General features: G+C 36.5%; 1 protein-coding gene and 1 pseudogene across 2 annotated transcripts; one reads left to right on the top strand and one right to left on the bottom strand.

Moving 5' to 3' along the window:
- Window positions 1-8,709: 8,709 nt before the first annotated feature.
- Window positions 8,710-85,562, bottom strand: CLVS2 (clavesin 2). The gene is made up of 6 exons (XM_003898236.5): window positions 84,750-85,562; window positions 83,320-84,274; window positions 70,085-70,259; window positions 32,999-33,109; window positions 26,161-26,381; window positions 8,710-18,521 (listed from the first exon to the last, which is right to left on the bottom strand). Exons 2-6 carry the CDS (start codon window positions 83,706-83,708, stop codon window positions 18,434-18,436), a joined length of 984 nt encoding a protein of 327 aa, XP_003898285.1. The 5' UTR covers window positions 83,709-84,274; window positions 84,750-85,562; the 3' UTR covers window positions 8,710-18,433.
- Window positions 85,563-99,427: 13,865 nt separating this feature from the next.
- Window positions 99,428-100,875, top strand: LOC116275371 (annotated as a pseudogene). Its single transcript, XR_004184423.1, has one exon. The product of XR_004184423.1 is annotated as a serine palmitoyltransferase small subunit A pseudogene (transcript).
- Window positions 100,876-144,179: the final 43,304 nt, after the last annotated feature.

Genomic DNA, 144,179 nt, shown 5'->3' on the forward strand with positions numbered 1-144,179 from the left:
TTGTGGAATTTTGAACTTCAGAGAGATGATTTAGGGGATCTGGAGGAAGAAATTTCTAAGCAGTGAGGCATTCAAAAGTTCACCTGGGTGCTGTTAAAAGCATTTGGTTTTAAAAGGGAAGCAGCGTCAAAGTTCAGAAAATTCTGCCTTACGATGAAGTAGAAAAGAAAAACCCATTTTTTGAGGAGAAATTCAAGCTGGCTGCAGAAATTTGCCTAAGTAGCAAGGAGACTAATGTTAATCTCCAGGACCATGGGAAAATGTCTCCAGACCATGTTAGAGACCTTCACAGCAGCCCCTCCCATCACAGGCCCAGAGGCCAGGAGAAAAAAGTGGTTTCCTGGGATGAGCCTAGGGTCCCAGTGCTGTCTGCAACCTAGGGACTTGGTGCCCTGTGTCCCAGAGGCTCCAGTCATGGCTGAAAGGGGTCAATGTATAGCTAGAACTGTAGCTTCAGACGGTGGAAACCCTAGGCTTTGGCAGTTTCCACGTGGTGTTGAACCTGTGGGTGCACAGAAGTCAGTAACTGAGATTTGGGAACCTCCATCTAGATTTCAGAAGATGCATGGAAATGTCTGGATGCCCAGGCAAAAGTTTGCTGCAGGGGTGGGGCCTTCATGGAGAACCTCTGCTAGGCAGTGCAGAAGGGAAGTATGAGGTCAGAGCCCCCATATTTCTCTGGGGGAATTCTCCCCCAGAGAATTTGTACTAGGGCACTGCCTACTGGAGCTGTGAGAAGAGGGCCATAGTCCTCCAGATTCCATAATGGTAGATCCACTGGCAGTTTGCACTGTGTGCCTGGAAAAGCCAGCCCATGAAAGCAGCCAGGATTGAGGCTGTACCCTGCAAATCCACAGGGACAGAGCTTCCCAAAACCATGGGAACCCACCTTTTGCATCAGCGTGACCTGGATGTGAGACCTGGAGTCAAAGGAGATCATTTTGGAGTTTTAAAATTTGACTTCCCTGCTGGATTTTGGACTTGCATGGGCCCTGTAAACCCTTTGCTTTGGCCATTTTCTCCCATTTGGAACTTCCTTATTTACCCAATACCTGTACCCCATTGTATCTAGGAAGCAACTAGTTTTCTTTTGATTTTACAGGCTCATAGGCAGAAGGAACTTGCCTTGTCGCAAATGAGACTTTCGGTTGTGGACTTTTGGGTTAATGCTGAAATGAGTTCAGACTTTAGGGGACTGTTGTAAAGGCATGATTGGTTTTGAAATGTGAAGACATGAGATTTGGAGGAGCCAAGGGCAGAATAATATGGTTTGGCTGTGTCCCCATCCAAATCTTACCTTGAATTGTATCTCCCAGAAATCCCACATGTTGTGGGAGGGACCCAGGGGAGGTAATTGAATCATGGGGGCTGGCCTTTCCCATGCTATTCTCGTGATAGTGAATAAGTCTCATGAGACCTGATGTGTTTATCAGGAGTTTCCACTTTCACTTCTGCCTCGTTTTCCTCTTGCTGCCGCCATGTAGGATGTGCCTTTCATTTCCCACCATGATTCTGAGGCCTTCCCAGCCATGTGGAACTGTAAGTCCAATTAAATATTTTTTTCTTTACAGTTTCGGGTATGTCTTCATCAGCAGCATGAAAATGAACTAAGACGTGGAGATAGAGCCTTTAAGTGGTACTTAAGCTAAAATGAAGCAATTAGGATGGGCCCTAATCCAAACTGACCAGTATCCTCATAAGAGGAGATTTGAACATACAGAAAACACTCGGGAGAACCATGTGAAGGAATCGAGAAGGCGTCATCTGCAACCAAGGAGACAACCCTCAGAATAAACCACCTCGATCTTGGGCTCCAGACTCCAGAACTGCAAGGACATACATTTCTGTTGTCTAAGTCACCTGGTCCCTGGCATTTTGTTATGGCTGCCCTTGTAAGCTAACGCAAAGGACTTAAACTCAAGAGTCTGATCTGAGTGACCACCTAACCACTATTCTAGGGTATCAGGGCTTCCTCTCATGGTTATCTTAGTTTGTCCCTGATTTTTTCATAACTATCAGTTGTTCTAGTCTATTCATATTATTAATACCCACTGTGAACCTTTTTATCCAGACAATTGTAGAAAACTACTTAGGAATCTAAAAGTCACCCTAGGTTCTGAGCAATGTTTGACAGGTTTCATGTTGGTCCACAAATAACAAATCTTGTAAGAGACCATCATAAATCTTACAAGGAAAAAATTTTGTAAGAGAATTATATAATTCTGGACCACTCATTCCAGAAAGTATAAAATACTTTTGTAAATAAACTGCTTTAGAGACAACCTGAAGGTTCTGAAGAATTAGAAGTAGAAAGAAGCCTACCCGATTATTTTGGTTATCTTAACATTGCCTCCTATAATCCCAAAATGAATTCGTTTTTCGTATGTGATTGTTTAAAAAGACGAAATCCAGAAGAAATGACAGACTCTTTGTTGAATACTTTTTGTGTATCCATGCTCTCAGAAAGTGCTGCCTAATATTATGGAAGAGTACACAGGCACCAGGTGACAAAGCTTTTTGCCTATGCCAATACATAAATTGTCTCTAAGAGAAAAATAAATGATGAAGCAATTGTCATTCCAAGAAAACTTACTGTCAATTACAACCAATATGGAATACCTTACTTAATGTGCACCTACGATATCTAGAATATATATTTTTAAATCAGCGGCTATTTCGCGTCCTACTCCCATAATTTTCTTTTCTTGAATGAACAATATTGGAACACATTGTATTGAGGCATATGTCAAAAGTGTTAATGATTAAAAAAATACATAAAGGGATTAGCAACACTAATGTAAATTTCTTTAAAACTAAGTTAGGTTCATCATCCCAAAGGCTTTATTCTGTGGGAGTTCCAAGTTCTTATAATGACAATAAATTTAATAGATTTCTTGTACCACTGATATGTAATACACCATCAACTTCTCCTTCAACAACACAGGTAGAAATGCTGTCATACAAACAACAATAACAAAAAACCCATACTATTTAAATAAATCTAAACTGGCAAGAAAATAAGGGAAATCTTCACTTTATAAATACAAGAGAGGTTTAAGAATCCAAGGAAGGATATCAGAGACTAATGACAGCCACAAGGCTGGATCTTCTGCTGACTTTGTTTCATCTAAAGTTTTGGTTTGAATAGTTACTGAAGGTACAGAATAAAGCAAGGGGATCATTTGAAACACAGAACAATAAATAATTACTTCAGACTATACTATCTCCTGGTCAATAGAGGGAAAAGCAGTATTTCATCTGTACCATTCACTACATACAAATCTCAATTCCACGTAGGTCTAGAATTAAACATGAGAGGCAAAAATGTAAGATATTTTGAAAAAAAAGAATCATTTCCCAAGGGAAAATTCATCATTTTCAAAAAAATTTTATTAGAAAATAGGAAGGACTTAAATTTAATAGATTAGAACCAAATTAGGAAATTATTAAAAAAAAAAAAAACAAGATTCACAAAATTTTACACAAGAAAGAAGCAAACAGTAAAGATTATAGTGGAATTAGTGAATAGGAAGCAAAGGTACAAGAATTCCAGCTAAGTTATATAGAGAAGGCTTCAATTAAGTAAAACATTAATTAAAAAAAATAATAATATGAAGAATAGAAAGGAGCAATAAAGACAAACGTAGTGTATGTATTTTCAAGGGTAGAAAATATTATAAAATGCAAGCAATAATATTTTAAAATTCATTGAATATAGTCAAATTCCTAGAAAATTAAATACAATAACAAAATTGACTCAACAAGAAACTTAAAATAATACTAGTCCTAAAATCATTGAGGGTATGAGATTAATAATTTAAATATTTCCATAGAGAAAATACCAATCCCAGCTAATTTAACTGAGTTCTGTCAAACATTCAAAGAAGGGATCATTCCAACCTTGCATGAACTCTTTTGGATAATCAAATTTACAAGAGTGAAAATGTATAATCTTCAGTGCAACATCATGAATGAAACTCAAAAACATACTATTGAGTGAATATAGGAAGTTGTGGAAAAATGCATATAGTAAGAAATTTATGTAAAGTTCAAGCATGCAAAGATATATTTTTAGAGATATATACGTAAGTGGTAAGCTATACAAAAAATAAAAACAATAATCAATGTAATTTGGGATAGTTAGCTTTAAGCGGAAATCAGAGGGCCTCAAGGGGAAATCAGAGACATGCAAGAGGATTTAAAACTATGGATAGTGGTCTGTATCTTAGGCTGAGCAGTTTATATATATATATATATATATATATGTATATATATATATGTAGACAGAATACCTTATATATAAATATATATAACAGAATATATACACACATCTATATTACAATCTTTAACTATTTGCAATGTCAAAATAATGTAAGATAATAAAAGATTAAGTCATTTAAAAAATGTCAATAGATAATACATTCACAAAGTTCAACAATGAAAACAAATTGTAGAAAAGTGAAAATCTTCTCACCTTGTCCCTATCCACCCAGTGTCTAACTCTTCCTGACAAACAACCCATATCATTAGCTTGTTATAGCCTTCTACATTTCCTTAAGAATATACATGCAAATATGACCACTTATTTTTATCCTCATTGCCACATATTTACATGAAACATCACACATACCATACCTAGTACAATAGCCGTACCTTACTTTTTTTCTGAGTAGTATATCTTAGGGATCTATATCAGTGCATAAAGTGTTTCCTCACTGTTTTTAGATTTGCATAGTATTCTTTTGATTGGCTATATCAATTTAAGTCGATTATGTTAGATTTATATAGTATCCTCTCTTTGGCTACACTATATATTTTTTAACTTTTTTTAGTTTCCTCAACTTTTTTTTTGTTCTTGTAATTTACGTATGAGTATCCTTGTACATATATTTCTCAAATGTGCAAGTATGTTTGAAGGATACATTTCCGGAAGAGAAATGGCGGGTCAAAGGCTACTTCCATTTGTAGTTTTAATAGATATTGCCAAATTGTCATCCACAGAAATTGTATCAATGTAGTCTGCTGATAGTAAGGTAGGGGAAAGATATTTCCCACAGCCTCTTTGAGGGTATGTTTTGAAACTACTGCATAGTTTGTGTATGGTGTAGCATCTTTTCTTATTTTTAGAGCCACTATATTTTCTTTTTTCTGAATCATGTGTTCATATTTGCTATTTTTCTTTTCTTTCTTTCTTTCTTTTTTTTTTTTTTTTTTTCATCTTCTTCTTTTCAAGAGATGGAGTCTCGCTCTGTCGCCCAGGCTGGAGCGCAGTGGCGTGATCTCAGCGCACTGTAACCTCTGCCTCCCGGGTTCAAGCAATTCTCCTGCTTCAGTTTCGCAAGTAGTTGGGACTACAGTCTTGTGTCACCACACCCTGCTATTTTTGTACTTTTTAGTAAAGACAGGGTTTCACTATATATATTGGCCAGGCTGGTCTCAAACTCCTGACCTCAGGTGATCCACCTGCCTCCGTCTCCCAAAGTGCTGGGATTACAGGCGTGATCCACGACGCCCAGCAGTTTTAGCTATTTTTCTATTAAGTTTTTTCTTTTCTTATTAATTTGTAGAAGCTTTTAAATTTAGAGATGTTAGCTCTATGTCAGTTATATGAGTTGAAAAATTTTCTCAGGCTGTCAGTTGTCTTGGTTTTGCTTATACTTTTTTTCACACAGAAATTTTAAATTTTCCTTGATGAAATTTATTCTTTTTTTAACTTTTGGAATTTGAATAATTGGCATAAAGGTCACTACCCCCAAGGTTATAAAGACATTCTTTCATGCTTTCTACTGATACTTTTATGGTTTTCTTTTTTAATATTTGAAATTTTTAGTACATTTGGAGTTTATAATCTATGGTATAATGCATGGAGTTGTGCTGTTTTTAAACATAATTTCTTTTCTCAGAAAGAAATTCTATTTAAAATAGATTACTGTCAGCTTAGAAGAGAATAGTATGATAAATACTGTTTTTTAAAATGCATTATTTTAAGAGAGTATGACTCTGTAATGTTTATATCCTCAGTGTGAGTCTAATGCAATGTTTTCACACATTATTTTTAAAACCATATAAAAGCAGTTCAAAGTTAGATAAAATGAGAGACCAAGTAACTCCAAGGCTGCCTTTTTCCAAACTCAACAATAGCAATGCTAAAATAATCTCAAGCAATATCGGATGCAGAACCTTTTAGTTACCTTGTAGTGAATCAAATTAAATATTTTTGCATGTTTAGATTAAACCAATCTATTAAGATCTACAACCTCTCTCCATTTTTTTAAGACTTAAGATAATCCAATGTATTAACATTCTAATCCATAAAATTACTATGGTAAGTCTTATTAGAAAAGCATTTCATAAATTAATCTAATAGGGGGAAATTCCTGAATCAACCTTTGGGAAGGACTCTCTCCCATGCAGTATCAGAGCTTTCTGATACACCACATAGTTGCTTGGCAGCTGTAATGAAAGAAAAAGTCAATGTCCTGAGCTTCTACTTGCCCTAAATCATTGACAAATGTAGAGAAGAAAGTCAAGAGCAAAGTTGACTACCTGTGTTGAGCTGCTCCTCTTTTGGTCAGCCAGATGAAGGCTATTTGCAAGGGAAAGTGAAAAGGGCGCAGAGAACACAGTTTCCTTCTTGAAGTTAGGGAGCACATGCTTCTAAAATCAGGAAAGTTTGGCTTCCTTGAGTGACTATCATTTCATTTAGACACAGGCCTGTTGAAATCTCATCTTCCTACTGGACTGAGCTCATCCTAAATCCATTGATTGCTAAAATCTTGAAAGGTTGGAAATAGTGGATATGTACAATCTGTTTCCAATGTAAAGATTCCAGAGTGTTGTCCCCCTTTGCATTGGTAGATGTTTACCTAATATAATACCGATGAATAATTCTGAGCATAATTAATGATATAGGGAAAAGGAAATGAGGTCATGTCCAAGTAGAATACAATTTAATAGAAAAAGTTTTAGGAGAGCCACGGGAAACTTATTAAAAGGAACAGCAGCATGACCAGACCAGTTGAAATCTTGGTTTTAGTACTAGTATTTCTCTTAACTAGTGATGCTACTTTTATCAAGACAGACCTTGTATGTCTCTATTTATATACTAATAAAATTAAAGATTTTGATTTTGATTATTTTTTAGATATAGGGTCTTGCTCTGTCACCAAGGCTGGAGTGCAGTGGCATGATCATAGCTTATTGCAGTCTCAAACTCCTGAGCTCAAGTGATCCTCCAGCATCAGCCTCCCAAAGTGCTAGGATTATAGCTGTCAGTTACTGCACCCAGCCAGGTTTTCATTATCTCCAAAGCTCTACAGGATCTTCTAGCAGTGGCATCTATTATTTGAAAGAAAAAGAAAAGAAAAGAGAAGAAAAGAGAGAAAGAAAGAAAGAAAGAAAGAAAGAAAGAGAAAGGAAGGAAGGAAAAAGGAAGAAAGAGAGAGAGAAAGAGAGAAAGAAAGAAAAAAAAGAAAGAAACAAAGAAAGAAAGAAAGAAAGAGAAAGAAAGAGAAAGAGGGAAAGAGAGGGAGGGAGGGAGGCAGGGAAGAAAGAAGGAAGAAAGGAAGGAGAGAACGAAGGAAGGAAGGAGAAAGAAAGAGAAAGAAAGAAAGAAAGAAGAAAGAAAGAAAGAAAGAAAGAAGAAAGAAAGAAAGAAAGAAAGAAAGAAAGAAAGAAAGAAAGAAAGAAGAAAGAAAGAAAGAAAGAAAGAAAGAAAGAAAGAAAGAAAGAAAGAAAGAAAGAAAGAAAGAAAGAAAGAAAGAAAGAAAAGAGGTAGCTTTTATTGGGATGAGAAGAAATAGAAAAGTTTATACTTCGTGTATTTTCTTAGATGTTGATAATTATCTACTTGGCAGTATCTGTTATTTGAATATTTTATATAATTGTTAAATATCCTCATCATTATTCTAGATTTAAAAATATTTTTGCTTAGATATTTCTAGTTATTTTTAAAGTATTTAATTGTTTCTACAGTTTATTTTACTTTTTTTTTTTTTTTTTTTTTGAGACAGAATCTTACTCTGTTGCTCAGGCTGGAGTGCAGTGGTGTGATCTTGGCTCACTGCAACTTCAACCTTGTGGGTTCAAGCTATTCTCCTGCCTCAGTCTCCCAAGTAGCTGGAATTACAGGCATGTGCCACCACACCCAGCTAACCTTTTGTATTTTTAGTAGAGATGTAGTTTCATTATGTTGACCAGGCTGGTCTTGAACTCTTGACCTCAGGTGATTCACCCATCTCGGCTTCTCAAAGTGCAGGGATTACAGGCATGAGCCACCATGCCTGGCCTATTTTACTATTTTTGAGAAACTTGTTAAAACATATTTATAATATTCACTAAACGATAAAAGAGCAACTGTGGCTACACATGACCTAACGCCATCCTCAAAAGAGCATGAATAAGGGGAGATTATATTCGGGTTTTCCACGAAAAGGAAGAAGCCAAGTTTTCAAGAGGATACACAGGAAACTTAGCTCATATTGTTGGTACAATTATTTCCCTATTTTTTTGAAGAGAAAACAGTGTGCTGGCGGTCAATTAAACTAGTAGGTCTTCATTGCACTTGCAACTCTTACTGGCTTTTTATATGTTGTCTCCACTAGAGTGACTTCCAGAAGGGCAAAGACTTTGTTTTGTTCATTCCCATACCTCCAATATACAGAACATAGGTTATGTTAGTGTAAAAAATGAAATAAACCGAAATCATTATTCAACCCAGTCCACTGCTTTAAAGGGAAGACTTTATATATAACTGACACTTTCTTGTATCTCCATTCTATCATTCCAGAAGTCAGGAAGTTCTTTCTAATGACTTGGAGATAATACCAATGTATCAAATATGTTTGATCAAATCAACAATAATTTCAAAATATTACAATATGGCCATATATGTTTTAAGTCAGTTTTTAAAGCATTTTATACGTCCAAATGCTAGCACCAAATTCATATGTGTCTATATGACAAATTTCTTCATAGCTATTTGATACGATGTTTTCTAAATTTACAGAAATTTAGTTAATGAAGAAAAAGCTGAAAGGGCATATACACACACCTGCATTTCTGAATCTGAAATTTCATTTAGTGACATTTTATTTAACAGTACTTCATTCATCCTCAGAAATAAAAAAGACAATAGTTTCTCTTTAAAAAAGGAAATAAAATATTAATATCATGGTTTTCAGAATATAATAAACAATTATCTGTTTTGTAAAATTGTTGAATGCATTATAAAGTGGACATAATTAACACGATTTACCAAGGAACATACTCTCAGGATTCAATCATAAGAAATTATGAAAAGAAAATTCCACGTAAGAGAACATGAACTATAATATCTTTCATGTGTTGTGTATACTTGAGCTTGAACTCTACATCTGAAGTGATGCTAAACACATTCATAAAGGTTGGCAAAAAAGGATGTCATAGAGGGAAATGGTTTCCACTGTACAGACTATCAAGGAACAAATATTAAGAAACATAAGAAAATTCTGCCTTGTTTGTGAGCAAGAGTCATTAGTCGCTTCTCTGGAGAATGTTTTCCAAACTGTTAACCCTGATTATCGTATCCTTGTGTAACTGACAAGAAACGTAATCTATATTGATTAACAATGTCCCACATAGTGCACAAAGAGGAATAAAACGCCTACCCATCACAAAGCCACTAAAAGACTACTTCTGAAACATTTTCAAATATCTATCCTTATTTTTCAGGTTATACTTCTTCTTCAACATAACCGGCTGTTCCTTTAAATTCAATGTCTTCTTAATATAGGTTCTGATAGGAGATTATAAAACAGGAGGCTTAAATTTTTACAGTGTTGGGCAAGGCACAACAATGTAGCTGAGAAAAAGGAATAACAGGTTTGGTAAGGATTAAAAGTTAAATTGCCAAGGGGACAAATCATAAACCTATCACACCAAGAACCAATATCTAGGTCATTTAGTTACTAAAATTATGGAGAAGTCAGTTCAAGTAGGAAATAAAAATTTGGGATAGTTAAGAACAATTGTGACTGTAAGGCTCTAAAAACGATAGCTGAAATTAAAATAAAGAGAAGGGAACAAGTTGAAAAGCCAGTTCAAATGTATGTGAGCATGAGCAATTTCTATCATCTTGTGTCAGAGCTATAAATTTTCAACATAAAACTTTAAAGATATGTAACATGAAACCCAACTGCTAAAATAGTTCACAGACTAAATGACTGTAATATATAGATTTCAAGATCATGGAAAGACCTTAGAAACACCAAAATACTTCCTCATTCATTTTATAATTGTTACAGAGAAGGTACGAACACAATGTCTTTCTTTTTTTTCTCTCTTCTTCTCCTTTCCATTAAAAGTATACCTAATATAAATGACGCGTTAATGGGTGCAGCACACCAGCATGGCACATGTATACATATGTAACAAACCTGCACGTTGTGCACATGTACCCTAAAACTTAAAGTATAATAATAATAATAAAAAGTAACTACATAGTCATATTCTCTTAAACTGACTTCCAATACTGGAATTATGGTCTTTTAACTCCCTGCAGATTTTTTAAAATTGAAATTAACTATGATAATCCATGAAGGACAATTCCGTATACTTTTAATCTCAAAATGACTTTTCCCGTGTGCTATCTTGTAGTCTCTCCAAGAGTAAGCTATGTGGATAGATACAGGGTCCAGTGACCATGAAGTAACTTCTAAAGACAAAATGAAACACTAACGTAAAACTTAGGCTCAGGGATAGAGACTACAACTGGGGAGAAGAGGATATCATTTTTGATTCATGATTCCATCATCATGAGACGATAAAATTTCCCCTTTGAAGATAAATAACAAAACTTTTAAATTAAGAAAACAAGAAACTGTCTTTCAAGTCATACTATTGGCTGTTATATAACTTGCTGAAACAAATTAGGATCTTCATGAAATCCTTTTGGATTCGCTAAGTTCCGGGAACTGTTCAAGGCACCAGTAATGCAGTAGTAAACAGACAGAAAAAAAATTCCTGTCCTTGTGGAGTTCACATTGCTGTTGGGGGAAAATATAAAGTAAACAAATAATCTGTATGGGGTATCAAGTGGTAAATGCTATGGAAAGAAAATACAGCAGGAAAGGAAAACAGGGCTGTTTCATCTAAAATTGGGAGAGTCCTCACAAAGAAGATGACATATAAGCAAAGACCTGAAGAAGATGAGGGAATAAACCATGCGGATATCTGAAATTAGAGGCAAAGGGAACAGAAATGCAAAAGTCCTGAGGTAGAGGCATGCTTAGCAAGTTCCCAGAACAGCAAAGATGACAGTTTGGCAGCAGTAGATAAAGGAGAGATTCTTAAGAGATGATCTAAGAAAAGACAAGAACAGGGTAGAGAACCTCAAAAGCAAGTAATTAAAGTATTTAACAACTATTTTTGCATATTACTGGCAAAAATGTCAGCCCAATCAGAAACCCTGATATGTTGCTATACTGGTGCTTACTGCCTTCATATCAACACTTCTCATACACCGATATAAAGACATTGACTTTTATTCTTTCAGAGCGTTTTGAGAACAAAATGGTCTGAGTTACGTTTTAAGAGACTCACTCTTGCTAATGTGTTGAAAATTGACTCTGGCAGCAAGGAGACTAGTTTTTAGATTATTAAAATATTCCAGATGAAAAATGTTGAAGACTTGGGCCAATGCAGTGATGATGAAGATTGGAGAAGTGGTTAGAGTGTGGATATATTTTGAAGACCCAACAGCATGAGCTAGCTGATTGGATGTAGTTTTGAGACAAAAAGAGGAAGAAAAGAGAGGATGACTCCAAAATTTTTATTCCTAGAAACTGGAAATTGGGGTCGACACATAGTGAGGTGAGAAGGCTAAAGGGGAAGCAGGGTCAGAGTATAAGTAGTTTGGTTTTGTAAATGTTAAATTTCCCATGTCCATTAGCCATCCAATTAAAATTGTTAGCTATATGAATGAGGAGTAAGGGATATTACCAGTCTTCCCTATGAATACAAGACACAAAAAACACAACAATTTTCTAGCACTAAAACTTTATGATTATATTTCATAAAACTTTTAGGTAATAATTTATAAACCATCATGCAAATATTTCAATCATATGCAACTAAGTGAATTATGTTCATATATGTATAATATAGGATTTTTTTCTTAATGGCAACTAAGCATTTGTGGCTTCTGTCTTATACTTTTATGATACCAATTAGAAAAAAAGGGAGGAAAACAGCATATTTATTTTTATTTTTAGAGAAAGAAGTGATGCTCAGAGGTGCGTGTTCTTGATGATGTTTCTATGTGGAAACTTGCTTCACACCAGAGATTTGATCATCACTTCCCCAAGGTCTCTTTTCACTTGTCAAGTATTTAACTGTTGATATTAGAAACCCTTGACTTTTTGAAATAGCTTTCTGCTTATAATTAAAAATATTTTCTACTCGATCCTCCTGAAGAAGGTACACACTTTTTGGTAACGAGAGTTGAGACAATATCTCTGGCTTTCTCTGTGTTTTCTGGTTGCCCCGGTTCATTCCCACTGAGGGTATTACTGCTGGAAATGTGGCTTCTCCTGGCCTGCCTTTAGGAGGGAGCAGCAATCATGATTCTTGGTAATCTCAAGAATTCTGTGTAAAGGAAATCCTCTGAGTTTGAGCCAAAGAAATTCACGAAGTCTACTTGTAGACGGTTCTAGGTAAATGTAATTGAGTCTCTTATACTTTATTAGATGACATTTCATCCACAAATAGGGTAAATGAGGGAAACTCACAGAAGACACAAATGTATATTTATTGAGTAAGCATTATTTCTCAAATCAGGCTGATTTTTTTTTTTTTTAATTTCACGTCATATTTTGACCTGGGATTACTTTTTTGAGGATTTATTTAAACCGATGCTTTTCTGTAATTCAAATTTCTAAATTTAATATCTTGCCTAATCCAGCCATTTTCTGTGCAAATGTGAAAACCCTAGTAGTTTTATTTACTGATCATTCCTTTGCTATATGTAATTAAAACATTAGTTTACTCCTTTCAAACTTTCATTTGAAAGTTTGACTAGAAGTTATAGCATATTGAATATGTCATTTTGATGAAACAAATTACTATATATTTTCCTTTTTGATCTCCACACATGCAAATATCACAAATTTGAGGAATCCTAACTTAAATAGCTAAGCACAATTTCTCTCAAAATAAAAATATCGTTAATTTTTAGATGATTTTTTAAAGAAATATTCACTTTATAGATGTAGCAGATCCAGAACTCACAAATTTAACATTAACCATGTGCAAAATAAATGTATACATGTAAAATATAAAATATACAAAATAAAAGTATACATTTCTTTCAAACAGAAATGTATACTTATCCAAAAATTATATTATACTGTACTGGAATTTATAACTCCTTCAAAAGTCCAAGTAGTAAATAGTGTGTAGTACTAAATAAATAGTATATAGTAGTAAAAATTAATAACATTGGAGTAAAATAGCAAATAATATACTCAGTATTCTTCAAGGACTTGTATGGTTTCCTGTTAGACATCTTTTATTTTTCCTGGATAGCTTTGAAAACAAAACTATTTGGTTTTCTGAGTTTTATTTATTGTTTAAGCAAATATAAAATCTTAAAAAATTGAAAAATTGGATTAGAAACAAGATAATGCTTTGTATCTCTGTTCAATGTAAATGAATTAAAATTCAGTGTGATTTTTTTAAGTAGTTGAGGATTGGTTGACTCTGAAAACTGCGGTTAAAATTTATTTTGATTTTTACCTAAGTCCCTCTCGTTCACGAGGTGAAATAAGTCTTACAGAATAAATGCACCGATATCAAGGACAGAAATATTTGCATTGAGACTTAAAGTCAAATACAGACAAAACATCTTCTAAATTTTAACAATTTCCACTATTTAACATGAGTGCCTTGATTATATTTAAGTCCTATAATTCAGTGATTTCTAATTTTTTTTTACTTCAATAGCATCATTTGTACACCTCCTTCCTTGAAAAAGGCTAATTTGAGTGTTTCAATCCACAACGTTGTTATTTTGCATTTTTTTTCCTATAGTACCTGGGTATTCATTCCCATATTTAGTACATAATAGAATCCACAGCACTATTTTCATGTCTGATGTTAACCTCCAAATATTTATAAAATAAAAACTTTAATTCTTAAAAAAGAATATATTCTCTAAGCCATTGAGATCATAATATAATAATGTTACAAAGCCAAGCTTCTTTTGTATTTTTACTTATTTGCCCCTTTACATGTAGTAAATAATGTCAAATAGTTCCAGTAGCATATGGGAAGCTATTTTTTCAATTAAAACCAAAGACCAAAAGCAAGAAAACAAATCCTTTTCATTACTGAAGATAATTACACACCTTGCATATTCAACCAATCTTCTTTTGTTCCAATACATTGGTTTATAATCTGCCTCTTCTTGTATGATCAGTGACCTCAGAAAGTTCAAAAGCATTACTATGTTTCAAGCTATGTATTTATATAGCAGATCTAAAATGGAATATATGCGTATGAGCTTATTGTTGGAAAAATGTACATATACCATATCTGAAAGTTCAAATATCATGCTAGAGCTCTGCTCATTTTATTTTGTGTGTTAAAAATTGTTTGAAGTGTCCTCATGGCTGATGGCAACTTTTCACGTAATCATTAATAAATATACACAAAAAAAGAAGCTGAGATATTATTCACCAACCACACCAGGCAGATCTTTAAATAAAACAGCAGAAGAGTGTAAAGCCTCTTAGCGAACTTTCTTAATGTAACTTCTTTAAGGACCACAGACATGTCCATAAACCTTTACATTGTAGAAGTAAATGAACCCTGTCCCTAAAGACATGCTCCATGGCTGTGAAGGTGTCTTTTTGTGAAGAGTCATAAACATCTTCCCCAATGTCTAAAACAACTCTCCAATTTCTTGATGCAATACAGGGACTTCTGTTCCCTCAGAAATATTACAGAAGCTTCACATGTTTAACAATATAGCCTGGTTGACAGTGTTAAAGGAAGCTAAGTATGAATGTATGAATTTTTGGCTTTCCTGCTTATGAATGTATGAATTTTTGGTACTATAAAGTAAGTATTCTGTATGCAAAAACTTAGGAAATATCCCTGTCTACACTTATGCAAACCATTACTGAAATAAAAGAATTCATGCATGCTCACTTTGAAAACTTCCTTGCAAAATTCTGTTTAATACTTATATATCATTCCAGCATAGTGTCACGTTTATCATTAACATGTATTAAAGTTACTGTATTTAACTTACACAACAGAGACTTAATACTGTATGAGTATGCTCAAATAAAGGCATTAAATGTCCTTCTTCAAATGATATCTATATTTCACCTATATAATATAGATTTATGTATTTACTCTTTGGAAGAGAGTACAAATAAAATCCATATGCCTGTATCACTGTTTTATTCCATTTTCAAAGAGGCACTTTTTCATATTTGTTAGAGTATATTTTCATGATAATCTCTTCCTCCTTAAATAGTAGTCAAAAATGCGGGCAAATATCACTGACAACATGATAAGAGAAGTTATTTTTAAATCAGCTTTGGAATCACCTGCCCCTGAAATAACTGGAAGAAAGAAAAGATACCAAAAATAGAAGATGGAACAGGTAGGGTGAAAGAAGTAAATGGACTACTGCGCCATTCCAAGTCAAATGTGGTAATTCTTTGAAGCCCACAAATTTCAAGTGACAAGACAACTAAAATAGCTCTCAAAGTACGGAGAAAAATTCATTAGGACAAACAGTCTAGTGTGTTAGTGTGTGTGTAAGAGTGTGTGTGTGTGTGTTTGTGAGAGAGAGAGAGAAGAGGTATGAGGAGGTATACTATTGCAATTAAAATACAAGAATATAGGAGTGCTTATAGGCATACAAGTATAGTGTATAGGTTATACATAGACATAGGTATGTGACACAGAATATCATGAAGGGAAAAATTCCTAACAGTGCTAACTAGCTGGTGCTGAGGGGTAAATTTATAAAGCTGAATGAATATCCCTTGACTAAGGTTCACAAACATTACTAGAAAATTAGTTTATTCACAGAATGAACTAGATATGGTGATTTCAAAAGGCATCATCATTGTAATTTGTTCATTCGCTTTAAAATATTTTACACAATCTAGCCAACTCTCAATTGCTCATCTAAAGATGAGCAGTAATGCAATGCAAACTTTCCAAATGCGGGTCTGGGAGACAGTGTGAATGATACTTATAATTAGATAGGCATACACATAAAATACGCCTTTTTAGTTATTTTTATATATGACACTAACTTTATGATAGGGGAAAGAAGCTGCCAATGCTGGCTGACATCTGAAACTGGGAGAATTTTGAAAACTGGAAATAAATGGTACACATCAAGAGAAACTCATGAGAATGAAAAGTTGACTGCCCTCTGCACTTACAATGTTTCTATTTTATTCCAATGGATTATCCTGCCTAAGGTTTATATAGTCTATAAAGCCCATGGCTACAAAATGTATGGCAGGTAGGCAAGAATGTAAGAATATCAATGCTTAGAATTCTTATAAAGGTAGAAACTCCTGAGACATGTTGTTCCCAGTGCATTCCAATCTCTGTAAAAGTCACAAGGAGAGCAGAGTGCCTGACAGTCATTATTCTTCTGCACTTGACTGGAGGTTGGCATTATTAAGGTATCTTTCATTTGTGTTACTTAATGTATTTTTACACACATGAGGCAGTCCATTGATACACTGTACATTGGTGTACTCAGCTTGCTTTTACAATTTTTGGTTGCAGAATTGTAATAAATTTTTGAAGCTTTTGGCTAAAAAATGTTAAGACTGCCACATGCCTTTATTTTTGATGATTTCCAAGAGTTTCTGAGATATTTTTCTTCCAAAAGAATATTTTAATGATAAACTCTAAATCTCAAAATTTATTATGGGTGATAAAAATCTTTTTTTCACATTGAAATTTAAAATAAAAAAATTTAAAATTTGCTGCAATTGTACACATTTTATGAAATAAAATGTTAAATATACAAATTTCTAAATCAATGTATAAATGATTACATGCTGTCTTAGATGCCTTCCAATGATTTCATTATATCTCCTGAATATAATGTGTTTCTTCAGCCTTTTCTGAAAGAAATTGTGGATAAATAGGATCACGAAGATAATTAACTTAAATTTGAAAAATAAAATTGGCTCTCTGTCACGTGATGCCACCTACATTATGTTGAGACCTGTTGCTTCTTTGAAGGAAAAATATAGTTCAAATAAGATGGCACATATTTAAAATTGCATTATAAATTAAATTGGAACTCCCTTAAATAGGTACACTGAAAGTCAGTTTCACTATTTCTCATATTCATTAACTTCAGTGGAAGTAGTTTTCCAGAGTTATCTCATGTAATTATCTATAAGATCATTGAATATCTATGATTTATTTTATAAGCCTGTCATATCAAGTATTTGTTAGATCTCAGTAAAAATATATATGTGTGAATATATATACTTTTTAACCAGTGCACAACAATTAGAAATTAGCCCCTCATCTGTAAGTGGAAAATTTTATGTTCAAAATTAGCTGTCAAAACACTATTCACATATGAATTCTCATTCTCTTGGTCAAACAGTTTTGGGGAGGAAATGTACTTTGAGTACATTAGAGAGAAATATAATGGGGTCTTGAATAAAGGACACATTCTGAAGACAGTAATTTAAAAAGAAGCCACTCTCTTTTACAATTCTACATCTTAATTGAGGAAACACATCTTTTCATGAGATTCCAAGAATTAAACAACATAGAAGAGTTCAAGTGTTTAGTTTACCAGCTCATCTGCCATTCCTTGTCTCCAAAATGCAAGGCCAATGATAGTTACTAAGACACATTTCTCTGAAATGAAAATCACTAGACAGGAAATACATTAATCATAAAATTTCCTGGAATCATTTAGTTGTGTGTGCCCTTTAAGAGTATGTTTGAATACTGACAGAGTTTCAGAGAAAAACAATGAAAGAACAACTATGACAGCTGAAATATGGCTTCATAGGAAAGAGGGCTACATTTAACTAGCTTCGATTGTGTCTTTTCTACTTTTTGTTATAGTTCATATCACTGGCATGGACTTTTGAGCCAACATTTTTCCAAACTGAGTTACTACTGAAATTTACAAACTTGACATGAAGATTACATTATATTTACAAATAACTTGGCACTTACAGAATAAATTATTGACATTTTAAAAATCCAGCCTAGGGCCCCCATGGTTCAGGCCAAGGAAAGCCTGATGCCTTATTATATATTATGCTACATTAACATGAATAAGTCGGTTTCCAGCTGGTAATTCCTCCACAGTGCTGTCCCTGTTGCTGAAAACCAATACTTCCCATTTCTAATCCATGAAGGGGATGTAGAGAAGTTATTAGTCCAGAGAAAGCAATGGTTGCATGTTTTCTTCCTCATTTTTATCCATGCGTTTTAGTACCGTAGGATCCACCACTGATTGAGATCTGGAAAGGATAAAGCCAGCGTCAGTGAGTTATTATCAGCTAATTGCACAGATGACATTCTCTCCTCTGTCTTTTCGTCATTACTTCTCCCAAGAATGTGAATTCCCTTCCTCTATATCAAGAAATTTACGAACTGTGGATGTTGCACATTTAGAGAAAAACCACTGCTGGCGATGTTTTTCACTGGAGTGAGGAAACAATCCCTTCTGGCCTCTAAATAGAATAGTGAAGCCGTCAATGATTCTAAATAGACTATACGTGACTTAAGAGCTCTTCACAGTTGAGCAAGATTCTTTTCTTTGAGATACCAAAAATTTCTAGTGTAGGATAGATGTTTTCCACTAAAACATCTCCAAATGGAAAAAAATTACAGTGAAATGATTATTATGATAAACTAAATAGAAATAACGGGAGGCTTAATTCCAGTCTTTAAAAAAAACTATGAAAAAAATGCAACAAGAATGCACCTTTTTTTGACTGTCATTTTTAAACTAATGATTGTATCAAGAAAAAGATCAAAATTTTTATGTTTTTGTTAAATTTCCTAGTAGAATATCCAAATAAAATCAACCTTATCTTGAAAATGTCATGGAATTTTTAAAAAGTAAAACCCCCTCTTGTTTAGGCAGCAACACTTTATGATTAGTAAAGCACATAATTTGAAAACTCACTTATACATGCCTTCGATAGCAGTTGGGGCTTATATCTCAATTTATCATTAGGAAACAACATGAGAGTGGGAAAGAGGAAAATCAATGAAACCTGCTCCTGTCGTGGCAGGAAGCTGCCACCTTAATAGCTATAGCATTTAGTAAGCAGCTGCCCTTTTAGAATTCTCCTTGGTAATGAATTCTTCCCCTGCTGCTGCATTCCAGCCAATTGGCTTTTGCTGTGGCAATATGCCTCTTAGCAGACCTCATTAACTTCTGAAAAGACTATAACCTAAAACACAACTGCACATGCAAATGAAAAAGAACAGCAACGGAACTAATTATCACAGAAAAAATAATTACAGGATTAACTGATAAACTGATTAAATTTAAATAAACTTAAATTATTTCCTAAAGAGGGAATGAAAATGAAGGTGAAAACATTAAAAAATTGAGAGATTTTGTTTCCTAAGTGTCATTTACCCTATTTTATCTCAATATTAAATAGGCATTAGATGCCTATCATGGAAAAAAAGACTAACTAAAGTTGTGTGTGTATGAGTATAAGAGAGAATAGATGAGGATATAAGAATAGGATAAGATACGAATATAAGAATAGGATGAGGAAAAGGACAATAAGGAGAAAGAATAGAGAAAATAGAGAGTTTGCGTCACTTTTAAATGCAATAATACATAATCATCTTTATTTAAAGTGCATGAATAAAACACTTTTTAACAAAGGAGACAATTCCACAAAAGACAAAGTAATTAGACTTTTAACTTTGTTTTTAGGTGAGACCCAACCAAGCAATTTGGCTCTCAGAAGAATTCATGTCAAAAGGGAAAGAGGCTCATTTAATGTCCTGTGCTAAAGTATTAACTTGACAACTGATATGCACTAGACTGCAAGTTCCACAAGCAGGGACTTTATCACTTTCTTTCCTTATTGTGAACACAACATCCATCATAGGGCTTGGAAAAGAGTAAGGTCTTCATGTCTTGACTTCTAGCCAGTAAATAATTTCCATATTAAAAGAACTTCAGTATTAAGCACTCAAAATGAAGAGTAATGAGGATAATAGAGAAAGCAATTCTATTTTCTTTACAGAAAATAAATGTTAAAATTTTCATAAAATTAAATCTATTATATAAATATTGAGGTATATCCTAATAATATTCCATAAGTACATACCAAAGCTCTTCAGACAGCACAAGGCACAATAGTTAATTTGCCATAATATTCTATTGCACATTATACAGATATGCACACATATACGCATTCTAAGTATGTGTGTTTCATGATTGTTTTTGAAAAAATATGAGAGAATATGACATTTTTAACAAAATATTTTAAATTACAGTGTATTATTCAACCTGGGATTAGGTTTCTAGTTTGCTTTTATCATGCACTACAGATATGAGGATTGTTGGACGATGAATTCTGGTTCTATATGTGAAACAATGCCTCAATCACAGAACAAAAGTGAGTCAGAAACAATTTGAGATTAATTGTTTTTTCTTTTTGGTATTTAGTTGTCCCAAGTGTATGGCTATTTTAGTCCAAATTTTTTTACTCTCTCTTATGACAGAATAGGATTATTTGTGCAGGATCAAAAGTGTTAATGAATTGATTTATTCCAGCCACAGTAGAGGGAGCTGTCTCTCATTAACTCATACATCTGAGGTTTCTGTTTTTTTTTTTTTTTTTTTCTTTGTTTGTTTTGGTTTTGTTTGAGGCAAAGTCTCACTGTGTCACCCAGGCTGGAGAACAGTGGCGCCATCTCAGGTCACTGCAACCTCAGCCTCCTGGGTTCAACTGATCCTCTCACTTCCCCCACGTAGCCGAGATTACAAGCATGCATCGCCACGCGTGGCTAATTTTTGTACTTTTAGTAGAGATGAGGTTTCACCATGTTGACCAGGCTGGTCTCATGTCTCCTGACCTCAAGTGATCCACCCACCTTGACCTCTCAAAGTGCTGGAATTACAGGCATCGGCCACTGTGCCCAGCCCATCTCAGGAGTTTCAATGCAGCTTCTATTGTTTTCACAATGAATATATTTTCTTTCTTTCTTGAAAACCAGTAATTTAGATTTAGGTATCCAATACTCATTTCTCATGCATCTACAATACATAGTGTTTAAGAAACTAGATTTTGAACAGAAGCGGATCATAACTCCAGTTGCTAATAACAGCAGTTTACTAGCTGTGTGATCATGGGAAGACTAAGCTTCCTAAGATTTTGTTCTCTATTTTTGTAAAATGGGGAAAATAATACCCACATCATACAGTTATGATGAGGATCAGATGCAACAATGCATCCATAAACCCCGCACAAATTCTGGCATATGGTTAAGGAAATGGTTCATGGAATACTATTGCCTATGTACAGATATTAGCATTGCTACTTTGTAGTTATGCAACATGTGGAAGTCACTTACCTTTCCTGTTTCTCAGTCTCTCTATCAATAAAATGGGGATACTACTACTTGATTAGTTGCTTCAAGAAGCAAATGAGTCAACATACACAGAGTATTGGAACGGGGTTTTGCATAGAGCAACAATAAATGTTTAACCTTATTCAATAATAATATATTCAATATTCAATAATCAGAAGTGCGTATCATGAAAATAAGTACTGTTGCTCACTACTGCTATGTGCCAGGCACTATCATAGGCATTGGCAACATAAGGTAAAAGACACTCTCCAGTTCTAAAATACTTACTCTAGTGAACTTTGTATCTTTACACAGGATGACGATGCTGTTCCTCCATAAATTTATACCAAAAGACAAAGTAATCTTTTTACATGTCTAGCTACATTTACCCAAAAGAAGAATTATCCACAACTCTTTAGTGATGGAATTATTTTCTCTCTCTTAATTTAAAGATATAATACAACTACCAAAAGAAAAGGGACAAGGGGAATCAATGTGGAATATAGGAGCAATCTTCTCTTATCCTTGATGCTGAACTGCCATTTCCTGACAGAGAACATGAGAATCAAGTGCAAAACCTTTCTTAATTTCATTCTTCAGGAATTGTCCAATAGAATCATAAATGTTTCATATGATACCAAACATACGCCAAACAATGCCTAAAACTCTAATCAGCCCATGACACCAGCAAGAAACTCAAGATTGGGGCCATTAATGGGTTATAAGCAAAGTGTTCAGGGGAGAAAATAGCCTAATTAGAGAAAGGAATCATGATACAAAAGGTGGATAGACTGGGATAAATCTAACAAGATGGGCCTTAATCAATTAAAATCATGTGATTGGAGGGCAAAGCTAAACAATAGGAGGATATGGATTGGTAAGTAAAGAGATTTTCCAGTTTTCGGAACTCCCATATGAGTCAGCTCTGGCTGCTTGAACAATTGCAACAGTGACAACAACAGCAACTCAAAGAAGCCACTGAAGTCTATCCTGCAAAGTCAGAACTCTGCAACTTAAATGCAAGTACCAATACCAGGTCAGATGTTCCCTATTCAGTTATGAATACTGCACTTAAAGGGGGCCACTGATGGGCAGCAGAGCACTCCTCCATGTATTCAACTTGTATTTCCTGAGCACCCTCTGTTGCTCCAGGACCTTCTGCGGGCACTGGGGATTCAGAGAATAGGGTAAACACAGGCAATATCGTCTCCTTGAAGCTTACTTTGGGGTGTGGAGTGGATATAAAATTGAACAAAATCAGCAATTTCACAGGCTAAAAGTGTTATGAAGAGAATAAAATAAAGAAGGGTGATGGACACGGAGTGACCGGAATGAGGAGGAAGCAGAACTGACTAAGACCGGGTAGGTGATGAAGATCAAAAGACCCTTTTGAGGAGCTGACCTTTGATTGGGACCAGCCATTTGAAGATGAAGGAAAAGAGCATTCCAGGTGGTGGTGACAAGGTTAAAAAGAGAAGACTATTGTGTCTGAAAAGCAGGGGGAGAGGAAGAATATGGGATACACCTGGAGCAGAGAGGGAGGCAGTGTCAGATCAGGTAGCATCTTGTAAGCCATGATAAGGAGGTGATTCTATTCATTGTATAAATAACAGTCATTAAAATCATAAAGCCAAGGCCTGCACGGTGGCTCACACCTGTAATCCCAGCACTTTGAGAGGCTGAGGCAGGTGGATCATTTGAGGCCAGGAGTTTAAGACCAGTCTGGGCAACATAGTGAGACCCGGTCTCTACAAAAAAAAAAAAATTAAAAATTAACTGGGCATGTTGACAGGCACTTGTAGTCCCAGCTATTTGGGGAGTTGAGGTGGTAGCATTGCTTGAGCCCAGGGAGGTCGAGGCTACAGTGAGTCATGATCACGCCACTGCACTCCAGCCTGGGTAACACAAAGAGAACCTGCCTCAAAAAAATAAAAATAAAAATAAAGCCAAGATGTGATATGGTCTGATTTATATTTTAAAAAGATTTTTGGATTGCCATGTGAATAATAAATTGGGAGTAGGGGAGCAGGTAAGGCTGGAATCACCAAGAACGCTTAAAATATTTTTAGGGGAAGGGTGCAGCTGAGCAGAGTGCAGGTGATGTGTAGAAGATAGAGAGAAAAATGTGCTCACGTGATGGGCCACACGAGGAATCATGCCTCAGGCAGAATGACTGAAGAAAAAGGGCCTCATTAGCTGACAAAGAAGAACACTAGTGGACACCAATGACAGCTGCCTCCAAAGCCTTATGTAGTTCAGTTCCTGAGAAAGGGCCTCTGTTGCACGAAAGGTAGGCAGGCTTTATGTCAGTGATGCGAAGGACGCCACATCTCATGCAATGGAGCCCTGCTCCGCTACATATAGACTACCTAACGTTGAGGAGGCAGTATCTGTTTAACAATGCTGTGAGGATTTAATAAATTAATGTAAAAAAAAAAAAAAAAAGACACCTAATTCATGATAAGTACCTAGTAAATGATAGATTATAACAACTGTTACCATTAGGATTATTTTATTAGAAGAGCACTATTTTAGGGGAAGTTTCTTTTAACCACTTTTGTTTTAGAAAACTTTTAAATAATTTGATGAAATATATGACTTTTCCGCAGAAAATAAATGCATGACATATACATAGAGTACATTCATACTTATGCACACAAAATTTTGCATACAACTTTTAGCACTTAACAGAATCCTTCGAGAGCCCATCCATGAACCCCTTAGGAAAGCATAGATCTCAAGAAGTTCTGTTCTAAAAGAAGGGAGTTAAGAAGCCTAAAGTTGGTTTAAATATAAGCTTGCTAGCTAGTGGAAAATTAGAGCAGGGAAAGTTTCTGACCTTTCCATTCTCCAAGGAGTTGTACAGCAGCCTGGAGAGAGGAAATCAATGCACACATATACTAAGAACAACCACAACAGAGGCAGCAGCATAAAAGAGACCATTCTGGCCAGGCGCAGTGGCTCATGCCTGTAATCCCAGCATTTTGGGAGGCCGAGGCAGGTGGATCACAAGGTCAGGAGTTTGAGACCAGCCTGGACAAGATGGTGAAACCCCATCTCTACTAAAAGTACAAAAATTAGCCAGGTGCAGTGGTGGGAGCCTGTAATCCCAGCTACTCGGGAGGCTGAGGCAGGAGAATCCCTTGAACCAGGGAGGTGGAGGTTGCAGTGAGTCATGATTGTGCCATTGCACTCTAGCCTGGGCGACAGAGCTAGACTCATCTCAAAAAAAAAAAAAAAAAAAAAAAAAAAAAGACCATCCTTAAAGAACAGGCACATTACTCCATGAGTCAGAGCTATGGGCAAAGGGCCTTAACGCTTTCATCAGAGAAGGATGCCAGACATTGGCATGACCCATTCAATGTCCTTGTATCCTCCCTGAGCTAGGTGAGGGGACACTTGCAGGGGCTATGGTGTCCATATTTCTGTGAATGTGAAATGAACCGGAGAAGTCATATTTGTTACTGTTATCCAAATGGACCCAGAGCTGTTGTTTCCTGGGAAGTCTGAGAATTACACATCTACTTGTTTGTGACAGAATGCAAACTCAGAGCCAGGTATGCATTTGTGCATGTCTGACAACTCCCCAGACTATTGACTGAAAGAAGAAAGGCATAAAAGTGCTGTGAGAGTCAAAGCAGGTATTTGGACTCTGACTCAACAATGAACTCTATAGAGATTAAAACTGAAGTGAAATACAATGTTTTGTATTAGTAATGTTTAGACCTTTAGACAAAGACTTGGCAGAGATATTGAAAAAGGACCACAAACTTTGAACACAGTGTTTGAACTGATGTGTGTAGTTGCTTTCTTCAAAAGAAATCTTACACAGAAATCAAATAAATTGCTTATAGGCGAGTTGCTCCCACTGCAGTGGAAATGGGCACTCTCTCTACTCCACCTACTTGGCCTGAGGCACCCCATCAAAACCCTTGGTTTCTCAGGATACAATTTGAAAACCACCAGATTTGGTGACTTCTAAAGGCCCTGCTAGACTGTTTATGAATTTAGAACAACACTAAGTTGAGGTTACCTCAAATTACTTTATCTTTTTCTTAATTGACAAATAATTGCATATATTTATGGAATACAATATAATGAAAAAATACTGCATGATTTCATTTTTATGTGGAACCTGAAAAAGTAGAACTCATAGAAATGGAGAGTAGAATGGTGGTTACCAAGCACTGGGATGATGCAGGGCGGTTTGAGGGGTGGATGGGGAGATATTCGTCAAAAAGTACAAAGTTTCAATTAGACAGGAAGAATAAGTTTGGGAGATCTACAGAAGGGTTACGATAGTTTTCAAATATATGATAATAATGTATTGTATATTTGAAAAATGCTAAGAGAATCAATTTTAAATGTTCTCACTATAAGAAAATGACTTTATCTTTGACTCAAAACTCTTAGATATCCAATCATAGGGCATAAAGAGTTTTAAAATCCCACCAGAAAAATATATACAGAAAAATAGAAAGCTTTGGGTTTGACTCGGGATGCCTCTCCCCGCCCTGGCCCAGCCCACTCCCCAGTCTACCTCCAGCATACCTCTTCATGGACTTGGGGGAGAGTTCCTTCTCTACTTCCTTCACAGGCATGCTGTAGGAGTCTACATTGTACTCGCTGTCATCGTCATATTCATGGTCTAGCAGTGTTCTTGCCCATGTCCCCATGTCATAAGGAGGCAGCATTCCTCCAAACTCGGAGGGCAGGATCTCGGGATGAATTAGTTGGTGTAGACTGTTCAGGTTGTTACCATGCAAAAATATCTATAAATGCAAGAAGATGGGAGGAAGGGAAAGACACAGAGGAAACTAAATACCATCTAAATTCTACAGGGAGGAAGTGAGGATAGCAATAGCAAATATGAGTTTTCCATATCTGTTAAAATACGTTAGCCAGTCATCTACTCTGTAAAACAGGTAGAACTGGTACTGTTATCCTAATATTTTATACCAAAATTCTGAGGCTCAGACACTTCTAGTAATTTCTGGAAGGTCAGAGAGTTATTGGGTAAAAGAGCTGCAACCACAAATTTGGTTTCCTGCTTCATAGGCAGGGACATGAGCAGAATGATATGTACATGCTGATCTGTACATCATCCTGGTGTTAGTTGTGCAAACTTGATGATGTGTATAATGAGTGCAGTGAAAACAGACCCTTCTCATAAGGGACTCATCAATTACAGAGCCTATGCGAGTTATTACACCCAAAAGCTGTCACTTGCATGGCTTTCTCTTTATCATCAATAAAAATAAGAATATTGTAACCACTAAATTACTGTTTTATAATGCAAAGTGGATGATGTAAATAACCAAAGTAGATGAGTATCATCATAATGAAAGGCTGAGTGAAGTTCATGTCCCAAAGGACATTATGTTCTGTAATGTTGCCAGTATCTTCTCTACTAAAGATTTCCATACTGACTGTACAAATCGAAAAAGAAACAATGAATTAAAAATGTAAAGCTGTATGCATACCTTAATTATTTTGTCTAGATAATGCTTTTTAAAAAAATGAGCAATATTCAAGCCACATACTCAAGATTTGTTTTTCCATAAACTGCTACCTTTCCTCTTCTTTCATTTCAGTTTCAAAACTGCAGATTGGCCTTCTCTGCTACAACACTGCTGTCTCATCTAAATTTATATAATATTTATTTTTAAAATATACTTTATAAGTAACAAAAATAATTTCATATTTCAGTTCAAGAAGAATAAGCTAATACATTCTTATTTGCTTTCCGTACCTTTAGAATCCACTGAAGTAAATATATTGGAAAACAAAGAAAGACTACTCTACAATATCAAATAAAATTACAAGATAGTAGTTGTCACTTAATAAGCATTTTCAACAAATTACAGAAAGTAAAAGCAGATAACAGCAGGTCACTGGCCAAAATAGGCAGAGCAAACAGCTGCCTGGAGAACGTGACATGAGGCCCAGAGGAGGTGGAAGATGCTGTCTGTCCCAAAGCACACCAGGTTAACTGCAAACTTTATACCTTCCCTCTCCTGTCTGAGGGCACAACAGCCAGTATTTATGTCCAGGAAAACACATGTGCACCCCTGTGTTCTTCTTATAAGAAGAAATAAAAATAATTTTCCTGTGAAAGTTAAGTTATGGCACGTGCAACCCTTATTTTATTAGATATATAACTTTTACTTTATCAGATGGGATCATTCACATAAGAAATCTTCTTCAACTCATGTAAGAGTCACGGTAATAAATCCCTGGAGCAGTCAATGTAATGCTAGCACACTACTTCCCCTCTCTTCTCTAACACTCTGTTGCCTCCTTCCGCAGCATCATTTTCCGCTTTGGCCTTGCTTCCACTTTCACTGAGAAAATAGGACAACCAGATGACATCAACCCACCCACCAGCATCTGTGTCTATGTATTTTGCCTTCACTGCTAGTACAATGAACAGATAAACCCTACAAAGGGCAACCTCTCCACCTGCGCACTAGAATTCATCCTCTCTCCCCTCCTCGGTTGTATTTCTAACAGTTCTCTCTTATCTCTCACACATCCTCAGATTTCCTCTCTCTGCTGGATCTTTCCCATCAGAGAAAGAACATCCTGACTCCACTCCCCCCAGATAGACACATAAAACCTCTCTCGGCCCTACTTCCATCTCCAGTTGCTTTCCTATTTCTCTCCTTCTCTTTATAGCAAAATTCACCCAAGGAGTTGTCTATATTCATAGTCCAAATACTCTCTCCTCATTTTCCCTAAATGGAATCCTGTCTGGCTTTGTCTCTTACCAATGAATGAAGACAACTTTTGTCAAGGTCCTTCTCATTGCTAAATTCAGTATCCAATTCCCAGTCCTTATGTATCTTGAACCCTCGGTAGCAATGGATACAGTAGATGACTCTGTTTATTGAAACATTTTCTTCATGCAGCTCTGATATTCTCCTACCTACCCCCCTAGATACTTCTTTGCAGTCTCTTTTGCAGACTGTCCTAATATCTTCTTCTTTTTTTTTTTTTTTTTTTTTTTTGATGGAGTCGCACTCTGTCACCCAGGCTGGAGTGCGGTGGTGCAATATCAGCTCACCGCAACCTCTGCCTCCCGGGTTCAAGAGATTATCCTGCCTCAGCCTCCTGAGTAGCTGGGACTACAGGCGCGCCATCATGCCCAGCTAATTTTTTGCATTTTTAGTAGAGACGGGGTTTCACCATGTTAGCCAGGATGGTCTTGATCTCCTGATCTCATGATCCACTCACCTTGGCCTCCCAAAGTGCTGGGATTATAGGTGTGAGTCACTGTGCCCGGCCTGATCTTCCTAATATCTTAACTGGAGAATGACTGGTCTCAGTCTTTGGATTTATTATCTTCTTTATACTTTCTCATTGGTGATTTCATAAGTTCGCTGTATTCAGTCAATGACTTTCAAATAATATCCCTGCACTAGAAATGTATGTCTTCAATCCAGGCCTCTTTTTCAACCTCTATAACTGTATTTCCACTCTCCACTTAAAATATCCACTTAAATATTCAATGACCACTGCAAATTCAACATGTTCAAAATTGGACTCACAATCTTCCCCCACCCCAAATATGTTCCTCCCTATCTCCAATATCAGTTAATGGTGTGACTATTCTTCCACTTTCTCAGACCAAAACTTTCAACTCAGCCTTTTACTCCTCTCGTCATCTCAGTTGACAGTAAATCTTTTTGGTACTATCCTCAAAATGTATCCTGAATCCAATCATTCTGATTAGCTCTACACCTACACCCATAACACAGCTACTATCCTTTCAGGTGTGCTCTTGCATGAGCCTCCTAACTGTCCTCTCTATATCCACTCTTTCACCTACACTCTATTCTCAACAGGGCAGTCAGAATGATCATGTCAAAATATAAGTCAGGTCATATCTTTCTGCTCACAATTCCCCATTGACTTCTTTCTCTTAGCATAAACCTATAAGGTCCTATAAGAACTACTTCTTTGAACACATCTCCTACCATGCACTTGCCTCAGAACATTTATAATGGATATTTCTTCTGTCTGGAGATTTCTACTCTCAACTGTCCTCATGACTTGCTGACCTACATCCTGCACTTCTCTTCTTAAAATTCCTCGTCAGGAAAGCCTCCCTTGGTAAACCTATTTAATACTGTAACCCTGCCCAACCTGGAAAGCCTATCCACTTTCTATGTATCATGTTTCTTGACAGCACCTCCCATCTTCTAATATATTATATAATTTTCTTGCTTAAATTATGCATATATTGTCTTGGCAATTCATTAAGTGCAATGCTGTTATTTCTCCAAAGCCAAGATTTGTTGAAAAAATATATATTATATGATGATGCTCTTTTAGAACTCTTACATGTGAATTGCATCTCCAGACTCGGCAGTAAAGATGCATTGCAATTGCCCAACTGTTAAGTTTCTACTTTTGGAATTTTCTTTGTTTTCACTAGTTCTGTGTAATAACATCATTTATTAACATTTTACTATTTTTCTTTCCTTATATATTTTTTCTCTTCCTCCATTTCATGCAAGAAGTCTGGTCCTTGTTGGTTCCTGTATCTCTGAATACCTTAAAATTCTGAGAATTAGCCTGAATAATACTTTCATTTTTATTTTACTTTTCTACACTGTGCCATTAAAGAGATTATGCTAGGTGATCTGGAGTGGAAAAGAACAGATGAAAGACTTTTGAGAATCACCAAGAAGTAGAAAACAACATTGGCCATATTGACTAAGAGGAAGAAATTTGTGCCAATTAGTAGGAAAACCTGTTTCCCATCAACTTTTAAGTAGCAGGAGCACAATCACTGACTTGCTGAAGAATGCACTAGGGTAGTGGGTTTCGTTGGATTTTAGCTTCAGCAAAGATACCCCTTTTTCACAGATAACTTGGGAGCAGAAGGAGACCTTAGTTCAAGGAACTAATATTGGTTTGAACAATGAGGACATCAGAAGGGGCCATGATGGGTGGGAAGTTTGGCTCTGCGTGAGACCCCAGATACTGGTGAGCTTTTGAGGAAAAAGGACACCTGTACTAAGGGTGATATTCCCAGCAGCCCAGTAAGTTGGAGACTCAAAGTCAAATTTAATTTAATTTAAGAAAATGAAGAAGCAGGTGATTCTTGCACACCTGAATTTGTAGAAAAAGTTTCACAGCTGCTTCTTCAGTTCTCTTTTACTAGTTTTTCAGAACATAGACTTATAGCATCTGAAGTATAAGGTGTGTGAGTAATATTGTGATGCTGACTCACTTGGAATATCAGTGAAGAAATTTAATAGCTTTGCACCGTGTATTGATTATATAAGTAGAAATTTTAAGTATTTAAACATATAATTATTTTCTCACATGAAAATTTCCAAATCATATAATTTTAACTAAAATGGTAAAGTTTAGATGCCTTCCTTCCATCTGGAATAACGCTACCAATGCATACTTCTAGGTTGTCAAAGCTGTCCAATTCAATTACAAAACCCCAAATGCAGTGCACTCCTTGTTTTCTAGACTTGATCCTCTTCAGTCTTTTTCAACAGAGCAGAATCATGTTAAAAATCATTTCAGAACAAGTAACCCCTGTATTCAATGACCTTCAAAGGCTTCAAATTTCACTTTGACTGAAAGCCCAGATCCCAGCAATGGTATGTCCCTATGTGATCTGGTGCAACACAGTCCCTCCTATCCCATGCTCTACCACCTACTCCATCCCCTATCATCTTCTCCCATAGCTCATTTTGCTCCAGCTTTTCTACCTTCTTGCTGTTTGTCAAATACATTAGGCATATTTCTACTTAAGTACATTTGTCTTTGCTATTCATTCTGCCTGAAACTCTCTTTCCCATAAATTCATGTATCCGGCTCTACTATCTGCTAGCTGTGATTCAGAGCAAATTGGTTGACCTTTCAAGCTTCATTTTTCCATCCGCAAAATGAGAAAAATAACAATATATACTCCAAAGTGGTGTTGTAAGTACTAAATGAGTTAACATATGCAAAGCACTGAGAACAGCATGTGACATTGAGTGAATACTGTATAAGCATTCACCAGTATAATTTGTACTAAAAGCCCCTGCAGGTTTTTTGGATCACTTGATCATCCTTTCATTAAAGCAAATCTTGAAAAAGCACTTGTGAGGCACTTCAATACACTTTCTGAATTCCAAAATATGAATTAATTTGATACTTGGTGGTAGAAACAATTTTTATTATAAATTATAATTCCTTATAGAATTCTTCCTCCTGAACTACTAAAACATTTTCAACAAATTCATTTACAGTAAACCCTGTGTTCACTAATGCTTGATATGGACATGTAATTATTGCACTTTCATGAGTGCAAATTCATTTACAGTAAACCCTTTGTTCATTAATGTTTAATATGAACATGTAATTATTGCACTTTCACACTCACAATAAAGCTTCTACCTGAAGTGCCTTCTAGGTCATTGAGAAACATGGAAAATTATCTTCCATATAGATTTAGAGGAAAGTGTATTTTGCTGTGGAACTAATCATTTGAAAACTGAGAACAGCACCAGGAGGTAAAAATAGCTCTATACGTGGGGCTGAAATATTTGGGTTTGTATACTAGCTCTGCAACTTTTCTTCTGTGTATGTGAGTAAGCAGGTTATTTATCCATTCCAGGACTTAGTTTCTTCAGCTCTAAAACAGGAAATAATGCTTATTACATTTACGTTTCAGAGCTGTTGCAAGAATTAGTGAACTGTACATCAAGATGTATTTTAATAAAAATAATGTGTTCAGTATTTACCTAGTGCCCTGCATTGTATTAAATGTTTTACATAAATTATCGCAATCTCAGAAAAATTATTTTGTTTTATGCAATTTGACTATCCTCATTGCTAGATGAAAGTGAATTTAGAGAGACTTCAAGTAACATGTAATTTAAAGAAATATTAAAATTACCACAAATTAGCAGTCTTTTCAAAATGTGTGATTGATCATAACCATTGTAAAAAATTGTATTAGATACCACAGATTTCACTACATTCATTGCAGTATATACTGTGAAAGAACATCCACTTATCGGCATATAAAATTATAACTTTTGTTTAGACTTTACTTCAAATTAAGTGCATCTATAGCACTATAGTAACACAGCATAAGAGATTTGTTTTTGCCTTTAAATTGAGTCTTTAACATATAATGAATGTACTAAAATGTCCTTTTTGTGAGCAAGTAGGAGAGCTAGCTTTTAAATGCTTCTTTCACAGATATACTGTTCACAACCACAAGATCTGGAAGAATCTTAAAATGTTTTCTATGTTGATTTACATACAATGTAGAAGTACATTTTACTGTAGCTAACATTATATACACATTATGCATTATAATTCACTGGATGGGGGAGGAGAAAGGATTAAAAAACAAAGAAACGAATACCCTTTTCCGAGTTTTCTCCTTCAGGAAAGGCCGGATCACGGTGTACAGGGCATGTATATACCATGGTTGATTAACAAAATGAATTCCTCCAAATCGCGCTGGGAAACTATCCTAGAGTAACATGGAGAAAGAAAAATCAAAATATGCTTTAATATACTGAGAAGGTTTAGGAATGGTTATATGGCATACAAATTTATTCTTTCACATACTTAGATGAGATTATCCGTAGAGTTAAGGAGAGAAAAGAAGAAAGAACCTTACCACATTAAACATTGTACTTTTCATACAGTAACCGAAGCAATGTATAATAAATCAAATCTTTCCCAAGAATAGGTTATTGATAAGAATGTCAGCATTTTTAAGAAGGTCGTATTTTAAACCTGTAAATGCTAATAGTCAGTACAAGCCAAGAAACAAAAAGAAAAGTCATTAGAGATTTGTCAAATAATGAATCTACATTGTATAAAAGTTTCATTTATTTATATTTATATTAAAATCTATTTTTTAAATAAAATATTTTATTAAATCCTTATCTAGTCATCCATAGTGTGAGCAATGTCAGACACAAAACTCATGTTATTCTCTGTATCTTATTATTTTATCAACTTTGTTATAAACATTATCTTTTCCTTATTTTAACTACAAAAAAGTAACATGCTTTAGCAAAATAAAAATGCAGAGTTATACTGTAAGAAACTTAAGGATGCATTTTGCTAGGTTAAATGAAAATCAAAGCTCTCTGATCTCACTCCACAGGAGAAAAATGTAAAGCCAGCCTCCTCCTCTTCCTACCCATGATTAAACAGGTACAGCCCTAGCCCATTCCAAAATATGAAGGGAACCCTTAAGCCAAATGAATGGCAACATTTGACACTGCACTTGAGTATGTTAACGATTCTACATAAATGGATCTGATTCTTGCTACTATTTCAAAGTTACACATTGAATCGACTACAAAGGTCTTCTTTAAAAAAAAAAAGCCAGCCTACTACAAGAGCCTCTGAAGTGGCATCGTAATACTTGGCATTCTGAATTCTATTTAGAGCATGAGCAGGAAGAAAAGTAAAGTAAAGGAACTGAAATAATTGCATTTTTTCAATTTAAATGTTCTCTTGAATAAGAGTCTCTGGTCAAAAACTTGCATGGCATAACCCCATTAATTCTTTTTTTAAATTTTGGACACTTATGAGCAATAGTGAATTAATTTAGTATTTGCATATTGATTTGCAGAGCTATCAAATTGTATTTTGCAAAGCAACTTCTATCTCTGAGAATAATACACTATAAGGCAATAGTAGTTCAATAAATAATTAAAATAGCTTAAGATAAAACTTTTACTTTTTATGCCAGTGTTTTACTTCTTTTGTAAATATGTGGTTTTCATTCATCGGGAAGTTATTATAATAATAAAATGAATCTGAAATACAGGCATAGTATATTTTAAAGTTATGAAATATGTATAAGTAAAAAGAAGATATTATATACCTAAATAATAAAGAGAATACTAAGATAAATACTCATGTATCTTATTATTGTTATTAATAATTATTATTTCACCTGGATATGAGAGTGATAGAGAAGTTTCCTGGCCAGCAGGGATTTTCCTAGTTTAATGTTTCCCTAAGAATGTAGCACCTATAGGAATGAGGTCTCACATCCAGTCCCCCACTTGCCCTCAATATGTGCAAGCCTAGTCTTTCCCCCTGAGCACCCTATAATTCAGGCAACTACTATTCTCCAAAGTTCTAGGTTCCTGTAATTAACAATTTCCTCCCAGCCTTCACCTACTCTCCTGTTTTTCTCCTGTAGATTTCCGTGTGTGCTTGGCTTAGAAGGATTTGTCTCACATTCCTGAGAGTTCAGCAATGCACCTGGAAATAATTTTATTGTGAGGAAACCAACATCTTGGTACTTTATGGCAAAAGGATCTTTAAAAATTGTTAACCTGCTACACTACCTGAAGCAATCTCTAGAATAAAACTAAATGAACACTAACAATATTAAGCCAAATGTCTTGGCTCAAGTGATTTCTTTTTTTTTCAGACTGAGTTTCACTCCTATTACCCAGGATAGTGTGCAATGGCGCGATCTCAGCTCACTGCAATTTCCTCCTCCTGGGTTCAAGCGATTCTGTTGCCTCAGTCTCCTGAGTAGCTGGGATTACAGGCATGCACCACCACACCCGGCTAATTTTGTATTTTTAGGAGAGACAGAGTTTCACCATGTTGGTCAGACTGGTCTCAAACTCCTGACCTCAGGTGACCCGCCCACCTCAGCCTCCCAAAGTGCTGGGATTACAGGTATGAGCTACTGCATCTGGCTGGCTCAAATGATTATTAAACTTTGAGAATCACAAGAAGGTCATGATTCTCTCCTGAAAAATATGAATATGCAAACATATACACATAACTTGCACACATGTCATGGGCTTTCTTGGACACCTCTTTAGATATACTTGATCAATACCCAATCACAGTTGAGGCAGAGTGAAAGAGCAGAGAAATTTCTGACTTTGCAATCAAGTAGATTTAGCTTAAAATTCTGGCTTAATGTCACCTGTCAGGCATCAAAGCCCAAAACAAGAACATGGTCCTTTTCCCTCACTGTGAGCTTCCTCACTTCCAATCATGCCCAACTGCATGTCATTTTCCTGCCTCCCCTTCACTTCTGTGGTCAACATGCTGTTTTACGGCTTGTTAACTGTTTTCTCCCACACGCCTACTGTGGCCTTTCCTCCCTTTGAGTATAATCCGGTTTTACTAATTCCTTAAGACTTAGCTCCAAAAACATCATTTCCAGGAAGCTCTTTTTTATCTCTTCTCTCACTTCTCACTCATAAAAGCCCACTCTCTGTCATCACTAGCAAAAGCCTAGGTCTATCACTGCACTTGCCATATGACCCTGAAATTGTCTCTTTGTCTGCCTCCACTGCTAAACCGTGAGCGCCTTAAATGCACAGTCTATTGGTGCCTGGCCTGTAATCCATTTCCACTCACATCATCCCCCACCCTATAAGGTAGGAAATGGAAGGTTAAACATATAATTCTAAATGGGAGAGTTCTACCCATGAGATGTACCTGAGCAAGATTTAAGGGACCAAAGGGAGGCAGCAGTCACCTTTTTGTGCAGTGGCAGCTACTAAGCACCTTTAGCTGAGAGATTGTTTGCAGCAATGTCTGAACCCCACCTTCCTCTTTCTAGGTGTCACTTAGGAGGTGAGAGGCCTCTGGGACAGCAGCAGCCAAGATGGACACTAGTTTCTTGACTCTGACTCACTTCCACAGGGATGTGGTCTCAAAAGCAAGGATTCATCAGCAGTCCTCCTTTAACTTCCACGGCCCTAGGTCTTCCAATGAGGCCTTAAACACTAATTTCCTGTATTAAATCCATTTCTTCTTGAACTATCCAAAGAGATTTTTGGTTTTTTGTTGTACTGAACTCTGAGCCAGACTGTGCCTCATTCATCTTTATATTCCCAGAATTTCAAAAATGTGCTCTGTGTGTGTGTGTGTGTGTGTGTGTCCCAGAAGAGGTAGATAAATGTTCACTGAATAGACCTAGATACATACTATTTAAATAAACTATTTATCTTCTCTGACCCATAATGTCCTTATCTGTAAAATGGGAACAGCATTTAATAGGATTGCTGATCACTCACAATATCTGTTAATTATTCAGCACACCCTCTAGATACAGGGCCACCATATTAACCACCAGCCCCATCTGACAAATGTGGAAATGACCATGGAGGAGTGAAAGGAAAATAAAATGTCAGGATATCAAACTCACTAAGACAAAGGGAAAGGTTAAGCTTGGAAACTGAGTCACACAAAAAACTACCTTTGTTCCTAAATAAATAGCTGCAAGATAGAAGGCCACATATCTTCCCAAGTGGTCTCCCTCATCCTGACAATATAAATTAACAGCTTATCTTCACAGGTCCAGGACAAAGACTAGAAATCATCCCTCTACCAGCCGAGACAAATGCAGATTTACCAAGTAGCAGGAGATGAATGCATAATTGACTGTACTTCTAGACCCTCCCTTCACACCTAATATGTAGATTCAGTGAGCAGCTAATCAAAGCTTCACAAGAATGTGACCTTTTATCTCACTACTTATTCTTCCTTGTTTTTTCTTGTTATTTTTTTTCTTTCCCCTTTCCCTCCTGCCCACTCATCCCTCCTTAAGTACTGAAGTCCTCAAAATGCTCTCTGGAAAAAACACAGGCCATAGATTCTACTGTGGCTTGTGTCTCCTTTCCTCAGGCACGTCCTCAACTTTGGCAAAATAAGCCTCTAAATTGATTGAGATCTATCTAAAGCACTTTTGGTTTTACAGAGGTAGTTTTACACTGTGGTTTAAGCGGCAGTTGTTTGACCCTAGATAGCACTACAAAGTACAAAGTAATAATAAAAATCACAATATTCAATATGCCAATCATTGACTCTGCTGGCTATACGGTTCTTCACTGGAGACAATGAAAAAGAATGGCTTGGCAATCAGGAAGAGTACAGCCAAGATGGGTTGCAAAAAGGTAATAATATTTCTAACTTCCAAATGGTTTTGCTAATTCACCTGCTTCTACTCCCTTTTTTCCTTTGAGCAAAGCACTTTGTGCCTAATGCAAAGATTAACTTGCTTCAATGCTTCATTAATGGAAAGTTAGATGTCATTTATGGGGTAAATGTATTTATATGTATCATTACATGTGTGTGTATCAGTGAATTATTCATATATTTCTAGAAAAACATGTTTGCCTCACATATCTAACTATTCAAAAAGAAAAAGTAAAGAATCTGAACCGTAGCATATTATTCTAACTTTTAAATAAGTTTTGATGGAACACAAAACTTATGTGTTAGGATAAGTACTATTACAAGTAATATTGTCTGATTTATGAAGAAAATAAATCAGTATAATTTCTGGTACAATCAATCAGGATACAGTTTATGGCTCCAAATGAGAGCAAAATGAACTTTTCTATGAGAATTAAATCCACAACTTTCGTCTCATTTCACAAGTAACACTGTCTAGGGTCCTAAACCAATCAGTTGTGTTAATATGTGTTTTCAGTGTGAACATAAGCAGAAATTGTATGTATAATTTACTTATTTAAAATTAAATCTATCAGCCTTTAAAATACTTTTGTTTAATCACTTTCTTGTACTTTTTTGAAACATTTAGCTCCAACTACTATAGGCCCCATAGCAAAGGGCATATAGTGATAAGGTGTAACACCCAGCACCTAGAAATTACATGTTTAATTCCATAACTCTACCCAAAAAATTATACTAGGACCTAAAATATTGCATTATTCCTACCTGACACTAGGAATACACTATGTGGAGAAATATAAAAGATACTTACTCCAGAAATTTTTGATACAAAAAAGTATAATTTAGAAAATCACTCATAATTTTACCAACCAGAGGAAAACACAATACTCTAAGAATCTTGATGTATGCTCTCAAGCTTTTTTCCAAGATTTATATAGATAATATGAAACTTGATGTACCTGTCTGGAATTATGAAAATAGTTATTGGCAATGGCTCAGAAGTGTACAACATATGTAATATTACTCTTTCTGAAAGTGATTTGGTTTAAAGAGAAGTGATTTTGTAGCAGTTGGTATTACTGATTCCCTCAGGAGCACCACTATTAGCTTCCTTCAGATGTGTTTGAATTTAAGTTTGGTCTGCCTTGACGTACTAACCAAACCGTGGTTCCCTAACTAGGACTTTTGGGGGTATCTTTTCTAGATAGTATAACAGCATTTGTGTACCTTGTATCCATTTTTTTTTTAGAATGTTTTATTAGCTGTTTGTATACAGGTCTTATTCATCTTCTAGAAGGTTCTGATTCCTGAAGAAAGTCATGCTTTTCCCAGTTCCAAATCGCTGCTTATTATCACTAGTGGACAGACAGATCCAGGCAAGCCATTCACTTGCTTTCCTGACGAAAGCAAAGATTTTTACCAAAACATTCCAACCAGTGTCTTCTGCCAAATTGAGAAGAGACAGCCAGGAAACTATTTAATTACCAGCTAATTGGAATGTCTTTTTCTGTGCCTCACTTATAACTGGTAATGAGCCATATTTGAATGAATGGATTGAAAACAAAAGATTTCATCCTTCATACGGAGATAAGAGTTTAAATTGGGATTGTACACATGACAGAGGCAGCCCCACCTCTGTCCACTTAACTTTCATTCCTCATTAAAATCTCATGCTGTCCTGACACACATACAATAAAGGAACTTGATTAGATGCAAGGAATTGTGTAGAAGCCAAATTCCACCCAAAAAAAATTAATTAATCTGATATGTAGGAAAGCAATCATAAAGAATATTTTTTTCTTACTAGGTTATTTAACACTTAAGAGTTTGCCATCAGAGAAAAGAGAAAAAAAGATAATTGAATGGCTTAAAAAATGAAGAGTCAATTCCTGTTACAGGAGACATCAGTCTCTAGAGATATACAACACTATATTTTAAAATAAATGGTTAGAAAGGGCTTTTACTTGTTGATCATTCTCTAAAACGAAATACACATGAATCACATATTTATATTTTCATAATTCCTTAAAAATAGTGTCTGAATTTTAATAAGTGTTTTAGGAAATAATATGGATTTACCATGATAAATCACTTAAAATAGTGATTAAAACGATACAATCATTTCCCATTAATATGTGGCTTTGTAGGTAAAAAATTTTAGAATATTCAATTTTTGAAATACAAATATATTTTGAAATAATTATACCCTCTCAAATGCTAAAATCTTAATTCCAAATATGCACTAGAATGTAGACAATTTTTTAGCATTAATTTTTAAATTGACAATTGATGTTCTAGCTTCACATCTAGATACTTTATAGTATCCCTTTAAGACCCTCAGCCAAACGCCAGCTTTTGTTTAAATTTTCCATCGCGAATGTAATTGTGTCAATATGTATTTCTCTTAAGTGTAGTCAACAGAATGTGTTCTATCCAGAGGCATGCATGTCCTTTCTGCCATTACTATAAAGAAAATAATCATTTCCCCATTCTATATGTGTTAATATTGGCTAAAGAAGACTTCACAACACTGTGACTCCTAGAAAATCTCTCTTTTGCCCTGTCACTCTCCTTTTAGGGAATTCAGTTCCCATTATAGAGACCTGCAGCTTTACTCTGTTTCATTTCTGTCTGAGGGTGTTTGTTTGTTGTTGTTGCTGTTTTATAGTTAATTAGAGATAATGCCCAAGTGGCATATCTTCTCAGTGCACACTACTAGAAAATCTGCCATGGATTCTTAAGGTTTTACAAAATCGTGTTCTTTAAACTGTGGGCGGGCATTTACTGTAGGGAGAACAGGTCTCACACTAACATTTTGAAGGCAGAAGGATTTGGCTGCATTGCTTTGGTGATTCTACAATCACTATTTATAGTTTGGACAGGGAGAGTTTTCAACTTCTACTCAAGATGACTGGAAGGAATTTTCCCTGCAACTCAGAACTGTCCGTCTATTCAATCCTCTAAGTTTTTGTTTATACAACCTGTAGAGGAGACTATCCAACAACATCATTGCACTTGGGCATTATTTCTAATTAACTTTAAAAAACACCGTGGTGCTCAGGGCTGCTCCAGTTTATGAAAATGCAGGCCCATACAATGGCATGAGTTCCACTTGCTTCATACAAGATAGCACATGACTGTCACCCGCCTATGGAAAAATGAGAGTTTTGTAATGGTCTTATCATTATTGTAATCTTAATGTAGACTATCATTTCCAAATTTTTAATTTTTTTAAATCTGAAAAAAACTGTATGAATAGTCCAAATATACAATGAGTAACTTCATTTCCTCTTTCACCACTTAATTATCACTTGTAATTAACAATTCTTTTCTTTTCTTTTCTTTTCTTTTTCTTTTTTTTGAGATGGAGTCTCACTCTGCTACCCAGGCTGGAGTGCAATGGCGAGATCTTGGCTCACTGCAGCCTCAGCCTCCCGACTCCTGAATTGCTGGGATTGCAGGGATTACAGGTACCCGCCACCATGCCCAGCTAATTTTTGTATTTTTAGTAGAGACAGGGTTTCACCATCTTGGCCAGGCTGGTTTTGAACTCCTGACTTCATGATCCACCTGCCTCGGCCTCACAAAGTGCTGGGATTACAGGCATGAGCCACCATGCCTGTAATGGCAGGGAGGACACAATGTTACTCTTTTTTTTCTTTTTCTCCTCTGTTTTGAATACATGTACTGAAATAATCTATAACATTCTTGACTCCCAGATTCCAGTAATAAATCCACTTACCTGTTAGATAATGTGTCTGTATCAGCAAAGGTATCCCTGCCTCTCAGTCTCAGCCACATATCCAGAATTACCAAATAAAGCAGAGGAATTATTATGGGGAAAAAACCTACAGGAGTATATTATGACTATATGCACAGGGCCTCTGACGTGTGGGGGCCAGACATCATTAAGCTGTCTCAAAATCTGAAGCATGTTCTAATTATTGACAAATCATTCTTTTGTTACAGTTTTTCTGTGCCTGCAGTTGATCATTTGGTGCTGCCTAACAGCACTTCAAATACAACCCACCCCCTGCCCAAGCCTGGACCCTTGATACGCTGTTAACTTATTTGTATGGATAGATCTCTATACCAGGAAAAAATTCTCAGCTTTGGTGACTGCTGTTTTATTAGTGATTCAATGACATCAACTTTGCATATGAAGTGGAATGTCTGAGTCCTGAGTACATTAAAATATACACAACTTAAAGTAGAATACTATATAAAATATTCTCCCTTGACAGAGGGAATTTTACATAGCTAAAGAGCTAATTTTACCTAGCTAACTATTTCTCAAAGTAAAATCAACACTAAAAACTAATCTGTAACATGTTTAGTCATCATAACTGAATGGGCAAGAAGATCTCTCTTTTGTGAGCAAAACATACATGGCCTTCTCACCAGTCAACCTTTTCTGCCAGAGATGGCTGATAACAGATGTAAGCAAGTCACAGTCACACACCTCAACAGGAAGGCGCAGGGCTTAAGTCAGCTGCTGCTGGTGTGTGCCTGATACAATCAGGAGTAAAATAGCCTACAGAATGTGACACAAAGTCATTCTCACACCACCTCACAGTCTAGGAAGCACCAGTCTCAATCAAGTACAACAGCAGGAGAGAACACAGAGTAAAAACTACCACCTTATAAAAATGTGTTCCTAAGTCGGGCTCCTTTATTAAAACTAAATGCACAGTAAGGATCACAAATAATTGTGTCATTTTTAATCAAAGAAGTGAGTGTATTAATTTTCTATGGACTGTATTGAGACTTATAGCTCCAATTTGTCAGCTGACAGCAGGAAGGCCTTACTATTACTCCAGCTAGTATATCAATAATGGATTGGGTCTCCTACTTGACTTTCAAACTACTTTAGATAACACACATTTAGAAGTGCTGATGTTCTCACACCTAAAATTGCCAAAGGGGAGGTAAGTGGCAGAATGTAGGCTACAGAAACTAAGAGGAACAAATTACAGTAAGAATCAGGCTAAAGTCTTTAGTGGATATTCCAGGACACTTCTGCCTACATCAGGCATGTGAAACTAGCCAAGATTGAATTTAATGATGAAACAATACTGCGAGGGTTTGGTAAGACAGGAACTGTCTGATTCTGAGGAGAGACCATACGTGGGTAAAATATTATTGAAATAAACTTCAAAACATACTCGTTATATCCCTAATGTTGCTTCCAGACATCAGTTATAAGAAAATTATCATTAATTTGGGCAAAACGTTTTGTGCAAGAATGTTTGTTTCATTTTTATGTTTTGTAATTTGGAAAAATGTTGGAATCAATTTAAATTTACTTCAACAAAAGAATATGTGGATAATGTATTTATAATATGTAATATCAAAGAGCCAGTAAGCGGCATTTTCAAAGAATTCCTAATGATTAAAAAAAATCAAAATACAATATTAGATTAATAATTAGGAAAAATAATTTATTTAAAAAATAATATAAAAGACTTGGAAAAAATACATCAAAATATTAACCTGATTAAATTTGTGCAATAATAGATGACTTACGTTATTCTTTGTACATTTTATATTTTGCAAATGTTCAAAGAGGCCAATGTACTGCACACATACATGCACATATACACATTTACAAATATGTATAATAGAAAAATATCACATTCTTTAAAAGAAATCGGCACAAAGACAAACTATATAGCACTCTAAGCATTAATTAAACTTAACAAATATTTAGTAAGACTTACTCAAGATAGGAAATGTAAGAGGAATGTGAATGAAGTAGTATTTACCTTGAAGAAGTTTATATTCAGGTAGAGAATAAGTAACATAAAGCAAGGAAAGATAACTTCCATAAGGTATTAAGAAGCTTAAAGAAGAGAAAGAATGGGAGTTTAAAAAGTTGGAGGGATGAGGAAAGAACTCACAAAAGAGATAGCACTAGGAATGGATCTTGGGAGTGTCAATAAGAATCTGGTAGAAGAGTGTCCCAGGAAGGGGCAGTAGGAACAGAGATAAGAAAGAGCAGGCCACCTCTAGGATCCGGTTGCCAGAACTGTTTGTTTGGAGTTGAAGGTAAGTGTGAGGAAGTCTTGGCAGCACAGCTGAGGAGACAATGTGGAGCCTACCTGGATAGTGCCAACTGCCTCACAGAAAGGTTTGTGCGTATCTTAAAGGCACTGGGTATTCTTGAGAAGGGAGTGACACCATGTTGAAGCTGTACTGTGGGAACATTAATTTAGTAGGGGCATGTGGCTTGATATAGAAACTTCACATTTTAATATTTATATTTTAGTGTGACCAGTTTAATGTGGAGACATTGAGTCACAAGTAAAGAAAAAACAGCAGTAGCAACTAGAGTCTTAGTTTAGTTTATTTTAGTTTAGTTTAGCTTTTTTTAATGACTAAGTAATGTGTGAGATAGACATCCATATACCAGGTTCCCCCAATTCGCATCATGGCCATCTACCTCTGGGTTAAGGCAGTGAGGGTCAGGGCTGGGTAAGCACTGGAGTCAGACTTGGGAACTGATGGAGATCTGAGTAGAATTAGGGTCGTGGGTGTCTTTGGTGCACATTTCTTAGAGCAGAAAACAGTGATTTTATGTTTTGGCCTGCCAAGGTTGTTTGATAAATACCTGCAAAATTCTCTACTTTACTTGATTTCAAGTAGAGAGAAGTGAACTTGGAGATATCAAGTCAAAGCTGTCAGTACTGGCAAGTAACCAGAGTCCAAATCAGAGTTATACCAAGGGGTTAACTATAAAGAAAAACTAGGTACCCATGTTGAACATATGAGTGACATGAGGCTCTACAGCTTCATGAACAATTGAATACGGAGGGGACATGGGGAGAGAATAGCTGAAAGCAGTCTGACACAGTTTAATCTGGGTTAGTTGACAGACCACTAATTGTACTACAAACTGAAAAGAATCATATTTGAGAGAGTGATGTGAATTTCAAGTGTCTGTAGGCCACACACATGGAGATGTTCCTGAGGTGGGATAGCTCAGGTCAGGGTAGAGATGTAGAAAAGCAGAAAGACAGAGAAAGAAAAAAAAAAAAAATATATATATATATATATATATAAAAGTTTCATGAATACATGTAAAGGCATTTTTAAGTGTCACAGTAATCTGTATGTTTGAAAATAATAAGAATACACAATTTTCTCTCTAAGTTATTGACCAATATCATGGAGCTGGCTTGACTAAGGAGTTGGAGAGAAGAGGGAGGTTACTGAGCCAGAGGGATGATTTCCACTCATCTGCCAGAACGCTTTTAGCTCTACCACCTCCTTTCAGAACTGTGTGGTGTCCATATGGATTGTGAGGCAGTAGATTATAAAGATAGCTTGAGAGGATCTAAAGATGTTTCAGGCACATGTTCTTCAAAAAAGCACACATGAACAACAGCAAGACTGGGGCTCAGCGTGTAGGCAGCCCCTCAGTCTGAAACTGCTGATGAGGAACTCTAATTCTGTCTCCAAATGTTTCCTGAAAAGGTGAGGGGAAAGGGGGATGGTACCTCAGTTTAGCTAATCTGAGAAGATCTACTTCCTCTTACCTGTTAGTTTTATTTAACACAACAAGAAGGAAGCAAGCATTCAGCTTGGAATCATTACCCTCTTTTCAAAATCCAGAAACACTTAATGAATGTACCTCTAAACACAAAAAAGAACATCTAATTCAATGCTTCAAAGATTTTACTGAGCCTTTCTTGCATTTACTGCAAAAAATCTTACAGAAACTTATTAATTTTGGTTAATTGGAGAAGATTCTAATTAAAACACCAGGAAATTCAGATGGCCTGAGTAAAATTCTTCCTCCTTTTGCTTTACCCCCTGTGACTTTATTGGAAAGTAATTATCACCCAAAGCTATTCTCTAGAAGTTTTATTTCATATTGCTACAAAGTCCTCCAACAAATAAAGCTTCTCAGGAGATAATAATTGACAAGTTGTTGAACCATGATGCAATTCATGGGAGTGGAGATGTCAGTGATTAGCACTTACTGTCTCCCCCTAGCATTATTGTGCATTCAATGCTTCCATTCCTCAAATTTTACAATGGAATTGGAGTGTTTATGCTAGTATTTGGTCTACTAATATGCATGTGGAATATATGCAAGCATCTCTGTTTGTCCCAGCGTACACATCAGGGCAACCACACACATCTGCAGTCTTTCCTTCCACAATCTCAGTCATACAAAGAAAAAATTTCCATCCCAGCCACATCACTATTGTATAAAATCCTCTAGAAAGAACAGATCTTCTGAATAAAGAAATGCTGTTTCCAACAGTTGCTGTGTATATGGGTGTGTGTTTGTGTGGTTAAGAGACCTCCCTAGCTCTTTGACTTTTTCCTTGATTTTATGAGTAGAAGTGAAAAAGATTACATGCCTTGCCTTTCCACCCACCCTTGATACCTAACTGAACAAAGCAATTCTGAAACTAGAAAAAAAGATGGTTCAATAACCTGTTTTACAGAACATGAGAATCTGACACTGGGGCAATTCATGTCATTTTAAACATGGAAATATGTGACATATTTATGATATTTCAATCTTCATTTTTTTTGAAACCTAATCTCTACTCTTTAGAATAGATAGTGTAGCTCAACTAGGTAGATTCCAGAGATTTTTGAAGACAAAATATGAGACCTTTTACCCAACATCTTCATCTTCAACACTCTAACCGATCTCATCCATGTAGATTGTCATTAGATCAGATTTTGATAATATTTCTTTTTTTTCTACCATCTGTTTCACATTCCTTGAACATGAGACTTATATGTGTTCATGTTTGTATGGGTATATATGTGTGTACCCAATGGTAAGTTCCATTTTAAGATTTATGTATTAATCCTAAAAAAATCCTCACATTTAAAAAAAAAATAAAAAAATCCTTCACTTGTAAAAGTTAGAACATTGGTAGATTTTACTTTGAAGAATTCTGCTTTTGTCCCTTGTATTCTCTCTGCCATACAGATTTGACCAAAAACAAAACAGTAACAAAATACCCTACTTCTTTTAATGATGCAAACCAAAAATACTTTCTGAAGGTAATGCCATGGTGTTCTTCAAAAATGTTCTTCATTGTGTTCTAACAAAAATTTTTTTTTTCTTCTCATTCAACAAGTATTTATTGTGCCTGCTGTACTCTGTATTGGTACAATGCTGGTGGTGGGATGCTGACTGTATATTTTTACCTTTCACCACTCAGAAAGTACCTGAATCTATCTACTGATTTATTTATTTTTTCACTTTGAAATTATAATAGATTCACAGGAAGTTGCAAAAACTGAGCTGGGTGTGGTCCCATGCACCCCTTGCCCAGCTTCTCCCAATGAAATTACTACAATAATGACTAAAACCAGGAAATTGACAGTGGTACGATCTGCAGAGCCTATTCACATGCCACCAGTTTTGTAAGCACTCATTTGTGAATGTTTTCATTTATGTACTTCTAGGCAATTTATTACCTATGTAGCTTTGTGTAACCACTACCACATTCAAGATACAGAAATGTTCTATCACCACAGGGCTCCTTCATGCTACCCCTTCAGAGTAACACTTAACCTATCTGACCTCAATTCCTAACCCCTAGTAATCATTAATGTCTTCTCTAGCTCTGTAATTTTGATGGATTTTGTTGAGAATTTTATGTACATGATACAGTATGCTGCCTTTTGAGATAGGCTTTTCTCACTTACCATAATGCCCTTGATATCCACAAAATTGTTGTATGTATCAATAGCTTTTTTGTTTTTTCTTTCTACTGCAAAGTAGTATTTTATGGTATAAATGTATTACAGCTTTAACCATTCACCTATTTTAGGACATTTGAGTTACTTCCAGTTTTGGGCTATTATGAATAAAGCCACTATAAATGTCTGTGTACAAGTTTTTGTGTGAAAATAAGGTTTCATTTCTCTGCATTAGATGTTCCAGAATACAATTTCTGAATCATATGGTCTCATGTTCAACTTTACAGAAAACAGCCAATTGTTTTCCGGAGTGCCTGTACCATTTTATACTCCTACCAACAAGGAATGAGAGAGCCAGTTCCTCCTCATCTTTGCTAGCCTTTACTATTTTCACTTTTAAAAAAATTAAATGATTTTGAGAGGTATGTAGTAATATATCATTGTGGTTTTAATTGCATTCCCTAGTGGCAAAGATGTTGAACATCTTTTCATGTGCTTATGTGCCATCTGTATCTCTTCCTTGGTGAAATGTTTCTTCGTGTGTTTTAAACATATTCTTATTGTTTCTTCACTGTTGAGTTTTTAATGATTTTTTATATTACCCTAGATAAAAGTCTTTTGTCATATATGTGGTTTGCAAACATTTTCTCCCTATCGGTGGCTTGTCTTTTCATCCTTTTAACAGGATGTTTCACAGAGTAAATTTTTTCTTAAATTTTGGTGAGGTTCAATTTACCAATTTTTTTATTTTATTGATTATGCTTTGGGCATCAAGTCTAAGAACTCTTTGCCCAGCCATAGATCCTAAAGATTGTCTCCTATTTTTTTCAAAATATTCTATAGTTTGCTGTTTTACATTTAAATACATAATCCATTTGAATTAATTTTCGCCTAAGGTTTGAGCTGTTAGTTGAGGTTCTTTTGTTTCATTTGCCTATGATTTTCCAATTACTTCCAGCAACATTTGTTGAAAAGCTATACTTCACCTGTTTAATTGCTTTTGTACTTTTCTCAATTATCAGTTGGACATATTTGTATATGTCTATTTCTGCGTCCTCTATTCTGTTCCATTGATCTATGTTTATCTCTCTGTTAGTTTCAAATTCTAATATTTATCTCTCTACTACTATTACTGCTATATCAATTTGACAAAAAAGAACAAAATCTACTTCTTTTCACTATGTACATTAAAAATATCCTTCAAATATAATCTTATGTTGTTCTCTAAAAGATAAATTAAAGATGATTTTTAATAAAATAATTCCTTACCCCCAAAGCTGACAAACTACTTTATCATTTTAAATCTTTCATCTTCATAAACCAAATAATATTAGCGTGAAATTTTTCCTTTAAACCAAAAATGGCTAATATGCCACCATGAAAATGATAAACCATATACCTAAGTCAAAGATTCATTATCTAAAGACTGAGAAAATTAGTAGAAAAAAAATACAACTAAAAAATTACTAATTCAAAAAACTCTTAACCATATAAAGAAACAATAGATAACAAAAAAATCCTTGCTGGTCTGGATTTATAGAATACCCATAATGCCTTGGACAAACCTGTCATTGTATGATCTTAATTTTATACCTGAAGAAACTGAGGCACAGAAAGTTTAAAGGCTGATGTAATCAAGCTGTTGTTGATCAAGGTAAGCATGGACCCTACCACAGTTTCAAATCTACTGCTTACTCCACTTACCTATAATTTTTGTATTCACTGATAAGTGCGAAAGAGATCAAATTTGAATATTAAACCAGAGCTCAGTATCATACTAAGAATATACTACTTCACATACTCATAGCCATGCAGTATTCACCAACTATACAAACAACACTCACTTTTGTAATTTTTTTATTTAGGTTAAGACATCATATTTTATTGATGATAAAGTAATTTAAGGAATATTTGTTAAATGCCATTTTTGCCACTCCCCTAGTGAGTGTAAGACACCATGCCTGCCTCCATGGATTCTCCTTTCTAATTGAAATAAGATGTTTTACTCTATATTTTGCCAGAATGCCTTTGATAAAGTAAGTATCATTACAAATAGGTATTTCTGATTTAAAGTGACAGACTGAAAACATGTATTTGTCTCCCCTACTCCTGAGATTTTATTTAAAATGACAGGAAAATATTTTTTAAAAGAAAAGCACAAATAGTGAAAGAACTGGAGGAAAAATCATCATGCAATTATTTCAAAGTATTCTCAAATAGGAAAAGGAGATAAAAGCCTACCAGGAAAGATCAGGAGCACTATAGATGCAAAAACCAAGGGGAAAAGGTAGGTGAATTAAACAAGAAACTGTAGGTTTAAGTCAAGAGTTAAGTGAACCCAATCTGGGATATTAACCCTGCAGCAAGACCAGGAATCAATTAGACAAATTAGAAAAGAAAGTGACTGCGCTGAAAGAATAATTTTTAAAAGAATAGAAATAATTTCCCAAATAAATATTGTGAAAAGTTAACTATAAGATACTGGCAGTAAATTGTGAAAAGGGGGTTCTGGCATGTAACTGTAATCTCTTCTATTTAATCTTTACGAAGAGTTAAGTATCTTACTTGATATAATATTAAATCAAGTCGGCCGGGCGCGGTGGCTCAAGCCTGTAATCCCAGCACTTTGGGAGGCCGAGACGGGCGGATCACAAGGTCAGGAGATCAAGACCATCCTGGCTAACACGGTGAAACCCCGTCTCTACTAAAAATACAAAAAAATTTAGCAGGGCGTGGTAGCGGGCGCCTGTAGTCCCAGCTACTCGGGAGGCTGAGGCAGGAGAATGGCGTGAACCCAGGAGGCGGAGCTTGTAGTGAGCCTAGATCGCGCCACTGCACTCCAGCCTGGGTGACAGAGCAAAGACTCCGTCTCAAAAAAAAAAAAAATCAAGTTAAGTGTCAAAGAAAGAAAAATAATACCAAGTTCCTCATAATGAGGCTAAGGCAATTAAAAAAAAAGAAAAAAAAAAAAGCACTACTGGTAGACTTCCAATACATCCCTGGGTGTCTTAGCAGCAGAGTTTGGAGTTTCACTCCCTGACAATCTTCTGGAAACAACCACTTAAAAGATCATTGGATTCTTTTCCCCCTGGTGTATTGAGGTGTAACTGACAAATACAAATTGTATCTATTTAAGGTGTACAACTTAGGGTTTTAGTAGACACAGACTTTGTGAAATAATCACCATAATCAAGATAACTAACATATCCATCACCTCATATGGTTACTATTTGTATGTGTGTGTGGTGAAAACAGTCTGCCTTCTTAGCAAATTTCAAGTAAGATACAGTTACTATTAAGTATAGTCACCATGCTGTACATGAGACCTCCAGAACTATTCATCTTGCATAACTGAAACTTTGTCTCTTTTGACCAACATCTCCCCATTTCCCGCTCCTTTAACAGACGTGTGAGCTGGAGTTAGAACTGCCATTTGCTTGTGCAAAGAGAGGTAATGATAACATTTTAGATAGGATTGAGATTCTAGGCAAGGCATGGTGTGGCTCACGCCTGCAATCCTAGAACGTTGGGAGGCTGAGAAGGGAGGATCACTTGAAGCCAGGAGTTTGAGAACAGCCTGGGCAATATGGCGAAACGTTGTCTTTACAAAAATACAAAAAATTAGTCAGGCATGGTGGTGCACAAAAATACAAAAAGTTAGCCAGGAGTGGTGGTGCATGCCCATATTCCCAGTTACTCAGGAGGTTGAGGTGGGAGAATCACTTGAGCCCAGGAGGTTGAGGCTGCAATGAGCCATGATTGTGCCACTGCACTCCAGCCTGGGCAACAGAGTGAAACTCTGCCTCAAATACGAATATATATACACACACACACACATATATATATTTGAGAATATATATGATATATATATTTGAGAATATGTGTGTGTGTGTGTATATATATATACACACACATATATATTCTCCTTACTAAAGTACTTTGACCCTGCTCTAATGCTAGCAAATGAAGTAACCTTTAAAGCCCTAGTATTAACTCCATTTAGTTTGGCTGAACTACTCCTATATTAACATAAAGAAGAAAGTATGTGCTGGTCTCAGATATTAACATTAAGAAGAAAGTATATGCTATCATTTGGATATGCACAGTCTGCAGTCTAGTTCCACTTCAATATTAGCTGGACTGCGAAGACCATTTTGGAGCTATGGAAAGAGAAAAAGGGAAGCAGAACTGGAGAAAATATTTCTGAAGATAGGGCTGACCTTCATGCTCAGCCAGCAGGGAATGAGCAATTCTCCAAACAAGCAATCATACATGAATCTGAACAACACATAGTTTTAGGTGGCATAAAGCTTGACTTCAAAATGACTCATTCCTTCTTCTCCCTGCTAGAGCACTGAAAACATTGAAACAGAACATTAGACAAGGTTCTTGGATAACTGGGACTCCACTGAAGATTAAACACTACACAATGAATTCAAGAATCCAGTCTCTTATCTGTCTCTTATAATAGCTCCACAGGAACAGAGATGAGATGAAAGATCCTACACGAATAAAAATGAACAACAACAAAAAAAGAACTAAATTTACACACTTTTATTAGCAGCCCATTTAAAATTCTATTTCAAAGAAATAAGAAAAAGTGATATGAAAGGAGACAATGGAATATTACAAGACAACACTGTGATGGTGATAAACTGTATTTCTTTTTCTGACAGGCGGCACTTGCACAGTTTTTACTCTGCTCTCTCTGTATGACTTGGTAAATGTCCAGTGTGCAGAGGTTATGAGTATTTCACTAAGTGAAGGCGATGCATCTTCAGGTCTAACAGCCATTCTCCATGTAGGACGATGCGTGAGAACTGGTCACACCATGCTCTTGACAAAAACTGCTTCATCGATCCGTTTTAATGCTCAGGCTCCTTGCTACCTATGAATTCCATCATCAGGCAGTATTTGTAAGAAATATGGCTGCTGACATACTTAAAGTGAACCAACTGCATGTTGCAACTGTTATAATATCTTCCCCTGTTTAATCCATTCTTTAACATGGGGACGCTAGATTTATCTATTAAAATACACGTGTCCTGTCAAGTCAAAAACTCTCCTACAAAAACAAACAAACAAAACTTACTTTTTTTTTTACAGTAGCATTTATGTCCTTCTACTATTTAGTTTCAACTAAATTTTCCAACCTTATTTCCTATTTATTCATGAATACTAAGATACAACTAAACTAACCTACTTCCTAATACTCAAATGCCTCAAGTATATGATCATCTCTTCCTCAACTGTTTCTTCATCTATAATGCTTCCAACAATGCATTTCTTTCTTTCAAAAGGCCTTCTATGGATATCTTTCTTCTCAGTCCTTTCCCTAAGTAAGATCTTATGGCTCTTTACTTCCTTTTCCTTTCATATGTTGTTTTCACTTTTACAGAGCATTTGAAAGTTTAAATTAACACAGTCTTTAGCTTTTTAATAAGATACTTTTCTAATAGTGGGAAATGTGCACCACACTGATCAAAACATATGTGGAGTGATTACTTTCCTACTTTGGTATCTTAGTATGAAAAGCTATAACAAGAATATCATAGTCTGGGTGGTTTAAACAACATTTGTTTATCACGGATATGGGGGCTGGAAGGTCAAAGATCAGGGTGCAGGCATGGCCAGGTTCTGGCGAGGGTTTTCTTGATTTCCTCATGTGGAAGAGAGAAAGAAAGATAAAGCAAACTCTCTTGTGTGTCTCTCCTCATAAAAGCACTAATCTTACCAGGAGGGCTCCACCTTTATGACCCAATTACTTTCCAACGACCCCACTGGGGATTAGAGTTTCTGCCTGTGAATTTAGGGGTGGGGCAAACACAAACATTCAGTCCCTAGCATTGACAATAAACTGACAAAACGTTGTGAGTTTAGAAGGTGAATAATACTCTATTTTAAAACTATGTCATGAAGAGAAAGGGATAGAGAACAGGTCGTAAACATTTGGAGAAAAAAATTATAAAAATGAAAAATACCAGATAGCTTCCAGTGTTCAAAGAAGCAGGCTGCCTATGTGTTTGAAAAATTGTTTCATACAAGACAGTGCATTCAGTAGAGTGGCATTAATCCTGTGTTCAAGATTTTAGCTAAATTTAGGAAAGACTTTTGTTGCCAAACTCAGAGATGAAAAGAGCTGCTATGGGAAGTAGTACACTAGCATACTCTGAATGTGCACAAACAAAAGCTGTATTACCTTGTTTTTTTTCTTTTTTTTTTTCGTTTGTTTTTGTTTGTTTGTTTTTTAGAGACGAGGTCTCGCTTTGTTGCCCAGGCTGGTCTCGAACGTTTAGGCTCCAGCAATCCACCTGCCTCAGCCTCCCAAAGTGCTGGGATTACAGGCATAAGCCACAGTGCCTGGAAGTTATGTGTACACAAGATGTTCTGCAATTTCTAAGTTTCCTTCAAGTGCTAAAATTCTAATATTCTAGACATGTCTGCACTAAACTTTTCATTGCAGGATCTAACACAGCATGTGCTTCCTTATCTGCTAAAACTGATTTAGATCTGTATAGCATAGCCAACAGTTCAACACAAAATGCCAAGAAATAGAATCCCTATTAAATGAGAACAATCACATTTAGGTGCTCTCTGATATTTTAACACTCAGTTTTTCACTCATGTGCACTAAATTATTGGTCTAGAAAGTCTAAATGAAAAATAAGTTGTCCAACTGTGAATTTGTAACCCTCAAACCTTTAAAGTACACAAGTAATTGCTTATGATTTATCAACATTTGATCAGATTTTAGAAGAAAATAAATGTTATTAGTAAAACTTCATGTAAGATATTATGCTATTAATGAACTTCTCTGTAAAAGCACAGTACATTAATATAATAAACACAATTTATCATCAGATACAGAGCAAATGCAAACATAAACCTTCTCAAGCAAATCCTTTCCACAAGAGATTTTAGCATGCATAACAAGTTATTTAATTCTTTTTTCAAAGAATCTCTTTAAGCAGCATTCTAAATTAGGTCGCAAACTGTTGTTTTGCCAAGACTCCTGGTTTATTTCACTTAAGTGAAGCCTGATGAGCTCCAGGTACACACAGTATGGCAGAGTCCTTACTTCTAGTCTATGCAGAAGAAACAAGATGAGAAAACCAGTGGACTGGAGAGAGTGACTGTGAGAGAGACCATGCTTTCAGAAGACAATTGTGATCACCATGCACAGGAGAGACTAAACAGGGGCAGGCTAAAGGCAAGGCAATGTCCTTATGTTCTGAGGTCACCAAGGTGAGATGAAACAGAGATTTAAATGAGGACAGAAGAAAAATGTGAATAGGAGAGGACAAAGACAAAACTACCTTTCCCTTCCTTTTCATTATCACTTGGCCTGCACTAATATGGATTTTTAGCATCTCTGGGCTGGATTGCTATGAAAGTCTCTAAACTTCTTACTTCTTGAATTTTCTTCTTTAAAATTATCCCATTTTATGAGTATTTACAGGGTGAAAGCATAAACAAATGAATGGTGTCACATTAATTTTTCTCTTGTCCATTTTTCACGATTTGTTCCTCTACTCAAGATGTCACTGATTCTCCATTCTTCATAAAATAGAGTTTAAATTCAAAGTTCATCACATTTTGACCCCTATCTAACAGATGACTTCTTCACTTTATCTTGCTTGCCTTCCTTTGATCAACTCTTCACATCAGACAGCCTAGACTCATTATGATACCCATAATGCAATATATGCATTTTTGCCTCTATACTTTAGCTCATGCTGTTTCCCTCCCTACATCTCTCCACATACACAAAGAGAATCCTGTAAAATTTATTTTGCCATTTGTTGAATTGATTTTAATAACATAAGAATATAACTAACAGACAAGAACAATGCATATTGTTTAAAAGCATGAGTGTCTTCATAAGATGTAATTTTTCCCTTTTTTTGTTTTAACTTCATTCATGGCTATCTTATTCTAGATTTTCATAAAACTATTTTTAAATGGTGTTTATTGATGGCTACTTGACTGAATTCAACTTCTTTCCTTTCCCCTACCAAAAACAGATCAGTACATGCCAGGTACAATATTAGCATAATATTTGTGATTTTATATATATCTGATAACTTCATAAAATATGCTTTTCAAAAGATGTCTGATATTTTTCTCTAAGGCATATTTACATTTTCACTAACTCTGCTTCCTCAGGTCTTGCTATAAATTTCCTTTGTGGTCCCAAATGTGACCCACCACAGTTATATGTATTTGCAATGCATAATTTTCTTAAGATGAGTAGCTGCAACTGCCTGATGCTATTAATTTGCTCATCAAACTATGCTAATATTATTTTTGAAATAAAGACTAAACTTTTCAACACAATGCATTGTATATTTATTTGCAAAATAATTTGCTTTACTTTTTACCATATATCATGTCTCTTTGCAATAAAGTTTTTAGGGTGAAAATATTATGTTCCAAATAGCAAAATGTGTAAAATACAGAAAATAAAAAAGAAAATTTCACCATAGTCCTATTAGTCTCATATAAGCATTGTGTCCATTCCAATGCCTTTTCTTCTGTCTTTGAATGTATTATTTACATCAACGTGACAATATTTTACATTTGATTATATTGTACATATTCTACTTAATATTATGCATAATGATTGTTCATATTATTACATTTTGCAAATATTACTCTTAACACGGAAAGATCATCCTTCATAGAAATCTGTTTCACTCTATTTCCTTACTATATGCCTATTATATGGGTCACAATTTTTCAGCCTTAAAATTATCAATATATTCATAAATTTATAATAAATATCATAAATAGTGCTATGTGTTTTAAGTGGCATTTCCTAGGTAACAGATACCAAGACCAGTATTTGCTTACAGAAATTTTATCAGGGAGTGATTTCAGGAACAAAACTCATAAGGAAGAGAAAGAAACTAGGCAGAGGGAGACATTCAACTATGATGCAGTTACAACAGAGGAAACTCCACAGAAAGCTCTGGAGTTGAGGTGGCCTCTCAGAATTGTCCATAATGGAGGAAATGGGTACAATATTTGTACTTGTGCATTGAAGCTATCACATTATATTTACTTATGTTCCCTGGGGACATAAACTCTGGCAAAGTAGCTCCCTTTAAGCAAAGGCAATTCTTGGAGAGGGACTCAGCTTGAGCTATCAGCAGCAAGCATTTCTGACACCTGGGAGTATAACTGCCTTGGTCCTAAGGAAGGGATCTAAAGAGCACACCACATTATCCATTACAGTTCACCCTTTATACCACTCAGATTCATTTGCTTCATATATGTTCATATTATTTTGTGGAGAGGAACTTAAAACAGGATAGTGAGACAAATCACAGCTCTCACAGATGCTACTGGTCTCAATGCACTTCCTTCTTACAATGAATTTTTTCCCAGCCAATGACAATGAGCCCAAGAACTGGGCTATGGATTCAGCCCACCACCTGTGAATCAGATCACAGCTAATACTCCATTTGTTCATTTTTTTGCACCTATTCATTCCTACTGTAATGTAAGGGGAAGGAGGGCTTAATAACGGTTTTCCAGGTCTCTGGATATTGATATCGGCTTATTTCCTGTGTCCAACAGACCTTTAAATGGCTGGGCAACCTCCTTATTCCCATGAATGTCCCAAGTGAATGACTGTAAATCTCTTTGAAAACAACTGATGAAGTAATTATATACCCTTGGTATTGCAGGGTCTTTTCTCATGGGGATCTATATTCTTCTTCAGTTCATGATTTGGAGTCTGAGAACTGGCTCAAGTGAAGAAAGCAGACATGGTTTCCTAAGCTTATATTGGGATAGCTGCCCTCATCCTTTTGATTTCTTTTGGTTGACTATTTTAATACCTTTATTGTCTTCCCATTTATATTTCTCATAGGAACATATGGCTTAATAATTATATCCAAAACTTCCTGAGTACTAGGCGTCCCCTATGCTGCCATTCCAAGTGTGACACTCGTTACAATAATTGCGCCCAGCATCCTTCTAACGTTAAAATGCCACAACGTGGCCAGTATTATTTCCAAATCTTATTAGCGCCATTTTTCAAGAAAGTATTTCTGTAATACATTAGATATCTTTCTCATAGTCTTTTTGATGACTACTTATCCAGAATCCTTCAAATGCTTGAGGTATTGAACCCTCCATGGTATGGTCTCTGAAGAGAATCCTACCCTATTTCATGTCAGGTGGAAGTTTTAATAATCAAAGTTCTACCATATGCCTTTAGTCCACCCGGAGCCAATGATATGACCCTCCTTGTTGCCATCTGGTGAGTTCACTGAATTGAGTGTTTTTCTTACCATTGAGGGTCTCTTCATCTAGTAGAGAACAGTGAGGAGATATGTGTTTATTAATCATGTCTATCAAATCTCTTAATGTGGTTTCAGTAGAAAATATTTGTGACATTCCCAAAAGTGAAAATCTCAAGTTTTATATCCTAGGAATAAACCAGTGATTTCCATTTGTTGTAAAGAGCTGATACCTATTATAATCATTTCTAATCATTATCTTACAACCTGGAGGGACAGAGGCAGTGGCTATAAACTTCTAAGAGAAAAACTGCCTATGACTGCCTAACAGTTTTTTAAAAGGAACATTATTTTCAGAAAATGAGGGTGGTGTATGTTCTTCATATCAAACTTCAGTTGGTGAGTTTTGTATGACATGCCAGGTTTGGCTGATTAATCACATTATATAAAAAACACATTTCAGCCTGAAGGGTTAATATTCTTGTTACATAAGTTTACTTACATTCTCTTTTTGAGCATAGGACAAAAAAGAAAGGAATGACCAAGGCTGATTTTAACCTTATAGGACTGGGTACCATGCCAATTTCTTTCATGTATGTCAATTCATATAATTATAACAATACCAGGTAGAAGCTTTAGCCCTATTTTTAGATGTGGTAACAAAGACTTCGATCAGTCAAGTATTCTATCCAAAATTAAAATCTGGACATGATAGGGGCAAGATTTAAGTCCAGGAATGCTTGATTCTAAAGTCTAACCTATCCTAGCAGTTGTCAAGAGAAGAGAAAACTCTGATTGGACTCTATCTTATGTAATTGTTCTCCAAAATCTCTTTATGAAGAAGGCAGATAATCAAAATATGATTTTCCCAGAAGCTTGCTTGGATGAGAAAAAGTAGATCTCTTCCTTATACGGCTTCATGATAAAACTCAAATCACAGTACATCAATTATCTCTTATTGTATATAACTTAAGAATGTTTTGTGCTTGTAAATTAGGTTATAAATAACCTTATGGGAAGTCTCCAAGGGAAAAGAAAAGGGAGGGGATAATTCTATTCTTAATACCAACACATGAGCTTCCAGTAAATAATTCCACCAACTCTAAAAACAAGAGCCGAATAATGAAAAACAGGGACTCTTGTAGGGAGAAGCTTGGCAACTCAAACACATAAACTGTGAGATTCAGGGACAATGCAGGAAAGCCCTACTTCTGCAGCAACCTCAAGTTATTCTGAGAGACCCGCCTTCTTTAAAGGACTTGATAGCTAGAGAGAAACAGAACTGCAAAGGAGAAAAGGACCCACTACAGCCACTGAGTTCCAGAGAGCTCTCCATGGTGCTGCTCAAGTCAATCTAGGCTTCCTCTGATGGTTCCTAAGCAACATTTAAGTTACTTTTACTCTTTTTGAGTTAAGGTTCTTCCTACTTCTAAATATCCGTAAAACTGGAACACAGTTTCCTGTTATTTACATAAGATTGCTTTTACTTCCCTTTCACTAACTAAATTATGTCTCCACATTTAGCGTTTAATAGGACCTGCTTTGATGTTTATCATCTGCCTTAAGTTAAGACACCATACCTCACTTATCATCAAATACAGTTGGTTGTCCAGTCCTGCAGAAACCCATAATTATTCTATGTGAGACAGAATATGTTTTCCCTTAGTCATCTTAAGAGAAATAATGGGCTGACCAGATGTATCTCCCTGAGGTCTTTTGAAACCAAATGATAAAGTTGCTCATCTGCTTGCATCACTACCCAGCTATAAGTAAGCGTGGTTTTCTAAGTTTAAGAGTCTTAGTTCAAGTCTGGTTGCATTTATTTGCCAAGAATTATAAGTACATCCATTAGAATTTTGATTTTGGAAATAAATTTGCTCCATAATTTACCCCTGGGGAGGGGGGGGGAAGACCTCTCTGGGGATCCAGATCAAAGAGTATCATCTTTATCATCATCATTACCATCATCACCATACAACAATTACCACAGAGAAAAAGAATAATTTATCTCCTAGCACCGTTATGCTAAGGTAAAAATGGTGGCTAATGACCTTCATTTTTATCATCTTGTAATCATAAACTAATCACTGGCTTTAAGGCATTAAGGAGCTTCCAAGTCAACATGGCAGACTGAATAAGCACACTTTCCTTACCTCCCTCCGCAAGTTTAAATGACAGTAGACAGTACAAACTATGATGAATTTTCAACAGTACTAGAAACCAAATGAGGCAGATAACATTAGTAAATCAGACAGTTTGATAAAATTTTAGAAGATAAAATGTACATGTGGCTCTAACTTCTGCTTCCATAAAGATGGGATGGTCATAATTTTCCCCATTCCTCCCATTAAGTATAACTAAAATGCCTAAACATTATATACAAAATAAACATAAGAATACTCTGAAAGGTAAGGAGAATAAGTCATACCACCTAGGGACCTTGATACCCAAAGAAAGACACGGTGGTAAGTTTCCTTAGTTTGATTTTGCCTCATAGATTCCAAATTTAAAGCTAAAGAAACTGGAAAATCCTATGGGCACACAAAGACTAAAAGCGGTAAGAAAAGCTTGTTCTCACTAACCAAAGAACCAGGAAATATATATACTAGCAACAATTTTAGGTAATAACTGTACTATTCTAGCCAGATATCAGGAGAAAAAATATGGCCTCATCCTCACCCATACCAGCAAAGGTTGAGAGGGGAGCCTACAGTTAGGACACCCTCACGAAGCTATAATGAGGCATCTCATCCTCATCTGAGTGATGCCAGAGAAGGCTGTAGAGGCAGCCAGGTCCTTCTTTCCTGCTGTATCAATGCCAATTTCCTGGTTGTGATATTATACAATCGTTTTAGATGTTACCATTGGGAAAGACATATTTGGGATCTCTTTGCATTATTACTTACAACTGCATACAAATCTATAATACAATGATCTCAAAAATAAAACATTTATCAAATATATGTAATTACAAACGAAAAATGTTATTATAAACAGAGGATTAAGAATACAAATACAAAAGTCATGCTATAGAAACACCAAAAGAAGAATCAGAGGAAAAAATAACAAATTTTTTTTTAACTGAAGAATTTATTAAGTGTCTGGTGGTCACATAAAAAGATCCTCTCCTGGTTGTGTGCTTGAATGCCAAACATAACAAAAAAGATATTAAAATCTTTTACAGAGAGATTTCAGCTACCTACAAAGTAATAAGAACTTGTTTGAAGTTAAGGTTCTCATCAGAAATAACGGATGCCTAACAACTATAAGATAATAATTTCAAAGTACTAAGAAAAAAATTATTTTGAAGTCATATTTGTATATCTAGAAAAACTATCAAACAAATGTGAAAACAAAATAAACACATTTTAGAGAATGCAAATATCCTGCAATTTTACCTCCCCTGTACTCTTTCAGATAAGTGAACAACAATGACAAAACCCTTAAGATTGAGTCTAACAAAACAAAAGAGAGAGAGGAAAGAATTCTAAGACTTGCAGCAATGAAATTCGAGAAAGAGCTAAGATGACACAAAGGTGAATTTTTTTTAAATTTCTAGGATGACAGCTCTAATATAGGACTAATAAAAAGAGGAAAAACAAATATATATATAAAACATAAAGAGCTTCTAGAATATTCCCAAGAGGAAAGTTGCTTCTTTGAAGTTATAACATAATGAATAAACTAAGTAATGATAATGTAATTTTAAATTTTATTTATTCATTTCTATACTGATTAAAATTGCATTGACTTCTGCATGTTTTCAGTATTTGGCCAAACAGTAAGTAAACCTCCAACCAGTTTTTAAAGTACTTGATAAATATTGATGATATGGTGAATCCTATTGACATGCTGAAGCTTAACAGTGATTCTATTCTCTAAGTCTACACATACAACAAGACTTTATTGTGAAACTCTTTCAGTATTGTGGCAGCTAGTATTCATTTCTGAAAGTTTCTTGTTAGGCCACCTCATTTTTTAAAAATATCTTATCTTCATTTTATGACAACTAAATCCCAAGTTGGGATGATTTCTAACTTCAAGGCAAAGCCACAGCTATATTGCTAGAACTTGACCATCACAAATCCGAAAATTCAAAATCTGAAGTACTCCAATATTCAAAACATTTTGAGCACTGATACAGCACTCAAAGGAAATGCTTGTTGGAACATTACAGATCTTGGGTTTTAAGATTTGGGATATTCTACTGGTAAGTATAATGCAAATATTTCAAACTCTGAGAAATAAAGAAATCCAAAATAATTCTGATCTCAAGCATTTTGGATAAAGGAATATTCAACCTGTGTAGCTATTGTGATCATTTATTGTATCAATTTGACTAGACCAAGGGGTGCCCAGGTATTTGATTAAACATTATTATGGGTGTCTGTGAGGGTGTTTGGGATAGGGTTAACATTTGAATGGATAGACTGAGTAAAGCAGATTGCCCTCCCCAGAGGGGAGAGTCCTCATCCAATATGTCAAAAGTCTGAATAGAAAAAAAAAAGGCAGAGTAAAAGTCTCACTCTAGTTATCTGTCTTTGAGCTGGAACACTGATCATCTCCTGCCTTTGAACTTGAACTTGGACTATAACTTATACCATGGGCTCTTTTGGTTCTCAGGCCTTTGGACTTGAACTGGACTTATACCGTCAGCTCTGCCAGGTCTCAAGCTTGGTGAGTGCATATCCTGGGACTTCTTAGCCTCCGTAACTGCATAAGCCAACGTCTTATATAATAAATTGCCTGATATATTTGTTCTATTTCTTTGGAGAACCTAGACTAATACAGCTGTCCTGGAGATAATCTTAAGAATTTACAGGAATAATTTACCTTTTTTTTTTCTTTTTAATTTAGGATGTTTGTAAATACTCATCATAGGAGCCAGGGAAATTTGTGGAGAGTAGAATTGATTGAATCACAGGTGTATTGCATTTGGTATAGAGACATAGCTATACTGATACAAATAAATAGAAATTGCTTGCCCCTTAACCTATGCAAAGCTAGTCAGATACAGATAACAGTCAGTACATAGAATGAATTGTAGTGATGATGTATTTATTCCTTCATACTTGAATGTAGGAATTAAAGTTCTTCAAAACATTGTCTGATTATCAACACTTCCTTTCACAGAACATAAGCAAAACACTCCTAACAGTGCCAGTTGAAGAATCATCAAAATTATTTTAGAGGATCAGCATTGTGAAAGAGAGTACAAGGTGCCCACTCATTCCTCCTCTTCCTAAGACCAAGTTATATTCAATTTCTCAGCCTCCCTTGTCATAATGACTGTCCCCTTGTGTGAGTTCTAGCCAATGGAATGCAAATGGCAACGATGTGCAACATATCCAGATCTGACCCATAGGAATCTATCACATGTGATTCTCCCTGTTTTTTACCCTACAGGGAAAAGGAATAAAATTGAGCAAAGTGGCCTTGGAAACCATATAGAGAAGACGGCAGGGCAAGAAGTTGGAAGGAATACGGGCCACTGAATCAAAAGGAGCAGCAACATCACTTAGACTTCATGTGAGAGATGGTTGAGTCAATGAACACATTTTGGTTTGTTTGTTACAGAAGCTATCATTAAATTAAGTAATGACCTTACACTCATCCACATTTTAAAACTCAAATTGAAGACTTTCAAAATGCAGTTGACTTCAGGCCATAGAAACACACTGTTATTAATTGCGCATCAAATGGTATCCCAGGATGAATGCAAGCAGGCATTACTCTTGTGAGTTTATTGTGGCTTCTCCAAATGCAGATGAGAAGAAAACCAGGCCTTTTTTTTTTTTTTAAAAAAAAAAAAAAGCTATTCACAATATAAAGAATAAAGAGTATTTTAGTTTTCAGAACAATCTTAAGAGAATAGAACAAGAGTGTTATTCATGGATAAGAAAAAAGAATCACTCACTTCTAAAATTCTGGCAATATAGTACCAGAATTTTTAAATACAAGAAAACAAAAATAACCCCTTAATTTGATATTTTGAAAGATTTTAATTAAGTGTTTATGAGATAAAATTTATAAAAGTGAAATGACTAGACATTTAAAAGATAAGTATGTCAATTTCATCAGTATCTACAGAAAAAACGGATGCCATTGAGTCCTAAACTAGTGTTTTAAAAGGATAAATTGATGTTTACATTTTGGAGTTTTGATCTGAAGAGAGAAAAAAATGCTGGGAAAGAAGAACACATCAAGATGGATTTACATTGCTGCTGAAAGAATAAGAGAGGGCCTGCATTCACTCATCTTTTTTGTTCTCTAGTTCAGGACATGTCTAAACATAGCCAATAAAATGAAATCCAGAGTAGTTCATATGCTTTGTTCAGTTTTTCATTATAGATAATTACTTTTTATCCATTTGTCATTAGCTCAATGACTCAGACCAAAAAGTGTTTTTTCTTCTTTCCCTTGTGTTATTTCAATTATTCTACCATCTGAAGCAAAATGATAACAAGTCACATTGTCAGTGGTTGAAGGTTTAGAACTATTAAATTTTATTAATAATTATCTTTAATTCAGTAAATGTTAAATAACCCTACAGCACTCATTTCTCTATTTTATTTTTTGTCAAGGTTGACACCTGCTTCCTACAACTAAATACTTTTAACAGATTTCGCTGCTAATCAAAAGAAATGAACAGCAATTTTAACACAAGAAAAACACATCAATTATATGTACATACATACATAGGTATATGTACAGAATTAATCTAGTCCATTATCAAAGGTTACATAATCCTTAGCCTGCTTGCTGAACGGAATATTATATATAGCTTTTACCTGTTGTCAGCTTTTAAGAAAGACTTACAACGTCCTACTGTGAGAACTAAACCTCTCAGCCAAACTACATTCTCAAACCATGAAAAAAAGCAACTTTAGGGTTTCCACTCATTTTGTTTTAGGTTAAGTAACAACTAAGAGGAAGCACACTTAGCTCAGTCAGTTATGCATGTGATGAACAAAATGTCACTTTTTTTACACACTACCCTTGTCACTGTTTCTCAATGTGGTTATGCCTGTGCATACAAAATGTGGAAATAAACGTTCCCATCTCCAGGCTGCCTGAATGAATACAGTTTATGAGTCTGTGTGTTTACTTTCAAAAAGATAGGCATTGCTTCGGCCCCCTCCCATCAATGCATCAAAATGCAGCCTTAAACTTAAAATGTAGCTTGTAAACAAGAGGTTTCTGCTATTGTCCAAAGCATTCTAAGCCTGAAAACTATTGGCAGCTTAACAACCACTGCAAAGAACACTGTTGTAAAACACAGACTCCTTTTGTTTTATTATGAATTCCTAATTTAGTCAATATCTCACTAAGTTCTTTTCTGCCTCTCCCTTAACCATCTTACACACACACACACACACACACACATGCACACGTGCAATTTCAAAACTGTTAGAAATTACAAATAGGTAGGACTTGAAGGATTGAATAAGCAAATGCTACAGTGAAGCTAAGGGAGCTCCTCACGCCGCAGCCTTGGACAGTGATGTTCCAAGTCATTAGCATGTCCTCTGTTTTTGGCAAGATTCCCTAGGTAGGACTGGGCTTCCACATACTTAGAGCCAGAATGTGTAGCAGCAGCACTTTTTGCCTTCCACATGAATGCTCACAGCTCTCAGAACTAGCAGATTGGTGGCTGCTGGTAACGCCGGGCTTTTGAGTCAAGTGAAAGGGCCAGTGAATTGATTACATATTCTTTATTCTGTCACAAGTCCTACTTATTAAGGGCTCTTACAATATCTGGCACTATTTTAGGCATTTTGTGATGGCCCTACATCTGAGTCTTATGTAGCAATTCAAAGAGCTATTCAATCCCTTGTAACAGCCAAACCCCTTGCCAGCAAGCCATGCCTTGACTACATTATGTACTTATTGGCAGATGGAGTTTGGGGAGTTCTGTCACATTGTGAAGGCAAAAGCACAGAGACCCAGTAGGGCAGAGCTAAGGGAGAAAAACAGATAAATATGTTTCAAAGGCAGCAGGGTAGGGTTAGGACAAGCTAAAAAACATCTACAAATTGGGAGATTCTGGATTTATACAAGAGTCTGAGTTTCTCATTACTAAAGAGTTATAGGGATACTTTATTTTTAAAAAAAAAAGTAACCCTCCCTCTCTCCCCCGAAAAAAGCAGGTAATTTTACTCTAAATTCAGAGTCTAAGCTTTTGTAGATATTTCTAAACAATTTGTGTTTTAGTTGGCTTTCCAGGCAGATATCTTAGTCGACCAGTTACGTTCACTTAATCTTGTATTGATTTTTGAAGAAACTTTCTGTTTCTATGAGTACCCTAATCAATTAACTTATTGTAAGTAGCAAGACAATTTTCTATTTTTCTTTTCTATCAAATAAAGCTGAATACTTTCTTAATTTTTTCTTTTTTTTTCTGTTTGCCACCCTGAATATTTCCTTTCCACAAAAAAAAAAAAAAGTCTGACGTTGTGCCTTACCTATCAAGGAAATACACTTTGTTGGTAAAAATAGTTGCTGTCTTTCATATTTGAAAATATTTGAAGATTTTTGCACAGAGAAAGCATATAAACTTGCCTTGGACCAATATTATGAATGGCTTATCACTTTGTTGTTATATTAATAAAAGTTTTCTTTGGTGATCAGCAAAGTGGCTTGCCCTTGGCTTTCATGCTTTATCCTGGAGAACTGGGAGGCTCACAGTAACTTAAAGAGATGGCTCACTGGGAAAGAACATGGTTCTGCCACACGGTGTCAAAAAAGTCCAAAGCCACAGGCCAGCCATTTGTGATGTCTTTAGTTAAAATTGCACTGTCTATTCCAATAAATAAATTTCACCTATATTAATATGTGAGAATTTGAGTATTGGTGGGAGAAGTTACTCTGATCTGAGCCTACCTACTATTTCTTAGAGACAGACCTGGAAACAATAGAAGATTCACGAAAGACATTGGCCTTTGGAGTCAGACAACCAGGACTCAAGCCTTGAGGTCAGCTGAGAAAATTTGATTAAGCATCTTAAACTCCTTAAAGTTTCATTTCCTATCCTATAAAATGATACTATTATAATTATTTCAAAGGTGGGATGGGATTCTCCAGATCTAACTTCTCTTCCCTTTGATCTAAGTCAATTCATTTATCCAAAGGATGTTTCCAAATCAGAGAAGTGATTAGGACGCTTTCCTGTCCCAAAGCTCCCTATATTTGGAGAGCACAAGCCACACCATATAGTATGCAGTCTTTTATGCCATACAGTCAGGGCGCAGCCTGACTTTCCAGCCTCATCTCTGGTTATTCTCCTCAATTCATTTCCCATTCTAGCCATGTCAATACAGATTCATCCTGTGTTTTCAGCCCCCTATAGCTGCATGTTTGTTCAGAGTACTTCCCCAATGTTGCTCTGATCAATATGTCCTTCCTGTTTTTGTCCACTTAGCAAACTTTCGCTCAACTTTCAAAGCCAAGGATATCTCCACAATCCCAACCTTTCCAGCTATGCCTAGAGCTTCTTCCAAGAGAAACAAAGATTAAATTTCACCAGGTGAAACAATCCCATTCTTTGCTTCTAAAATGAAAAATGTATTTTATTTGCCACCCAACATAAATATATCTAGATGCTATTTAACCACAGAAAAATTGTAGAAAAGAATGCAGTCTGTGTATCTAAAGTCTGAGCACCAAAAAATACTATGATATTATTCAGATTTCCAAAGTCAGTCAACTTTAATTCATCACAGTTTATGTAGTCACTGACTTGTGAGAAAGGCAGCGCACATCCAGAAAAATATGCCACCCGAAAAATGAGCTGATCCACATCAATTACTTTAATCATTGATATTACCTGCTAGGTACAAGATGTATCATTTCTAATATAATAACACTTGAAAATTGGTATAAATGGGTTGACTGAGATTCAAACAAGTGCCCAGGTATTTGATGCATGGCAGGGTTGCCATCCAAATCCTGTTCTGTCTGACTCTAGAACCTTTTTTATTTCTACCTTTCCACATTGTCCCTTAATTGATTTTATACTACATTCATGTATGAATATATATAACAATGGTTCATGTATCTTTATACAAGGTATAGCGTGCTATCTCTAGCCAGGTCACTTTAAATGCTCTTTTGCTTAAGAAAAAAAAACGTAGCTTATGATGTGGATTGATAGGTTACAGCCAACTCTAGAGGAAGAGAGAAAAGGAATCTTCAAAACAGAGTTACATCCCATTCATAATGCATATAAGTTTCCTCTCTGGCTGCTAGACTGGTGGCCTTTCTTATTTATGGTTCAATTCCCTATAATTTTTTTTAAGTTTGTCTAAATAAAGGTGACATGATAGCAGAATTATGGCATAAGTTCTAATTGACTTATTTAAAATCTTCTCATTTCTTCATTTTCCTGACTAACTGGAAGGGATTTATTACTGTTGTGGTGGTGGTCTTGGCATGGTGGTGGCTGTGTTTAGCAACCTAAAACTGTGTATGTATCTTTACTTCAAACACTTTGTGATCTTATGATGATATTCAAAAAAATGTTTATTCATATTCTGAATGAAATATATAGTGGTACACAATATTTCTCACATAGCAAATGCAAAGTAAAACAGTGACTTGATTTAAAAAGTCAGAAAGTGTTACTTCAATACAAGAGTAAATATGAGATCATGCGTGTCACAACGGAACATTTCTAGCAATCCTATATGCTCATTCAGAATTCCATTGTTTTTAGATACACATATAGTAGACACAGGCACAGATACAGACACAGACGTAGGTATAGAGATAACTATATAGCATTTAAAAGTCAATTTGAACTGAAAATAAAAACGAGTTTAAAGGTTAGTAACACATCAAATCTATTCCCAGGAAGAGCTTCCTTCTCTTAAGTGGCTTCTTAATTGCAAATTAGGAGGAATCAACCCTGCTTACTCTGTCTTATGTTCTGGGAAAAAGGAGAAAGGGGCTGAGATATTTGTGGGGAACAGAGAGAAGGCAGCTCCAAATGTGCAGCCAGAACAGGTCCATACAGGTATGAGGATTATTTCCCTCACTAGACAATAAGCACAGAGGTTTTCTCTGAGGGTAGCTCCTGTGGTGTTCACATGTAGCACTTAAAGAACTTCTGATAGTAGTTACAGCTAACAAGGAAGCTCCCAAACACCTCCAAGTTGTTAGTTTGTTCTCCTGCGATGACTTAACACAGTATTATTTAAAAACTCCATAAAGTAGGTTGGAAAGTAGCAAGATACTGAGTCTATTCTTGAAGAGTTTTTTATTAAATTTCTTGGGAAAAAATATGAGTTCTCCAGTCCTTCATGAGCTGAAGGCCTAGCCTAGCTCCAGAGCAAAGAGAAGACACAGGTTAAATAGGGACAACAATTGTAAAAGGCTAGATTACCATTCTGTGTTAGGTAACATAGTGGGTGGTAACCATTCTTGTTCACAACTGAAGAACACCGTATACATGCTGGAAATAGGGCAGAGCTAGGACTGATTCTATATAATATACACATTTCCAACATGCATTATCTTATGCTGTCTACCATCTTGTATTAACTGTCCCTGTGGAGGTTTCTAAAAAGCATTGTTTAAGATAAGACAGAGCAAGGCTGTCTCACCAAGAGCAAGTCAGGAAGCCTACATCAGGAAAAACCTATGTGGAGAAGAAACATCAGTGTGTCTTAATAAGTCCAGAGGCAGAAATCAAAGATTTCCAGCACCTGGAAAAGTTGCCCACTTTTAAGAGGTCAGCAGTCATCAATTTAGGTGTGTATACATGCAGTCAGAAATTACTAATGAGTAAAAATCTAGATGACTTGGGCTTACTCAACATTGATGCCCCAGTCTAATGAATGACATCACTCAAAGACTAACTTGCAAATATTTTTAGAAGTTTAAAACCAATTCCATAAGTATTGTACACAAAGTAGCATAAAGCAAAGAGAGAGAATAGAAGGACACCCTGGAAGTTAAAAGCAACTTGACAATAGCAGGTTTATGACAGACCAATAAATAATAATATATTTCCCACCTGCTAATTCCCAAGCAGTTAAACATTATTCACTGGAAGAAGCACTATTACTATATAAATTCCATGTGACAGCCCCTGCCACTCACAAAAAGACCCAATGAAGTCTAAAGAAAATTTCAGAGAGATATCTTTGTATCTTAGAGACCAAAAAACATATTGATTGACTTTCCAACAGTTGAACATATTGCTGATCATATCCCAAATTCACCAGGTTAAATGAAATAATGAAGCAAGTATTTAGCTAATTAATATGTACAGAAAAGAGAAACGAAAACAAGCCTAAATAACTAATCATTAAAATCTAAAAAATATTGCTTGTTCTGATTTTCAAGATTAAAAATCTCAGCTCATTACCTGCATTTATGTTTAGACAGGGAGCACTGTACTAGTGTCACAAACTCTCTTCCTTCAGCGTTTCTTCTATAATCCTTTCTTCAGATAGTATTTTAATGTTTGTGCTCAACAACTACAATTTGTTTTTGTTTTTGTTTTTCTGAAAGTAAGACATTTTGTCATTCTAACACATTAGACAAGAGAAGTCAAACAGAAGAGACCAAGGAAGTAGGTAATTTGCATATCCTACCTGCAGGCCTTCAATAGCTAATCGCAGCATACTTGGTGTGAGTTTAGAGGCTTGCTTGAAAGTGAAGTTACTCCAGTCTATGATCAAAACAAACCCATTCACTTGAAGCTCAGGATCTTCAATCATGGCTTCTAAAGAAAGTAAGATGGCGCGCAAAATGTCCACCAGTGTGTACCTATCGGCAACAGAAAAGTACTAAATTAGGTCTGACAACCATTTTTATAAAAAACTATAAAATATTTTCTAGCACACTAAAAATTCACTTTAAAATACCTTCAGAATCTTAAGGAAATAATTTTGTTTAAAAAACTATTTTAGGAAGAGGTTTAATTTATACGTACTCCAAGAACATAATCGAATGTAACATGTATTCTGCCCAAACAAATGGCAATGCTTTCTCACATTTTATCATCATTTAGTTTACCTCCAGGCCTTCTAATGATTTTCTAAAATCTCATTCAACTAACCCAAAATTAAGCATTGCACTTTTTAAGTGGTTCAAAAATGCCCTCAGTAATATTGACATTTAATTTTTTCATATTTGAAAAAAATGAGAATGAGATTTGAGTGAGTCTCATCAATAAATGAAAACACTGTACATGACAGCTATGAATAAAAGTTACTCAATTCAAATGACTTGTATTGAGTTCGTATCATAAAGAAAAGGAAAGGTGGGAGGGATAGAAAGAGAAGGAGATAAATATAAATAAAAGTGGAAAAATCATGGAAATTTACCTACAATAATACAAGCCATCTTAACTCAAGGGTTGGATTTTGTTCTGTTTTGTTTTCTGCTTTTTACCTTAGCACAGTTCCTGGAACGTTCCAGTAACCCAATAAATGCTCTTTATGTTACTGTAAAAGGGACTTGACTAGAGTAGAAAGACACTGGTTGGAGATTAAGACACCGCTTCAGTGAAGGCAATGGAACTAAGAACAAAAATAAGAAGCCAAATTTGAGTGGCATTTTAGACAATCTTGCTATACTGTGACAATGTGAGGACTGAAATTAGGGAGGTGTAAAAAATGACACATATTTTAGCTTCAGAGCCTGAATACATAGTAAAATTTTTAATCAATATCAATAATGAAAACATAGGATACTGTTGGAAATGGTTGGAAATACAAAGTTTTGAACAGAACTTATTGTATTTGAGAAACATGTAGTATACCCAGAGAGGTATATCAAGCAAGATTCTGAAAAAAATGGATCCTGAACTCAGGGGAGAACTCAAAACTGAAAATTGTGGAATTAAAAGCATATGGACCCTAAGTTCAAGGAAGCGAAGGAGGTAATGAAGTCAGAGTTGAGAGATACATCAGATAATTATTCTAAAAAGGGAATCTCTAGAAATCCCAGCACTTTAAGAGGAGTTAGAAAATTTATGGAAGATGTTAATAATTTCAATTTTTAAACACCTTGCATTTTAAGTTTTTTTTTCTCGTAAGACATTCAGGGGAGATTTCAGGAATAGCTAGAGAAAGAGATCTGGACCTCAGGGAAGAGGCAGGATGGGGAGGGGAGTGGATTAGGAGTCAAAATCATTCCCATTTATTGGAAATGATGAGTTCGTTAGGAAGGCAGTATGATACAGTGAAGATATATGAGGGAGTAGGTCTATTTTTACTTCTAAAAACACTTGGATGTGCTAGGAGACAGCATAGTAGTTCAGAAAGGAAAGAATAACATTGGAACTTCAGGCAATTTCTCACCATTTCAGGATCTCATTTCTTCACCTGTAAAATCAGCAGTTTGGAACAGAATCTTGTTTAGAATCCTAGCATTAATCAAGCACAGGGCATGGTGTCAGAAGACTTCAAGATGCAATCTCTGCCCAATGCCTCATTAGCCATATGGTCCTGGATATGTCGCTGATTTATAATTCTGAGGATCACTTAACTGTCCCTATCTCACGCTATTCTCATCTCATTGGCCATGGTTGGGGGAGGGTTGGGGGCAGCACCAGAGAATCATCAAAGAGGTGACTCAAGTGAAAACATTTGTACAATTTGACACAATTCTAGGTATAAACAGGTGTTCAGTAAATGTTGGTTGGAATACACACATAGCATACTTTTTGTTAGAATGATAAGCATAGATATAGTGTACTAGGCAGAGTGTAAATCAGAAGTGATCATCTTTAGGATAGCCTATTACTATCACAAAAGGCAAAAGTCAAAAGGCTTAGGGATACAGCATCCAAAAAACTACCTGAATATATAAATAATAAAATTTTTATAGACCTCTACTATGTATTTGTTATTAAATCTCTGAAGCATGTGTGGCTGAACACCTTTGAAAGTCATTTTATGGCTGACCTACCTCCATTTTAAACATAATGACCTGACACACTGTCAGGACCTGAAGCCTATAAACATAGGCACTGGAAAGTTGGAGCAGGAAGACCATATTTCTGGTTGAAATTCAGACCCCCACCAAAAAATAAAAAATAAAAAATAAGTTTTAGTTTCTGAAATTCATAATAATATCATGGTAAAGAAAATTAGGGATTCGAAAAGTCCGACTTCAAAGGTTTCCCTCATTATGAGATTGACCATTCTTATGTTATCCATAAGAAATTAAATAGCATTAATACCAAAATGCCATTAAATAAAATGTAGATTTGAAATCAGCTTTGGAAGGATGATACATTGTATGTAATAAAAATTAATCAAAGTACCAGTACAGACTGAAAACAAGAGGCAATGTGTTTTAAATAACACACTTGAAGTATGGTTCTCCTAAACTGTTTCAAAATCAAGATAAACGTTGATACACATATCATTATTCCAAAGGAAATAATATAAGGCAAATCCCAAAATCAGCAATGAAGAAAAGTAGGTTTGCAAAATTTTCAAGACTAAGTCTAACCACGTTTTTTGAATTCAATATCTGGCTCCAGGAAGAGAATCAAATGATTTTTATAAAAATCATATTAATTTAGAAGTTTAGAAAAATAAACATAAAAATATAGTAGCTAACTCCATTCAATGGGCAGGTCAAAACCACTCTTGACTTAATTCCAGTCCCCTATTGTCAAACATCTCACATTATTACCATTAGCAGCTCAGCACGCTATTCCTCAGCAGAACAGGACTACACAGGATCTTGCCAGAATCTGTAAAATATCTTCCAAAGAAATGTAGCATCTATGAATTTTATCTCTTCAGGACTCCTGCCATATTCTCCTTTTTAAAATTATTTTAACTGTTATAATTTACAAATTAGAGGTCGCCACAATGAAATACTCTACTTGTTCATGTTTGGGGTTTACATTGAAATTGTGTGAGTTCCACCATAGCTATTCTTCTCTTGTATATGCTGAAAGAAAGCTATAAATCAAAACTACCACATTATTGCATCTCTTGACTCCTGATTGTGCTTCTCAAAATAGCATTAAGTAAAATTTGAATTTGTGAAAAGAATGCTGTGTAGCATGTAGTAAGAAGAAATCATGACACCAATAAAAAATTTTACAACTGACACCGGACTATGTAGAACACTGCTCTTGGAAAGAATCAAAGCTGCTAGAACACATAGACAACATATGGAGAAGACTTTAATATCCGTAGCAACTATGTACTACCTGTGCAATCAGAAGGAAAACATCTAATCCTTCTTGAAATTTTTCAGTTATGAAATCGGTCTTCCTTGCAGAGTAGGATATATACTCATGAATTAATTATTTGGGGCATGTTTATGTAACTTAAAAGCCTTTTATAACGTCAAACTCACAGCTATTAACAAATACAAAACAAAATGCGAATCCCTGATTATTTGTCTAATCTTAGCTTGTTCTCATACACCTTGAAGTTACTGAACTTTGCTAAGCCTCCATTTTCTCTTTTAAAAATGGTGATAATAATAGTTACATCATAGGACAGAATGTAAAATACTTAGCCCAATGGGTAGTACATAGCAAACAATAAATGTTAATTTCTACGACTTCTACATTTGTATTACTTTTGCTCTTTCAACAATCACATATTCTATACTTGCTTTTTGTACCTTTTAGTCACTTAATCTTAACTTCATAGAATTGTTGTGAGGACAAAATGAAACAAAATAATACATGTAAAGTTTTTAACAGTACTTGACATAGAATAGAAACCATAAATATTTGCTGCAATCATTGCTGTTGAAACTCTTCTATTTGGTTCTGTGATGCTGCATTGAACATTCTCTGTCATCATATAGTATCTCCTGGAGTTACCGAATCATGCACTCATCCCCTTGGTCAATACATTGGTGATGGCTCGATATCCACAGAGCTAGGGTCAGTCCTGTGCAACATCCTCATCTTTCTAGTTGCCATCTGAACATTAGCACCTTAGTGACTCCTTGTTACCTGAAATATATTAGTGTAACTCAATTTAGTGTCTCCCATTTTCCTCTGGGATTGCCTACATTAATCAATTTATGAAGAATCATTCTCAGATATTCCCTTTCCTTCTCCCTCTACATTTATTCACCAAGTCCTACATTTATTCACCAAGTTTTTTTTTTTTTTTTTTTTTTTTGTCTTTTATATATGTACACGTCTTTGGCATCTAACTCTTTCTACTAGAGTCCTAGCTTTATTTCCTAATATAATAGCACCTGTGTTTCTTTTTCTTTCTCTCCCATCTTTCTCTTCCAGAAATCTTGCCTACCCTCTATTGTGCGATAAATTGTCCTAAAATATTAATTGGCCTGAAAAATTGTCCTGCACACAACACTGTTCCCCCATGGCTCTTTCAAAACTGCACCATTCCCTTAATAACCATACTTCTCGTTTTGTACACCCGTGCATAGGCTCACCCCAACCACCAAGGTCTTGTCATATTCAACCCCCAACAATCTGGTACACTCTGATGCTTTATCTTCACTTAAATCTAGGGGAACACTCCCCTTCCTTTTCACCTCACCTAAGTTCTACCCTTCTCTGGGCCTACAACCAGCTTGCCCTGCTCTTCAAAATTGTCTACTTGCTGGAGACCTCAGCGCCCTTTCTCTCATATTCTGAAATTCTGGTGCTTCAGTGTTTGTTCTATGGCCCCAGACATATAAGCTTAGCTTAAAAACTCTTTCACTGTTTGATACCACTTTCTATCTTCAGCACCAAACACTGTGCACTGCACACTGTGGGTGCACAATAATATGTGTTGAAAATCAAACTATTTCCCAAGGGCATAGACCATGCTGCTTTATTTTACCTACAACAGTCATCAAAGTGCCATAACGGTATCATTTAAACATAACATTCACTTAAGGCTTCCCTGTTAGCCCAATACAAAACATGCTCCTGGACCAGAAAGAGGACAAGAGCCTTGTACTGCCACACTGTGGAGGGGCGGCACCCTGCCTGCAACCAAGAGCCCCCTCAATGTTTTAGATCAGAGAAGCTTCCTCTCCTGCCTCTGGCCATGCAATTTTTTTGGTGACTACCTGACCCATGCTTCTTTGCTGGGGTTCACAGCATCTCCTCCTCTACCACAGCTTTCAATCAGGGCAAAGATCAACTTAATGACAAATAGGTCATGTCCCTCTACTTTTCTTTTTTTTTTTTTCTTTTCTTTTTATTTATTTATTTATTTTTTATTTATTTTTTTATTATTATTATACTTTAAGTTCTAGGGTACATGTGCATAACATGCAGGTTTGTTACATATGTATACTTGTGCCATGTTGCTGTGCTGCACCCATCAACTCGTCAGCACCCAACTACTGGTCATTTACATCAGGTATAACTCCCAATGCAATCCCTCCCCCCTCCCCCCTCCCCATGATAGGCCCCGGTGTGTGATGTTCCCCTTCCCGAGTCCAAGTGATCTCATTGTTCAGTTCCCACCTGTGAGTGAGAACAACCTTTTCAGCATGACAAGAAAAAACTAGTATCTTGGCATCGCATTGAGCAGCACAACACCAGCAATTTCTCTTTGTCAATAAATCAATCAGCCATTATTAAATTCTTCATTAAGGCTGCCCCCATCCCTCAGTTTTCATTAAGCCACATTTTCTAATGTCTGAAGCACTTCATAGTAGAAGGTGCTAGGGGGAGGGAAAAAAGCAGAAGAATTACCTTTATTAATGCCGCAGGGTACTGTTAATGGTAAAGCCAATGAAGCCTTCTAGGTGTTTTATATTACTGAGTGGTAATAATAATAATATGTCTATCTGGGTAATAGTTTAAGATTTCCAAAGCAATTTCAAATGCATTATCTTAATCTCAAAACAATTGCAAAATCTCTGAGCTGAATTTGTTCCTATTATTTCACAGATGAGGACAGAGGGTCTCAGAGAAATTAAACAGTTTGCTTAAAATCACCTTAGGAAAAACGGGGAACCTAGATTCGAAGCCAAGTTCTCTAATACCACACAGACCAGTGCTCTTCCCTCCTCATGGTGCCTCCTACTCAGAACAGAGTTTGATGAATAAATAATTGGTCTGCTTTTTCTTTTCTTTTTTTTTTTTTTTCTTTGGAGATGGAGTTTTGTTCTTGTCGCCCAAGCTGGAGTGCTATGGCATGATCTCAGCTCACTGAAATCTCCACCTCCTGGGTTCAAGCAAGTCTCCTGCCTCAGCCTCCCTAGTAGCTGGGTTTACAGGCACCCGCCACAAGGCCCAGCTAATTTTTGTATTTTTAGGTCACCATGTTGACCAGGCTGGTCTCCAACTCCTGACCTCAGGTGATCCACCTGCCTTGGCCTCCCAAAGTGTTTGGATTACAGGCATGAGCCACCGTGCCTGGCCTGGTCTGCTTTTTCATGGTAGCATAATATGTATATCAGAAAATAGGAGATCAGGAAGTCAATATCCTGGCACTCTCCAGCCTCACCACAATAGGGAACTTTGGTGGAGGAAAAGCAAGAAGACATCCTTAGGACTCAGAATAAGAAATGGCTAAATCCACAATCCCTGGAGGAAATATGATCTCTTGAAATTTCATCTGTCTGGCTTGTATTACTGAGCACAGATGATTAGATGTCTGAGCCTTGCTTTAATATTACTGCTGTGGGAATGTAGGTGAATGAGAACAAGAGAATCACTGGAAATGAAACATCCACAGGCAAAATGTCTTTCTTTGAAGAAGATGGGTAAAGCAAAATTTTTGCATCTATTGCCACCAAAAAATAAAATAAAATAAAACAGAACCGTGCTGGGAGCACACAAACACATTAGAAAGGCAACTCTTTTTATCAGGGCCAAGTACTTTAAGCAAACATCTAGTTAGTAAAGTCTTTGTCTTCAGAAAGTTTATTCTTCCACCTTAACATTCTGCTCTTAATTGCCTGTATTGTTATATTTAATCGAGATTTTCTAAACCATAGATGGAATTATCTTTAATTATCAGAGCTTGATTTTTTAATACATTTGCCTTTCCCTAGATTTAGGTTGGTAACTGTCTACACACACACACACACAAAGTGACTAATTCACTTACTAATTGTATGAGCATGAATGAAGTACTTAATTGCTACAATACACACAGTAGAATTATTTTTAAATGAATAATGAATAAAAATGGAACAATAAATGTTGAATTCAGTTAACCAAGCAGGCAATGTTTTTCCTACACAACACTGAGTAGCCCACAGCTGCCCACCTGTCCCCAACTTCTAGCACTGGTAAACAATATCCTCATTAGTTGCGTATGACCTCTGAGAGTTACTCAGCTTGACATGTTTTTTCTTCCCAGAGAGATACTATTACATATCGCTTAATAGTACAATGTGTGTGTCTTTATTTGCCCCCAGCACCTACTAAAATGCTACGTACATAACTAATGCTCAATCAAAGTGTATTTTTTTAATTCATTTGAGCGAAATAGTAATCATTCAGTTTGTCATTTGATATCATAAGGATCCCACATACAGGAGTATCCTTTCCTTCATGATACTATAATAGTGTAATAACCACTTACTGTAATAGTGAAATAGATGTACCTGCCCTCAGTGAAGTAAGAGAATTTAATATTTCCCTCAGAAAGGAGGAAATTTATTAATTTACTAAGGATAACTTGTTAATATACTATTGGCTCATGTTTTAAAATATCTTTAAACATTTCTTTTGAGGCATCCTTTCAGGACACTGTAGTAACCTCAAATCCTTTGCTTCTCGACCTTGTTCAAAGTTGATTTTGAAACATGAAAATAGCTTGGCTCAGGCCAGACTTAGTCAACGTCCTACTGAAGGTTGGCACTTGTAGCTTTTGCTGTTATTTCGGGATTATTTTACTAATTATTGCATAATTGCCCCAGTTTTTGGAGATTGTCCTATTTTTGCAGAGATTCATCACAGTATTCCTCCAACATTTATCAGGACAACTTTTTCCCTCCCCTATTTGCCATGATATGTACCAAGAGTATACTTTGGAATAAGTTGCAGTCAGCAGAGGACTTGTTAAAAGAGTTTCCCTGAAAGGAAGCAAGATGGAAGCTCTGCTGGGACAGAGGTCCCATGGAATACACACCTGCCATTTGTGGTTTGGCCCTAACTAGTATCCACCCAAAAGATAGCAAAGCTATGCCTCCAGAATTTTTAAGAGAAGAACTCCTGACTGTGCCACTAGTTATAACTAGGTATTGAAGCAAAAAGTTGGGAATTATTTAATATGTTAATAAACCGAGAAAAAAATTCTTGAAAAATTAAGCTGCAAAGTTAAATCTCTTTTTTTTTTTTTTTTTTTTTTTTGCTTTTTTTGTTGCTGAGTATAAATATTTCTCCACAATTATCTGGATAATTGCCCTGGACTGTTTTAGTCTATTCCTGTTCATTTTATTTTATTTTTATTTTATTTATTTTTAGTACAATTCCAGAGATAAGTAAAGCTTTGTGACTGGCATTAATGCACATCTGTGTAGTCTGTGGCTATGTTTTAAAACTGTAAGCTATCAGCACCATAATCTTCTATTCTGAACATTGGCCATATTATTTTAGTAAATGGAAACATGATCCTAATTCAAACTTAACCACAAATAGCAACCATCCATACAATGTTTGCTTTTGTATGAAAAAGCCACACAATAGGAGAAAACTGACAAGTTTTTGGGGCAAATTCCAGGAAAGTTGAAGGATCATATCAATGTCTGAGCAATCAATTTTCTGCCCCTTCCAGAGCTTCACTACTGTAAGTGGTAATCAATGTCCACTATGATAAGCCAAAGACCATGCATGGCGGCCAGTGATTTCTGGATTGCCACCATGCTAAGAATCATTTTGGTTCTAACTGTGCTTGTTTTCGAATGGCCATTAACTAGATTCCAGATAAATAGTGGTTTGCTACACTAAAGTTCAGAGAATTACTGTTTCTAATGACTATTAACCATATTCCAGATAAATGGTTGTTTGCTGTACTAAAGCATAGTGAACTACGTACTTCTAATGAGATCTAGAGAAATGAAATATGACTTGCAGGCTGACAACTTACAGGTGAACTCTCATACTTCCTATCATCATTATGTTTCAGGTGACACAATTTCACTCATGAATATTTCCAATAATTATGTGACAGCAGATTTCAATTTCTTAGATACCTGCTTGCATGCTCTAGGACCTAGAATGCCATGTACTTTCTTTCCAAGTTTCCTCTTCTCCAGCCGTGTTAACCTCTGCTAGCTTTATGACACATTATCCTCACACTCTGTTGAAAAGATCATGCAAACCATCTGAAGGTATTTGCTTTGTCCTAAGCAGGTCACTATCATTTAGGAAGGAAAACAGGATGCAATGCATGGAGGATAAAGGCATCCTTGTGATGCAGTGTAACAGTCAAATCGTTTTTAATTCCATGGCGTTTACATTTGTTGTCAGAAATTATATAAGGCAATCTAAAAGGAGATAAAATTATATGAATCCTTTCCAAGGCACAGCTCAACAAATGTAACAGGTCATCTGGGCCTGCTCTAATCTTTTTTTGAAAGAACCACAGACCACACTGCAAGTCATTTTGACATTTGAGTATTTCCATTTTCTTTTTTTAGATTTGTTAGAAGGAGGGTACACTGTAAATATTACGATTTTACGTTAGTCTTCTTAATGATGCCATGTCTCTCAAAAAGACTTTGGAAATCATCCAATTCTTTACAATAACCTAAAACTAACCTACACTATATTGCAGCAGAAACAGACACTATTTTATTTATAGTCACTGTCTCACGCGCTTTTACTGTTTTCAGTGTCCTGAGGAGCACAGAAAATTGTCCCACAGATTTGACAGGGGCGAAAGCATATATCAAATAAATCTCTACTCAGAATTCTTTTTATACAAAGGCTTAATTCAATTCAACTCTAATATTTATTGAGCATCTACTCTAGTTCAAGTGCTGTAATAAATATGATAACATGATGTAGTCTTTTTCTTAGATCAATTCTGTTGGGGGTCTTTACAAATTTTTTAAAAATTCATAAAATCTTGTTTTTCCTTTTGTAGTTGGAAAGTTATAAATAACCTGTTTTCTAAATACATGAAGGCATTTTCTTCTGCCTCGTTTCTAGAATTTACCTCTGTCATCATCTACACTTCTCACATACTGTTTCTTTAAAACAGGCTACTTTTTAAGAAAGTTGTTGAAAGCCAGGTGATTCACTTAACAATTCAAAGAATGTTGTTAGGATTATTTTCAGACACGCAGTCTTCCGGAGAAACCCAGGTAGCTTTGGATTGGTGGGATCAAGGCCTGAAAGGTGAGAACATCTCACTCACAGAACAAGGGAGGGATGAAGGACAAGAGAAACTAGCACATGGCATCATCCACCTAACAGAGCAATAAGAGTAACAAACATCTAGGGAAAGAGGCAGACTTCTGTAGGAGTCAAGGAGCCTTCAGGGTCGAGGAAAGGAATTCAGGCTGAGAAGGGTTGGTAACATCCTGGCATTGGCAGAAAGGCAGCTGTCCTTTGAGTTTCAGTGCAGGAGCCAAGGAAGTTTTTATGCACATGTTCCAGTGATAAAGGTTTATAGAGGGTGCCAAGATGACGGATCTGTTTGTCCACTAGTCCCCGTCATTGGGTTATGTAGATTTGGGATAAACGGAAGGTGGGGAAGAAGAGGGAATTACTATTTTTTTAATATAGGAAGAAACTCGACTGAAATTTCGACTAAGCTCTAAATCACTTGTATATATTTTCACCTTGATATGCTATAACTTCTTGATTATACCTGTTTATTTCCAACCATAGAAATAGAATTCATAATTACAATTCTAGACATCTTGTCAGGGTATTTCTACAGAACACAGCTTTTCATTTTGTTCTAATACACAACATTTTAGTATTTAAGATTATGTGTAAGTTTAATAAAATATAATTCTATATACCAATTATTAACTTCCTTTACATTGTAGATTTCCAGAGAAAGAGAATTTGATTACTAGTTATCTTCCCTTTATATGGAAGCATGAGATGGACAACTAAAACACAGTGTCTTTAATAAATTCAGAATTATCACCTTCTCATATATATGAAAACTATAAGTGACTTTCATCTTAATTAGGTTTACAAATCATTATGAATATTAATGTACTTATAGAAATTAATGAAAATAGGTCTGATATATAGATGTGTGTGTATATATATATACACACACACATATATATATATCTGATTGCAATCTGCCTCCATAATGGTATCTCTAACGGACTTCAAGATTTATATAAATATGAAATTTCCAGTTTCCATTTCACTATAGCTAAATTAACAAAGTTCCAATCTGACATACAGAATATTAGTTTTTTTCCTTGAATAAAATGTTTCAGCTTTGTTATACACAGCCATTGATTTGCATGATCCTACAATGTACTTTTATGATGAAAAAAACATTTTTTAAACAAAAATTGTGGTCAATGGATAAAATGTTGTAATTCTTTAAAATTTTAAGCTACCTGATAAAAAGTCGAATAACATCTCTATAACTGGCCAAAGTAAGTAACAAAACTCCATTCCCTCTGAATGACTAACTCTGCATGAGTTTCTCAGCATTATGAATCTTCAGGTAGTAGTTTGTCTTTCTATTTGCCTAAAAAAATCAGAGTGATTCTTAACCTAGAATTACAGGGGAAAAAATCACAATAAAATGAGAGAAAAAATAATTTAAAATATTAATTTATATTCTAAAATACCAAGACTCGGAAGTCTATCTGGAAATCTCTATGATCTACAAGCCTTCTCAGTAACTGTAAATGTCTTGTACAATGGCTCCAGAGATGATTTAAACTAACCAGATGCATCGAAAGTCACCATTCACAGAACTAAAAATACACCAATGTCTTAACAAGCAGCTTCTTATGATTCATAGCTCTGGAAGCATTTTTAAGTCCCATGAAATATATTTAACTTTGAACTTAATTGAAACTACCTTACACAAGAGCCTTTTATAATTTCTTATATCTTTCAGTCTGAGAAAACAGTTCTGATTGAGGATAGAGAAGTGTTATTGTCTACATTTTTCTATAATAATGTTGATAAAAAGAATATTATTTCTCCTCTATTAAATAGCACAGGAGCTCAAAAAGTCCACCAACTGACACATCTGAATATTTTCCACTTCCTTCCAAAAGATGAAAAATCACATAAGACAGGAAACAGATTCTTTAGATTAGTGGCAGGTGTAGAACACATACACCATTCAGTGTACATTTTCAGTTTCAGCAGGCATGCTCAGCGACAGAGGATGAAACTCTTCCTTTCATTGAAGGGACACACATCATATTATTCCTTCTTCTACACATCATCAAGCAGAGAAGTTCCCAAGCAACAAAACTACTTGCTTTTGGTCGAACACCAGGCCATGCTTAAAAGATTTAACGTCAGTACCAAAGAGAGGATGATGATGATGATGATGATGACCATGATGATGGGTCTAGTTTAATAATTTTTTTAGGAAGAAGGAGGAAAAGTTGTCCTCATTTTCATACTGGTTTATCCAGCCTAATAAACTTATTCGGAAGGTGAAACATATAGAGAAGCTTTATTTACAAGTTAAGTGATTTAGATCTAGTTGCAATAACATGGTGAAGGTAGCACCTTAAAGCTGCAGTAGAAACTGGGTGTTAATGAAGTAAGTTTTAAAAGCAAAAATACAAGCCCTCCTCCCTTCCCAGCGTTCCCACCAAAAACTCATCTCCTGGTTTGTTTCTCTTTTCTCCAAGCCGAATAAACAAAAATATCAAATCTACAAAACCATGACACTACTCGGGGTAAATTCTGGAAAATGGGAGAGTAAAAGGAGAACACAAGTTTGGATTTAGGATTTACCTGCTCTGATCCCAATTGGCAGCAAAAAGGACTAGAATCTTCCTGCCATAGTGGTCCAGATTGGCCAGGCCCCCCGGAAAGCCATCCTTCAGTGCCTGCTTGATGCCAGGGTCGGTGGCCTTAAAGCTTTTGAACATGTCCAGGTTCTGCTGCCGGTACTCAAAGTACTGCGCCAGGAGGCGGAAGGCCTCAAAGTGATGAAACTTCCTAGCCCGCAAGAAGCGTAAGATGAAGGCATCATCCGTACGCAGAAAGCCAATGTCCGGCCTGGTGATGACCATATCCCTCACCTCCTGGATGTCCTGGTGCAGCGTGTCTGGGTTTTCATTGAGCTCCAGGCGAGCTTTCTCCAGGGTCTCAGGGGAGAGACCAGCTTGCAAATGAGTCATTGTTCTGCCTATCCCGGAGATTTCCCTCAGAAGCCCTTGTTGACTGTCCCAAAGCAAACCTGGCCCTTGCCACCACCAGACTCCAGCCCCCAGACCTCCTGCTGCCTGCTTCCTCTCCCCTACAGGAAATTAATAATCTTGGTGTCCAATCAAGTGCCCTGTTGCTCCTACTTTCCCCCAGCTTTACTGGGGGGGGGGGGGACGGGGTGGTGTAAACTTCTTCCTCCGCCCCCTAAAATACAACACCCCACTTTGGCTCCCTCTTCCCTTTCCTTTAAAGAGATGTAAACCCCTGAAGGGCTCTGCACTCCTCTTCTTGTCCTTTCTCTCTCCTAACAAATCACCCCTAATCCCACCTAGCACGGGTGGTTCTGATCTTGGTACTGTCCTCTTCTCTTCTCTTCCAAGATGTAACAAAAACAACCCCCACGCACATCTCAGCCCCTGCACTGTGAATGTTCCTGCGGTCCCTGCTGAAGGATACGCCTGCCAGGGGTGGCGATGGAAATTCTGATTAATAATAAGGTAGCTCTTCAGCGCTGAGCTCCAGGGCGGAGAGAGATCATCTTTGCCAGAAAGAAAAAGAGACAGAGAGAAAGATGGGGAGAAAGGAGATTATTTCTCCCTCTACTTATTCAAAGACGATATTTTTAAGAGACATATTTGTGTGATTGATTTAAGATTATTGTGATCCAATTAGGTGGAGACTCTGCAGATAGCGTACCTTCCCACCTCCCCTTTGAGATACACCGTGATCTCATAAGGCACCAGCAGGGGTTCTGGTGGCGTTGGTACCTGCGTGGGCTCCCCCAACCCCACCCCCAACTTCTGCCTTCCTCTAGCCCTTCATTTCCAGGGACTTGCCGCGGGGTGGGAGAAAAGGGGGGAGGGGGGAGGGAAGGAGGAAACCGGGGATCTCTCTGGGAATGCACATTTCAAAAACGAAGAGAAAGGGAGAGCGTTGGGAGAATGAAATAAAAATGTCCTTATCTTTTCTATAAAACCCCAAAGCAAGAAAGAAGAAAGAGCAGCCGCTCCTACCAGCAAACCCGGAGGCGGGGTCGCTAAGCAATGCGGCACTCCCTGGCATCCATCAGCCGCGGCTTCAGCAGCGGCGGCGGCGGCGACAGCGGCATCAACTCCTCTGGGCGGGATGGAAGGAGCAGAGAAGAGAGGCGGCGGCAGGGACCCGGGCCGAAGATGCGCTCGGGGGCAGCCGCGGCCACATCGTCCGCGGGCAGCCCGCAGCCTCTCCCAGCAGGAGGGGTGGGGATCGCAGGACTAGAGCCACCGCTGTCCCAGGTCCTCGCCTGGCCCTGCCATTTTCGCCTTCGGGAGAGAAGGTGGGGAGGAGGACCCGAATGCCTGGATGGAGAAGGCCACTCGGGCGGTCACCGCCTTTGTGCGCCCTCCGGGAGCAGCCGGGGCGGTGGGAAAAGCCGGGCGGCTGCTGTGCGGCGCTGGCCTCTCCTGGGGCTCTCCCGAGCTGTCCGAGTCGGGCGCGCCCCTCCGGGCTGCGGCGGCGGCTCCGGCTGCTGCTGCTAAAAGAGGACTCGGCTCAGCCCAACTCCTCTCTAATTATCCCAGCACAGATCTCGCTGCGACGTAAGCACTCACTCAGCTCGCGAGCGCACTCCGCTCCTCTCCCTGCCTGGTTGGGGTAGGACGGCAATTTGGGTGGCAGCGAAATATCCCGAGCCCTAAGTTTAGGCTGCTCTTCGTCCCCACTCCTCAGCAGGCTGCTGAGCGGACGTCGCCGGGCCGGGGGCGGGGGGGGGGGGGGGTGCAGCGATGCTTTCCAGCCTCCCCACGCCCCTCTCTCTCCCTTTGTGTGCAAGACCCCAGATCGGCCGGGAGAGTAGCTGTTGTAGACGGTAATTCATATTGACACGCATTTTCTAGTTCCTGTAGGAGGCAATTTTGATGTAGAAGGAGTACGGAAACATTTTGTACTTTTCGCATTTGTTGTAGACAGAGATATTTAATTTAGAAAAGACCAGAGTAGTTCCAAGTCAATGTGTTGATGATTAAGCCTCCGGAGGAACTTACATGAGTAGTTTTTCAACCATACAGTCTCCCCGCTAAATTTCTGTTGGAGAGGATGAAAATGAGCACTAGGGTAAATGATAATAAAAACATAATTCTCAAAGGAAGAAAAAACTAGGTGCTTCAGTCATATGTCATGATAAAGCAAATACTTCTGGAAACACATACCATCCTTCCTTCAGTTGTATACATCTGCATATGAGAATCATTATAAATAAACAGGAGTCATTGCGCTTAAAATGACTACGGATTTGAGGAAAAGGGATATTTTCTATTTTCAAAACACAGCACGTATTACTGAGCGCGTTACTAAGAGCAACTTTTGACTTACAAACTGTAGAATGGGGTCTTGAATTGAAGTTAACTCAATGCAACTAATATTTACTGAGTTCCACGAGGTGTGGGTCATTTTTCTGGATTCTGTGTATAGGAAGTGGTCTTCAACACAAGCACATTTTTTCATTTTCTTATCTTGACATTTCTTACCTTGTCATTTTCAATTTTAATGACTACGAGAACCCTCAAAATACAGGCACACTTTTTTTGCTGTTCTCACGGCGATGGTGCTGACAAAAAGAAAGAAGGAAAAGGGTTGTATGGTAGAGCTAGAGCATTTATTAATTAAATTAATGCAAATTAATGTAGGAACTCGAATAAGACAGTAAATTACACACACACACAAACACACACATACACAGTCATTATTGTCAAGGAATTTATGTTTTAAATGGAGAAGGCAGAAAATAAACCACTTAGGTGAGTGTATGTATGTTAATACATGTGTGTGTTGTATATATACTCTCTACATAAGGTCCTTATAGGATTTTAAGTGATTATGACTTTCTAAGCATTCTGAATCCAATGTGAACTGTTAAATTTTGGGTTCTCATTTTTAGAAATTGGAAAAAAAATCATTTTTGTCTAATATTTTAGAGGTTGAAGAAAATTTATGTTTCGTATCAACTGTATGAAGAGGTTAGAGTCATCACCAACATGGTGAGACAATTCTCCCTGGATCCATTGTGTTTCTACCTGTCTTATGAGCGAGGCACTAACTACCCTTTTTCCTAGACTATCTTTTCAAGGGTATTTGTACAGTAAATGGTCTTGGAAGATCTTGGAAGATAGAGATAGTACCCCCTTACCTTCTGTAATCTTGTCTTCATGCTTTATTTAATTAAATTGGTCTTCAATATCTGACAACCTTTCTTCTGCTTGATCGATTTGGCTGTTAATACTTGTGCATGCTTCACAAAGTTCTCATGCTATGTTTTTCAGTTCCATCAGGTCATTTATGTTCTTCTCTAAACTGATTATTCTAGTTAGCAATTTCTCTAACTTTTTTTTTTGAGGTTCTTGTCTTACTTACATTGGGTTAGAAAATGCTCCTTTAGCTTGCAGGAGTGTGTTATTACCCACTTTCTGAAGCCTACTTTTGTCCATTCATCAAACTCATTCTCTGTCTAGTTTTGTTCTTACTGGCAAGGAGTAGTGATCCTTTGGAGGAGAACAGGCATTCTAGTATTTGGAATTTTCAGCCTTTTTGCGCTGGTTTTTCCTCATCTCTGACGATTTATCTACCTTTCATCTTTGATGCTGGTAACCTTCGGATAGGGTTTTTGTGTGGACATCCTTTTTGTTAATGTTGATGCTATTTCTTTCTGTCTGTTAGTTTTCCTTCTAGCAGTCAGGCCCCTCTGCTGCAGGTCTGCTGGAGTTTGCTGGAGGTCCACTCCAGAACCTGTTTGCCTCAGTATCACCAGTGGAGGCTACAGAACAGCAAAGATTGGTGCCTGCTCCTTCCTCTGGAAGCTTCGTCCCAGAGGGGCATCTGCCAGATGCCAGCTGGAGCTCTCCTGTATGAGGTGTCTGTCGACCTCTGCTGGAAGGTGTCTCTCAGTCAGAAGACACAGGGATTAGGGACCCACTTGAGGAGGCAGTCTGTCCCTTAGCAGAGCTTGAGTGCTGTACTGGGAGATCTGCTGCTGTCTTCAGAGCTAGGAGGCAGGAACGTTTAAGTCTGCTGAAGCTGCACCCAGAGCTGCCCCTTCCCCCAGGTGCTCTGTCCAAGGGAGATGTGAGTTTTATCTATATGCCCCTGACTGGGGCTGCTGCCTTTCTTTCGGAGATGCCCTGCCCAGACAGGAGGAATCTAAAGAGGCAGTCTGGGTACAGCAGCTTTGCTGAGTTGCAGTGGGCTCCATCCAGTTCGGACTTCCCGGGGGGCTTTGTTTACACTCTGAGGGGAAAACTGCCTATTAAGCCCCAGTAACGGTGGATGCCCCTCCCTGTACCAAGCTCAGGTGTCCCAGGTCAACTTCAGACTGCTGTCCTGGCAGCAAGAATTTCAACCCAGTGGATCTTTGCTTGCTGAGCTTTGTGGGGGTGGGATTCACTGAGCTAGACCACTTGGCTCCCTGGCTTCAGCCCCCTTTCCAGTGGCGTAAACAGTTCTATCTCATTGGCATTCCAGGCGCCACTGGGATATTAACAAACAAAACAAAACAAACAAACAAAAATCTCCTGCAGCTAGCTCAGTTACTGCCCAAAGGGCCTCTCAGTTTTATGCTTGCAACTCAAGGCCCTGGTGGTATAGGAATCCGAGGGAATCTTCTGGTCTGCAGGTTGTGAAGACCATGGAAAAAGTGTAGTATATGAGCCAGAATGCACTGTTCCTCATGGCACAGTCCCTCACGGCTTCCCTTGGCTAGGGGAGGGAGTTCCCCAACCCCTTGTGCTTCCCGGGTGAGGCAACACCCCACTCTGCTTTGGCTCACCCTCTGTGGGCTGCAGCCACTGTCTAACCAGTCCCAGTGAGATAAAACAGGTACTTCAGTTGAAAATGCAGAAATTACCCACCTTATAGGTTGATCTTGCTAGGAGCTGCAGACCACAGCTCTTCCTATTCGGCCATCTTTCCAGCCACCTATTGCTTTACTCTTTTATCACTCTGTTTTTCTTATATTACTTTTTATACATTTTAAAAATTCTTCATGGCATTTATAAGGCTTCTTGATTCTATCTTGATGACTCTTATCTATTTTGGAGTGATCTAAGTCTTGACATCTTCAAATATCACTTCTGCTTCATTTTATTTCTCCTCCGCTTCTGGAATTCAAGTTATACACATATTGTATCTCCTCACTATTTTCTCTATATCTCTTACTGTATCATGTGCATTATTCATCATTTTTTCTCTCCATCTTTTATTTTGGATATTTTCTGTCTAATGTGTTTTTCAGTTTATTAAGTCACTCTTCAGCTCTTTCTAATTTGCTGCTCTCTGTCTTCACTGTCTCTTCATTGAATTCTTTTTTTTTTTTTCTGAGATGGAGTCTTGCTCTGTCACCCAGGCTGGAGTGCAGTGATGCAATCTAGGCTCACTGCAACCTCCACCTCCTGGATTCAAGCGGTTCTCCTGCCTCAGCCTCCTGAGTAGTTGGGATTACAGCCACCTGCCACCATGTCCTGGTAATTTTTTGTATTTTTTAGTAGAGACAGGGTTTCACTATCTTGGTCAGGGTTTCACTATCTTGAACTCCTGACCTCATGATCCACCCACCTTGGCCTCCCAAAGTTCTGGGATTACAGGCATGAGCCACCGTGCCCAGCCTCATTGATTCTTACTTTTAATTATTGTATTTTCTGATTTTAGGATTTCTACTTGATACATGCACAGAAATATACACACACAAAGTATTTTTCTATATCCTTGTACATAATAATCAGTGATTTTAAAGTCTTTAATAACTCTAATATTTGGGTCCCTGGTAGATATGTTCTATTATTTATTATTTTATCTATTGATTATGTTTATTTTTAGTTGTATTGCATTATCTTTTTCAGTGTATGACTCTATCTTTTTATTATATACTTGTCCTTACACTTGCAAAATAAATTGAGGCCTAGGATGATGTTATCTGTCTCCAAAGAGTTTTTACATTGGCTTCTATCAGTCACCTAAAAACACTGGCATTCATGGACAGTTGGGCACTAGAACTGCAGATCAACTCAGTCCCATTTCAGGGAATAAAATTGTTTGGAAATGAGCTGCACACTCTATGAGGATAAGTATACTTCTTGCAGTGAACTGAATGTTTATGTTCCCTCCAAAATTCATAAGGAGAATCCTAATTCATAATGTTATGGTGTTTGGAGGTGGGGCATTTGTGAGGTGATTAGATCATGAGGGCAGAATTCTCATGAATGGGGGGATTAGTGCTATTATTTCAAATCCCATAGAGTTTGTTCACCGATTCAATCATGTGAGATTACATCAAGAAGATGGCTATCAGTGAAACAGGAAGCAGCCCTCATCAGACATATCTGTTGGTGGCTTGATCTTGGACCTCTCAGTCTCCAGAGCTGTGAGAAATAAATTTCTGCTGTTTACAAGCCATTCAGTTTATAGTATTTTTTGTTATAGCAGGCAAAACAGACTATGATGCTTCTAATACACTTCCCCTTTATAAGCTATGGACTCTAACCAATCCCCCAGAACTTCAAAGATGTCAAAAGTAGTGGTCAGCCTCTCAAACGCTAAGCTGTTCTCTCTTCAATCATCAAGTGTCTCCAGTGAAAAAAGTAGCCCCAAGTACCGGATTTATATCATCTAAACTTCCTCTGATTCTACCATAGTAACTGTCTGATATCTCTAAGCAGAACTTGCTTATATTTATTGTCACTTCTAGACATCCTCAGCCAGAGAATTGATCTCCCAAAATACCTAAACTGATTCTTTTTCCTTACAAGACTGAAGAATAACTTAAGCCAGTTTCCAAATGTTCTTATTACTAGTAGACGATTTTTTAATGGCAGGGATTATAATTTTATATCTCTATCCATATTTATGTATATAATTAGAAGATATTTAGAAACTATTCCACCAGAAGAAACTATGTCTGCATTATTAAATCGCTACTGGGAGCTCACATGTTCATAACAACAACAAAGAATTTTACTTAAGCACTAAAACATATTTCTAAATTTTCCCTTTAGTATTTATTTTTTCAGTGCTTATTTATTTCATCATCTGCATGTATGACCCACAGACAAGTGATAGCTGATACCAAAAGTATGGGAAGAGATTTGTAGATTTAAAATTTAATTAAATTAAACTTTAAAATTAGGAATTATTATTTAACTTTTTATTTTGAGAAAATTATACATTCACTGCAGTTTTAGGAAATAATACAGAGTGATCCCATGGACCCTTAGCCCAGTTTCTCCCAATGGTAACATCTTAAAAAATGATATGGTTCAGATCTGTGTCCCCACCACATCTCATGTTGAATTATAATTCCCACTCTTGGAGGTGGGGCCTGATGGGAGGTGATTGGATCATGGGACCACGTTTCTCATGAACAGTTTAGCTCCATCCCTCTTGGTAATGTCCTCACGATAGTAAGTTCTCATGAGGTCTGGTCGTTTAAATGTGAGTAGCACCTTCCCTCAACTCTTGCTCCTGTTCCTGCCATGTAAGACACCTACTCCCTCTTTGTCTTCTACCATGATTGTAAGTTTCCTAAGGACTCTCCGGAAGCAGAACCCACTATGTTTTCTAGGCAGCCTGCAGAACCATGAGCCAATTAAACCTCTTTTCTTTATAAATTACCCAGTTCCAAGTGTTTCTTAACAGCAATGTAAGAATGGACTAATACATAAAACTATGCTACAGTGTTACAATCAGGATATTGATACAAAAAAGAGTCTGACTAAAATGGTCAACACAGGAATCTATCATGTTGTCCTTGTAAAGCCAACTTACTTCCTATAAGTTCTATTTAGCCCTCAGACCCCAAAAGACCAGTTCCCCTGATATATCTAAAGGGACCAAACACTTTAGAATCTTCTTTCTGCTCTATCTCTATTTATATTTAATGTATAATTTAGAAACTAATTCACCAAAAGAAACTATATCTGCATTTTTAAATCACTACTCAAAGCTCACATGTTCATAACGACAACAAAGCATTTTACTTAAGCGTTAAAACATATTTCTAAGTTTTCCCTTTAGTATTTATTTTTTCAGTGCTTATTTATTTCATCATCTGCAAGTATCACCCACAGACAAGTGACAGCTGATACCAAAATTATCTGTAGGTAGTACTACAGATAAGTTAAATTAAAAATGAGGGTATTACCTTTAAAAGCATTGCATAGAATAGATGTTGCAGATGTAGTTGGCAAATTCTCAGAACAGACTCTTTTCTGTATCAATATCAATATCCTCATTGAGTACTATATTAAGAAATACCTGAAACTGGGTAATTTATAAAGCAAAGAGGTTTACTTGGCTATGGTTCTGCAGGCTGTACATGGAGCATAGTGTTTTCTGTTTCTGGGGAGACCTGCTGTATTACAGGGTTCATAACTAGTAGTCTCCTAAACACAGGGGAACATTAAGAACAATGAAATAATAATTTGGCAATCATCATTGTCATGAGAATAATTCACAATCACCGTTGTCATTGTTGTATTTAATAGGCAAAGTGCTTACCTCCAGATGTTTACGTCAGTTTCTTCTTTCTTTTTTTCAGATCTAGGTAGAACTATATATAAGTTAATTAAAATGAGGATATTGCCTTTAAAAGCACTGCATAGAATTGATGGTGCAAATATAGTTGGCAAATTCTCATTTCATCTTAGTGTTGTGTTATCAATAATATCACACCTTCACAGAAGCCAGTAACAGCGAATTGATCCGGCTAGTCCCTTTGTGATAGAAATGCTTTCCAGATATCCCGTTAGATGCAGTGGAGATTGTAGTGCTCTCCTTTCTTTCTGAGCGGTAATAAGGAGGTGATTATATTAAATCTTATTAGTCTGAAGAGTTTTATCTAAAATTAGAACACATAATATATACAAATATTTTTAGCAGTTTTCATTTCATGGATCATATTAAATCAAGTTTTTGGCTATTTTATTTTATTTTGCAACGTTACACTCTACTTTTAATAAGGGCCTTCACAAAAGGATATAATTTGCTCAAGTCACTTAATTCCATGGGTCAATAGTTCCAACATAATTATACAGGTAGAACTAGATTGAAATAATCATCAAGAAAAACACTCCCTAACAGTTTTGAGAGGGGTATGTGTGCATGACTGTGCATGCACGTGTGCAGGCAAAGACTAACGAATATCTGGATGGATATATAAGAGTCTCAACTGTTTTTAACATAATCAGCAACCATGTGCTCAATCCTTGGGCAGCAGCTTGATACGAGCGATGCAAACCCCCATAAAGCGTCTATTTAGAGTGAAGATACCTCAATAGATAAACATATTGAAAACTGCTATTTTGCTGACTCTCTCAGAGTGGTCATTTCTTAGATGAATGCAGTTATACCTAGGACTGTCAATGGCAGCAAACATGGCTGTGACTAAATGTCACCCTGTTGGTGATGTGTCATTAGTAGATAAGAACAAAGTCAATTCTGCCTCGTTGGTCTTGTTTTGAGATATGTAATTTCGGTTGTAACATATTTTTCTATGAACTGTTCAAATTTGAACCCCTTTCATTTTCTCAGGAGTAATTTTGTTCTCAAAAATATTGACAATCTTGTAATTGCATCCTATCTGTTAAAAATCATCCAATAGGACCTGAGTTTGTTTTAGTGGAACATGATTAGCTAAACTTTATAAGCGTTGGAAGTAAGTTTTTTAACACAAGCACAAGCAAGTTTGTTTCCAGGGTTCCAGAAAACTGCAAATCATATGTCTGTCTGCCTTGCCTCATAGCCCTCGCCTCTAGCATGCATTAAACACTCAAAAAGGCCACCAGTAGGGAAAAAAGTAGAAGAAAAGTGAAACTCATGAAGGTTAAAAAAAAAAAATGCCCTGATATGTTCCAGATATGGGCCATGTTTTCCTTGTGGAAATACTTCATATGATATGCAAATAAAATATTTCTAATTATTTACAGTAATTCTTTTTGACATTTGACTCAATGTGTGATCAATTGCTGTGATTTCTTTTGCACTTCAGTTGAATAGTCCTCTGAAACTGTTTCTCTTAGATTTCCATTCATTCACCTTTTCTCTGGCAATAGTTACGGATACTCATGTGCCTTTCCTAACTGTTTATCTTCTGGCTTACTAGGCAACGAGTGTTGTTTATACAGTACAAGAAGACCCTGAGCCTGTCCAGTTGGATATTCACTGATGGATTGTTAAGAAAACATCCTAGTCATATTTTTTTAAAACCACGTTTTGTAGGAGGAGGGGAGATTTATTTATATCTTATTTTATAATTTCAACTTTTATTTTAGATTCAAGGAGTACATGTGGAGTTTTGTTACATGAGTGTATTGTGTGATGCTTAGGTCTGGGATATGAATGATCCAGTCACCCAGTTTGTGAACATAGTACCCAATAGTTTGTTTTTCAACCCTTTCCTCACTTCTTCCCTTCCCATCTAGTGGTTCCCAGTGTCTATTGTTTCTATCTTTATGTCCATGAGTACTCAATATTTAGCTCCTACTTATAAGTGAGAACCCGGCAGTATTTGATTTCCTGCTCCTTAATTAATTTGCTGAGCATAATGGTTTTCAGCTGTATCCAGGCTGCTGCAAAGGACATGATTTTGTCTTTTTTCATGACTGTGTAGTCTTCCATGGTGTGTATGTACCACATTTTTGTTATCCAGTTCACTGTTGATGGGCACCTAGGTTGATTCCATGCCTTTGCTATTGTGAATAGTGCTGTGATGAACATGCATGTGTCTTTTTGATAGAACCATTTGTTTTCTTTTGGGCTTATATCCAGTAAAGGGATTGCTGGATCAAATCATAGTTCTAATTTCTTTGAAAAATCTCCAAGCTGCTTTTTATGGTGGCTCTACTAATTTACATTCCCGTCAACAGTGTATAAATGTTCCCTTTTCTCCACAGGCTGGCCAGTCCCTGTTGTTTTTTGGTTTTTTAATATAAGTCAGCCTGACTTGTGTAGGATGGTATCTCATTGTGGTTTTGATTTGCATTTCTCTGATGGTTAGTGATGCTGAACATTTCTTCATATGTTTTTTGGCTGCCATATGTTAAAGGCCACTTTAAAAAAACACTCAAATAAGTCATGAATTTAATCCTCACATGAAATTTGAAAAAGATGTTGTTTTAACATACAAATGGAGTTTCATTCCCTTATTAATGTATTTATTCTTTCACAAAATATTTGTTGAGAACCAGTTATGATGCAGGCTTTGTACTAGGCAACTCTCCCCTCTGCTTCATTGTCAGCTCACTACTGTAGGATATACTGCAGGTAAATTATCTAAACTAATAGAGGCTTATTTCTCAAAAGCTTATTTTTAGGATTTTATTGCTATAGTCATGTTTTCTAGTTTAAGATGGGGACCTATCTAGAAATTCAAACAAACCAGTCAGGATAGCAACCAGTCACTACCAGTGATACTGTAGCTTTTCAAATCAATGGTATACCAAAATGGTATCCTTTAGCATCCCTTCAGGAGAAGCTTCGTTTTTCTTAACCACTCAAGCCATGTTTTCTCAACATGTTTAGGATACCAACACATGTGAGGACATCATCCATGAGCCCTCAGAGAAAATAGGCCTTTAGGTTTTGTTTAATCCCTGGAAAGCTTTCCTTGTCCAGTAATTTTCCACTCAGAAAAGTATACCAGAAAAAAAGAGAATGAGTTATAAGAATATAACCAGGAGTTTTACTGTCAGTTTTCTGCGTAAAGGTCAGTAATTTTCAAACTTCACTCCTTCAAGTCCTAGTGGCAGCACATTATATGCAATACACCACAATTGATCATTCACAAAGTATGTGTGTCAGCTCCTTGTAATTAAGAGCTACTGGCCTTGGCTTCATCAACTGAAGTGAAGCTTAGCTAGTTTCTGTGTCTGAATAATTAGATGCCTTTGATAACACTACTTTTGATGACAGTTTTCCCTTTAACAGTATCAGCAGCAACTTTACTTTCTCTGCCTCTGATTGACCCAGGTTTGCATAGCTGAAATCAATGTTGGCTGCATTAGAAGATTCTGGTCCTTCTTTGCTTTCCAGATCACCCAAAACAAAAGTGTAAACCTAGGTCCCCAATGTCATTAAGGGCCCAGCAGGGCATCTGAAGATATGAAGCTGCCTGTGTGAGGCCACAAGAACTGACGGTAATTGTGGCAAACTAGAGAACATGCTCAGCCTCCACATGTCCTGATTTCTTTTCATACTGCACAGGCAACCAAAACATCTGCTGGGCTACCAGTTTGCAACTGTTGACATTGTAGAAAACCTTCTGCCCAAGCTACTCCTCTCTTATTCTTCAAACCTGAGATTTTGGGGACCATTCCAGTTTCTGGATGCTCCAGTTGTGCACCCACACTGACCTCCCCCAACAGCACCTGAAAACTTCCTTCTATCTGACCCACAGGTGGACTCAATCCACAGGACTGAGCTGTGAAGCATGCCCCAGACCCTTACACACTGACTAGCCACCTGTTACTCTGTTTTGCTCCTTCTGGTTGCTCTCCCTGTGGCTGTGTTAGTGGTGGAAGAGATCTAAGTTACTCCAAGTTACCGGCAGCAAATCCATACACTCTGCAGCAACTTCGGCCTTTGCCACCTCAGAAGAAAAAATTCAACTGAGAGGCATAAAGCAGAAAACAAGACCAGACCGAGGCAAGTTTCAGAACAGAAGTGGAAGTTAATTTAAAAGGCATTAGAACAGGAAAGAAAGGAAAGTTCACTTGGAAGAGATCCAAGAGGGCATGTGAAGGTTAAGGAGAGAGGTCAAGTCCCCATTTAACCACGATCCTAGGAACTTTACAGGCTTGCCTGTTTCCCATGATTCTTCCCTTAGGGTGGGCTGCCCGCATGAGCAGAGTCCTCCTCACCCTTGGGATGTGGGCAAGCACAGCCTGTTTAGGGAGTTGTACACATGACCATCTGAGGCTTTCTTCCTTCATCTGGTGGAACCTACCTGGAAGATCATACCTCACCATTTTTGTCTCTTAATGTGCATGCCCAGGAAGTTGCTTGTCCCTGGGGTCTACCTTTAATTAACACTTTAATGTTAACAGGTGTGGGCAATCAGGAAATCGCCTCTGACTGGTGCAGGCTTACAATTTATCGCTTTGAGAGAAGCAATGCAATAATTGCTGAATCATCACCCGACATTTCTAGTGGGTGTGGGGAGAGACCTCTGCTGTTCTACTCATGCCTATCTACCTGTAACAGCTGGAACATTGCCTTATATCTGAAATTAGGTGCCCATTATTAATAGACAATTTTTCCGGAAGCTGACCACAGACCCACCGACGTCAGAATGTTCTTCCACCCTGATGGGGACTGGAGGCTGCAGCCTGTCTACCTGAACATGCAGCCAGGTCCCAGAATCTACTGCTACTAGAATCATGGTTGAGAGCATGTCTTTCTTCTAATTCTGTGACCTAAGAATGCAGTCTCCACCATATAAGCATCTGAAGCCTAGCAGCATCTCAGAGAAATTTTAGGGCTCCATCCTTCTTTCTTTATCCAACAAACATTGTTCCTCAGTTCACCAAAATTGTAATTCAAGAATATACAATGAATAGGACAGAATAGGACTTTAGTTTTCCACCCACTGAATTATGCATGTTTCTCTCCACATTTCAAGAAACTATGGATAATTTGTTGTTGACCACTAGAGGGAAAACCACTCATAATATACTGACGAGGATACTCTGCCTTGTGCAGCCAGCAGCTTGGCCAAACGGTTCATTTTCATGCTGCTTGGTTGCAAAAGTTAAGAGGCATCTTCACTATAAATACTTTCCTACAACTCCGCAACTTTGTAGCATATGCCTATCAAGTCACTCTGAAAAAGATGTGAGCAACTCTCACAGTGAGACAAAACATAATAAGAATATTACCTCATTAAACTGTTAGTAGCAATTTTCTCCATCTAGTGCTTTCAAATTGTCTGTTGCTAAAACAATAATCCCTGAAAATCATCTTACTTCTTCCTTCTGATCTTGGAATCCTCTAAAAGCTACAAAACAGGACACTAAAGATAGTTCCAAGTTTGCTGAAAGGCAGTACAAAGGAATAGCAAAAGAGTTTGTTATATATTTATTGTCAAATAGAAGAAATAAAATACTGGCATCATGATTTCAAAATTAGTCAAAGAATAATTGACTTAATATGACTGTAATACTTTCTTAACTATAAAACAATTTATGGAAGAAAATTTCAACCCAAATCTTCAAAATACTCCCTACTTCACACAAAGTGATCCACTCACTATCCCCTGTAATCAACATATCCATTCTCCCAGTGCCCTCCATTCCTCCATGCTCACAGAGCTCTAGTTGAAGATTTGGTGTGGCTTCCCAGCAGAGGGAGCTGTAAATTTGATAGACCTTGACTAACATCCAGTGATCAAGCTTAGTGGTCACTTGGGCTCTGGGCTATAGAATGCCATGTTGGATGATTTATGGAGGGAAAAAAAAAAAGATGTTCAGATAAATTTGAATTGTAGGTAAACAACAAATAAAAATTTTCAGAGTAAGTATGTACTATGCAGTATTAGAGACATAATTTAAAATTTTTAAGTTAAACTTAAATCTAATTAGACATCCTATCTTTTCTCCAGCAACCGTGGTTGAAAAGTCAGTTGGCTACAGAGGGGAAGAAAAAAGAGTAATATTTAACAGTAAAAGACAGGGTGTCTTTTATCAATACTAGAAACGGAAGCAGGAAGGAGCTGGTTAGCAACATCAACCTCATGGTGATGGCACTGCACCTGCCAGGTCAGATGATCAAATGTCTGCAGGAGAGTAGCCTGCTAGACTATGGGATAATGGCAGTGGGTGGAATATAAGGAGTGGACTCCAGAGGAACTTTGCATAGGAGCTCAATAAGGATGCCTGCAGGCTGGGAAGCAGTCATTTGACTTATCTGACCTATCTTATGTGATTGCCCTAACTACTTTTGGAAGTAGGGCAGAGACTCTACTTCCAAAAGTCTCATGAAAGGGAACCAAGGAGGTGAAGAGTTGGAAGTTCAGAAATATTTTGTGGACGTTTGAATTAAATGTGTCTTTGAGTATAATTCCAACCTTTGAAATACCCTGTGGCTTAAATAAAGTAAAAACAGCAGGCACAACTATGTCTGTCTTGCATCCACAGAATCCTTCAGCTTCTTCAAGAAAAGGATAGAACCTTGTTCATCATTGACTCCCCAGTAACGGATACAAACTTGTTTCAAAAGACATGACTCTAAATGTCTATTGATTTGATTTGTTATAGTTATGAGACTAAAAATAGTGTTTCTCCAAAGAAAATAAATTGGTCTCTTACAGCATCAAGAGCTGTATTTGTTTTTAAAATGATCAATAAATCAAGATATAATTGAGAATGTTTTAAAAAGTAAAGGGAAACAAAAGTAATCTGGTAAAAAAAAAAAGTTCCTCTTTCTTTATAGGAAACGGTACTATTTATCTTTGAACACTATAAACTACTAATATTTCTATGCACAACCAAACACTCTACCCTTACAGGAAATGGTTAGCTATACTCTGGTGGCAGAGTGATCTCAGTGTGATCGGGATTTAAATCACTGGGTGGATGAGGAGTATCTTGTGGAAGAGCAATGAGCTTAATAGCCACTGATGTGTCTGGAATACTGTCCTCTCTTAGCCTCCCTCCGTCTCACATCCCTGGTCCAGTGCCCGAACTTAGACTGCTGTGAGACTCATCATGTCTTTTTCCAATAGATGAATAGCGTAGTTCAGAAGGAAGTGCTTCAGCCTAAGAGACTTACCCTGAAAAATGTCACTTTGAGCATAAAATGTTATATTAGATACCATGAGAATGAGGAAATGATATGAAATCAGGAGCATTGAGACTTACGTGTGAGCTGCATCGCGGGAGGCGCATGGCGGGGATGGCGCTGGCGCGGGCCTGGAAGCAGATGTCCTGGTTCTACTACCAGTACCTGCTGGTCACGGCGCTCTACATGCTGGAGCCCTGGGAGCGGACGGTGTTCAATTCAATGCTGGTTTCCATTGTGGGGATGGCACTATACACAGGATACGTCTTCATGCCCCAGCACATCATGGCGATATTGCACTACTTTGAAATTGTACAATGACCAAGATGTGGCAGGATCAGAGGTTCCTTGGGGAAGACCCACCCTACGAAGTTGGAATGAGACCATCAGATGTGATAAGAAACTCTTCTAGATGTCAACATAACCAACCTTATAAAGACTAAAATTCATGAGTAGAACAGGAAAATCATCCTGACTCATGTGTTGTGTTCTTTATTTTTAATTTTCAAAGAGGCTCTTGTATAGCAGTTTTTGTCTATTTTAACATTGTAGTCATTTGTACTTTGATATCAGTATTTTCTTAACCTTTGTGACTGTTTCAATATTACCCCCGTGAAAGCTTTTCTTAATGTAACTTTGAGTACATTTTAATTGCCTTCTATTTTTAAAACTCAAAATCATTAGTTGGGCTTTACTGTTCTTGCTATTGTATGGCATATACATCTGCCTGGATATATTTCTACTCTTGACCAAAGTTTTGTAAGAACAATATAAGATTTCGGGTGGGGGTATGGGGAGGGAAGATATTTTATTGAGAACTACTTACAAAAGATTTATCTGTAAGCTTGAACTCAGGAGTACAGTTTTAGCTATCTAGACTCTAACAGCTTTTGCTTTAAAATTATTAAATTGTTTCTTAATGAAAAAGAAAAGATCTTGCTAAAGTTAAAATAAAGAACGTTTCACCTTTTAAATATTTTATTCTTATGTGGACTTATTTCCACAAAACTTTGGTGATAATTCTTGAGACAAAAGGTGGTTAAGTAGCATTATTATGTAATGCTTATATACCGTAGAGTTTTTAATAGAAGAGAAATCCATTTCTTCTGAGGGTCACTATTAACAGTGTACTTCCTTAAATTTAGTTTAATGATTGTAATGGGTGCTGCATTTGCACATTGCATTAAGTTATGATGAGACGAATTGTTGTTAAAAATTATAGCAAAAAGAAATGTAAACTTAGTTAAAATCTTTTCACTCTTTGTATTGTTTTTTTTAAGGTTTTTATTCCTTAAATGTAAAATGACTACCTAATTTTTTGATGTAAATACATTAAATTCAAAGAGAGAGAAAAAAAAAAAAGAAATCAGGAGCATTAGACAAAGCAAATGTTTTAGCTTATATCATAAGCTTTATCTTTCACATGAATGCCCAGACTGTCTGGTTGATGTGAAAATTCATTAGCTGATATGGTTTAAGTCACCCTCTAAAGTCCATTTTACTACTTGTATAAAAAAGTATTTTTGAACTGTTTCAAAATTGAGATTTTTATACTGTCAAATAGTAGAACAACATTATACCAATTCTTATTAACTGTCATCTTACCTCCATGAAAATGACAAAATGAGAATATATTCTTAGAAAAAAACTGACCTCTCGCAGAGGATTCGCTAAATTCATAATATTTGTAACTATTCAGGTAAAGGCAGAGGGATAAAATAAAAGAGGTATCCCATGAGGGTTTAAATGATCAGCACTATTTTATATTTTATTGTGTATGGTGAGCATAAAGATTTTCTTATAATACTCTTTGTATCTGTTTCTATCTTAAATGTTTCATAGTAAGCTTTTAAGAAAGATGAAAAATCATAGCTATTTCATTCATACATATATTACAGTGACCTTATACGCAGGTCAAATTACGTGCTACACATTTATTTAGTATAAATTTTTTATCTTTAGGAATGTGATCGCCCCTCTTCTCTGATGCTTTTATAGTTATTTAATTACAAATCAAAGGAAGATATTTTGACGAGCTATTGAGATGGCTTTCGATTTTCAATATCTATCATCTGTAAAAAATCGTATTGATTGTAGGCTTCTTCAACCCCATAAACCTCTCAAACTACCACCCTCTTTCTTCGTCTCCTCTTCGACATTTCGAAAAAGCTGTTTAAAGTAACCATCTCCTCTTAGCTGCCCTCCATTCATCCTCAGTTGTGTCCTGTGACTCACTCCATTAACATTGAAGTCATGCATTAGTAGTTGTCACTAACAAATTCTTGCTAAATCTTACTTAATCTCTGTAGCCTTTGCACTGTTAATCTTCCCATCTTTCTTGTCACATTAACTTGTCATCTTTAGGTTTCCATAATATATTTACTTGGCTTTTCTCTTCTGAGTCCAGTTTTCACCACTTAGCCACTTTCTCTTTACAATTTTACTCTAAACCTAATTTTACCCATAAGTCTAACTTTCTTCACTGTGAATATTGTTCATTGCAGTGTGACCTAGATTGCTTATTGTGTCCATACAGGGGAATTCCAGGCAACTATTTTAAAGTATAAGGTAAATCAGTTATGACCATTTGGAAAAAGTAAGTGGCACAAAATAACACATTAAAAAAAAAAAAAGAATTGTTGATAGCAATATAAATGCTCAGAGAAGGAAAAATTAAAGAAATATGCGCTATGCTTTACCAAAAGTTGTTTTATAGAGTGGATTACATAGGATATTTACCTTCTAAATTCTATATTTATATCATTTTGAATTTTGTATGAGCATATATTACTTTGAAAGCTATAAAATATGAAAGAGAAAGTGAGAAATAGGGATGTAATAGATTTCATTGTATTGTCAGGTTGATTAAATGACACAGGACTTGCCTGGATTTATTGTGGGTTTAACTGTCTGTTGGACATCATAAACCCACAATAAATGTTAACTATTTGTATTACCTCATTACATCTTTGTAGTTTCATTCTTCTTCTTCTCCCAATCCTAATGCTTTGTTCAGTAGGGTTGCCACCTCAGCTCTTTTCTATCACTCTATATACTTCCCCTGACATTCCTGTGCCACTAACTCACACATTTCTAGCCAAATTATCCTATGAAGCTCCAGACCCACCTGCCATAGTCTTGAGCACAGTTCTACTTGTATATCCTACAAGCCCCAAAATGCAATGCACACAGAGCCAAAGTCTTCATCTTGACCCTCCATAAGTACTTGGCCTCTGAGGTCCCCATTTCAGTGCCTAATACCATCATCAATCCATTGTGCAAGCCAGAAACCTGAAGGTCAACCAATATTCTGCCATCATCCCTTACAACTGATACCTGTGTGCAGTTGATTCTTCCCCTTTATCTCCTTCGTAGCTCGAGAGCCCATCCACTTCTATTCAACTCCACTGCCATTCCCTTGGTCAGTTCCTACAACATATCTGTAACTGCTTCCTATTGAACTCACTGCCTCAGTTTTACATCATCCCAATTCATTTATTCAACAAACTTTTACTGAGCATAGTTTATAACCACTGGGGAGAGAAACAAATAAATTTGCAATCGTAACTTCTGCTTTCATCAGTGCTGATGTGGTTCTTATTTCCTATATTATACACACATACACATATCTTATGTTCAATTTTTTTAAGAACACAAACATTTTAATGCAATCATACTATAGGATGACAATGGTATAATAGTGATGGTACAGAGAATCTCAAAGACACAGAGTAGATGAAAACCAGCTTAGAGTAGGTTATTTCAAGGACAGCTTCCTGGAGGAAGCAACATCTGTGCTGAAATCTAACGTATGTGGAGGTGTTGGTCAGACAAAGAGGAAAAGTAGTATCCCAGGTCAGAAACTGCATTTTCGATGTTCTAGAGGCCAGTCTTCTTAGTATGAAACAGTCTGTTCCAGTGTAGCTGTTATCTGTCATCAGAATGGAAGAAACCAAGGCAGATTCCTGTAAAATTTATAAGGATATTACATTCTGTCCTAGGGAGAATGAGAGCCATTGTATGATTTGAAGCAAGAACATCACATAGTAAAATGATCACCCTGGCCACAGGGGTGTCTGTTCCTGCCCTCCAAATCAGAGTGAATTCTGTACATTCTACTTAATACCCTTCGACAGATCTCTATTTCCCTCAGTTTTAAGTCCAAGTATTATCTGATCCCTGCTTACTTCTCTATTCATACATCTTATTATTCACCCAGCTTTAACAAACTCAGCTTCAGCAAAATCAGTCTTCTAGCACCCCATGGAAACAAAAGAACTGCACAGTTTGCTTCTGAGCCTTTGCATACTCTGTTCCACACTTCCTTCACTAATTCTGGAACATATTTTCATTTTTCTTCACTATGGTAACAACTAATCATTTAGAACTTAACTTAAAAGTAACCCCGTTATATGGCATCCACCAATCACATCCAAAGTTTGATCTGTTCCCTTTCTTTGCAATCAAAATACTATATGATGATCTTTATATTTTATCATCTATCATGCTCCACTGTAAGTGCCTGCTTTTCTCTTTTCTTTTCTTTTTCATAAGATACTTTGATACAGGCATATAATGCATTGTTTTCTTTTCTTTTCTTTTTGGTCTTGCTCCCTAGTATGCATAAATTCCGTAAAGCTAGGGGTTTGTCTTGTAGTGATGTGATAAACATATGTTGAATAATGTATAACAGTATTTGGCTTTCTTGTTTAGAGAATACAGCAGGTTTCTAAAGAAATGCAAATTATATATCAATTAATGTATCAAGTAAAATATTATAATAGCATTAATCTAAAACATATAATAAATAGTTTTATAAATTACATGCTAGAAATTGGAGAATTCAAGAGATTCAATATTAGTTACATCTTTCTTACTTGCTGTACTTTTAAGTTAATTTTAATATTTCTTTCAAATTTAAAATCCTCTAATCAGATAATAAAATTGATTGTAGATAGAATCTATGTAAGTTACAAATATTTCCCAGACAACAAAATTAGCAATGTAGTTTACTTATTTCTATTCGGTTGTTTAAAAAAAAAGCGGGAGAAAAAAAATCTTTGTAAGCCATCAATGATTGACTAATATTTTTCACACTATCCTGATAAATTGGTTTGTTTTTGTGATTATGCTACTGAAAGAAAAATTTAATTCTTAAATAAAATTGTAGTGGAAAGCAATTTGTCTCAACTATAAAGGGTGCCTGGAAACCCACTCTTAAATCTTCTCTTAGTAATTCAGTTCTAACCACTATAATTCAACTTTAGATAAAAACTCACTTATCAATTGAATAGTCATTTCCTCTGACTCTGTGTTTTATTAGTATCTTTCTACGTATTGCCTTCTTTAATTAGAGAAATACAGAAACTGGCACAGAGAATTTCAAACATTAGTATTATACTTCTTCAAATGAGTTTAATTTAATGTCAGAGCATTGCCATGTGGCTATAAATCTAGAATTTCCAGTTTTAGATGAACAAGGTAATATCACCTTTGAGAATCTATCCACAAACTGCCAGAGCAAAATTAAAAGCAATTCATCAAAAGAGCATACAGACTGTCTTAGTAGAATGGACATTGATTATGTACCAATTAAAGCGAACATGACTCACACTGAATGGAAATCAATCGACTCTATCTGTATAATAAGCATGTTCTCTTCGCTCTTGGAGAAGGAGCCATGCAGACAGCTGGGGAAAGAGATGGGCACGATATGTCACATGAGTGCTGTATTGGAGTTCAGGAAAGATGAGGGTGAGTCCCAAAGGATGTGTGGCCAAGGAAACACCAGACACAGGCCTGTACACACACACCCCTCCATTTACTTAGTGGCCAGCCAGCCTGTAGAGGGAACTGTAGAGGGAATCCTGTGAACTGCTGGCCTCAGCCAGACCCAGGGCTTCTCCAAGGACAAAGAAGATTGAACTAAGGTGCGTGTCTGGATGAGGGACAGAAGAGGCCCCTTCTCCCACTAGAGCCAGCCAGCGTGCATTCCTCAGAGCAAAAGTGAAAAGCATCTGCCTTTACTTTTCTTTCTTTCCTTCTCATCTCCCATTTATTCTTTTTTTTTTTTTGTATCAGATTTATTGAGATATAATTCACATGCCATGTAGTTCATCATTTTATAGTGTACACTTCAGTGGGTTTTAGTGTATTCACAAGGTTGTGCAACCATCACCGCTATCTACTTCCAGGCCTTTTTCATCACTCATGCCATTAGCAGTCATTCTTTATTTCTCCTCCTCCCACACCTCACCCCAGTCAACCACTAATCTCCTTTCTGTCTCTATTTTATTTGCCTAATCTGGACATTTTATATCAATGAAGTTATACGTGGTCTTTTGTGACTGCCTTCTTTCACTTAGCATGTTTTCAAAGTCTATCCATGTTGTAGCATGTATCAATACATTCCTAGATATGACTGAATAGTATCCCACCATTAGGATACTCTGTGCATCTATCCATCCGTTGATGGCCATTTTGGTTGTTTCTACATTTTGGCTATTATGAATAGCTGCTTTAAACATTCATGTACTTGTTTTGTGTTGACATGTGTTTTCATTTTTCTTGGGGAGATATTCATTTTCTTGGGGAGAAATGCTGTCACATGGTAACTCTATGTTTAACCATTATCCTAAGTGAATTAACACAGGAACAGAAAGCCAAATATCACGTGTCTTCACTTATAAGTGGGAGCTAAGCATTGAGTACACATAAACACAAAGAAGGAAATAACAGACACCAGGGTCTACTTGAGGTGGGAGGTTGGGAGAAGGGTGAGGACTGAAAAACTACCTATTGGGTACACTGCTCGTTACCTGGGTGAAGAAATACTTTGTACACAAAACCCCGGGACACATAATTTACCCATGCAACAAACCTGCACATGTACCCCGGAACCTAAAATAAAAATTGGAAGGATAAGGTCCCTGGCTTTAAATTGGTGGGTGTCAATGTATCCCTTACCTTCTACTTCCTAGCAACTGAGTTGCATACTGCATCCTCCTGGTGCTGCTGTCATACATTCAAAGGTTCCCCAACAACATTTATTAAAAGAGAAAAAACAAATTCTTACATTTTACACACTTTGCTACATAGCACTAGGATGGTGAGAGTGAAGGCCTTAAAAATCTCATCAGCTCCATTTATTAGATGTTGTGAACCTTTTATGGCTTGTACAGACAATTGAGCATTGCAGTGCAATGAAACAAGAACAACCACAGGGTGCCTGAAAAAGCTCTTTGAGTTGTGTGAATTCAGTAAACCATATACAAATCATGAGAACAGCTGCTTTGACTAAAAAGCGTACTATAATTTGATGCTATTTTTTTCACAGAAACTATTTAAACCTATACTGTTATATGGTACATTTTAGAAAAACTCCTCATTATACCCTCTTTTATCTTATTAAATTTTTTTTGTTATTGACTACAAATACCACACATATTATCAACCTTCCTTTGAGATTGTGGATTTAAAAAAAAAAAAGAAAGAAAAACCTATGCTGTTTTCTTTAGAATTCAAACTTGTTTCATACAATTGTTTTGTTTTGTTTTAAGTGGTCTCGCAGGGCAAGAAAATATATTACCTTATATTTGATTTTTCTCAGGCTCTGGAGATAAATTGCAACCCTCTAGTTAAGCATTTTGTTTCTTTCTCACCCTTCTTTTCCTCTGGATTTAATTGCTCCTTTCTCTGTCTTCATTTATTTGGACCTCTATAAAAGTACTTGTTTTATTCTGTCCAGCAGTGGATCTCTGCTGCGTGTTTTTCGCTATGGAAGGATGTGCAAGCTCTTAAGAGAGTGGTGCACATGGCTTTTTCATGTTTGCATACCTAACAGCCACACAAAAAAACGTAGCTTCCAGAGACCTTGTGTCTGACTGAACTAAGTTTAACTAACCAGGTCAAAAAATCTTGCTTGTAAGAGATTTAGAGAGAAAAAAATACATATTGACAACAGTCAACCTCTGTGATCACTATGGACAATCTATGATCCACAAGAGTCCATGCAAGAAGATCCATTTTGTGATCACATTAGGCAGCAGTGTTCCCTAAAGACACAGGATAGAAACCAGATGCAAAGATCTGACATTTAACATAAGCAGTAGTGTGCAAAACATAACATTTTTCTTGCTCTTACTGAATAATATAATAAAGCACCAAAGTAAAAACATCTGTCAATTATGTGATCGTTTTAATGACAAAAGATTAAAATAACAAATGGTTTAAAGGTATACATTTTATACGCTATATACACAATTGCTATTTCCAAATAGCTGCCTATTCTATGGCAATTGAGCAAAATATTTGTTTAAGTGATCCAACTTTATGCTTTCCACACAACTTTGTACAGATAATAACTGTAATTCATTTTTTACATGCACATTCTTCCATTTAACACATTTATTTGGTGTTTACAATGCTCAAGTGTCTATAAAATGTGTCTTAATACTTTGTATTTGAAGTTTCTAAAGTGAACCTGTATTCTTTATAGATTTCATCTTTACAACAAGCCAGTATTTGCCTCTGAGCTAAAGGACAGTTTTTAATTCCTACTTTAGAGATGAGAACTGCGGACATAGAATACAAGTTATATGACCAAAATCCCACTGGTAGCATATATCTGAGTCAGGACTTCTAACTCAAGGAAACTAGAAACTTCCCAGGGCTCCTCAATACTGTACCACATGAGCATATCCAGGGGAGATACTTCGGATTGTCACATTCATTTGATTCTCTTTTTTTATACAATCCTTAACCTTTAACAAGGGCTCCATGCAAATAAAATTACATACAGGTGAAATGACGTTCGTTATGTCTGGGATTTTCTTTAAAACACTCTAGGGGTTAAAAGTGAGGGTAGTGGAAAGTTTCAAAATAATTGAGAAAATGTTGCTAAGTGTTGAAGCACAGTTATAGATATAGAGGACTTGCCATGCTATTCGCTCTAATTTTGTGTGTGTATGATAATGCCCATAATAAAAAGTTAAAGAAAATAGAGACAATTTTAAACACTCACTTGGGAGCATAGATGGTAAATTATTCAAGTAAATGGTTCCTTCTGATCTTGACAACAGAATGATTCTGGAGGAAGTCCAAGATTATAACTCTTAGAGCTTTAGACCTGTAGATTCTACTTCAACTCATCTCCTTTCAATAAACAAAATGTTTACTCGGCAAAAAACATTTACCGAGTATTCAAATTCTTCCATGAGCTAGCCAAAGAAAACAAAGTTAATGGAAAAATTATGCATAAAAGCAAAAATTAAAATTCCTTTCAGAATAATGGATGAGAAGAGCTATTGGGAAAAGGAAATGATAAGAAAACACCAGTTGAATACATTATTCTCAAATTCTTTATAATCTGCATATAGCTTGACACATTTTAAATTTCAGAATTTTTATGGAACTTAGAGAATACTCTCTAAAATAATGCAAGAATAAAACCAAGGATGGGAACAAATTTAGTATAGCATGAAAAAGAAAAATGAAAAGTGTGACCGCTTTACCCTGGACCCCTTTTATGGCCTTACAGGGGAAAAGTGATGCAGGAACATGACCTCAGATTTATTATAAATGCACCACATAGTAGGTGTGATGGCCCTTAGTATGTCACCTGTGAAGGAAAATACATATTTTTCCTAACCCAGTAAAAATGAAGACGTGAAATATCAGGTTTTCCCCTACCCATAGTGACAAAAATTAGCACTCAGAATAAAAAAGCAAGTGTCCAGTAAGACAATCTGCTTACTGGTCCATGAGAGCAATTTGTCCAACTTTTCTAAAGAAACACAGAACTGAACTTTCTGCAGAAAGTAGCTAACTACCTCAAAGTATTATGGCAACCTCTCTGAGCATTTGATTATATTTGGGGTTTCTATAATTAGGCAGAAGTTAAAAGAGAAGAGTGGAAACATTAGGAGTCTCTATTTCTGCATTAACTTAGGACAACAAAATTCATATTTTTGTGTTAGAAAGTCAAGGTCATCCCATACTAGAACAGTGAAGGGGAAAATACAAGTTGGAGCCATATTAGGAGAGACAAAATATGATCATTATATTATTCCTGCTCTTTCTTTTACCTTCAAGTGATTACACAAAATGTTGTGAATCAATGTTAGTATTTTTCTGCTTTTATCATTCTATAGTGATTTTGTCAATCACTTAAGGCAGATTAACTTGAAGGCAAGTTTTCTTATAATTGAGCCCTCTGACTTTTCTCTGGAATGTTCTAAGGGTGTGGGCTTTGCTATTTTACTGTTTGGGTTTGAATCTCTCTTCCATAAGTTACTTATCTGGAGCAAGCTGCTGAAACTCTGAGGCTTAATTTTTATATCTATGAAATGGATATCAATGTACCTACTGTAATAGAATTATTGCAAGGGTTAAATTAGGTACCACATGTAAAGGGCTTAGCTTAGTATTTTGACACGTAGTAGGAACTCTACAACTGGTAGATAATATTATGCCCATTACAACATATAAGTCTTTCTAATTTTTCTTTCTATGTTTCTTTCTATTTTTAATTAAAATGGATAGACCATAGGCCAACAAATCTCAGTCTTGGATACTGAAGTACAGTCCTGATTCCTGATGAATCAAAGATTCTGTTTTAATAGAGTATCGCTAACAATGTTTTCACTTACCAAGAATCTATGCAAACTCCCTTCTTCCTTCCTAAGAAACACTCGTTAACAATTTTTTTTGTAGGAAAGAATGTAACATACAATCTACCCACTTAAAATTTTAAGTGTAGGGCCAGAGAGGTGGTTCCTGCATATAATCCCTGCACTTAGGGAGGCCAAGGCAGGTGGATCACTTGAGGCCAGGAGTTCCAGACCAGCCTGGCCAACATGTTGAAACCTTGTCTCTACTAAAAATACAAAAATGTCCCAGCTACTTAGGAAGCTGAGGCAGGGGAATCACTTGAGCCTGGGAGGTAGAGGTTGCAGTGAGCTGAGATCATGCCATTGCACTCCAGCCTAGGCAACCGAGAGAGACTCGGTCTTGAAAAACAAAAAGTGTATAGTATAGTATTATTAACTGTATGCATATTATTATAGAGCAAACTTCCAAAACTTTTTCATTTTGCATGACTGAAACTATATCCATTGAACAGCAACTCTCCATTCAACTCTTCCTTCCACTCCAGAATTATACAATTTTCTTTATTATTCAACTTTCTTTTCATTTTGGTTTTTCTAGATTACTATTTTTTCAGCTTTATTGAGGTATAATTGACAAATAAAAATTGTATACATTCAACATATACAACATGATGTTTGATATACATATAGTGAAATAGTGTCCACAATCAAGCTAATTAACATATCTATAACTTCACCTTCCTTGTGTGTGTGAGAGAGAGAGGTGAGAATACTTAAGATCTACTCTCTCAGCAAATTTCAAAGATACATTATTATTAACCATAGTCACCATGCTGTACATGAGGTCTCTAGAACTTATTCATAACATAACTGAAAGATTGTTCCCTTTAACAAACATTATCCCATTGTCCCCACTCCCTAATTCCTGGCCACCATTCTTCTAGCCTATGGTTCTTTTATATTTTCTTTTTTTTTTTTTTTTTTTAACTTTTATTTTAGGTTCAGGGGTATATGTCATGTTTTACATATAGGTAAATTGTGTGTCACAGGGGTTTGGGGTACAGATTATTTCATCACTCAAGTAATAAACATAGTACCTGATGGGTAGTTTTTCTACTGCCTGCCTCCTCCCATCGTTCACCCTCAAGTAGGCCCCAATGTCCATTGTTCCCTTCTTTGTGTACATGTGTTCTCAACGTTTAGCTTCCACTTATAAGTGAGAACATCTAGTATTATATTTGATTTCCTGTTCCTGCATTAGTTCACTTAGGATAATAGCCTCTAGCTCCACCCATCTTTCTGCAAAGGACAATATCTTATCTTTTTTTTATGGCTACATAGTATTCCATGGTGTATATGTACCATATTTTCTTTATCCAATCTACCATTGATGGGCATTTAGGCTTATTCCATGTCTCTGCTATTGTGGATAGTGCTGCCGTGAACATACGCACACATGTGTCTTTATGGTAGAATAATTTATATTTCTTTGGCTACATACTCTATAATGGGATTTCTGGGTTGAATGGTAATTCTGTTTTAAATGCTTTCAGAAATCACCAAACTGCTTTCCACAATAGTGGAACTAATTTACACACCCACCAGAAATGTGTAAGCATTCCCTTTTCTCTGCAGCCTGTTCAGCATCTGTCATTTTTCAAATTTTAGTAATAGCCAATCAGACTGCTATGAGATGGTATCTCATTGTGGTATTGATTTGCATTTCTCTAATGATTAGTGATGTTGAATATTTTTTCATATGCTTACTGGCCATGTGTATGCCTTTTGTTCTGAACAGTGTTCATGTCCTTTTTCCACTTTTTAATGGGGTTGTTTCTGTTTTGCTTAGTAATTTGTTTCAGTTCCTTATAGATGTAGGATACTAGACCTCTGTTAGATGCATAGGAGGCAAATATTTTCTCCCATTCTGTAGGTTGTCTGTCTACTCTGTTGATATTTTCTTTTGCTATGCAGAAGCTCTTTAGTTTTATTAGGTCCCATTTGTCAATTTTTTTTTGGTTGCAATTGCTTTGGTGTCTTTGTCATAAAATCTTTATCAGGAAATGGCATTTCCTAGGTCATCTTCCAGAATTTCTATAGTTTTAGGTTTTACATTTAAGTGCTTCATATAGTTTTAGGCTTTACATTTAAGTGTTTCATCCATCTTGAATTGATTTTTGTGTATTGTGTAAGAAAGGAGTCCAGTTTTAATCTTCTGCTTATGGTTAACCAGTTATCTCAGCACCATTTATTGAATAGGAATTTCTTTCCCCATTGTTTGCTTTGTCAACTTTGTCAAATATCAGATTATTTTAGGTGAGCAACATTATTTTGGGGCTCTCAATTCTATTCCATTGGTCTATGGTCATTTTGTGCCAGTGCCATGCTGTTTTGGTTACAGAAGCCTTGTAATATAGTTTAAAGTCAGGTCGTGTGATTCCTCTAGCTCTGTTCATTTTGCTTAGGATTGACTTGGGCTGTTCAGGCTCTTTTGGTACTATATGAATTTTAGAATAGTTTTTTTTCTAATTCTGCGAAGAACGTCATTGGGATTTTTATAAGAATAGCAATAAATCTACAAATTGCTTTGGGTAGTATGGCCATTTCAACAATATTGATCCTTCCTATCCACGAGCATGGAATGTTTTTCCATTTGGTTGGATCATCTCTGATTTCTTTGAGCAGTGCTTTGTAATTCTCATTGTAAAGATCTTTTATTTCCCTGACTGGCTGTATTCCTAGATATTTTATTCTTTGTATGTCTATCATGAATGAAACTGCACTCTTGATTTGGCTCTCAGCTTAGACATGGTCAATGTATAGGAATGCTAATGATTTTTGTGTGTTGATTTTGTATTCTAAAACTTTGCTGAAGTTGCTTCTCAGATCTAGAAACTTTTGGAGAGAGATTATGGAATTTTCTAGATATAGAATCATATCATCTGCGAAAGAGAGCATTTGGCTTCCTCTCTTTCTATTTGAATGCGTTTTATTTCTTTCTCTTGCCTGATTGCTCCAGTTAGAACTTCGGATATTACAATGAATAGGAGTGGTGAGAGTGCACATCTTTATCTTGTTCCAGTTATCAAGAAGAATAGTTCCAACTTTTGTCCATTCAGCATAATGTTGGCTGTACGCTTATCATTCATGGCTCTTATTATTTGGAGGTACGATCCTTTAATGCCTAGTTTGTTGAGGATTTTTAACATAAAGGGAAATCGAATTGTATCCAAAGCCTTTTCTGCATCTATTCAGATGATCATGTGGTTTTTGTTTTTAGTTCTGCTTATGTGGTGAATCACACTTACAGATTTGCATATGTTGAACCAATCTTGCGTCCCAGGGATAAATCCTACTTGCTTGTGGTGAATTCACTTTTGGATGTACTGCTGGATTTGCTAGTATTTTGTTGAGAATTTTTGTGTATATGTTCATTAAAGACATTACCCTCAAGTTTTCTTTTAGTGTGTGTGTCTCTGCCAGGTTTTTGGTATCAGGATGATGGTGGCCTCATAGGATGAGTTAGAGAAGAGTTCCTTCTCAATTTATTTGGAACAATATCAGTAGGGATGGTAGCAGCTCTTCTTTACACAGCTAGTAGAATTTGGCTATGAATTGGTCTGGTGGCTTTTTCTGGTTGGTAGGCTCTTTATTACTGATTCAATTATGGCCCACATTATTGATCTGTTCAGGGGTTCAATTACTTTCTAGCTCAACCTTGGAAGGTGGTATGTTTCCAGGAAATTATGGAGTTCTAAGTTTTCTAGTCTGAGTGCTGAGTTTCATAGAGGTGTTTACAGTAGTCTCTGAGGGGTTTTAGTATTTCTGTGGGGTCAGTGGTAATGTCCCTTCTGGCATTTCTGATTGTGATTACTTGGATCTTCTCTCTTTTTCTTTATTAGTCTAGTTAGTGGTCTATCATTTTCTTTATTCTTTGAAATAACCAGTTCCTGGATGTGTTGATCTTTTGTAACTTTTTTACATTTCAATATTTTTGGTTCAGCTCTGATTTGGGTTCTTATCTTCCTCTAGCTTTGGGATTGGTTTGCTTTTGTTTTTCTAGTTCCTCTAGGTGTGCTATTAGGTTGTTAAATTGAGATATTTCTATTTCTAACTTTTTGATGTGGGTGGTTAGTGCTATAAACTTTCCTCAACACTGCTTCAGTTGTGTCCAGACATTCTGGTATGTTGTATCTTTGTTTTCATTATTTTCAAAGAATTTCTTGATTTCTACCTTAATTTCATGTTTATCAAACAGTTATTCAGGAGCAGGCTGTTTAATTTCCATGCAACTGTATAGTTTTGAGCAACTTTTTATTTCCTTTTTTAAAAATTTAATAGGTTTGGGGGGAACAGGTGATTTTTGCTAACATGAATAAGTACTTTAGTGGGGATTTCTGAGATTTTGGTGCACCTCTCACCTGAGCAGTGTACACTGTACTCAATATGTACTATTTTGTCCCTCATCCCCCTTCCACCCTTTCCACCAAGTCAAGTGCGTTGTATCATTCTTATGCCTTTGCATTCTCATAGCTTAGCTCCTGCTTATGAATGAGAACATACAATGTTTGCTTTTTTCATTCCTGAGTTACTTCACTTAGAATAATGATCTCAAATTCCAACCAGGTTGCTGCAAATGCCATTATTTCATTCCTTTTTATGGCTAAGTAGTATTTCATGGTATGTGTATACCATATCTTCTTTATCCACTCATTGATTGATGGGCATTTGAGCTGGTTTCACACTTTTGCAATTGCAAATTGTGCTGCTATTAACATGCATGTGCAAGTATCATTTTCGTATAATGACTTCCTTTTCTTTGGGTAGATTCCCAGTAGTGGGACTGCTGGATCAAATGGTAGATCTAATTTCAGTTTTTAAAAAATTCTCCATGCTGTTTTCAATAGCAGTTTATATGGTCTGGTTCTGTGTCCCCACCCAAACCTCATCTTAAATTATAATCTAAATTGTAATCCCCACGTGTTGGAGGAGAGACCTCATGGGTGGTGATTAGATCATGGGTGCCATTTCCCAGTCCCTGCCATTATTATAATAGTGAGTGAGTTCTCATGAGATCTGATGGTTTTATAAGGTGATTTCCTCCCCTTCTTTGCTCAGCACTTCTTCCTGCTGCCTTGTGAAGAACGTGCCTTGTTTACTCTTCACCTTCTACCATAATTTTAAGTATCCTAAGGCTTCCCTAGTGATGCTGAACTGTGAGTCAATTAAACCTCTTTCCTTTATAAATTACCCCAGTCTTGGGTGTGTCTTCATAGCAATGTGAAAACAAACTAATACAGTAGTTTAGCACTGCAGATGATGGGGTGCTGCTGTAAAGATACCAAAAAAAGTGAAAGCAACTTTGGAACTGGGTAACAGGCAGAGGCTGGAAAGTTTGGAGGGCTCAGAAGACAGGAAAATGTGGGAAAGTTTAGAACTTCCTAGTGATTTGTGGAATGGCTTTGACAAAAATGCTGATGGTGATATGGACAATAAAGTCCAGGCTGAAGTAGTCTCAGATGGAGATGAGGAACTTCCTGGGGACTGGAGTAAAGGTCACTTTTGCTATGTTTTAACAAAGTGACTGGTGGCATTTTGCCCTTGTCTAGAGATCTGTGGAAGCTTGAACTTGAGAAAGAAAACTTAAGGTATCTGGCAGAAGAAATTTCTAAGTGACAAAGCATTCAAAAGGAAGCAGAGGATAACATTTGGGACAATTTGCGGCCTGATGATGTGAGAGAAAAGAAAAACCCATTTTTGATGGAGAAATTCAAGCCAGCTGCAGAAATTTTGCACAAGTAATGGGGAGCTAAATGTTAATCACCAAGACAATGGGGGAAATTGGCATGGGCATGTCAGATGTCTTCACAGCAGCCCCTCCCATCACTGGCCAGGAGGCCTAGAAGGAAAAAATGATTTCATGGACTGAGCCCAGGCCCCCTGTGCTCTGTGCAGCCTCAGGATGTGGTGCTCTGTATTCCAGCAGCTTCAACTCCAACTGTGGCTAAAAAGGGCTAATGTACAGCTCAGGTGGTTGCTTCAGAGGGTGCAAGCCCCCAAAATTGACAGTTTCTACATCATGTTGGTCATATGGGTGCACAGAAGACAAAAATTAATGTTTGGGAACCTCTGCATTTCAGAGACTGTATGGAAACATGGAAACACCCAGATGTCCAGGCAGAAGTCTGCCACAAGGGTGGATCCCTTATGGAGAACCTCTGCTAGGGCAGTGCAGAAGGGAAATGTGGGGTTGGAGCACCTACACAGAGTCCCCACTGGGGCCCTGCCTGGTGGAGCTGTGAGAAGAAGGCCACCATCCTCCAGTCCCCAAAATGGTAGATCCACCAACAGCTGGCACCATGAACCTGGAAAAGCCACAGACACTTAATGACAGCCCATGGAAGCAGCTGGGATAGGGGGCTGTACCCTTCTGTACCCTTCAAAGCCAGAGGGACAAAGCTACAAGGTTGTGGGAGTCCCATGTCTTGCATCAGTGTAACCTGGGTGTGAGACATGGAGTCAAAGGAGATCATGTTGGAGCTTTAAGATGTAAAGACTGCCTCACTGAATTTTAGAATTGCATGAAGCCTGTAGCCACTTCATTTTGGCCACTTCTCCCATTTGGAATGGATGCATTTATTCAATGCCTATACCCCCATTATATCTTGGAAGTAACTAACTTGCTTTCAATCTTACAGGCTCACAGATGGAAGGGTCTTGCCTTGTCTCAGATGAGACTATGGACTTGTACTTTTGGGTTAATGCTGAAACGAGTTACGACTTCGGGGAATTGTTGTGAAGGCATAATTGTGTTTTGACATGTGAGAAAAATGAGATTTGAGAGAGGCCACAGGCTAAATGATATGATACGACTGTGTCCCCACCCAAATCTCATCTTGAATGGTAATCTCCCTGTGTTGAGGGAGAAACTTTGTGGGAGGTGATTAGATTATAGGGGTAGTTCCACCATGTTGTTCTTGTAATAGTGAGTGAGTTCTCATGAGATCTAATTGTTTTATAAGGGGCTTTCACCCCCTTCACTCTGCACCTCTTCCTGTCACCTTGTGAAAAAGGTGCCTTGCTTCCCTTCTGCTTCTATCATTACTGTAAGTCTCCTGAGGTGTCCCCAGTCATGCTGTACTGTGAGTCAACTAAACCTCTTTCTTTATAAATTACCCAGTCTTGGGCAGTTCTTTATAGCAGTATGAAAATTGACTAATACAGTGGTTGTACTAGTTTACATTTCCACCAACAGTGTAAAAGTATTCCTTTTCACCGTATCCATGTCAACATCTATCATTATTTGATTTTTTTAAATTATGGCCATTCTTGCCGAGGTAAGGTGGTATCACATTGCGGTTTTGATTTGCATTTCCCTGATCATTAGTGATGTTAAGCATTTTTTTCATACGTTTGTTGGCCATTTGTATAACTTCTTTGGAGAATTGTCTATTCATGTCCTTAGTTCACTTTAGTATGGGATTATTTGCTTTTATTTCTTGCTGATTTGTCTGAGTTCCTTGTAGATTCCGGATGTTAGGCCTTTGTTAGGAGTATCAACTGCAAAGATTTTCTCCCATTCTATAGGTTGTCTGTTTACTCTGGTGATTATTTTGTTGTGCAGGAGCTTTTTAGTTTAATCAAGACACATTTATTTATCTGTATTTTTATTGCATTTGCTTTTGGGCTCTTGGTCATGGAGTCTTCCCAGGACCATGTCTAGAAGAGTTTTTCCAATGTTATCCTTTAGAAGTTTTATGGTTTCAGATCTTAGATTTAGGTCTTTGATTTATCTTGCCCTCATATTTATATAAAGTTGGAGATGAGAATTCAGTTGCATTCTTTTACATGTGGCTTGTGAATTATCCCAGCACCATTTGTAGAAGAGGGTATCCTTTCCCCTACTTTATGTTTTTGTTTGCTTTATTGAAAATCAGTTGGCTACAAGTGTTTGACTTTATTTCTTGATTCTCTATTCTGTTCCATCGGTCTATATGCCTATTTTTATACCAGTACCATGCTGTTTTGGTGACTATACACTTATAATCTGCAGTCAGGTGTATTAGTCTACTTTCTGCTGATAAAGACATGCTAAAGACTGGGCAATTTACAAAAGAAAGAGGTTTACTTGGACTCACAGTTCCATGTGGCTGGGAAGATCTCACAATCATGGCAGAAGGAAAGAAGGAGCAAGTCACATCTTACATGGATGGCAGGAGGCAAAGAGAGAGCTTGTGCAGAGAAACTCCCATTTTTAAAAACATCAGATCTCATGAGACCCATGTACTATCATGAGAAGAGCATAGGAATGACAACCCCATGATGTAATCATCTCCTCGAGGTCACTCCAATAACACATGGCAATTATGTGAGCTACAAGATGAGATTTTGGTGGGGACATAGGGCCAAACCATATCACCAGGTAATTTGATTCCTCCAGATTTAGTCTTTTTACACAGTCTTGCTTCACTTATATGGGCTTTTTTTGGTTCTCTATGAGTTTTAGAATTATTTTTTCTAGTTCTATGAAGAATGATGTTGGTATTTTTATGGGAATTGCATTGAATTTGTAAGTTGCTTTTGGCGGTGCAGTCATTTTCACAATCATCCATGAGCATGAGGTGTGTTTCCACCTTGTGTGTGTGTGTCATCTATGATTTCTTTCAGCAGTATTTTGTAGCTTTCCTTGTCGAAGTCTTTCACCTCCTTGGTTAGGTATATTCCTAAGTTTTGGTGTTTTGCTTTTTGATTTTGCTTTTCTTTTTGTTTTTTCGCAGCTATTGTAAATGAAGCTGAATTATTTATTTGTTTCTCAGCTTGCTTGCTGTTTGCCTACAGCAGAGACACTTATTTGTGTACATTAATTTTGTATCCTGAAACTTTGCTATTCATTTACCAGTTATAAGGGCTTTTGGGGTAAGTCCTTAGGGTTTTCTAGGTATACAACAATGCCATCAGCAAACAACAATGTGACTTCCTCGTAACCAATTTGGATGTCCTTTATTCTTTCTCATCTGATTCCTCTGCCTAGGATTTCAAGTATTATGTGGAACAGTAGTGGAGAATGGACATCAATGTCTTGCTCCAGTTTTTCCTTTTCAGTATAATGTTGGCTGTGGGTTTATCATAAAAGGCTTTTATTAGCTTAAGGTATGTCTCTTCTATGCCAATTTTGCTGAGGATTTTAATCATAAAGGGATGCTGGGTTTTGTTAAATGCTTTTTCTGCATCTATAGAGATGATCATGTGATTTTTGTTTTTAACTCTGTTTATGTGGTGTATCACAATTATTGACTGGTGTATATTAAACTATTCTTGCATTCCTGATATGAAACCCATTTGATTGTAGTGAATTATCCTTTTGATATGCTGTTGGATTTGGTTAACTAGTATTTTGTTGAGGATTTTTGCATCTATGTTCATCAGGGATATTGGTGTGTTGTTTTCTTTTTTTGTTATGTTATTTCCTTGTTTGGGTATTAGGGTGATATGGGCTTCATAGAATGGTTTAGGGAGGATTCCCTCCCTCTCTATCTTTTGGAATAGTATCAATAGAATTGGTACAATTCTTCTTTGAAGGTCTGATAGAATTCAGATGTTAATTCATCTGGTCCTGGACTTTTTTGTTGTTGGTAATGTTTTAATTATCATTTCAATCTTCCCTTTTGTTATTCGTCTGTTAAGAGTTTCTATTTCTTCCTTGTTTAATCTAGAGGGTTGTATATTTCCAGGAATTTATCCATCTCCTCTAGGTTTTCTAGTTTATTTGCCTAAAGATGTTCATAGTAGCATTGAATGATTTTTTGTAGTTCCATGGTATCAGTTGTAACTTCTCCTGTTTCATTTCTAATTGACCTTATTTCCATCTTCTCTCTTCTTTTCTTGGTTAATGTCACTAATGGTCTATCAATTTTATTTATATTTTCAAAAAACAGTTTTTTATTCTATTTATCTTTTGTATTTTTTGTTTCAATTTTATTTAATTGTGCTCTGATCTTTGTTATTTCTTTTCTTCTGCTGGGCTTGGGTTTGGATTGTTCTTGCTTCTCCAGTTCTGTGAGATGTGACCTTAGACTGTCTATTTGTACTGTTGCAGACTTTTTGATACAGGCATTTAATGCTGTGAACTTTCCTCTTAGCACTGCCTTTGCTGTATCCCAGAGGTTTTGATAATTTTTCTCACTATTATTCAGTTCAAAGAATTTTTAAATTTCCATCTTCATTTCATTATTGACCCAATGATCATTCAGAAGCAGGTTATTCAATTTCCATGTATTTGCATGGTTTTGAAAGTTCCTCTTGGAGTTGTTTTTCATTTTTATTCCGCTGTGGTCTGAGAGAGTACTTTCTACAATTTTGATTTTCTTAAATGTGTTAAGACTTGTTTTGTGGCCTATCATATGGTTTATTTTGGAGAATATTTCATGTGCTGATAAATATAATGTATATTCTGCAGTTGTTGGATAGAATGCTCTGTAAATATCTGTTAAGTCCATTTGTTCTTGGGTGTAGTTTAAGTCCATTGTTTCTTTGTTGACTTTCTGCCTTGATGACCTGTCATCAATACAGTGGAGTATTAAAGTCCCCCACTATTATTGTGTTGCTGTCTATCTCTCATTTCCTTGGTCTAATTGTAAATTTGGGAGCTCCAGTGTTAGATGCATATATATTTAGGATTGTGATATTTTCCTTTTGGACTAGTCCTTTATCATTATGTAATGTCCCTCTTTGTCTTTTTTAACTGCTGTGCTTTAAAGATTGTTTCATCTGTTATAAGAATAGCTACTCCTGCTGACTTTTTTTGTTGTTGGTGTTCAATTGCATGGAATATCTTTCCCTATCCCTTTACCTTAATTTTATGTGAGTTCTTATGTGTCACATGAGTCTCTTAAAGACAGCAGATACTTGGTTGGTAAATTCTTATCCATGCTGCCATTCTGTATCTTTTAAGTGGAGCCTTTGGTTCATTTACATTCAATGTTAGTATTGAGATGTGAGGTACTATTCTATTCATTGTGCTTTTTGTTGTCTGAATGCTTTTTTTTTTTTTTTTTTTTTCATTGTGGTGTTGTTTTGTAGGTCCTGTGGGATTTATGCTTTAAGGAGATTCTACTCTGAAGATTTTGTATTTTGAGGATTTGTTTCAAGATTTAGAATTCCTTTTAGCAGTTATTGTGTTGGCTTGGTAGTAGCAAATTCTCTGAGCTTTTGTTTGTCTGAAAAAGAACTTTATCTTTACTTTATTTTTGAAGTTTAGTTTCACTGGATACAAAATTATTGGTTAACAATTGTTTTGTTTAAGGAGGCAAAAGATGGGACCCCAATTCCTTGTAGCTTGTAGAGTTTCTGCTGAGAAATCTGCTGTTAATCTGGTAGGTTTTCCTTTATAAGTTGCCTGATGCTTTTGCCTCACATCTCTTACGATGATTTTTGTCTTGATTTTAGATAACATGATAACTATGTGCCTAGGCAATTATCTTTTTGTGTTGAATTTTACAGGTATTCTTTGACATTCTTGTATTTGGATGTCTAGATTTCTAACAAGGCCAGGAAAGTTTTCCTCAATTATTCCCTCAAATACACTTTCCAAACTTTTAGATTTCTCTTCTTCCTTGGGAATATCAATTATTCTTACGTTTGGTCATTTAACATAATCCCAAACTTCTTGGAGCCTTTTTTTTATTTTTCTTTCATTCTTTTGTCTTTGTCTTTGTAAGATTGGGTTAATTCAAAAGCTTTGTCTTCAAGCTCTGAATTTCTTTTTTCTGTTTGTTCAATTCTATTGCTGAGACGTTCCAATGCATTTTGCATTTTCTCTAAGTGAGTCATTGACTTCCAGAAGGTGTGATTGTTTTTTGCTTATTCTATCTATATTACTGAAGATTTTTCCATTCATATCCTGTATCTTTTTTTTCCCCCCCTTTAAGTTGGACTTCACCTTTCTCTGGTGCCTCCTTGTTTGGCTTAATAATCAACCTTCTCAATTGTTTTTCTGGCAATTCATAGATTTTTGTCTTGGTTTGGATCCATTGTTGTTGAGCTAGTGTGATTTTGGGGGGATGTTAGAGAGAACCTTGTTTTGTCACATTACCAGAATTGTTTTCCTGGTTCCTTCTCATTTGGATAGACCATGTCAGAGCAAAGATCTGGAACTCTGAAGGGCTACTATTCAGATTCATTTGTCCCATGGGGTGCTCCCTTAATATGGTGCTCTCCTTTTTCCTCTAGGAATGGGGCTTCTTGAGAGCTAAACTGCACTTATTGTTATTTCTCTTCTCGATCTAGGCACCCAGCAGAGCTACCAGGCTCTGGGCTGGTACAAAGGGTTGTCTGCAAACAGTTCTATGATGTGTCATGTGATTCATCTTCAGGTCTCTCAACTGTGGATACCAACCCTTGATTCGGTGGAGGTAGCAGGGGAGTGAAGTGGATTCTGTGAGGGTCCTTTGTTGTATTTTTGTTAAATACACTGGTTTTGTGTTGGCTGGACTCCAGCCAGGAGGTGGCACTTCCAAGGGTGCATCAGCTGTGGTAGTGTAGGGAGGATCAGGTGGTGAGTGGCACCATAGAGCTCCCAAGAAATTATATCCTTTGTCTTGGCCACCAGGGTGGGTAGAGAAAGACCATCAGGTGGGGGCAGGGTAGGTGTGTGTGAACTCAAATTCTCCTTGGGCAGGGCTTGCTGCAGCTGCTGTGGGGGATGGACATATGGTTCCCAGCACAAAGGAGTTATGTTCGCAGTGAAATTATGGCTGCCTCTGCTGTGTCACACAGATCACCAACAAAGTGGGGAAAAGCTGGCAGGCACAGGCCTCACTCATGTCCCAGGCAGCCCACAGCCCAAAAGTCCCGTCTCACTCGCATTGTACGCCCCCAACAGCACCAAGTTTATTTCCAGGCAGTCAGTGAGCAGAGCTGAGAACTTGCCCCAGGTTACAACCTTCCAGTTGAGAAAGCAAGCCAATTAACAATTCTTTGTCCATCCCATGGTGCCTGCAGCAGCATTTCACCTACTTCAAAAGGTCTGTGGATTCTCTCCACTTTCCTGGTATATTCCTGCAGTAGTTCCTGGAGCAAAAGCTCATGATGTGAGCCTCCACACACTACTCTGTCCTTCCAACAGGGAGTTGCAAGTTAGTCCTTCCTCTTAGCCACCATTTTTTTTCCTCTCTTAGCAATTTTCATAGTATTAATTTTTATTTTTACTATATTGTGGCCTGAGATTGTGTCTTGTATCTTTTCATTTTTTTAAATTTGCTGAGGTTTGTTTTATGGCCAATTTTGTGGTTGATTTTAGAGTATGTTCCATGTGCAAATGAGAAAAAATGTAGGATTTTGTTGTTTTGCAGTGGAGATTTATGTAGATATATGTTAGGCCCATCTAGTCACGTGTTCAGTTCAGGTCCTGAATATCTTTGTTAATTTTCTGCGTCGATGATCTTTCTAATACTGTCAGTGGGCTATTGAGGTCTCTTACTATTATTGTGTAGTTATCTAAGTCTCTCCATAGGTCTCTAAGAACTTGCTTTATGAATTTAGATGCCTCTGTGTTGGGTGCATAAATATTAAGGATGGTCAGGTCTTCATGCTGAATTTGACCCTTTACCATTATGTAATGCCCTTCCTTGTCTTTTTTGATGGTTGTTGATTTAAAGTCTGTTTTGTCTGGAATTAGAATAGCAACTCCTCCTTTTTTCTCTTTTCCATTTGCTTGGTATATTTTTCTTCATCCCTTTACTTTGAATCCTTGGGTGTCATTACATATGAGATGGGTCTCTAGAAGACAGCATACAGTTGGGTCTTTCTTCGTTATCTAACTTGCCGCTCCATGCCTTTTATTTGAGGGCATTTATCCCATTTATATTTAAGGTTAATATTGATAAATGCAAATTTGATCTTGTCATCATGTTGTTAGCTTATGATGTGGGTCTGATAGTGTGGTTGCTTTATAGTGTCAATGGTCTATATACTTAAATATGTTTTTATGGTAGCTGGTAATGGTCTTTCATTTCCATATTTAGCACCCCCTTAAGTTCTTGTAAGGCAGGTCTGATGGTAACAAATTTATTTAGTATCTGCTTGTCTGAAAAGGATCTTATTTCTCCTTTATTATGAAGCTAATTTGACTGGATATGAAATTCTTGATTGGACTTTCTTTTCTTTAAAAATGCCTAATATAGACCCCCAATCTCTTCCAGCATTTCAGATTTCTGCTGAAAGTTCTGCTGTTAGCCTGATGGATTTCCCTTTGTAGGTGACCCTCCCCTTTTCTTTAGCTACCTTTAATATTTTTCTTTCATATTGACCTTGGAGAATCTAATGATTATGTCTTAGGGATAGTCATCTTACATAGTATTTCACAGGGGTTCTCTGCATCTTCTGAATTTAATGTTGGGAAATTTTCATGGACCATAACCTCAAATATGTTTTCTAAGATGCTTCTTTACTCTCCCTCTCTTCCGGGGATGCCAGTGAATCACATATTTGGTCTTCTTACATAATCCCACATTTCTTGGAGGGTTTTTTATTCTTTTTAATTTTTTTTCTTTATTTTTGTCTGACTATTTCAAAGAAACACTCTTCAAAATCTGAGATTATTTCCTCAGCTTAGTCTATTCTGCTGTTAAAACTTGTGATTGTATTATGAAATTCTCGTTGTGTGTTTTTCAGCTCTACCAGATCAGTTTGATTCTTTTTTTTAATGGCTATTTTGTCTTTCAGCTCTTGTATTATTTTATTGTAATCCTCAGTTTCTTTGTATTGGATTTCAACTTTCTTCTGAAAGTCAATGGTCATTTGGGAGAAAGAAAACACTCTGGCTTACTGAATTGTCAGTGTTCTTGTGCTGGTTCTTTCTCATCTGTGTGGGCTGATGTTTCTTTAACAGTCGTGTAATTTGATTACAGTGAGTTGACTTCTTTTCTGGACGAGCTGAAGCCCTAGTGGAAGTAGGATGACTCCTAAGCCCAGTATTGTGAAGGTGCATGAAAGAAATGTGAATCCCCAGGGACTCTCACTCATTGTTTCCTCACAGTTGGAGGCCTCTCCTAGCTCCACACTACTCCTAGCTGGTTAGTTGTCCAGTCTTGCTCTTCTCCCATTCTCCTTGGGTTGCTTTGCTTCCTTGATGAATCCCAATGTGTTCCCCTGGATGATGTAGTTGAAGAGCAAGTGTTTACTCACCACTCTCTTCTCTCCATGAGAGAAGCACACACTAGCTGCTTCTCGTTAGCTGTCTTGGCCAGAATCTCTACTCTCTGTTTCTATGAGTTAAATTTTTAGATTCTGCACATTAGATCACACAGTATTTGTCTTTCTGTGTCTGGCTTATTTCACTTAGTGTAACGTCTTCTGTGTTCATCCATGTTGTCACAAGTGACAGGACATCCTTCTTTTTTAAGGCTGAATATTCCATTGTATATACATACCACAATTTCTTCATTCAGTCATCCATCAATGGACACTTAGGTTGTTTCCATATTTTGGCTATTGTGAATAATGTTGCATTGAACATGAGAGTACAGATATCTTTTTAAGATACTAACTCACCACTCTACTTTCTGCTTCTATGAGTGCAATGACTTTAGATACCCCATATAAGTGGAAACATACAGTGTTTGTCCATTTATGACTTTCTCATTTCACTCATCATAATGTCCTCAAGGTTCATTTATGTTGTAAGCATGTGATATAATATTCTTTTTCAAGGCTGAATAATATTCTCTTATATGTATATACCACATTTTCTTTAACTATTCATCCATTGGTTGACATTTACATTGTTTTTACCATTTGGCCTTTCGAATAATGTGGAATAAACATAGGAAGACAAATGTCCCTTTCAGATCCTGTTTTCAACTTTTTGTATAAGTATCCAGAAGTACAGTTGCTGGATCACATGGTAGTTTTATTTTTCACTTTTTGAGGAACTTTTATACTGTTTTCCACAGATGCAGCCCCATTTTGTATTCCCACCAATGGTGCAAAAGTATTCCAATTTCTCCACATCCTTGCCAACACTTGCTATTTTCTGTTTGTTGTTTTTGTTGTTCTTGGAATAATTGCTATCCTAACAGATGTAAAGCCATATCCCATTGTGGTTTTGATTTGCATTTCACCTATGATGAGTTTTGAGCATCTTTTTATATACCTGTTGACCATTTGTAAGTCTTTTTGAAAAAAAATAATAAAATACTTTGTACATTTAAAAATGTTTTATATTGAGTTGTGGAAGTGTCTCATATATTTTGGATATTAAGCCATTTTTCCTTTGCTGTGCAGAAGCTTTCAGTTTAATGTAGTCTCACTTGTCTATTTTTGCTTTTGTTGCCTGTGCTTTTGCTGCCTGTACTTTTGCTGTCATAACCAATGAATCATCCCCAACACCAATGTAATGAAGCTTAAGTTTTTAATTCAATTTGAGTTGATTTTGTGTATGGTGTAAGATAAGGATTCAATTTTATTCTTTTTCATATGGATATCCAATTTTCCCAGAACCATTTATTAAAGTACTGGGTGCTACACATTTTTTTCATTGTGTAGTTTTGGCATGCTTCTTCAAGATCATTTGACTATATATATGTGGGTTTCTTTCTGATCCCTCTGTTTTGTTTCATTTGCCTATATATCTGTATTTATGCTAGGGTCATACTGTTTATATTACTATGGATTTATAATGTGTTTTGAAGCCAGAAGTGGTGAGGTCTCCAGTTTTGTTCTTTCTCAAGATTGGTTTGGCTATTCAATATCCTTTGTTGTTTCATATGAATATGATATTTTTTTTCTCTTTTGGAAAAAGAATTCATTGGGATTTTAACAGAGACTGCATTGAATAGATTTATAATATGTTTTAAAGTCAGGAAGTTTGAGGCCTCCAGTTTTGTTTTTCCTCCTCAAGAATGTTTTAATTATTTGATTGTTAGTGGTTTCATATGAATATGAGATAGAGATAGCATTAAATCTGTAGATCACTTTGCATAGTGTGGATATTCTAACAATATTAATTCCTTCAACCCATGAACATGAGATGTATTTCCATTTATTTGAGACTTCTTTAGTTTTTTCCAGCAATGTTTTGTAGTTCAGTATACATATCTTTTGTCTACTGGTTAACTTTATTCCTAAGTATAAGTTGAAACATTCCTTCTGATGCTATTGTAAATGGGAATAGTTCTTAATTTCCTTTTTGGCTTGTTTTTAGTGTATAGAAACACAACAGATTTTTGAGTGTTGATTTTGTATCCTGAAAATTTGCTGTATGTATTTATTAGTTTTAAAAGTTTTTGGAGGATCTTTGAGTTTTCTACACATATTATCACGCCTTTTGACAACAAAGATAATTGTATGTCTTTCTTTCTAATTTAGATGCCATTTATTTCTTTTTCTGGCCTAATTGCCCTGAGAAGGACTTCCAGTACTATGTTGAATAGAAGTGATGAGAGTAGGTATCCTTCTCTTGTTCGAGATCTTAGAGAAAAAGCTTTCAGTTTTTCACCATTTAATGTACTGCTAACTATGGGCTTTTCGTATAAATAAAGTCTTTATTATGCTGATCTGATTTTCTTGTATTCCTTGTTTGTTAAGTGTTTTCTTAAAATGAAAGAATATTGAATTTTGTCAAATGCTTTATCTGCATCTATTGAGATGATCAAATAATTTTTATCTTTCTTTCTGTTAATGTGGTATATTACACTGATTGATTTTCATGTGGTGAATTATCCTTGCATCCCAGGGATAAATCTCACAAGGTCATGGTTCATAATCTTTCTAATGTACTGTTGATTCAAGTTGTTATTATTTTATTGAGAATTTCTGCATCTACATTCATCAGGAATTAATAGTTTGATTGATTGATTTGACTGAATTACTGATTTCCTACAGTTTTCTTTTCTTGCAGTGTTTTTGTCTAGCTTTGGTATCTGGCTAAAGCCAACCACATAAAATAAATTATGAAGTTTTCCCTCTCCTTAAACTTTTTTTAATGGCTTGAGGATTGGTAATAGTTCTTTTTAAAATGTTTGGTAGAATTCATCTGTAAATACATCTGGCCCTGGGCTTTTCTTTGTTGTGATATTTTTGATTCCTGATCAATCTCCTTACTAGTTATAGGTCTGTTAAGATCTTCTATTTTTTCAGTGTTCCGTTCTGGTAAGCTGTATGTTTGAGAAATTTATTCATTTCTAGATTATCTAATTCAATCACAACTAATTATTCATCATAATTTATTGTAGTCCTTTTTATTTCTGTTGTACTGTCTCCTCTTTCATTTCTTTTTTAAATCTTTTTTCCCTACTTTCAAGCTAACAAGTTATCCTCTTTCATTTCTTATTTCATTTGTGTTTTCTTTTTCTCTTAATCAAACTAAATCATTTTAAATTTTGTTGATATTTTCAAAAAAAAACTTTTAGTTTTGCTAATTTTTTTGGTTTTCTTTTTTTTATTTATACTGCTCCAATCTTTATTATTTATTTCTTTACTTTTGTTAACTTTGGGCTTAGTTTGTTTTTCTTGTTACTCAAAATGTAAAGTTAGGTTGTTTATTCTAAATCTTTAAACTTTGTAAATGTCGGACTTACTAGTATAAGCTCTTCTCTTAGAAATGCTTTTGCTGCATCCCGCAAGATTTTATATGTTTTGTTTTCTTTTTTTGTCTCAAGATATTTTCTACTTTGACTTTTGATTTTGTGTTTGACTAATTGATTGTTCAAGAGTGTGTTGTTCGATTTTCATGTAATTATAAATTTTCTAGTTTTCCTTCTGTTACTGATTTCCAGTTTTATTTCACTGTGGTCAGAAAAGATACCTGATATGATGTCAATGTTCTTAATTTAAGACATTTTTTATAACCTAATGTGAACTATACTGAAGAACGTTTCATGTGTGCTTGAGAATAATGTGTATTCTACTACCATTGGGTGAAACATTCTGTATAAGTCTGTTAGTTCCATTTAGTCTGTAACATTGTTAAAGTTCTATTTTTTTTTTTAATTGATCTTCTGTATAGATGTTCTATCCACTATTGAAACTGAAGTATACATTTACTACCCCTATTTTTCCCTGCAATTCTGTCAATGTTTACTTCACATATTTGGGGACTCTGATGTTGGATGGATACACAATCACAGTTATATCTTCCTGATGAATTAAACCTTTTATTACTATATACAGGCCTTCTTTGTCTCTTGTGACAGTTTTGGATTTAAAGTCTATTTTGTTGGATATTAGTGTGGCCACTACTGCCCTCAGTTGGTTACCATTTGAATTAAATAACTTTTTCCATTCTTTAACTTTCGGCCTACACCTGCCTTAAATCTAAAGTGAGTTTCTTATAGACAGCATATATTTGGATCTTGTTGTTTTAATCCACTCGGCCACCCTAGGTCTTTTCACTGGTCACTTTAATCTATTTACTTTTAAAGTTATTACTGATAAAGAACTCGTTATTGCCATTTTGCTAATTTTCTTTTGTTTATCTTGTAGTTCTTTAGTGCCTCTTTTCCTCTTTTACTCTCTTTATTGTGTGTTTCATGGATGTTTTATAGTAATATGCTTTGACTCTTTTCTCATTTTCTTATACAAAACTACTTTTATTTAACCTCTTTACATTTTGTTATTGATGTCACAAATTACATTATAATATTTTATGTCCATTAACACATTTATACAGTTGTACTTATTTTTTATATTTTTGCCTTTTAACTCTTACTCTAGAATTAAAAGTGACTTACGTACCATCATTACAGTATTACAGTATTCTGTATTTGTCTATATATTTGCCAGAAAGCTTTATACTTTTATGTTTCATGCTGTTGTCTAGCATCCTTCATTTCAACTTGACTTTGTTTAGAATTTCTTGCAAGGCAAGGCAAGTGATGATGAACTTCCTCAGCTTTTATTTATCTAGGAAAAGTATTTTTTCTGTATTTTTGAAGGAAACTTTTGCCAGATGTAGTATTCTTTGTTGGCAATTTATTTTTAAATTTCGGCACCTTGAATATGTCACCCCACTTCCTTCTGTCCTGTGTGGTTTCTGCTAACAAACTGGCTTATGGGAGTTTCCTCATATGTGACAAATTGCTTTTCTCTTGCTGCTTTTAAAATTCTCTCATTCTTTGCTCTCTTGTTGCTTTTAAAATTATCTTGTTCTTTGTCTTTGACTTTTGACAATTTGTTATAATGTGTCTTGGTGTGGAATTCTTTGCATTCATCTTAGTTGAAGGCTGTTGGGCCTCTTAAACCTGGAAGTCTATTTCTTTCACATATTTGGGATTTTTTTTAGCTATTATTTATTTAAGTAAGCTTTCTGACTCTTTTTCCCCTCTTCCTTTTTTTTTTTTTTTAGAACTTCCATGACACATGTATTGATTAATTTGATGGTGTCCCATAGTTTTCAGACTAGATAACTTCAAATTATCTCTCTTTGAGTTTGCTGACTTTTTCAATTTTTTTAAATTCAGTTATTGTATTCCTCAGCTCCAAAATTTATTTGATTCTTTTTTATATTTATCTCTTTTTAATATTCTCATTTTGTTCATAAATGATTTCTCTGAGCATGTTGAACATCTTTATAACAGTTATCTAGAATTCTTTGTCAGGTAATTTATATCCCCTTGAGATATGGTTAGCACCACCCAAATCTTATCTTGAATTGTAATCTCCATGTGTCCAGGGAGGTACCTGGTGGGAGGTGATTGGATCATGGGGGTGATTTCCCTCCTGCTGTTCTCATTATAGTGACTGAGTTGTCACAAGATCTGATGGTTTAAAAGTGTGTGGTGGTTCCATCCGCTGCCCTGACTGCTGAAACCTTGTGAAGAAAGTGCTGGCTTCTCCTGTGCCATCTGCCATGATTGTAAGTTCCCTGAGGCCTCCCCAGACATGAGGAACTATGAGTCAATTAAAACTCTTTTCTTTTTAAATTACCCAGTCTAAGGTAGTTCTTTATAGCTTTGTGAAGATAGAATAATACACCTTGCATCTTCACAGTCCATTGCCAGAGATTTATTTCGTTTCCTGTTTGGGCCAGGTTTTCCTGTTTTTTGTTTTGTTTTGTTTTGTTTAATGTGCTTTTTAACTTTGTGCTGAGATCCACACATTTGGAAATGTAGTCACCTCTCTCAGTCTTAATGACCTGACTTTGTACAGGGAAAGACCTTTACCAATCAACCAGGTTGAAGATTCTGGGGGCCTCTCAGACCTTTTCTGTGGATACTTACCCTCTGAACTTGTGCATGTAAATTGTCAACAAGGGGAATTTACTGGATTATTTTTTCAGGAGCTCATAATCTCCTGAAAATCCCCTGGTATCTGCAGTACTGTAGAGTCTCGGGGGTTTCCACAAGCCACTCAGTTTCTCCTTTGTTCTCAGGAGCCTTTATTCTTCTAGACTATGCCATGTCTAATCAGTGCTTTTAGTAGAGCAAGACAGAAGTCAGTCCTTTGGGAAGTTTCCCTTAAAGCCAGAATTTTGGATGCATACTCCACTCTTCTCTTCCCCTTTACCACCTTGAGGGAGAGGGAATCAAGTTGTATCTCTTTCTCTCTGTCTGCTGTAACACAGGTCATCTGGAGGAGGAGCAAGTCACCCAAACTCTCCTGTTTTCTGTGGCCCCAAGGCATTTAAAATATGCCAGGTGGTCTCCTCAATGATTCAAGACAAGTGACACAGAAACCAGCACCTGAGGCAGTCCATCAAAAAATTAGAATATTGGATACATGCTCCAACTCTTTCACTCCGAAGGGAGAAGCCAGGAGTTGGCAGCTTTCTTTTACTTATTTCACGATGAGTCTGGGAGAGAGACTATTGCAAGTTAATGCAAGCTAATCCAAACCATTGCTTTTATTCTCAGTAGCCCCTAACCCGATGCCCTTTCCCATCCATGCTTAGATTCAGGCAAGACAGAAATCATCCCTCTGGAAGACCACCAAAATGTCTAAACTTTAGACTATGTTCTAGTTTTCTCTTTCCTTCCCCAGAAAAAAAAATCTGGAAGGTGGAACTTTCCTCCCAATTGCACTGTGCTGTCCTGGGGGTGGGGATAGGAGACTATAGTGAAAAGGTGACGTACTTTTCCTACCAGTTTCAATGTAGCTGGTGTCATGATCACCTGGTGTGCAGGAGCCTCTTAATTGATTTCTGAATTTCTCACAAAGGAAATTAGTCCATGTATTATCATTGAGTCAGTCTTAATGGGGTGAATGAGGTTTTAGGACATCCTATACTGCCATCTTACTCTAGCAGAATTGAGCTTTATTCATATAATCCATCCCACCCCTTTCATCCTGATTCTCAAGAGAATTGACTCCACCACCAGCTCCAGGGATACATCTGACTGTTCTAAGGATCATTTCATCTTTTTTGCCAGCAATGTGATTGTGCTTAGGCCAACTTAATTTAAGGAAAGTGTTGCTATTCCTAGAGCATTCTGGAAAAGTCTGCCTTGCTCTTCTGAGAAAGCCTCCAGAAGCAATGTTCTCCCCCATGTGAAAAAAGAAGCATGAAGCAATTGGAAGATATTGTAGGGTCATGAAGAAACTGGTATTATGATGAAGACAAAACTATAAATGGCATCACAGAGAGACCAAAAGAAATTGAGTTCTTGATAACATATTTTGTTTCTTGAAATAATCAAAGCTGAAGCCCACTATTAGCTTCGGATTTCTTGTAATGTGAATCCTTATTGTATAAATTTGAATCACATATTCTGATACTTATGGAAAAAGCATATGAGATGAACTAGAGAATGTCATTAACATCTCTGAAGCTTAGTTCTCTGACCTATAGGGATCCTTCTATGATTTAATGTGATAATGTTTATAAAGTCTCATCCACAGTGTTACAGTCATTCAGTTCTCAATAGGTATTAGTTTCTTTTCCTTCTTTGAATACAGAGACTCAGCATTTCTTTATCCACCCACCCTTAGACTTATCAAGGGGCATACTTCCTCTTTTTCGTTTCCTAAGGTAAAAACAAACAAATTTTACATGGCTCCCAAAAGGAAAGAGTACAATTTCTTTAGCAGAAAAATGTTTTTTTCTCTTTTGTTCCCAGTAATAAGATTAGTCCAAATTTCCTTTCAATTTTCACCCCCTTACTCCAGCCCCAATTTGCTACGAAAATTTAAATGGACATGCTTGAAATAACCTTTATTTATTATGTTATAAAAGTTGGAGTATGGGAACATATGATTGAGAACGGACAGCTGTTGTTCCAAGTCTAAGACCAGAAACAATGTTCCCCCAAACTCCACAAGCTATATTTAATGATTAGTTTTTACATAAAAGCAAAGGGGAAAATGTGCTACCATGGTAGGTACTGCACCAGACCACTGGGTCTAAGTCAGCCAAAACACATGTATGTATATGCAAAAGTAGTGGCAGACTTGAAGTCTGCAGATCATCATTTGTAGTTCAAAAAAGCAATTGGTTTAGCAACTTTCACTCTGCAAATTGTGATTTAATCTTTCATCTTTTTTCTTAAGAGACCTTGGAGTATCAATCAGATGAACACTGTGCCATGCAACAAGCTGGAGTAGATTTAAGCTGACACAATAAAAATTGAGTATTTCATGTCCACTTGTAAAAGATTTGTGCACTTATAAACTATATCATTTATGTGATTTGTGAAGTCATTGGATAAATGACACCAATACAAATAGGGTTCATTGTGTAACATACAGCAGATTTCTAATTTTGTGTGTTGTCAAGCAGTGTTTATGATACTTTAACATTTCCACATAGCTGGTGACAAATTATAATTGAAGAGACAGCTAACTCTAATATAACTCTACTATAGATTTTTGCTCTTCAGAACACATTATCAAGGCCATTTTTACGAACTTAACACACATCACTGCCCTTCATGTGTGGATTTAGCTTCCTTCAATTTATTTTTACTTCCCCTGCCTATATTTTCTTTCTCCTTGCTCCAGTATCTGTGTTTTTCCTGACCACTGAGCTAAATCAGCACCATAGAGCAAATTATAAAGTATTGAACATAAGAGTTACACTACTTTAAGTGGCATCAATGAAAGCAGTTTGGGACTACATAGTTTCAAGCAATATTGGTTATGTTGCTTTTTAATCCATCAATGCCCACAGTTTTTATGGTGTACCAAAAACCCTGTGGGAAAAAAAGCATACAAATCTAAAGTAAAAGGTCCTGATTAAATAGTACATTGAGCTGACTGCTCCCTATATGTAACTGTTTGCTACTAATAAGACATGGTAAGAAGTTCATTAACTCTTTGAGACTGTCTAATTGCAACCCACAAAAGACTGTATGCTTATCTTGTATGCGAATAGCTGTTCCTGCAATAAGTTATTAATTTATATTTATTTTACTTATTTTACTCCCTATCAAACTTATCTTCTAGATATTTTATACAAGCGTCCAGTTCAGGAGCAAAAGCTTATAATAGATGAGTTAACAATTACTGTAACTTAAATAATTTCTATCAACTAGAATATTTATTGAATACTTTAGCACAAGGCTAACTTGGAAAAAGAATAAAAATTACAAGGCACAGTTTCTTTCTTGGGTTTAATTGAGAAAAAAAATTGAGAGTCAGGCACAGTTACTTGTGCCTGTAGTCCCAGCTACTGGGGAGGCTAAGGTTGGAGCATCGTGTCAGTGTAGGAGTTAAGGCTGCAATGAGGAATGACCATGTCACTGCACTCCAGCCTGGGTGACAGAAGGTGACAGAGAGAGATCTTATTTCTAAAATAATAATAATAATAATAAAAGTTGTGGAGATACACACACACACGTATTATGTAGTGCTATAATATATAGTTATATATCACATATAGTTATATATCGTACATAGTTATACAACTATATATTTTATATTATTTATAACATACTTTTAATATACATGTAATATATCTTATGTTTACATATATATTGCTATGTATACATATGTATTACTATATATGTTTAATGCACATAAAACAAATTTACGATAAATATTATATAATATAGATTATGTTGCATGTAATAATATCACTATGTATATGACAAAGCATCAAAATTGAGTTATTTTATTAATTCAGTCAACAAACATTCTGGGTATAGAACAAAGCTTGGCACACTTTCTATAAAGAGTCAAACAGTACATAGTTTAGGCTTTGCTGGTCATATAGCCTCTATTGGAGCCATTCTACTGTCCAGAAGTACAATATAAATGAAGGGTGTGGCTGTGATCCAATAAAACAGAAATTCTTCCTGCAACTATAAGGGTCTATGTGACTCGGCTTTTTGTTTGCTTTTATCATTGAATCTTTGCTGTCCGTAGGCACAGGGACTTCTTGTTGGCAACCACCACAACAGAGCTTAGTAATTGTTTCTGCCTGCAATCCTCCTACCCCCAGATATCTGTGAGACTTGTTTCTTTATCTTTTTACTCATCTATCACCTTCTGAGTGACTTCTTTATGACCATGTTATCTAATACCATAATACGTCACACTGAAACCTCCCAACAGTCTTGTCCAATACTTTATAATCGATGGCACTGGTTTAGCCACGGGTGAGAAAAAACACAGACACTGGATCAAGAATGTCTGAGTCGAATTCTAGTTCTCTTCATTTGCTGGCTATATCATTTTAGGCAAATTTTTTTTTTATCTCTCTGTGGCTTATTTTTTCTTTGTAATGCGGACATACCAATAATATATACCTCATAGGGCTGTTCGGAGCTAATTAGTTAATATATATAAAATGCTTAGTGCAGTGTCTGGCATTTAGTCTCATAGGATGGTTAGCTACTATTACTACTAATTTGTTTATCATCTGTCTCCCTTTGCTAGAATATAAACTCCATGAGGAAGAGATATGCATCTTCTCTTGTCACCATTGTACTCTTAGTATCTAGAGCAGCAACTGTTACAGAGTAAGTGCCAAATTATTATTGAACTGAATGAAATTTCTAAAATGATAGAGAAATCTAAAAATAAATAATCCAACACAAGGCAGAGAAGCAAGGCAGAGAAGTAGACAAGTAACAAAAGAAAAAAATATATGAGAAACAGAACACAGAAAATAAGTTGCAGAAATAATTCCATATCATTAAACATTAATTATAGTCATTAGCTCCAATATACGAAAAGGAATTAAATCTATTTTAAAAACACAGATTTCATGGTTCGATTTTTAAAAGAAAACCGGAAGTATCATGCTGACAAGAGACATGCTTGGAAAACTCACACACATGCATACATAAATGCACAGAGAGTGAACATAAAATGATGGGAGAGACTATGTCTTGCAAAAACTAGCCAAGAACTTTAGAGACCAAGAAGAGGGGCAGGAGAGAAGGGGGTGAGGGATGAAAAGCTACATATTGAATATAATGTACTCTACTTGGATGACAGGTGCACTAAAATCTCAGACTTCATCACTGTACGATTCATCCACGTGACCAAAAACCACTTGTACCTACAAAGCTATTGAAATATATACATAAACTAATCAAGAGAACGTTCAGGTAGAATGTTAATTGTAGATAAGACACAAGTTAAGGCAAAATTCATTAAAAGAGATAGACACATAAAAACTTAATTCCACCAAAAAGATATAACAATGATGATCTTGCATGTACCTAAGAGACATGCAAAAATTTTTATTGTAGCACTATTTATAATAGCAAAAATATGGTTTGTTTATTTAAAAACCATGAGATAAGAAACAAATCAAATTTTTAAAATATAACTTTATGCCACATTGTAAAATATGTAGATAGACTTATATCTGCATAGAAAAAGAAACTAGAAAGAATTCAACAGACATTGAACATTTATTATTTCTAAATGGTAGAATATAAGGTGATTTTACTTATGTTCCTTTTTTAAATTTATCTTTCCTAATTTTATATAATAGACATTATATATAATTTTTAAGTAGGAAAATAAATAATTTTTAATTAAAAGGCTTATCAGCAAACCATGGAAATTTATTCTTATACATATTCATTATATGTATACCATAATGTATATATATACCTCATATATATACACACACACACACATATATATATGCGTCATGGCATCATGACATCAATATTAACTTTTGTTTAGTGGGAGCACTGCTTATTAGAGTGCTTATAAAACTACTACCGTCAATTGAATTTTGGACACATTCAAATGTTTCTATTTCTTGTTGTCTCTAACCTTAGTTAGGTATAGCAATTTTAGCCACAAACAAATAGTAGAAATTCTTCACATATTTGTTGAGAACATAAATATTCATTAGCATGTCTTATTTAACCCTTCAGGATAACTTCAGCCTATATTACCACCCACCGATTCCAAGCTCTCAGTTTCTACACTCCAACTTTGCAGTGATGCAGGCATGTTATTTATGCTTTCATACATATATTCTATACATTTGAAATAATATGAAAACCCCCTGCTGGCATTATCACTCAAAACATTTCACACAATGCCACAGGAGTAATGGTTTGAACAGGAAAAGAATAAATATATTTTATATTAAATTTACATTATATAAATTATTATTTAAATTAATTTATAAATAAATAAAGGATTTTTGTTGTTAACGTTTTAAAGACCTAAACAGAAATTTCTGCCTGATTTTTAAAATCTGTGTTTTAAATGCCATTCTGTCGTTGTCACGCTAAAGGGAGGTATTCTACACTCATGAGTGATACTTTCTTAGTAACTTCAGGTGTTTGCCTAGGTTCTCTAGCTCTGCCTCACTCTGTCTCTTAGATTCTCTATCTTCCTGTCTCTGTGTGTGTGTGTGTATGTGTGTGTATGTGTGTGTCTCATTCTCTTTCCCACCGTCTTCTCAGACCTTGGGCTAGTCTTACACTAAGGGAAAGAGAGAAGCACTAAATTGTAAGTCAAATTAGAATTTTGAATTAGATTAGATTTTAGGTTTTAATATCTGCAAATAACTGAAATGCTATGTAATCTCCTCAAAATGCTGAGACAGGGTAGGAAAGACTGATCCTACAGAGTGTTTCAATGGTGGTGTTAAGATTGAAAAACCCTGTTTCCTGGTGGTACCCTACTGAGTTCAATCCATGTAAGAAATTGATTAAAATTTATTCCTGAAGTCTGAATTATTCATCAACAGCCCTGTCCAGGTCATGCTCACTGTGCTCTATGAAGTCTTGGTTTCATGAGTACTTCCAAGTTGACCTGAGACCTAAAGATCTCTCCTGCAGTCTTAAGGAATCTAACCTGTATTCTCTGTGGTCAACTGCTTTACCAAGTCACAGGGGACAAGAGCCATCTGTAATTGTATACAAAACAGGGTAGCCTAAATCTAGCCATGAAAAGGACCATTTGTCTATGGGTAAAAGACTCTCAGAGATGAACTATGTGTCATGGGTAACTTCTCTTATTATTGTGAGGAGCGGTTTAGTGCCTACTAGCCATCAAAACTTCAATCTTCTCTAAACGAAGAGGGTCTTTGCTGTACATTTGTGTCACTGGAGTAATTTTTCCGATAGAATCCAATAGATGACGTCATCTGCCCAAAGGTGAAGTCATCTCAAATTACATGCATTTGTTCATTTCTGCCTTCATAATCAGAAGCAAGTAAGTTACATTTCCATTTTGCACATATGTCCGTTATTTTTCATACCTTCCTTGTCTCAGAACTTCCCCCACTACTACTTCCACTGAAACAAGGGAATGTACACTTTCTTTGTATGACTTTTAAGAAGGGCATAACATTGAGAAAGATAGTGGGTTTTTAATGCAAGCATATTATTCTTTACTCATTAATGAATTTCACAATATTTATCAAGTCTTACCCAGTTCCAGACCTATGACGTGGGATACAGTTGTAAGCATGATGCTATGGCTTCTCTTTACTGGGCTGTAGTACAAGAGAGACCCAGATAAGTCAAAAGGAGATTACAGAGCACTCTCACAGGCTTGGTGCCCAGGGCCATCTACCACTTGCTAGTTAAGTGACCTTGATTAGGTGACTGTCCAATTCTCAACCTCAGTTTCCTTGGCCTGCCCAAGTCATGCCACCTTTACCTGTCCTGGCATTACTGTTTCACCCCTGGACTTCCCAAGTCTGTTCAATCTCCACCCAAAACTTTTCCTTTTATAATGGCAAGTGTTTTTCAAGACAGAAGAATAGGGGGTGTACTGAGAACAGTGAAAAGTATTACAGACTTTGAGGACAGAGAGTCTCAGGGGTGAATGTCAAATCTAAGGAGGAAGCAAATCAACTGACAAGATTGACTCAGGCATAGAGTTCTAGAAATAACCAGCGTTTTAGAATAGTTAAGAACAATGGTTAGTAACAATGCTCAGAGCAAAAGGCCTAGACTACTACAAGCCGAGTAAAGAGGTTATAATAATAGTTTCTGGAAGTATACTGAGACAGACCTCCTGAGGGAAAATCAATCTAATGTTTTTGTACAGAGAAAAAAATGTATTGAAGAATGAAAATATAATGCCAAGATATACAAATTGCCTACCAGCTTATTCTACCTCCTGTGGTCACGTAGGAACCCTTAAGAATTATCTAACCTCATTCTAACTGGTGTGAGATGGTATCTCATTGTGGTTTTGATTTGCATTTCTCTGATGGCCAGTGATGATGAGCATTTTTTCATGTGTTTGTTGGCTGTATGAATGTCTTCTTTTGAGAAATGTCTGTTCATATCCTTTGCCCACTTTTTGATGGGGTTGTTTGTTTTTTTCTTATAAATTTGTTTGAGTTCTTTGTAGGTTCTGGATATTAGCCCTTTGTCAGATGAGTAGATTGCAAAAATTTTCTCCCATTCTGTAGGTTGCCTGTTCACTCTGATGGTAGTTTCTTTTGCTGTGCAGAAGCTCTTTAGTTTAATGAGATCCCATTTGTCAATTTTGGCTTTTGCTGCCGTTGCTTTTGGTGTTTTAGACATGAAGTCTTTGCCCATGCCTATGTCCTGAATGGTACTACCTAGGTTTTCCTCTAGGATTTTTATGGTATTAGGTCTAACATTTAAGTCTCTAATCCATCTTGAATTAATTTTCGTATAAGGAGTAAGGAAAGGATCCAGTTTCAGCTTTCTACTTATGGCTAGCCAATTTTCCCAGCACCATTTATTGAATAGGGAATCCTTTCCCCATTTCTTGTTTCTCTCAGGTTTGTCAATAAAAAGTCAGGAAACAACAGGTGCTGGAGAGGATGTGGAGAAATAGGAACACTTTTACACTGTTGGTGGGATTGTAAACTAGTTCAACCATTATGGAAAACAGTATGGCGATTCCTCAAGGATCTAGAACTAGATGTACCATATGACCCAGCCATCCCATTACTGGGTATATACCCAAAGGATTATAAATTATGCTGCTATAAAGACACATGCACACGTATGTTTATTGCAGCACTATTCACAATAGCAAAGACTTGGAATCAACCCAAATGTCCATCAGTGACAGATTGGATTAAGAAAATGTGGCACATATACACCATGGAATACTATGCAGCCATAAAAAAGGATGAGTTTGTGTCCTTTGTAGGGACATGGATGCAGCTGGAATCCATCATTCTTAGCAAACTATCACAAGAACAGAAAACCAAACACCGCATGTTCTCACTCATAGGTGGGAACTGAACAATGAGATCACTTGGACTCAGGAAGGGGAACATCACACACCGGGGCCTATCATGGGGAGGGGGGAGGGGGGAGGGATTGCATTGGGAGTTATACCTGATGTAAATGACGAGTTGCTGGGTGCAGCACACCAACAAGGCACAAGTATACATATGTAACAAACCTGCACGTTATGCACATGTACCCTACAACTTACAGTATAATAATAATAAATAAATTAAAAAAAAAAGAATTATCTAACCTCAAAAAAGATGACTTTTGAAATACATAAGTTAGAAACCTCAGCTCTCTCACCACAACACATGCACACACACACAATTTAGCATGATTAATGAGATTAAATATATTTACAAAGGAAAATAAATAAAAATGTGTTTTATGGGACAGATACATTATTCTTCCTGAATAAAAGTTAGTTCTACATTCCAGAAAATCATTTTAGTATTATTTTCAACAAGCTTTATGTGTAATGAATGAAAATAATTTATCATTTCATATGTGTCAACGAAGGAAGGGAGTTCATTTTTCCTCAAACTTTGCACTTTGAATAAATATTACAAAATTGATTAACATGTAAGTGTTAAGTGCTCTTGATAAACCTCTTGACTTTGATCAAAGAATACAAAATGAACAGAGTTCTAAGTGTATATGGTGTGTTACAGGAGCCCACGCAGTGTGGGCAGGCTGCTCTCCCCAGGGAAGACTAGCATTACGGAGCACTCAGCACTTACTAGGTTACCAGTTGTGCTTATTGAGATTAGATACTTCAGTACATAATCATACATATAATGTAGGTTTCATTAATAGTAATGGCCCAAAGTTGATCAGCATTTACCCACACCTAATCATGGAGCATTTCAGTTCCCTTACAAAATGTTCCCAAGCCCCACCTATCCAAGTTTCCTGAGTATCTCACATGTTCCCAGTAGCATCACCTTTCTCCCATACAGTATGCCTGGAAAACCACCATACTCCTCAAGGGTTAGCTGTTTCCACCAAAGGAGCAATCTGCATCTTTAAAATGCCAAAGTTCCATAGTAGTCTGATGTTACATAGGGAAAAATTCATCCTTACTTTAGGTTTCTTACTAAGTCAGTTTTTTTTTTTTTTCATGAATTATTCCTTTAGCTCTTAAGATGAACTACCATATATGAAAATGGACTTCCATAAGATTGGACTTCCCTACCAGTTCTTCAGAAATGCCCAAATATGCTTATTTCTAGATGTGAATACAGTTTAGGCTAAAACTGGAATGTCTACTATATTATTCAAAATCAATACTGCACTAAGTTACTTAAACTACATTTTTTAAAGGAAAGGAGTGATAGAAGGGGGCAAGATGACTGATTAGAAGTAGCTGCAGTCCACAGTTATCATGGAGAGATATGAAAATGGTGAGTGAATTCAGCACCTTCAACTGAAATATTCAGGTTCTCACATTGGGACTGACTAGGCAAACAACTTGACCCACAGAGAACAAAGAAAAGCAGATGGGGCAAAGACCTGCCAGAAAGTGACATGGAGCCAAAGGAACCCCTAGTCCCAGTCAAGGGAGGTGGTGAGTGATTGTGTGACCCTGTCTGGGAAACCACACTTTCTCCCAGGGATCTTTGCAACCCGTGGATCAGGAGATCCTCTTGTGAGCCCATACCACCAGGGCCTTGGGTCTGATACACAGAGCTGTGCAGAGTCTCAGCAGAGCAGTCACTCATGTTCACACAGAGAAAATCCAGGAGTTTTATAGACTCCCACCTTGGGAATCCTGGCAAATCAGGAGATCCATCTGTATATTCCTCTAGAAAGGGGGCTGAATGCAGGGAGCCAAGCAGCATTGTTCTGTGGCCCCCACTTCCATGACATCTCACAGGGTTAAGACCCACTGGCTTGAAATTCCACCAACTAGTGCAAGAGGTTGGAGACTGCCTGAGATAGACGAGTTTCTGTGGGTAGAGGTGGTCACCATTTCTGTGGTTAGATCAACTCAGCTATTTTAGCCTGCTGGCTGTGGAGAGTCTAGGTGGTCTGAATAAGGAGGAGTCCCCCACAAGAGCTGCTGTGCCAGATCATGGACAGACTGCTTCTTTAAGTGGGACCCCAGTGCATCCCTCCTCACTGGACAAGGCCTCCGTGTGGGAATTTCAACAATTCCAGCCAGGGTTATATGACAGAACTCTGATCTCTCCCTGGGATGGAGCCCTAGGGGTTGCAGGGAGTTGGGGGGTTAAGGAGAGTGGCCAATGTCTCTGTGGTTCAGTCAACTCTGGCTTTCCAGCCTGCTGGCTCTGGAGAGTCCAGGTGTTCTTCACAAGGAAGGGTTCCCCCCAATGCAGCACACCTGTTCTACCAAAAAGCAACCAGACTGCTTCTTTAAGCAGGTTTCTGATCCTGTCTCTCCTGACTAGGTGAGACCTCCCAATAGGGGTCTCCAGACACCTCCTACAGGAGTATCCAGGCTGGCAACAGGTCAATACACCCCTGGGATGGAGCTCCCAGAGGAAGGAGCAGGCTGCCATCTTTGAAGTTTTGTGGCCTTCATTGGTGATACTCCAGGTAAGGGAAAAACCCAGGCAACTAGAGTCTGAAACAATACCCCAGGAAACCAAGCAGCTCTATGGAAGAATGACCTGACAATTAAAAGGAAAACAAACAAACAGAAAGCAACAACAATAACATCAACAAAAACGATTACTCAAATCCAATTCAGAGGTTAGCAACCTCAAAGATCAAAGGTAGATAAGCACACAAAGATTAGAAAGAATCAACACACAAAGTCCCTGAAAAGTCAGCCAGAGGGCCTCTTCTCCTCCAAATGACCACAACATCTATCCAGCAAGGACACAGAACTGGGCTGACGCTAAGATGGCTGCATTGACAGAAGTAGGCTTCAGAAGGTAACAACAAACTTTACTGAGGTAAAGGAGTATGTTGTAACCCAATGCAAAGAAGCTAAGAGCTGATAACCAGAATAGCCAGTTTAGAGAGAAGCATAACTGATTTTATGGAGCTGGAAAACATAGCATGAGAACTTCACATTGCAATTACAAGTATCAATAGCAGAATAGAACACGCAGGTAAAAGAATCTCAGAATGTGAAGATTATCTTTCTGAAATGAGAGAGGCAGACAAAAATGAATAAAAAGGAACAAACAAAACCTCCAAGAAATATGGGATTATGTAGAAAAGACCAAACCTACAAGTGATTGGGGTACCCGAAAGACATGGGGAGAACAAAAGCAAGTCATAAAACATTCTTCAAGTTATCATCCAGGAGAACTTCCCAAACATAGCAAGACAGGCCAACATCCAAATTCAGGAAATACAGAGAACCCCAGGAAGATACTCTACAAGAAGATCAACCTCAAGACATATAATTGCCAGATTCTTCAAGGTCGAAATAAAAGAAAAAAATGTTAAGGGCAGCCAGAGAGAAAGGCCAGATCACCTACAAAGG

Source organism: Papio anubis, chromosome 6 (genome assembly GCF_008728515.1).
Source record: "Papio anubis isolate 15944 chromosome 6, Panubis1.0, whole genome shotgun sequence".
NCBI classification, from domain to species: Eukaryota; Metazoa; Chordata; class Mammalia; order Primates; family Cercopithecidae; genus Papio; species Papio anubis.

Coding starts and splice junctions, on each gene's coding strand:
- CLVS2 (XM_003898236.5), bottom strand. CDS start 83,708: ATGACTCATTTGCAAGCTGGTCTCTCCCCTGAGACCCTGGAGAAAGCT. Junction 33,110..70,084: donor TAGCTATTGAAGGCCTGCAG/GTAGGATATGCA, acceptor ATGTTACTCTAG/GATAGTTTCCCAGCGCGATT. Junction 26,382..32,998: donor AGGAGAAAACTCGGAAAAGG/GTATTCGTTTCT, acceptor TTGCATTTATAG/ATATTTTTGCATGGTAACAA.